The sequence below is a fragment of the Pagrus major genome, chromosome 9 (genome assembly GCF_040436345.1).
Source record: "Pagrus major chromosome 9, Pma_NU_1.0".
NCBI lineage: Eukaryota > Metazoa > Chordata > Actinopteri > Spariformes > Sparidae > Pagrus > Pagrus major.
In genome coordinates this window covers 17,199,119-17,343,297 of record NC_133223.1, presented here as the reverse complement: position 1 = coordinate 17,343,297, position 144,179 = coordinate 17,199,119, and the positions used below count along the sequence as shown (strand labels likewise).

The 144,179-nt window shown below is 40.1% G+C and overlaps 5 protein-coding genes across 9 annotated transcripts; 2 read left to right on the top strand and 3 right to left on the bottom strand.

Moving 5' to 3' along the window:
* Nucleotides 1-41,172: 41,172 nt before the first annotated feature.
* Nucleotides 41,173-48,202, top strand: hnrnpa3 (heterogeneous nuclear ribonucleoprotein A3). 3 transcript variants are annotated; one of them, XR_012179622.1, is made up of 12 exons: nt 41,242-41,419; nt 42,199-42,318; nt 42,448-42,594; nt 42,680-42,890; nt 42,997-43,086; nt 43,208-43,279; nt 44,208-44,255; nt 44,367-44,531; nt 44,631-44,747; nt 44,841-44,911; nt 46,333-46,402; nt 47,006-48,202. XR_012179622.1 is itself a non-coding variant. In XM_073473438.1 (11 exons), exons 1-10 carry the CDS (start codon nt 41,333-41,335, stop codon nt 44,894-44,896), a joined length of 1,113 nt encoding a protein of 370 aa, XP_073329539.1. In that variant the 5' UTR covers nt 41,173-41,332; the 3' UTR covers nt 44,897-44,911; nt 45,013-45,661. The 3 variants fall into 3 exon arrangements, 2 of the variants coding, with proteins under 2 accessions (XP_073329539.1, XP_073329540.1); XM_073473438.1 differs by lacking the exons at nt 46,333-46,402; nt 47,006-48,202 and adding an exon at nt 45,013-45,661 and having other exon boundaries at nt 41,173-41,419; XM_073473439.1 differs by lacking the exons at nt 46,333-46,402; nt 47,006-48,202 and adding an exon at nt 45,013-45,661 and having other exon boundaries at nt 41,244-41,419; nt 44,394-44,531.
* Nucleotides 48,203-50,126: 1,924 nt separating this feature from the next.
* Nucleotides 50,127-56,949, bottom strand: nfe2l2a (nfe2 like bZIP transcription factor 2a). Its single transcript, XM_073473385.1, has 5 exons — nt 56,751-56,949; nt 53,513-53,779; nt 53,157-53,249; nt 52,875-53,051; nt 50,127-51,765 (listed from the first exon to the last, which is right to left on the bottom strand). The coding sequence occupies exons 1-5, from the start codon at nt 56,787-56,789 to the stop codon at nt 50,506-50,508; spliced, it is 1,836 nt and encodes a 611-aa protein (XP_073329486.1). The 5' UTR covers nt 56,790-56,949; the 3' UTR covers nt 50,127-50,505.
* Nucleotides 56,950-62,311: 5,362 nt separating this feature from the next.
* On the top strand, nt 62,312-94,134 carry agps (alkylglycerone phosphate synthase). Its single transcript, XM_073473955.1, has 20 exons — nt 62,312-62,576; nt 66,635-66,724; nt 67,930-68,020; nt 68,115-68,235; nt 68,530-68,604; nt 69,632-69,703; nt 70,806-70,885; nt 72,380-72,460; nt 73,591-73,716; nt 74,007-74,115; nt 78,076-78,203; nt 79,341-79,392; nt 80,924-81,000; nt 81,089-81,201; nt 83,419-83,488; nt 84,732-84,793; nt 85,588-85,677; nt 87,812-87,911; nt 88,025-88,082; nt 92,374-94,134. The coding sequence occupies exons 1-20, from the start codon at nt 62,389-62,391 to the stop codon at nt 92,493-92,495; spliced, it is 1,905 nt and encodes a 634-aa protein (XP_073330056.1). The 5' UTR covers nt 62,312-62,388; the 3' UTR covers nt 92,496-94,134.
* Nucleotides 94,135-98,845: 4,711 nt separating this feature from the next.
* pde11a (phosphodiesterase 11a) lies at nt 98,846-139,188 on the bottom strand. 3 transcript variants are annotated; one of them, XM_073473996.1, is made up of 21 exons: nt 139,050-139,188; nt 138,364-138,998; nt 137,545-137,703; nt 126,565-126,654; nt 125,806-125,946; nt 124,701-124,765; nt 122,583-122,715; nt 120,956-121,031; nt 116,394-116,461; nt 115,827-115,919; nt 114,728-114,778; nt 111,859-112,005; nt 111,628-111,735; nt 110,275-110,384; nt 109,016-109,106; nt 105,145-105,245; nt 104,842-104,919; nt 104,697-104,760; nt 103,748-103,822; nt 102,733-102,816; nt 98,846-99,411 (listed from the first exon to the last, which is right to left on the bottom strand). In XM_073473996.1, exons 1-21 carry the CDS (start codon nt 139,186-139,188, stop codon nt 99,178-99,180), a joined length of 2,742 nt encoding a protein of 913 aa, XP_073330097.1. In that variant the 3' UTR covers nt 98,846-99,177. The 3 variants fall into 3 exon arrangements, with proteins under 3 accessions (XP_073330097.1, XP_073330098.1, XP_073330096.1); XM_073473997.1 differs by having other exon boundaries at nt 138,364-138,980; XM_073473995.1 differs by having other exon boundaries at nt 138,364-139,188.
* Nucleotides 139,189-141,685: 2,497 nt separating this feature from the next.
* LOC141002315 (cytochrome c-b-like) lies at nt 141,686-143,356 on the bottom strand. Its single transcript, XM_073473607.1, has 3 exons — nt 143,192-143,356; nt 142,373-142,551; nt 141,686-142,268 (listed from the first exon to the last, which is right to left on the bottom strand). Exons 2-3 carry the CDS (start codon nt 142,542-142,544, stop codon nt 142,123-142,125), a joined length of 318 nt encoding a protein of 105 aa, XP_073329708.1. The 5' UTR covers nt 142,545-142,551; nt 143,192-143,356; the 3' UTR covers nt 141,686-142,122.
* Nucleotides 143,357-144,179: the final 823 nt, after the last annotated feature.

The window sequence follows — 144,179 nt, the reverse complement described above, 5'->3', positions numbered from 1 at the left end:
TATACATGTAAAAGAACATTTACAGCGAGACAGTGCATGATGATATATTCAAAACTGTGCTTTTTAAATTGTAAAAATATCGTTTGTAATGGAAAACAGTTTAATATTTTGGTGTTAGAGGTTTGTTGACACTGTGTGACTGATTCAACTGTTCAGAGAGATGGCCTGTGGGAAGAAGCTGTTCTTATGTCTGGTTGTGCTGGTATACAGTGTTCTGTAGCTCCTACTACATTATATTTTACTTTAAATTACTCTTCTACGCCTCACTGTATAGTGGTATGTATGGTATATCTTACTAATGGCAATTATAACACACGCAATGTGTTTTTGAAATTTGAGCATTCTTGGGAGAGCGTTCGCAGCAGCTTCTTAACATGCAGAGAATGAAAACATCTGACCTTCACTGTGCATGACCGCTGTGTTTGTGTTGGATCAGGAAGTCTGAGAGTCAAGTCTGTTGAACTCATATGTGGTCATAAATAATGGGGAATATTTCTCCAAATAAGCAAATATGCAGCTATGAAACATTAAAATCCATTTTAAAATCACAAGACCTTTGACTTTTTTCTGTTTTGCAATCCTACATGGCAATATCTGTATTTTGTGTTGGCATTGCATGAGTCTAAAGTATTGAAAAGTACTTATTAATTCAGAAATAGTGCTGTTATTCTTCTGAGAGGACAGACTGTTGTTGATGCCGTGATGACTGGCTGAATGTAACCCCTACATTATAGGGTTGTAACAGAGGAAAAAAAGCAGTTGAAATAAAGCAAACCATTGTGTTAAACCCCAGCACACTATGCTGGTTCAATACAATTCAAGGAAGAAAATGCACTATTGTCTGTCCACACAGCCAATGCACTGATTTCACTGTCTTTTATCAGCACATTTCACCTTTTCCTCTCCCAGAGGTTCATCTGTCTGTGTGTCTGCAGGTCAACCGCTGCTGTGGACAAACAGCAGCTGCAGGAAACTTCCTGCCTGACAGAGCCAGCATGTTCCAGTAATTAAGATACTGAAACAAAAACATACTTTTGCAACGACTCGAACAAACCTCATCTATTTCAGTTGCACGGCATTTCGTTATTGAAATTAAAGCTAACTTTTCCCAGCTAGCAGTAACTAAAACATGTCGGACTGGATGTTACTGTTTCAGTTTAGTTTAAACAAAGCAAAGGATTTCTTGTCCAAATATATTTGTCAAGTCGGATCGCACACATTTTTCATCAAAACATTTAAATGAGTACAACACAGAGTGATGACAGTATATCTCATTGAACTGATAATGTGCCTGCAGTGTAGACTCAGGATGGTGTTTCTGTATGAATATCATGTGATCCTGGAAAGAGATTAATGTTGTCCCCACAAACAAACACATGAGATGCCAAACTAATAACTAAATGCAGCATAAATCTGCGCTTTTGTCTTTAACATAATCATCATAAAAACATTTAATCAAATGAAAATGCATCTTATCAGGTATTTGAAGTCTTTAAAGAACTATTCAATATCCTCCGTGAATGATTTTAATAGAGTGAGTCATATTTCAGGTGGCCTGCTTTTCAGATTGTATCACCGCTCAACATTTGTCACCTGTCAAATTATTTTCCCCCCGCATGTCATGTTCATTTGTCAAAACAGCGTTGCTCAAAGTTGCCCACTGCTTCACGTCCACCGAAATCAGATTTGGGGGAGGGGGGGGGATTTCTATTTGGATGTCATATTCATGGTAATGTTAGAATAATAAAATTGTGCAGAATTGCAAATGCCATTTATCTAAGTCTCAATGTATTTAAGTAAATACCAGGACTAATGACTGAACCATGAAGTGAGAGTGAGCAGTTGAACATATTAATAAGTCCCCAGAATACGTGCAGCGATTCTGCAGAAACAGCTGCTGCAGATATCAGCTAAATATGAGGCACTTGCCAAAAAGAAACAATTGCAAGCCTGTTCGATATGGTAGGTAAAAAAAACAAAAACATTAATTACATATAAAACTTTTGAAAGAGCATTTAACCTCTTCACATTAATGAGAGCTGGACTTGGCCGGAGTCCAGACCACCAGAGGCCACGGCCGTTCCCAAGTACAGACTTACTGCTGCCTCTCACCAGAGTTTTAACGCGTTAATATTTCTGCAGTGTCTGATCAATGCCAGAGAAAACCATTTCTTATCATTCTTCCAGCTACTTAGAGCCACATCTGAATTACGGTTGGTGTATCCGATGCACATTTATTCTTCCCTCCTGACAGTTTTATGGAACTCATTATCCGCTTTGTGGCCATGGCTGTGAATGGAGAACCTGTGGGGGTTTTATGTGTAGCCAGTAGCTCCTCCACTGACCACATTTAATGTCCTCTCAGAAACAAAAAAACAGGCGGGTCGAGGTTGGAGGGGGGGGTTCACCCAAGCCCCCTTTGACAACAGCAGCAAGCTCTGCTCGCACACAGAGTGCCAGTGTTGGATCTGTTGATGTGAGCGTGAGGGAGCAGACCGAGAGCCAGACCAGAGTTTTATTTACCTCAGGTGCAACGGCTCATTATAATGGTGTTAATGAGGAGCAGATGTAGCTGGGTGAAGGAGGAGTAGTAGGAGGAGGAGGGGTGATGCTGGAGGAGCGAGGTGTGGCCTGTCCAGGGCGGGCCTACGTGGAGGTCCTGTCCAGGGATTCCCAAATCCCCCCTCTCGCTACAACAAATACACCCGCTCTTCACGTGTTAATATCTACTCAGCAAGTGCTATTAGCAAACAGTGAAAACTGCCTACCGCAGTGATTTAGTGAGCCCCTCTGAACGCTGCCGATGTTAAAAGGTTACTGGGATATTACTGTAGTCATGAATGATTTAGACCTGTGAGGAACCGCCTTGTTTAAGGTGTTTGAATAAGGTTGTTGGGGCTTTAGGTTAGTCTTTAATGTGCTGGATAAGTCTGGCAGTATTTAATATTTATTTTATTGTCAACAAATCCCACTAATTCATCAAACTACTGACTACTGCCTGTGTTTTTAAAGCCTGATATAGCTTGTCCTTCTGACCTCAGTTATTGTCCACAAACTATTAAAACACATCAGTAAGTGAGACTGTTGTACTTGGCAACCTGTTTCTTCAGTACTCTGTAGATTATTTTGATTCTATACCTGATACTCTGTCCTGCTGCTGTAAATATTACCAGAGCACCAATTGTTTATTAATCCACAGCTGAAAACAGTCCTCCAAAAATGCATTATTTTCTCTATTTGTATTTTTTTTACTAAAAAGAACAGTGCCCAGCTGTTTCAGGATATTATTTTGCATTTTGTTAAAATCAAAATATATTTTTGTATCACCATGTCATAAGTGGCTATATATAAAAGGGCACAGATATCAATCAAACTGCAAACTCTAAAAATAAATAAATATGCATTTTCAGAATGCACTAAGCTAGCCCATGAGGAATAAAGCTAGAAATCATCTTTATTTTTCTTATTGTCAACAAAACCCATGAAAATACCAAAGTCAACAATTAATTTTTTGACCTACAAGTATGATATATCTTATTCCTCTGTAGCAGAGCGCCATTGTGACACATACACTGTCTTGTTGCCCTAAATACTTGCTAAAGCACCAAATGTGTATCAATCCACCATCCAGCTGAAAGTAGACTAGTATTGGGAGAGGAAGTAGTATCGTTGGTTTTAGTCTTCTAATTGGATTTGTTGACAATAACAAAAATATAGAATGTAATCAGCCTTATTCTTCAAAAAAGGTTTTAGCATATTTATTTGTATGTTTTGCCTGTGCTTCATTTTATGTTTTATATCATGTGTGGCTAATAGACATGAAAAAAGGACATCCATCAGAACAACTCTAAGAATGTACATTTTCATAAAATAATGATATGACTATTTGACTTAAGGGTAAAAGCTGGAAATATTCTGTATTTTTCTTTATGTCAACAAATCCTGTAAGAAAACAATTATTTTTTCCTTCTGCTGTACCACGTATCGTCTGCAATATCAAAGCATGGCATATCCATTGTTGTTAAAAGACTATTGAAAAAACATCAGTGAGCCACACCACCACAGTGGCTGACATGTTCCTTTGTGACAATAAACGCGGGCACTGTATCTTATTTTCAATCCCACATACACCGTCCTGCTGGTGTAAGTACTCACGAAAGCTCTGTATGTGTATTAATCCACAGCTGAAAATAGTCCCCAATGAATGCACTTTTACTCCTGTTTGAGTAACTTCTGTTAAAAACTACAGTGCCTGGCTGTTTACATAATTTACTGAGTGTTTTTTTTATAAAATAATATTTTTGTCAATATATTATTATATTAATAATAATATATTTGTGTTCTGACAATAACAACATTATAGAATATCTCAAGTCTTACCATTTAAACAAATCTTTATATAATATAATCTTTTCTTATGTTTGACCTGTGCTTCACTTAATAGTTGGCTAATAGATTCAGGCTACAGAACTATCATTGCTACAGATGACAGGACAATATTAATGAAGTACTATCTCTATCTCAAAACTCGGTCATTTTTCAGCACCAGGAAAAGCATCTTTTCATAAATCTATGATATTGCTGTTTTGCTGTCCCTTAATGCCTCCCCTGAATCCATCAGCAAAGAGAAAGTCAACCCTCTTTGCAGCTGACAATGGAATGGCTTCAGCTTTGAGTTTGCCATTGTGACTTCTTCACTGACTGAGCCCTGGCAGTAATGATCTCCATGAGCCCTCTGTGCATGCCAATGGTGGGCCATAACAGTCTTTATTCACCATGAAACCTCCGCTGGGAGCATCTCGTGGTCCCCAGGACAACAATGCTGGCAAGCCAAGCCCACAGTCGGCCGGCTCGTCTTTTACGTTTTTATGGGCTTGGCCTTCCCCCTGCTATTGAGGCAAATGTAGGCCATCAAACAAAACAATTTATGACCCAGTCTAAATTTGACCTTGGGCCTCCTGAAATGCCATTGCCCTCAGAAAATGTAGAAACCCTATGAATGAAAAGATGTATAAATATAAAGACATAAACTGGTTTCCTTATTTTTCAGTGTGATTGGCCCCACATGAGATCTCACAGAAAATGTTTTTCAGTTTTGTACCAAGCTGCTGCACATGACAGATCCTGCTGGGCATGCACACATCAAGAAGGAAAATTTTAGGATCAGAGCCTCCGTATTAGAGATAATAGTGTTGTTCTTCATGCCTGGAGCAGAGAGCGACTGTATTTTTACTGCCTGACCTCAAATATTTCTCTGCTATTAGTTTTTTTTTGGTTACTGACACAAAACAGTGACCTGGTCGACTTTTGCCTTCTGGTTTGTGAGCAGAGCCGCAGGGAATTCCTTATTTACTGCAGGGTTGTGCCTCGCCTTGTCTTCATTCACCAGCACATGTTAGATTTCTGTCTCTCGCCCCGCTGCAAAGCTTCAGTTGTTTATAGCTTTGGTTGTTTATGGCTCATCCTTTCGAGGAAGTGGAAAACCCCAAGCTGCTGATGGTGTCGCTCCAGATTTTTTTCAGATTTGCCTTCTCCATTACCAGCCCCTGATGGTTTGGTTTGGTTTTATAGGTCTTAAAAAAAACAACTTACGAAGAAGAAAGTTGTCTGGATATTCACAAAAAAAGACAAATGTAGTCCAACTTGAAACATGAACATGCAGATATTATATATTTAGATAGACCTAAAATTTAAAAAATACTAAAGATAACTTACTTCGACAGTGTTCCAGAGATCCCTAAATCCTAGTAGTATAACCTATCAGCAGTATGACCTGTATAATACTATAATTAACAATTTTGACTTCCAAGAATTTTCATTTTTTGATTTTGAAGATATCACTGATAGTAGCTTCTAATACTATCATCATTATCCAGTTATAACCCCGTCAGTGTCACTATTTTACCATTTTAATCCAAAATTTGAACTGTTGCACATTTCATAGTTAGCAGGTCATGAAACAAAAAGATCGCTCGCACACAGCAGGTCTCCAATATCCAAATGACTTAATGCACCAAAGTAGTGATGTTTCCAGCAAACCTGCTCTTCATCAGACCAAAGTGACACTGCACAACGCCATCTTAAACACACATGAGATCAGTCACATGAACAGTCCCAGGGACAGTCTCGGGTTAGTCAAAAGTATGAAAATATGCAAATACATACACTCAAATGATACTTCATATAGTCCCTAATAGATGTAGTAAATGATGTATAATAGGGAAATGACACTCAAAAATCTTCCCTAATCAAACAGATAACACTACACTCTTAATATATATCTATATCAATACACACAAACAAGGCTATATCATAAAGGGAAGACTCGACGTGGATGTCTACAAAACATCCCGACATGAGAAGACCATATTCACACAGCGGCCATTTTCTTCCGACATCACAGTCAACCGCTGTACTGTTTTTTGTATGTTAGCTAGGATGTGGCTGAATGCTAACATTGGGCTATACAATATGTTGTTTTATCTTGAAATATGACCTGAGGTCCTTCCAGATTTTCATTATCCATCATCTTTTCAGTTGCTGAGTGGTCTGATATTACTCACATATACCCATTGTTAATACCAAACTATGATCTATTATTATTATTTTCATTATTACAAGGTATTGCCTAATTATTATCAAGCTGTATAGTGTATATGTTATTACAGAACTACAATGCAAAGTGCTACTTTAATTATTTGGGTAAACACATTTTTTGAAGGAACATGCCTGCATGTAAATCTGCAGCCATGTAAATTAGACGACGTTACTGCAGTTTAACGTGCAACAAAACATCCTCTTCCCTTTGAATGTGTGTACACATGTTTGCTGGATTCATTGCGTTTGCTGTAGAGAGTGACCAAGAAGCATGAATGATACAAGATGAAAGGAGGGCTCTCCATCTCTGTATGTTATATGGATTCTTCTCACGCATTTCCCTCTGAGACAAGGGGTTCAGTAATCTGTATCCTTTAGTGAGAGAACCCCATGGAGATGCATTAAAGAGATAAATTGGTATCATCCCCAGTGTGACAGACTCCTCATCTGTCTCTGCTCGCCTCCATTGATCACAATTTATTTTATTTGTGTTGTTTCATTATTAGGCGGAAGAAAAGCATTACATTAATAAAGCCCTGATTATAAAGTTAAACAGAAATGCTATACTGCTACACAGGAAGCTGGGGTTAAAGCACGAGGCTCCGGCGTGCTTGCCCTTGTATCTTCTTACACAATAAACTGAAATCACAGGCGGCACTGATCATTCACTGTAGATGTAATTCATTTCTTAACGATTATCAGGCTCTCGTCAACTGGACACACTTCCCTAAATAGATCACTAAAATCTTGTGTTTCCCAGTAGTCTCGCCATATCTAAGACAAAGCACTGGGATGAAACGCTGTATCACTGATACATCTTCAGAAAAAAGACTTGAGCATGTTTGTTGTTTATCTGTTTGTATATTTTCAGGCAAAGCTAATTCAATTGTATTTAATAATGATTCATTTATTATATGCGTTGCTGTGGTTATATTGTGCTTTTTGTACGTTTTTTCATCATTCAAGGAAAAAAAGAACTAAAATGCTGTTTGAATGATTTTAATTCTTAGTAGTAAGGAAACATTTCCAAAACATTTAATGTATTTGGTGAAATACGTTGTAAATTATCTTAAAATAGTATTCATTTGTAACATTGTTTGTTAAATCTACAACTGTAGTTCCTACATAATATGCCTTTAATTCTAAGATCCTGTACTGAAGTTGAAGGACCAATACCACATTATAAAAATACTCCTTTACAAGTAAAAGACCTGTATTCAAAATTGTACCCTTGTAAAACAGGCTTACCACACAAATATATTTTCGGGTGGTCATTTCTAATGATGTATCATACTTTCAAGGTGCGGTGTGCAGGATTTATTAGCTGGAATGAAATGTAATGTTGTTGTATTGTTGTTGTAAATGTAATTATGTTTTCATCAGTGTATTATTATCTCAAACTAAGAATCATTGTGTTTTGTTACCTTAGAATGGCCTTTTATATCTACAGAGGGAGCAGGTCCTCTTCCACAGAGTGCGCCATGTTTCTACAGTAGCCAACAAGGGACAAACCAAACACTGGTTCCAGAGTGGGGGTGCTGTGTTTTTCAGGGCCACCATAGGGAAGGTGATGTGAGGGGCGCTCACGTGGTTGCACACTAAATCCTACACACTGGATTTAGTATTGGATTTCATATTGTGTTTGTACGTGAAATCTCAATCTGCAAAGTAACTAGCTGTCAGATAAATGTAGTGAAGTGATAGGTGGAGTTAAGTTGCATAAAATGGAAAGACTTAAATCAAAACTGTACTTAAGTAGATGTACTTACCTTCCACCACTAGGTACATTTAATCAAAAAGAACGAGATACGAAGATCACAGTGTCAAAATTATGTGCATATTCAGAGAAAATCATATTACCTGAGATGAGATTGTAAAATTTTCTTACAACTATTAAAGCAGTAAAAGAAACAATAGAAATTCTTCACTGACTGTACTGATCCTGATGTTTTAAGTGAGCTATAACCATTTCACTACGTAGCACAATATTTTACTTTCTAAACCAATCCAGCTGCCGTGTTAAAGCATGTCCAGCTAGTTTGAATCACTCTTCTTACTGGAGATGTGTCGTGACATTTTTCCCTCCTGACTCATAAAAGGAAAGGTTGGAGCTTTTGAACAAGCTCAAGTTGTACAGAGACTCCTCAGGTGAGACAGTTTCTAAAAATTGAGCCGCTGAATCCTTGCATAGTTGCTTTGATAAATAGTGCGATGTATGTTTTGAACAATAACAAGGCATGTATGCATTAGCGGTCTTGCAAAATGACTGCAGTCAGAGTAATTGTAATAAAGGTTGGACCCTTGCATGCCTCCTGGCTCAGGTCACAGCGAGGAGGCAGCCAGCAGCAACACTGTGGTAAAGAGCTGGGCCTTGTGCTGTGTGCCCCAACTGTATGTCATGAGGTGATGTGGTAATGTGCTGACATCGCAATATTTCAACACCATTTCAGAGTTACCTGACTTCATATTTTTCCTTATGATTCACCATAAACACACTCAAACACGCAGCAACCTGGATTTGCACTCCTTTCTGGTTGTAGTGACATAACTTTGAAACAATTCAATTCAAAATAGTCAAGTCAAAGCAAGAAGTGCTTTCTTTGAAATACCAGTAAATGTTTTAGGGATGAAAAGGAGAAAAATGGGTAAATGATGACATTAAAGCACTTTAAGGCACTCAAATGCAGTTGTAAAATGGAAGATCAGACAGTGAATGTTAAGAGGACAGCAATGAAAAATGCTTTGTCACCTTTGGACTTCGTGAAGAGTAACTGATCAGGAGATTGGAGGTGTGTGAATGTAAAATAGGAGCTCAAAGGAAATTGGGGATTATGAACTGGTGCCTGTCCCTGCAGAGCTTTAGAAACGAATAAAATAATCTTAAAATCTCAGGGTAACAGATGTGATGAGACAAAAACATGTAAAATTTTCCATGTCTTCAAAAGAGAGAACAGAGTTTGATTTTTGCTATTGATATAACATTTCTATTATATACTGTGATGTTTATTTGTCTTTATTATATGTCAAATTTTTTTTAAAAAATGCAGATTTTTGTACATTTTAAATCAGAGATTCTGCATTAAAATGTCTAAAAACATTGTGTTTTGTGTAGTTGTGTACATACATTATTCCAAATGTTTCCAACAATATTTAAAGTTTACTCAAAGTAACAGTGTGTTTCATTAAGTCGCCGACGCTACTTCTGGGTTAGGGAGGTCAGTGAGCGAGACTAAACTTAACATGAATAAAACTTCAAAACTACCTTGTGTGTGAACATTTGTGACTGAGTCACAACAGATAGATTTTCATCAGCAGTGGTGGTTGTTAAATGGTGTGTTCGTCACCAGCAAAGCAGGATAGTCTGTGTTTACTGCAATGTTTATCCGCACAAACAGCCAGATTACTTCACTACATTAGCCTTAAGCTAATGTTAGCCAGCAACAGCACACAAACAGAGCGTGTCTGTGTTCAAATTCAGGTATCACTATTTGGCTCTCACCAGAGTCTGCGATTCTACATCTAGTTTCCCCCTCTCCTCACTGTAATGTTTCCATGAAATAAAGTACATTTCCCATCCAGCTCCACTCGGTAGTCAACATTATAGTCAAACAGAGGTCTCCTCAGCAGATCGCTGCTGCAGTCAGGCCGATAAACAGGAGCGAAGATAAAACCTGCTCCAGAATCCAATGTGACTGTAGCCGACTCTTGGCAGCTGAGCAGCAGCTCCTCCCCACATAACACTCCGCAGATGTCTTATGTTTTGTTTTGATGGGGAGCCCCCAGCGGTGGGAATTACACATTGTATGTTTAAAGCGCGTGTGAAAAAATCTCACCCAAACTGGATAAATGGATATTTAATCAGAATCAGATTTTATACACTAAGTACTGTATACAAGGAATTAGTTTTGGTGCATGTCTCAGGAAATGTTAATTGCTAGGAAAATATGATTAGACAGGAACAATAAACAAATGTAAATACTCCACAGCATAAGATTAATCTACAAATACCAAAAACTGTGTATACATCTAAGTTTACAAGGAAAGTTTAGGTTCTGTGTGAAGGCACATAGTGTGCAAATATACCAGTCATGCTGCCAGATAAGTACACACATTGCAGAAACTGTGAAACTGAAACTGTTTGCTTTGTAACGCTTTACTAAAGCAGGTACAGAGACAGCTTTTTACTTTTTTTAGGTTTGCCTGTATGGGATAGTTAATCATGAAGAAGCAGACAGGAAACAAGAGGAAAGACAGGAGTATGAAATGGTCTGTGGTCATAATATGTGCCATATCCAGCATTCTCACTGTGACACACTTAATACTGTAAATGTTCATTTCTGAAAAAGCCAATGATTCACTCACCACAAATCCTTTTTTTATGATATATAAATGATTTTTAAACAACCAACCACGATCATGTTTCCTGCACGTCTCCTCGGTGGTATTCACTGGCCTCTTCACTCTCTTAGCAACACAGAAAACATTAGCAGTTTAGTGGCTTTAGGTGCCAACTTGGTCTCTTTAATGATCGTATGGAAAATGCCGCACTGCACAGGTACTGGTGCCCACGGTGAAAATAGCCCAGACTGAAAATAATGTCTGCTCGTTTTAACACATCACACTGGTTGCTAAAGGCTTTCTTTTCACGTTCTCAAATCTCAAAAAACAAGCCAAGAGGAGTCATTTGAACCAAATAAAATAAGTTGTGAAATGTGAAATAATGGTAACATGCCCTGTGAGATTTAGTTGTGAATGTGTGGCAGCCTCAGTGTGACAGAACTAGAATGGGGCGCTCTGGATGCCCACATGTCATGTGCTACACACCCTCATACAGCAGGAGCTCCTGTTAAGGTTATTTTTACTCCGGCACCTGGAGGTGTTACAGACTTGCTCCGGCCTGCACATTCTTTTCCCTCAGCACAATCAGGTGTGAGAGCAAGTGATCTTCATTCCCCGCAATTAAGATTCTGCCTTCATCTTCTCCTGGTACACAATTACTGCTCTGCTGCTGTTTGCTCTAATTGCTCTTTCTGCGGGGATTGGTGGGAAGCCAGTGATTGTGATGGGTAGGGGATTATCTCCTTTCCTTTACTCTGGCCCCTTAAAAAAATCATTTGTAAACTCCCCGGTGTAATTACTGAGCCTCATGATTAATTGTCTATTGAAATTAGCGCGGGCCTAGCTTTCATTTTTACTGCTACGAATATTAATTAATGTTAACTCTCCCCTTTTCTTTTTTTCACCCTTTTCTAAGGCACATCTTTTGAATATTCATTGTGGTCTTGAAAAATGGGCACAAGCCAGTACCTTGAGTCAGACTACTGACACTTGGCTATCACAAAAAAATACATATCTGGAATTAAAAGATGTGTTTCAGGCCATAAATAATATTTACAGGAGGTCGACAGGTGAAGAAAGCAAGCTCTTATTTAAATCACGTCTCATCTGTTAGTCGGGAGGTGTCAGGGAATATGCAAAGCAGCGCCTCAGCTTTTGTTTTCCTTTGGAGAGCGAAGAATAGTCACATTTAATTCAGTTTGTATTTATTTAACCCTTGTGGAAAATGACAAGTTGAATAAGTGCCATGTAATCACATTCAGCATATTGTCATACAATAATGTATAGAACGAAAAGTCACCTTGAATAAAGCATGCACCAGAGGAATACATTTGGGTAATAATATGGAAATTTACACTAAGGTCTGAATCAGATTAACATTAGAATATCTCCATATTCTATCAAGCGGGAAATGCTCTCATTGGCCTGGACCCCAAACTGGACTCCCAGTTCGCCAATTGGTATATTTATGGTCAAACTCAGAGACATAATGTGGAGTTTGATAATATATTTCTTTCAATGTCTCACACAGCCCAGTCGCCATAATAAAATGTCTGTGTTGTAAGTTTATGCAAACGATACGTTAATTTGTCTGTTTCATACTTAATAATATAGGGCTGCACAATATGGTCAAAAAATTATATTGCGATTATTTTTTGACAGATGTTGCAAATGCGATGTGATTCACTATTAGTGGGAAGGATTATCTTTGCATCACAAATTTTATTTTCACTGAAAAACTGTTAAAATCATAATAATGGGACATTTGTTGAGGTTTGTACCGGAAAAAACATGTTTTTATTTGCATCTAGAGAACAAGATTTTTGAGATATGGCTATTGCATTTAGCCATTTTGCAATGAAAATTATGATTTGATTAAATGTGCAGCCCAAGTATTATATTAGCGTTTCTTATTATATGCTATATGTTATACCATGTTCAGACAAGATAGATGTCAAGCCAGGGACCACGAGATGAAATGTTGATTATGCTGATGCTGAAAGCCCTGAAATTAAAGATACTTACAAATTTAATCAACACATATTTTCTTGATCAAGAGAGACATAATCATAGCTATAAAGATAGTGAATGTTGTAATGTGTGCAATATTGTCATTTAATCCTGTAAAAAGACCCAACTTAACAATCAACCCAACTACAGAGCGTTGCCTGTGTAGCCGAAGCCTGTTATAGCTTGAACAACAGTGAGCTACATTGTTGAATTGGCTGGCTTACAATGAAGATGGGCGCTGTAGTTTATTTGGACTCAATCCCACCTACACCATCCTACTGTTGTAAATACACTCTGGTGCACCAAGTGCGTATTAATCCACGGTTGAAAATAGTCCCCAACAAATGCACTGTTTACTCCTGTTTGAGTTAAAACTACAGTGTTCAGCTGTTCAATGAGATTATTTATCCTTTTTAAAAATGAAAGAATACATTTGTTTTGTGCTTTTAATGATTTACATTTATAGTAATTAATGAGCTTGGGGCTGAGTACCATTAGAAATTATATGCTGATATAATAGGTCCCACCTTATTCTTTAATTTGGCTGATTGGGCTAAATAAGGATCTAAGAGCACTTTATTATGTAAACCATGCCATTAAACCTTTTATCTTTGTCTCCGTTCTTTCCAGTTACACTCCCTCTGCCCTCGTTTCCTCTCAGTGCACTAAGAAATCCAGTCGACCTTCATCTTGCCTTACTCAATCCACATTCAGATAAAGGGATCATACCCAGCAGATCAAACTAATGTCCTCACCCCTCAGCGTCTCTGAACGGCCACTGAATAAAATCGCAGCTGCTGTGAAATGGCTGTGACATAACTTGATCCACGCAGTGACGGCGCACACCACCGCTTGCACCCTGTAATACATCAGTGCCAGGAAACAGTGGACGTGGAGACACACTGATTGAATCAGGGGCCATGGAGCCTCTGGGGAGAGTTCATCTATACCAAACACACACAAGCCACTCTAACTGTATCTGCTGTAACAACGTTTCAGGACTTAGCGGTCATTCGTTCAACTTCCTCCTGACTAAGCACAGAAAACAAAGTGTTCTAAAGTCATCAAATGCTGCATGGAAACCAAACCACAGCAAACTTTGAGTGAATTTATAGCAACTGATCTTTTCTATAAATCACGGTGATGCTATAAAAGTACCAATTAAGTTTAAATGTGTTTACCTTGTATCCTAAATGTGCGTGCATAACTTTAAATGAAGCACATAAAATCAAAAAGCAGTGCAAACATTACCGTTCACCTTATTGTATTAAAATATAGTTAGATTTACGACGGAGAAGCCTACAATTTATTTTCTATGAGCATAAACAATTAAGTATTTATGGCCATCACTTTGCTCTTCCTTCTTTATGTCTTCACGACTCGCCAAGTGTTATACATCCCACTGTGCTGAGACATATAATTGTTCTTCCAGGATAAATGACCAATAACTTTGACAAATGACAGTAAAATTGCATTGAGGACAGATAATAGAAATCAGATTTTCAGATTTGACAGGTTATGCTATGGGGTTCGGCATTTCTGATATGAAGATTATATTAATATCCAATAAAAGTGTGTTGTTGTAGGGTTGACAAAGGTAGTTTGCTTCAGATTGAGCTCCCTTGAGAGTAATAAAAGTGCTGGTTTTGTCATTAAAATGCAATAATAATAGTTTTCATGCCAGGACTGCGAATGTATAGAAGGTTGTATGATCATTTTATCTTGTCTTACCTAGAAAACAGAATGAAAATAAATGAATGATTCATTTTTATTATCATGGGTTAGGTTAATATGGCTGCACAGATCTGAATGCAGGTTAGGGTTTCATATAGTAAACTCAAACCTCTCGTCATTCTTGACTGATAATTGTTTGCATCTATATAAAGTGAGACAAAGCATTGGAAATGTTAAAGGTGCAACATGTAAGAGTTGGTCATGTGTTGTATTCCTACTCCAAACCAACAGGGGGCAGCATATCACCAGAGTAAACGTTAACTGCTGCTAACTGTAGCTGCCATTAGCTAGGTAGCTCAGTTAGCCATGCAGGTAGCAATCCAGATTGGTAACATTTTTAGTTATTTTTGGATGCTTTCAACTAAAATTCTTACATATTGCCCCTTTAAAGTAAATACATGTTTGTGTTAAGTAATGTTTTTACTCATTATAAAGTAGTGATGTCTTCGTTTGACCTACATAAGCAAATGAGACCATCAGCGAGAAGACTGGCTATATCTCCATGGTTATCATAGTTATTGTTAATGCTTGTCATTGGGTAAAATTAAAACCATTTCTTATGGTGGAGTGCTAAAGATGATGAGCAAAGTAAAAAAAAAAAAATTACCATCGTCTTTTGTCTAAAGAGGTGTCTAGAATCAAGAAAAAAATGTGGATTCCTTAATAGTAGCTTTAAATGAGTGGGATGAGCTGAGAAAGGATGTGGTTCAACAATGCTTTTACTGAATTGATCTCTACTTGTGTCTTTGATGAGTGATTGATGAACAGACATGAATGAGTGAGGTAGGGATGTAACAGTATGGAGAGTTATCCTGACAGCTACTTAAAGAAATGAAAGATGCCGTCGGATGATGTGTACCACTCTTGATATTATTTGTAGACGATCAAACACATGCAGCAGTTGCATCTGTGCTCGATTTATTTGACTTGCTGTATACAAAAAAAGATGCCGTGCTTGTTGAACCAATCTGTACAGTCTAAATCCTCGTGACATTATTATTAAGTCTTGCAACTGAGTATTGAAACATTGTGATTAGTGGAGCTGTTCTCTGAGAGACGGCATATTGATGTATTAAATAATATCACACAGTCGTTTTCTTTGTTTGATTTTGAGTGATACTCCACCACTTAAATTAGTTGTAGGAGTTCTGTTTTATTGTCCAACTGGACACTACATGCTATGTGCACTAATGCATCTCTCTGAAAATATGATTAGTAATTAAACTGTTCCCTAATATGCTAATTTGTTAAATTAAACTGCCTCGGGCTCAGCAGGAATAATAAAGCAAACTGATTTAAAAGAAGTCCTCTCATTTGCGATATTACAGCTGATAGTGACTGTACATCAGTCATGTTTCTGTACCTGTGTCTTCTGGCTGCGAACAAGGACGAGTGACTAATTTTCCTCACAAGGGTTCGAGCTCGCCCCTCCCAAAAAGAAAAGGGGCTCCATCCCATCTCCTGCCCCGCTGCGACCCCAAACCTCTCCGGAGTTGCTCTGCTCCAAAGTAGCCCGTGTTGCCATCGTTACCTCGTCCTGGCTACTTTGTAAGGTCACCTGCTCCGCTGAGCTCCTCTCTCTGAGAACAGGCATAACTAATGTCCTGCAGGTTCAGGCTTGATGTAAATATTCTCAGCTGACAGCCCACTGTACAAATACTCAATTACGTTTGCTTAAAGGAAATGATTTGTTGCAACAGCGAGCACTCAACTTGTGTGACATCAGCGTTGCCCAGGCAACGGCAGCTGATTGCACAGGCTGGAATTAGGTATTGATCAGAGGAGGGGGCCTGGCGCCAGTGAGGGACTGGAAGCGATCCACCACTACGATTTACAGAGGATGGGGGTGGGGGTGAACCTGCACACTTCGCCCCAGCTCAGAGAGCTGAAAACCCCTCAGGAACCAATTTACACACCGCTACAGTGCAATATCTGCAGCAGTCAATAATGGAAATCTGATGCCCCCTCTGCCATCAATGTGACCGCTCCTCTCCCTCTCGTTAGAGCACCTTGAAAGTTCTAGGCCAATCCATAGACACAATAGATTTCCAATGGTGGAGGGATATTTTGACTTTGGTATTCTGCGTGTAATTACACCTCTGAGTAAGGCTGCATCCTCGAACAGGATCCGTCCTTTGTAGTCCTTTTAAAATGAATGCGTCTTTAATTGAATCATCATCACATCACATTCATCCTCCCCTTACATTATTTCAAACTGTTCACCCTTTACTCGTCACTAAACAATGCTTATCACTCAGCTCCTGCTGATACATATGTGATTTAAGATGCCATTCAAATAGCATCTTAACCTAATGCATGAAGAGCCTAGTTTATCTCAGTATGGGTCTGTCATCACTGCATACTTTTACTTTGAACACAGCGTGTTTATGTCCAAACTTGCACTGGGTGGGTTTGGAATACAGGCTGATGGATTCAGCTTGCAGGGACTGCTTTGGAAGTAATGGCAAACCATTTCTGAGCATGTTTTTGGCAAATGAGCGTCATGGTTATTTATATTTGTCTTGGTGAGCTTTGGAAGTGAGTCAAGTGAGTGGAGCTAAACGGTAACGCTTTATATTAAGGTTCTTGTAAAAAGCGTTAGTAAATAGGTAATAAGGTCCTTATAAATCTTTTTAGATGCTCATTGACATTAATAAGCATTAATTATCGCATCATAAACATGTTCTTTGTTAGATTATAAGACATAAGCAACTGGTTTAAGCAACAGTTTAAGCTGCTTAAGAGCATTCATTAAAAACCTTGTCATTGTTTATAATAGCGTAACAAACACATTGAGTTTAACTAACTTACCTATTTTGTCATTGTTAAGCAATTTTTCTATGCTTTTTTGCAGCTACAGTATCTGAAGCAAGAGCAACGCCTTGTTAGGGTTATTAATGTTAATAAGCATCTAATAAGGACTCATTAGGGCCTTTTTACCTATTAACCAAAACTTATAGGCCCTGACAAGTATATAAATATAATATACATACATTTAATATAAAGTATTAGCAAGATTTGTTCACAATCTTTCATAAAAGTGTTGATTTTATAAAAGACTGGTCGTGGCTCAGTGGCTAGCACTGGGTTTAAACTTTACCACAGTCCCTTCTACTGTACGTGTGGAGTTTGCATGTTCTTCTCATGTTCATGTGGGTTTCTCTGCGGTTTTCTCTCACAGAAAAAGACATGCACGCTGGGTATCAGGAGGCGAGGAACTGACCTCAGAACAGAGAAGCAATGCACAGAGGTAACTTTGGTGCTACACAGATGATGTGTGAAACTAGGACATCAAACTTCCTTCCCATAGGAGAGATATTTGTAACAACAAAATCCATCTCACACACACAGTATTGAGTATCTGATTGTGGTTTAACGAAATGTTAAAAAAAGCTGGGACCAGCTGCTGAACCCTGAGTGTTGAAGCCTGTTTCTGCTGCAAAAGCTTCATGCAAACAGCGTCTGAATTTTTGCTGGATAGACATAGAGTCACTGAAAGGTAATGCTCTGCTGCCCTAATGGAGCCAATCACATTCTTGACATGAAAAAAACTCCCTCTCCTGGCAGTGCTCTGTAGTGCAATCCAGTGTGAAGTAACGCCTTGTGACATCTGAGGATGTTTAACCCTGAAGGGCTCATTGTAGCCAAATTTCCTCCATCTTCATAGGCAGTAGTCTGCGTACAAAATATAGAGCTGTCTCTTTAACATTACACAGACCCTGGCAGATGTCAGCCACTTGTCTCATAGCAGGAATCGATTATAGAATACATTTGCCATAATGTGATATATGCATATTAAAGTAAAGCCTCAAAGGCAGCAGAGACTGCCTCTTTAATGGAATCCAGCTATCATCAAGAGCAAATTCCAAGACCTCGATGTAATGGAAAAACCGTCTGTCTGATCTTCCCAAAGCTCCGGTGTGGAATCTGAAAGGCTGCTCGCTGCTGTTCTCGGGCTGTGAACTGGGCTGCGGTCACAGGGGTGTTATGGGTAGTCAGCCACGACATATACCTTCCCTCTCTGTAGGGGGAGAGGCAGGTTGATGTCACCAAATACACACATCGCTGCAAAGTTATGGCACCATCATCAGCAATGCAATGACAGCTTCATAAAGTTTGATTTAATCAGACAGGAGAAATTGAGCCATTATATGACATAATCTACAACTCTGCGATGATATATCTCAAATGTGATGCACGACGGCGCTGATTAGAATTCATCCCTTTGCGCGCAATCTCATCTAAAAAGCAGCTTGAAACGAAAAAGTCTTTATAACCACCTGCTTGTGTATGTGTGTGTTCATGTGAGTCTGCCTGCCTGCCAAGACATCTATTAATTTTCTTCTGTTTTGTGTGGTATTATTACATTGAATAGTTTAATATGTTGCACATCTTTTTTGTCCCATTCCTTATAGTAGGTTCAATGTCATCTCTTTGTTGTCTCAAAATGCAATCAATGAAGGTCTTCCTACCCCATCCACTGAAAGTCAAGCCCAACCTATCTAGAGCCACTCTGAGCTGTTCTGTCAAATCTAAGAATCAAGCCCATATTTCTTGGAGTCATGTTGTGCTAGTCCTCACTCCAGTTTGTGTGTGCCCTCGCACCTAATATACAAAAGATCTATTGAAATATGCATGAGGCCCATGATGCCTGCACTAAAAATACACTCAAATAGGGAATACATTGACAGCTCTGTTATTGAGCTCTCCTTGAGCTTCCTCTGTCACAACAGCCACGGATCGCTCTCAAGACTCATGTATTATCAAAAGCACGCAACACCGCTCCCTCTCTTTTTCTCTCTGACACACACACACACCCACACACACCCACACACACACTATCTCCTTCTCTCACATTCACTGCCACTCTCTTTTTGTTGCTCTGTCTCTCTCTTTCTTCCTTTGCCTGGCAGCCACATGCAAATGCACACTCAAAAAATAAATGTATTTCCCTCAAAGTAGTAGAAACAGAGCCGCCAGCTGTTCTTAAGCTAAAACTTAAATTAGTAAGGCTATAACATGAAGTGTTCACTAAGATAGGGCTTACACATCGCTAAAATTAAAACAGTTTGTGGCATACAAACTAGTTTGTATGTCAAGATTGTTACTAAATAATTAAACATAGGCTACGAACACTCACTTAATTGTAAGTGTTGCATAGCCAACTGGTCCAACTTGGCCAAGCTAATGTTAGCTTGCTAATATTAACCAGTTTAGACTAAAGGAGGTAAACTTTTGTTAAATTATATTTCACATAAATAACACAATTGTCCTCAAATTACAAATTATTAAGCCGCCAACGTTAGCCCAATTGACCAAATGATGATGGTCACGTTAGCTTGATCAGATGTTTCCATCTCACTTTAAACTGAATGCTACAAACACACATTGTATTTTTACCATATGTAATTAAAATGGGTTGACAAACCAGTTTGTATACATAGATTATTACACATTACACATACTGACTGCCAGTTGTAACTGTTGAATAGCTAACTGGCCAAACTGGCAAAGCTAACGTTAGCCTGCTAATATAAACGATTCAAAACTAAAGGAGGTAATACTGAGTATGATAAAGCCTACAGTTGTACAGTAGGCTACTGTATTTCACACTGACCTCAAATTACAGAATACTTTGCCTCGTGTTAGCCTAAATGACCAACAACATGGTTATAGCTTAGCCTAATCAGATATTTCCCTCTCACTCTAAACTGAATGGATGCCACAAATACACTTTTTCTATTTACCAGATCTAATTATAATGGGTTGACAAATTAATTTGCACTGTATATATAGATTAGTTGTTACTAAATAATTACACATACAAACTGCCAGTTGTAACTGTTAGCTAACTGGACCGACTGGTTAGCTTGCTAATGTAAAACCAGTATAGACTCAAAACTAGGTGGTAGCCTAATCATATGGTCAATAAACAGTTGTGCAGTATCTGACCTGACCTGTTAATTGAAAGGTGTTTAATGATGATGTAAAATGTGTTAGATTTCACATATATATTACAATTGTCCTTAAATTACAACATGTGGCCTATATTAACGTTAAAGCTCTTGCTAAACTGCATGTATAAACATAAACACATATTTTCCATGTGGCAAACATAAGCAAAAAGACACTCATACCTAAATTTACAAAGGATTGTCTAGTTAGATACTTTATACCTCTTGGCCCCCTAAATGGCATTTTGTGAGATATTTTACAGCTTGTGATGTTATAGAATTTCATTTTTAACACTACAAATTGGTTCAGCATCTGATTTACACATTTGTAACCAGATTTAGTATATCACTAGTATAGCCTACCTGTGGTAGTCATTAACTTATGAAATGACTATACACACAAAACTAAGATTTAGCCTGTGCAACCCAATCCTGGGGCTTACTGACTCTTTGAAACAAAACCTGCAAGACGCCATGCGCATAAATGTAAAGAGCAGTTAAACCAACCACCTTCAAAGTAATTTCAACAATTATTCCTATAATACAGTCAAGGCTTCTTTTTACTACCACAGATGATCTAGAGGGCAGAGTTTTATGCCACATTAGCTGCTGCTCTACCATAAAGAACGTTGAGGGGATAGAAATTGGCCACCAACATACATGTGTAGACCCTTTTTATTTGGCATAATATGACATAAAAGCAGGGCTCATATCCTGCACGGCCCCTTGTGTTATTGGTTCTGTTAAAACATTTATTCAATATAATGGCAGTAAACTGAGCTGTTGTCCTGTCCACTTTGACAAAAATGGTGGTGCTTTACAGTTTGGACTTAGGGGCCAAATTGGTAGGCATCAGTACCAGCTACACCTCTGTAATTGGGCAGATTTTAGAGAGGTGCTATGAAATACACCCCTGCAACTTTAATAAGTTCCAGAGTCCTGGGCTCCAGGTTGCTGCTCCCAAGGTGCTGGTCTGAGTTAGCTAACATTTATCACATAAACATCTAACACCACTCCTGCTAAAGCAGACAAATGCCTTCCTGCTCTGCAATCCCTTCCGTAGCCATCAGAATCAGGGCAACAAATCCAGCTTTAATAGTTATCTATGGAGTCCCTCGCATGCAATGAACACCCACATTTATTTCTCTGCTTTCTCCCGATGAGGGTAAGTGGATCAATTAGTGAAGACTACAAGTTCAGCATCTTTACACATAGTATCAATTGTTAAGTTGAGCAACAGCAGGTCCCCAGATTATCTCAGATCTGTACCTCCCCTCACTCCCATCCCTCCTTCCCTCCCTGCACCAGATCCAAAGCTAGCCTCATTACAAATGATCCTCTGATACACACAACCTTGGCACACACCTTCGCGCTAATGGCCCACAGATTGATTTTTAATTAGTAACACTTTTGGATGGTGGCCAACTCAAATGGACTTTTATGAAAAACTAATCACCTTTTAGCTTTAAGTGTTAAAAGGTGTAAGTGGAGGGTTTGAGGCTTTAACAGTGTTTGGATATTCACAATAAATGAAAACTACTAAATCCTAATTATTCACAGGCATGCATTTGTATGACTTAGCATGACATCTTCAAGGAAAAGCTACATTTATTATCTGCACACAGAGCGCAACACTGATGACCTTAGAGTTCTCAAAGTTCTGCGCTGAGAGGACGGCAGTGGAGTAGCTGAAAAGTGGGTCAGGTCAGATATCGTCTCAGGGTTGCTGGAAATTTTGGGCCAGTGAAATGTCAGTCCGCATTAAACAAGCAGGTCAGATGAGACCGTAACTGTGTACCCAGTGAGTTCATCTGGCACGAGTTCGTGACCAAAGTGTACCCAGCTTTGATAAACTGGGCCAGTATTTATGATGGCAAAAAGAGACACGTACAACATCTGCAACATTTTAGGCCCAGATGTGCACACTGTGATCTGCTGCAGAGGAATAGCATGCGAACCTTGTATGATAAGGATTATTTTTAGGAATCAGTTTTCATTTTCACACATTATTATTCAGCTTGTTATCAATAAACTGTCTTAAAATACAGTGGTGTGGCTTAACATACATTTTCTTTATGGATGATAGCACTTCTTGACTAGAATTGTCTTTCTTCTTCTCCATTTTGGAATTTCACTTTTTGCTATTTCTCTCTAATTTCATGCGTACAACATCTGGTCTTGTCTGTCTGAAGGAAAGATCCCTCCCCTGTTGCTCTTGCTGAGATTTCTCTATTTTTTCTCTTCTCTATTTTTTTTTTTCTTTTACCATCATAGTGAGTTTTTGTTGAGTTTTTATCCAAACTGAGAGTGTAAGGTCAGAGGATGTTGTTTGATGGACAGATTATAAATCAGTTTGAGGCCAATTTAATAAATATACAACACAAGTTTACAGTTTATAGCATGGAAATCCATTTGTGAGCATAAATACAAGAGTATGATGTCATCAAATATTTTGAGGCACAATAGATATATTCTCCTCCTGCACAATGTAGTGTGACGTATATCCGCTTTACGAATGGCATGTCCTTTTGCTGCTGGCACTACAGAATTCGTCTACACTTACCTCAGTGCTTTTTCATCCATAACTTAGTTAAAATTCTTCAGTTTTCACAGTTCACTTTGTATGTTTTGCTAATAGCTTGATGTTTGTTTTTGTATATAATGTTTTTAGCATTTTTGATCATTTAGATAAACACGCAGGTGTTTTTAACTAGCAAGGTTAGCCTGTCAGCTAGCCTAGCTGGCTTCCTGAAGAGCTCTGCATATATGTAATAGTAGAACCAGTCACTCTTCTCTCTGATTTGCAATCACTGCAAAATCTCTAAATCTTATCCAGTATATTTATCTAATTTCTAGTCAAAATGACCTCATTGCACTTCATATGAGACACAATCACCACAACACTGGATAAAAATATTTTTTCCCAGGACATGCCTGGGCAACCTTTGCTAAAACTCACACAGAGAAAAACTGTGAATCACATATACGAACTAAGTACATGATGACTTCAGGATGTTTTTTTCACTCAGAACTGTCGGCGAATAAAAAAAGAGGAACGACAGTGTTTGCTGTGTAAAATCGACAGTTTACACAGCATATTGCACGGCGTGCATACATGTGTTGTTTATCAGTATGCTTTATTTGCCTGTATGTGTGTTTACCTTGCTCAGGGGGGTATTCATACTTTCCTGGGTGTTCAGGGCTATCACACATTCGCCGCAGCTCACACACACACTAACACATCTGACCTAACAATCCACTCAACAGTAATTTATCGGTGTGATCCATCATTATCATGTTTTATTATGGCCACCGTTGGAGATATAATTCACAAATAGGCACACGCTGTAGAGATGACAGTGAGGGAGAGGGATGTCCTTTACCTTCGTCCTCTGCCAGGAGCCTTCAGGAGTCTCTGCGGCCCTGTATGCAGGAGACCAGACCCTGAATGGGCAGGGAGGCTGAGGGATCTGGGGAGTGGGAGCCTGCCCTGTTAGCCCGCTGCATTGTGGGCCAGCAGGACTCCCATTAAGTGCCAGAGAGAGAAGAGAGAGAACACAGCAACAGCAGAGCCGTGTCGGTGCCATGTCACATGACCACGTTTGTATTCGGTAGCCATAACTCACTGCCTGCGCGTGGGGATTGATCCCAGGCCGGACACTCCCAGGAGGAGCGCTGGCACTCAGCGGAGTTTGATCCCTCAGATTAATGCAATAGGGATTCCCGGTCCAGGCCTTTGTCTCCAGCCAAACACTTAACGTCCCCCGAATTTGTATCCAGCAAAGGTTGAGTCCCATGTTTATTTGGGTAATGAATTGCTGTAATTAATGCACCTATTGATTCCCCCTCAGTGTCTCCTACAAAGGCCAGTCCGATTTCTAATTTAAAGGGAGTGGGAGTGTTAGCAAGAGGATGAGGAAAGGGGAGGAGAGCCCAGTATAGGCAAAACAATTGCACTATGTGCTCGCCGAATGAGAGTGTAATTGTTCAATGAATCACATTTGAATACATTCAATTAAATCTCTCAAGTTGAGGGCGTTCGCTGTGTGCGTGCGGCGGCGTTATATCACTTTGGTTTTCTCTCTCGCATTGTAATAAAAATGTAAATCCTTGGAGGGCATCCGAGAGCCGATGAGGACGTTTGCCAGGCAGCAACTCGGAGCTCTGGTGTCACGCTAATAACCACAATGCAATTTTCTCTCACAAACAGGCAAGAGTACATTAGCATATAATCCCCTGGAATTATGACTATACTAATCTCAATCACGGTGTCCTCCCACCCAGAGGAATTCTCTATGTGCACTTGCAAACACTCTTAGTGCATGTAGAGGTATTTTCTGAGCACTTCAAGGACAGGAGGTTTCCACCTATAAGACTATGATGAGAATGTAATATTCATTTCAGTCTGGCTCATGTGTGTGTGTGTGTGTGTGTGTGTGTGTGTGAGTGTGTCTTCCTTGATCTGAGACCTTTGCGGGGCTCCTTTAAATGCTGTTTATGTCCTTCCCCTTGCCGCGAGGCTGTGTGGCGGCGCCCTGTGTAAACACCTGGTCACCGCTGCTGTGGAACGTCTGACCACAGAACAATGAACAGCCAGCTGCTCCATCTATTATTGTTTATTGAGGTTCACCTCAAGAATTGCATTCGCCCCCCCCCCCCCCCCGTGAGTAATTACAAGAAAATGAGCCTTTGACCTTTGATGTATATTGGAAAAAAAACTTTAAGAGTAATATTGTCAATATGTGTGTATTGATCACAACTGTAATTACAACTAAATACCTCGACGGTCCGGAGGTGGCTGGTTTTACTGTTTGAAAGATGTCTGCTGCTCTGTAATAAATGACAACACAGGAAACAGATAGCATTACTCTAATCATGAAGTAGTCCATTAGATTTGTTCCTCCTTACCATTAAGTGTGATATTTAAATTGGTTTGATATTCAGAGCAGTGATTGTGCGAGTAACAACAATGTAACAGGGCTAGTTACTCAACTCATTAATAACACACTTTAACTAAATCATAGCCAGCAGTTCAGTCTATTGCTCGCTTTTCACCATTCTAACAACAGTGATGATGAATAATGATTCGCTCTAACCTCCTAGATTTTCTAAGAACCTATGGCATGCCTTATTAAAGACAAAATAGGTAGAAGACTAATTAAGCAAACCAAATAGGAATGACGGCATGCCCAACTGCCAGAGCCAAGTAAGGGCTTGAAAAATGGCTCCTCTGCTATTTCAATTAATCAGTTGTATTTTGCTTAATTTTGTTTGACGTTGGCAGAGGAAACGTCCTCTGGGAGTATCTGTCCTTTGACCACTAATGCTTTAGTAATTCTTCCATCAGTAGGACCCATGATTGAAACAATCAACTATGTGTGTCTGAGAGTGTGTGTGCGCATGCATTTGGGACAGGGTTTGCGTGTGTGTCCGTACATGCATGACTGTATTTCAGCCTGCATACAGTGAATATAAGCGCCTGTGCATATCAGCACAGCAGATCAGTCTTTCATTCATTCATTTGTGGAGCGTTCTTCATTTTTTTTCCCTCTGTGGAGGTTGATTGCAAAGCCCACACAACTGAGAGTAGAACCTGATTAACCTTACAGTGACTCCAGAAGCATGTGACCACTGCTGCTTCCCCTCCTCTTGCAACCCGTAGCCCAGGAAGGAGATGTTGAACTTAACCTCTGCTACCGTGATGAATTAACAATAGAACAATTCAATGCCCCAGTAATTACCAAACACTTTGGACACGGCAACATTTTTCAGCTCTGCCACACAGGTTTGTCGGTATTGGTGGCTTTCACCTGGAATCCTGGGGCTCTTTGCTCTTCCTAACTTTGTTTTCTCTGACGCAGATTAGATCTGCCACCCCATTACAGATTCATTTTCCTAATTTTTCATGTCTGCGCCGCGCCCCATCTGCACAGGGCTGATAATTGTGGGGACCAGCCCTGGTGATTAACATCAGCAGAATTAATTACGCCCGCCATTAAGGCTCCAGGTTGCACACAATGATCAAGAGAAATTAACTTTCTCCCAGGCCCCTAAATCATCTCACCTTCAAGTGGAGTGATGGCAAAGAGACAGGCCCGGAGTCCTGGACCCCGCTCGGCACCTTCTTAACCAAACATGAGGTGCGCATCCCACACCCACACCGCTTCCCACCAAGGAGATTATCGCCGTGGCTGATGGGTATCAATTACGCTACCTTATGTGGTGGGATGAGCGAGAGGTGTCCAGGGTCTGGTGACTAATGGAGCTGGGTTGGAGCCACCCTGCAGCTGGAGACCAGGGAGCTGACTGTTTCTCTGGCCAGGGAGCACCAGCCAGATGCTGAGGGGCTCAGTTCACCGGCCTGACACACACAGGTATATATCTGCACACCACATTTGACTCTGGAGTAGGGTGGCCGTGTGATTGTCAGGTAGCCAGAAAATGATGAGGAAAAAGACTGTATCACCTAAGTCAGGCAGTTTATTGGACTTTATGTTAAAAATGATTGAAAAAGGTTTTAAAATGATGCCTTTTAAGATGTTTTATTGTGGTTTCTTGTACAGTAGGTGAGCATCCATAGATGAGTGTGGCTCCTCGGAGAGAGAATGATGTGTTTGTAAGCTATGCTAATGGCGCAGGCCCCATGCCCCCGCAGCAGGGAGAACAGTGGTAATGTCAGGAGGAGATAAGCAAATTGCGTCTGTATCATATTGACTTGTCAAGGTTAAGCAGTGTGAGCAGGGGTGTGGGGGAGTGGGGTAGGGGTAGGAGGAGTGAGAGGCGAAAACTCTCCACCTCCACCCTTCTCACTCCCTCTTTCCTTGACGACCAAAAAGACGCATGAGAGGCAGGAGGAGAGGGCGAAGAAGACGTAGAGAGGTGGCTTTCCTTTGAAACCTCCAACCTCCAAAGTCCTGTTCAGATAGCAATCACACAGAGCAGACAACAGACACCCGTTTGCATGGGGAGGGTTTGGCTCGCTGCTCTCGTTTAGACTGATTTGATTTAGCTCCACAGGATCTAATTAAGCTCAGACCCAAACCTCTTTGGAGTTTCAGCATCCATATTGTGAATGTCAAGCTTTGAGAAATGGCCACGAGCGATCAAACCTGCGTATGTGTGTTTTTATGAACACACATCACAGTGATAGAATAATGGCTGTCAATGGATATACGGCCGTAAAATCTGACGATCGCTTTGCATGAGGGGACGTATAAATTTTAATGACAGCAAATGCAAAGTGTAGTAAACATAATAACCAAAAACAATAATGGCTCTGCTAAGTTAACTTGCGTAGAAAAAGTGAAAAATGCAGTGAAAATAAAACCAGCAGCACTGCCTGAGGTTCATCCCATGGTGATTGTCACAGTGCTTCCCTTTCCCTCTAATTAGCTGTAGCAGTTTTGCTTGAATTCGGCGTATAATCCCCTGGATGAAGTGCAGTCAGCATCTTTCCTTTTCCTAAAAGCACGAGAGGTGCAGTATCATCAACTCCATCTTCGCTCCAACACTGCCTCTGGATGATTTAATAAGGTTAAAAGACTAGTCAGCAATTACCCCCCGCTCAGTGGAGGAAAACTCTGAAACACAATTGCATTACAGCTGTAGACAAATGCCAGACATCCACAAAGAAAATGGCTATCGCTGCCTTTTAAACTCCGGAGCTTTTTTTTAGCTACAATACACGGATGGGTTTTGTTAACACCTTCTTTAACGTTTGATTTTCTGGGTGTGTTTGCGTATCTATCCCAGAGCCTTCTAATGGTTGGGCTGAGATAGTCCAGAGAGTGTCATAGAGTGACATTTACTGCCTCTGCTGTGGGGGAACAGGTAAGCAGAGCACACCATCTACAAAGTAGTCCCCTTTGACACCAGCACTCTACAAATCAGGGCTGAAGGGCAGGCCAGAACAGGGGCATTGACACAGAGGTCCTTTAGAGCTCCAGCTCGGCCCAGGAATGTTGTAGAGCGAAAGGCAGCTGGGGCAGGACGACCAGACGTCTGGGATTTGTCTGGCACCATGTTTGATTTTACTAACCTCCACATAAGACAGTAGAAGTGGCTGGTCACGGCCTGTCCCATTAAACTAACTCCATACTTGCTAAAAGTTTCTAACTGGGTTATCCTTTCCTCTCTGCTCATGGGGGGTATCAGCTCTATTGAAATTAGTCCTCCTAGTTGCACTTATTAGATAATACTTCCTGTATTAGTGGGGCAGCAGTGATAGCAGGCAGATTTACAGCTCTCCACGGCGGGCAGCTCACTTTAACATGGGTGGTGTTGACTCCGCTCATTAAACAGAGGATGTCATCACTCCACGCCACCGCTGCATGTTACATGTCACACATATCCTGCATAGGCCAGCCTCTGTCCACCTCCGTCCACAACATCCTCTAAATCTGTCAGTGCCACCTGGACCAGGGTCCCGCATTTGACCACACGCCGCAGCTTCATACGTGCATGTGGTGGGCACATGTGCAGGAAGATACACAGGTGTTTGTCTAAGTGTGTGTGGCACATAGAGCACTACACACCCTGCACCCTTCCTCCACTCAGTGTATGTGAGGACGGATGCGTGGGACAGCGGTCGGTCCGTCCACATGGGGAGAGGTGTAGGCGTGACGCTCATTACAGACCCAACTCTGTACACAGGCCAGATAAGCAGAACAGGACAAGATAAGGAAGCGTGGCCAGCTACAGCAAAGTGCAGCCAGATATTCTGATGCCACCGCCAGATGAAACCAAGTCTCCCTCTCTAAACATTTACTCTGTTGTCCAGCCATGAAAGCACCACTTTTATACAGTATTTGCTGCTGCATTTTAATCAAGGCAGGTGAAAAGTTGTTTGCTGAATCAGTATGCTTTGCCTGATAAATTTAAAAAGATACAGGAACATTTTCACCTGTGCCTTTCACTTTCTTAAATCAACATTTAAATGACATGGAATCTATAATCATATAGTATTTAAACAGTCATATCCCATTATAATGCAAAACATTTATCTTCCGCACACATCAAACTAGTATTTAGAGGGACAACTATAATTACCTGGTTCTTTGTTCCATAAATATTTGCTTAAGAAGAGAAGAGAAAGGGCCTGATGGCACTGTCTGCTTTCAGATGAGGTTCAACCTCATGCTTAAGGCTCCCTCCAAAGTTGTGTCTAAGCATTGCATGTAATTTATTTTTATTTTTCAAAGCTTCCACGTTATTTTACATGTACCACAATCAGCATCAAACACAAAGGATTTCCTGCCATGAAAGCAATGAAATCTGTAAAAATTAAAGGTGCACTATGTAGTTTTGGTAAATAAATTTTTACGAGAAGAGAAAGCTCTTCATTGACTGATTTTTTTTTACGCCTAAACAAACTAAATAAACAAACTCTTTGTTTTCATGACTGAATAAACAAACTGACCTTAAAGTACAACACAATTTCATACTGTTTTACTTTGTTTATATTTGGCGGACCCTGCCACCTTTCTAGCTTCAAACAGTGTTCTGGGGACCTTATTTTCCTCTGAGAACAGCTTGTTTATTCAGTTATGGAAATAATAAATATTTCTCAGTTTGCATTATCACCTCATTAATATTGTAAATATTAAAATTCTGAGTTTGAATTTCTTCTCCAAAACTACATAATGCCCCTTTCAGTCATCATCTACTTACACAAAAACACTTCATTTAAATCAGGATTAAGAGGACTGATTAAGATCAATTCACCAAACACAAGTTTATATTATTAGCTTGATGTAAATACAAAGGTATCACATTTCAATCAGGGGATGTGTGGCTACATATAAGATTGTTGTGTTTGTTTGTTTTTATCAAAATGTTCGTTTCAATTCATTTTTCTCATTAGCCGCTGTTTTAGACTAACTGGATAAAAGGCCGTTGAGGATTTGCCTGGGTCGACTTGCAAAATGACCCATGCCAGCACTGGCTATTATACTACATTAGTCATCGACTCCTGGGACCACGCTGGCCTTATGGTTATACTTCTTTAAATGCAGCATCGTCGAATTCAAAAGATTACAGGAATGTGTTTATCTGACTGCCTGTGCACATCGCAGTGTTTCTGTATATGTGTGTGTCAAAATTTTAAGGTTTTGTGTCAGTGTGTATTCATGTCTGTAAACCAATACTGGATCACCAGGTGCGGAGGTCATAATTCAGCTGCTTCGTAGCGATGCAGATAGTGTTTACAGTATCCAAGTGGTGCCATTAGACATCATGTCTGCAGAAATTTAGCCGCTGCCTCTCATCGAATAGATTGCTCCTCTCATCATCAGCGGTGCAATCATTGTCAGCGATGGTAAAGCACAGGGGAGGGTAAAGGAGCCGGCCCTCCAAGATGGATGTGTGTTATTGTTTGTGGGATGACAGTGTGTTTCAATCAGGTCCTCTGTGCTCTAATCCCAGGTAGAGCTCTTGGAGTGCTGAGTCAGTTACTGCCTCATCGATCCATCACAGTGGGTTAGTAGTGGGCAGGTGTACTCCCCAGCTCCCAGGAGACAGAGGAAACACCTGCCCTGCACTGCTCGGGACTTCATCATCCCCGCCATTCCTTTGTCTCGTTCTGCTGGGAGCTCAACGTCGGGCCACTGAAAACTGTGAAAGCAGCACTTTTGTGGTCGTTTGTTGCCCGTACACAAAAATTAGGGGAAAGGGAGAGATGGTTTTCCCTTGCCTCCCACACCTGCCCTCCCCTCCCTTATTTCTCACCCAGGAAGAAGGGACATGCACTGAATGGACCGCACACCACTGCCTCGGGGCTGCACAGATCACATTTAAACAGAGAGGGGGCATGCAGGACAGCACACAAAATGTACTCCCCAAATCTTCATTTTATTAGACAATCCCTGTGTTATCGAAATGAATACTCTTTTACGATAGCAGTAGAGGAGGATGCCTTTGGAAGTACATTGAGAGAAAGCATAGTGGTTATTATTACATCTGAGAGCAGTGCGCCAGCGAGGGGTGAGAGTCTATGTTTCTCCTGCTGCAGGCAGTCAATTAGTGCCAGAGGGAAACACAGCGCTCCTCTGTTACTCTCCGCTGAGGAGCTGTAAATAAAGGTTTTTATTACACCACACTATCTGCGTCTCTTCTCCGGACATCAATAGGCCAATGCATTGGACTGTTTCCTAGCATAATCACTCCTCCTCTTTCTCTTCCCCACTAAAAGCAAGAGGGAAGGTCACAATCACTGGTTTAAAAACGCCAAAACAGTCACATTCTCGGACTGATTGGTATTTTAAATATAGCAACAACGTTCACACAAATGCCTCAGATCCCATCACTGCATTATTCATTTGGAGAGGGATTGACAAACCAAACAACCTAACGCACTTTATTGCTCCCTCAGAGCATTTGAAGAGAACCTGCAATTATGTGTCCACATACAGCAGAAGGAGAAAAGTACTCTGAGCCCATCCTGACCTGTAGCTCGTTTAAAAAGGATTTGTCCTGGCCTGTCTGACAGTATCAATACACAGTGTGATGGCCACCATGTATCAGACTAAAAGAATCAGTCAATAATAAAAAGCAAACTAACTGTATAGATTTAGATGTTTGAAAACAGTGTCTGACTCCCTCAGAAGCTCAAGCAAAAGACATAAGAGTGAACATGGAGGAAATGTAACAGTGCAGAAAAAGTTATGTTTGCTTGTTTATACAAATTATAGAGACACTAGTGCAACTACCGATCCAGTGAAATAATAGCCAGGCATCATACAGATGTCTTTTGTAGTGTCTGTCTCTCATTCGTCAACAGACGTGTGAAAACTACAAGAAAAGAAAAAGACATAAAAGGTGCAAATCATGCATCTTTTAAAGTCTCTCAAGCTAGTGTCCACTGATGACAGTCACAACAGAAATGTGCTGAAATCAAATCAAATCACTGAAAATGTATCACCGCTGTCCATGTAAAGGCACATCAACAAACATTATATAAAAACATAAAACATATGAAAGACAATTACCTTGTGCGCCTGTTGAACCATGTTTTTCCTCAACAGCCATGTTGGTTCTGTTCAATAATGCTACTGACTCGTCATCACGTGGCATAATTTTTTTATTTCAGTTTAATTCTCAGGGGCAGTGCATATTAATGAACAACACTGTGCATATGCCAAAATTAGCCAAGAGTCTAGTTTTCATCTGTGGGTCTGTAAGATCAAGAAGCAATTTTAAATAACAATCATGATGTAAGGCATATGCAGCAATAAAAGCAGAATATCATCTCCCAGAATGCCCTTCGCTAAACTCTGGTCTTGTGACCTGTTACACTCTGCACTGAAATAAAATCTTCCATAAAGAGCACTGATTTTCCATAATTAAACATTGTTTTAAGATAATAAATATAGACATTTTTTTATATCAACGTTACCTTCTTAAGACCTTTTTAAATACATTTTAATCACTTTTTAATGGCTGCATAAACTCAAATAATCATGAAACATGTCTCTGAGACAGTTCCAACAAGACAGAGAGAAATGTGAAGGTCTTTTTAACACTCAACATGACAAAACGGAAGTCTATACTTAGATCTGTACAGATCAGATTTACTGCAACTTGACAGCAGCAGTACAGACAGTGAGAAAACACGCAGGCTCACACATTGTACTGAATGCTTTACTCAATAATTGGCTATAATGTGTTTAAATTTAAATAATTAATTTATTCCACTTATCATTATTTTTTTGCTTTTCTTTTGTCTTTGTTCTTCTTTCATTCTTTATTTTGAACATTAGCTTCCACAAAGTGATTTCTAGTCTTCCTGAGGTTAACACAAAAACAACAATTTAATGTCACTCAGTAATCAATAAGCCAAATGTAAAGTTATAAGATATATTTGTGTTCATCAGGCTCTTTGATCTGTAAACAGCAGAGTACTGATGACTGAGACTTATTTTCATTTATTTACCTGCTAGATTTTAAATTGCAGAGTCACATAAAAAAAGTAGTAATCACAGATTCAAAAACCCTCATTAATCATTATCTCTGCTTTGTACAGATTATATCAGACCAGCAACACTTCAGGTAAACAAACAGAAAATACAGAATTGTCTCTAAAAGAATTTTTATTTATTTTTATGGTGTTTAACTGTCTGTGCTGTTATCCTGCACAACATGTCCTTCTGGTGTAATTTAGGGAAAAAAATACTTTTTGCTTGCTTTGTTATGTTGTCAGTTTAAAAAGCACATAAATGCCTTGTAATTCATCTAATGCGGTTACAATGTCTGCTCTCAGCCCATACTGCAGATACACATATCAGAGAAAACCAGAGCCCAAGGCCACTGTAACCAACTTTAGCTTCTGTAAATTGAATGCTGATTCTATTTATATTTGGTGTGATTTACACCCAATTTCCTCTATGCAAGTGAACAGGAAACAGATGCTAGGAATTGTTCTTTCCCTGAATTCCTCTGAGAGAGATTCTCGTCAACACCGACGTGTGAGATTGGCTTTGTACTTGCATGCGAAAAGGTAGTAGACAGTGACTAAATTGACTCCCTGGTTTCCCTGCTCTGAATCTGCCATTTCCTCAGAGTTTCCACTTGCGTACGTCCGTCCGCACAGGCCCAGGTTATGGCGGGCAGGCAGGCTTCCCTAATGGAGTCATGGAGCCGAGTGTACGCCTTCTCAGGACAAGGTCAAGCTAAAAGCCCCGGGCCCTGCGGACTGTGTGGGCTAGGCTTTGTGAGGGACATTAAGTTCATGAAAATATTTGAGTGACGAATGATACGAAGAGGTAAACACATGTGACATGTGATAATTATCTCTTGTGAATAGTAAGTGCCTTTAATAAAACATTTTTGCAGCAGCCCCCTTAATAAAGTACACTTTTGCCATGCAGCAGCTAACAGGCCAATAATAAAAATGTGTTCCCCATAATTACATTAATTAGGGGAAACAAATAGAAACAAATATAATTAAGGCTTTGAGATGATTGCAGATAATCAAGTAGCCAGACATGTGACACAGGGGAAAAATAATAATTTAGTATCGAGGAATATTGTTTGACATTTACAAGGTGATATGATTTGAAAATAAAAGGCCCATCTTTTCATGGACCATGGTGCCATCTAGAGGACGCAGGAAAATAAAGGAGAATCAGGAGCAATATGGCCATCAGTTGAGAGGTTATATTGTTAGTGTATTATTTGCTTTGCGCAGATTGCAAGTTGGGTGTATGTGGGTTTATTGGACCAGGAAAAGGTCCTTTTTATGTTAGTTTGAGTGGATTAAGTGGGTTTATTTAAAAGGAGACCCTGCTGGCTTGGCAGTTCCTTTATGCCTGAACCTTGACACTGGCAGCATTATGATATGGTGCCACCTACTGTTGGATCACTTCCTCTGTATCCGAATTGAGTGCAATCAGAGCAGCAATTCTATAGATATGATCAAATAAAAAAGATACAAAGGTCAAAAGACAAGAAAGTGAGCGTGTGTCTAGGTCTGTACTCTGTAGTTTCACCCGGGCCGCCTGATAAGAATAAAAGGGGGAAAGGTTATATTCATGTCGTCCCTCACCTCACACATGATTTGCAGCCACTGGCTCTTCCCTCACAAAGATTTACTGTACATGAAATTTTTTTGCTGACATGGTACTCTTCTGCTGCCGCTGCGTCTCAGATATACGGCGAACCATAATTTGGAGGTGTAAAATGGGTATAAAACCTGTATTAATTATTTAATCGTGGTTCTAAGTGCTGCCTTTTAGTCCATACCAGGATGTCATCCCCCTCTATTTCAGGGGGTCGTTATATCACTCATTTGTCAGAAAAAATTACAATCAAGACCCAGATTGTATAATTGTATGGTAAATCAGAGCAAACCAAGACTTTTTTATAGGTGTCATTAATTGTTACTTTTTTATTTTTTACCTCATTTGATGTAAATGAACTGCTAATTGCATTTAAATCTGAGTTCTCCATACGTAGCAGTGATAAATACCCCAAACTATAAAGCGATAAAACAGAAGCTGGTACTTTGGAAATGAAAAACCTAAAAAATGCTGCATGAAAGGACAAAGCAGCCAACACAAGTGCAGCGAATAGAAATGTCCCTGGCAGGTAGCAGCAGTGTGTGGGACCTGTGATATATCTTGGTGTCAGGGTGCAGTTAGGTACAAAGACTGAGGCGTGTGATCAACAACCAAACAAACATGTTGTCCTGAGGTCGGGGCGAGGGGGTGTACACAGAGCATCCATCAAACTACATCTGTGAGAGGCTGATACTGTACAGTTTGCTCTCTCGACACTTGCTACGACCTCAGATGTAGAAGACAAGTTATTCAGTTATGAGATTATGAGATTATTTATCAGGACTGCAGTGATAATCACTAACTGGTTGCAGGTCTGTTTGGGGGATGATGATGAGCCAATATGTAACACAAATAAGTTACAACTTCACCAACTGGCAAAATACATACATACTTAATAATAGTGCTGTTTGCTGCCCTAATGAAGGGCAAAAGCCAAATATGTCAAATTAAATCAATTTTACTGACAAAGCCCAAAATCACAATCACATTGCCTCAGTGGGCTTTACAATCTGTACAGTGAACAACATCCTCTGTCCTTAGACCCTCGATTTGAGTGAGGAAAAACATGCCATATTGAAAAAAAAAACCTTTAACAGGGGGAAACAAGATGGAAGAAGTCTCAGGAAGAGCCACAGAGGAGGGATCCCTCTCCCAGGATGGACCAACATGCAATAGATGTCACGTGTACGGAACAGAACAACAAAATCACAGTTTACAAAGAGACAGAATATCTGATACAAGTAAATTACAGAAGATATATGTGCAGAATGTGGATCCAGGAGGACGACTGAGCAGGTCAAGGCATCATTAAGTGGTGCCAGAGCCACACGTTCTCCACTCCACCGTGCTGACCTGGAAGAGGACAGGCCACACAGGATAATAAGCAAGAAAATATCAGAATGCATAAGTATTGCATTTTACATGTGTTAATAATAATCTACATAATTGTATATAATTTGTCTATTCACACTATGTACACATAGTTATCCAGTATTATTCTTTATTTCTTTGCACTACCTCTGTTGCTTCTTTGCACAATTTGTACTGGCAGCATTGAGAACAGTTGACTCTATACAGACTCTTCAGTGTATATTACTCATATAACTACATTTAAACCGCGTAATACACAATAATCTTACAGTGCAATACTTCATGACAGTTCAATTGTTTTGTTTTGAGTTTTTCAGTTTTTTTCTGTGCAATATCATGTGTAATATTACTGGTGCAGTTATAGTGCAGTGCGAGGCACATGTCTTACATCTCTATTTCTTGTAGATTTTCTATTTCTATGTGGATATATGTTGTTTTTACAGTAACTTTTACATTCTAGTACTTGATGTATTTTATTCTCACTTTCTCTTACTTCTCATTATCTTTCTCTGTTTATATCTTCTTATAATCTCTATGTAGCGCAATATTTATATTCTAGAGCGAGAAACTGTAATGTACTCAGTGTGCCCCTCGGGGATCAATAAAGTATTTCTGATTCTGATTCTACTTTTACGGTGTTGGCCATGATGTTTTCAATATACTGGAAACACAACTACTTTCTTTTCACATGCTATTGTTCAGTCCTGACCGTTCACAATTCTTTATTCTGATTCTAGGTCTGATTCTGATAACATTTTTCTCAAGTGTTCATCTACAACCATGCAGTTTGTTAAATGACAGTTGTTGCTCACACAGCGAGGATTCAAAACAACTGACAGCAGTGGAAGAGGTATTCGCTACATCACAATTTAGAAATACATAATTACATTACAAGTGAAAGTCCTCCACAAGGTTATTTAAGTAAAAAGTCAATAACTAGATCATCTACAGTTGGATATTTAACCCATAGCAAGGGCATCATATGTTTTGTATGCACAATCTGAATGATGGGGGGCGCTGTTTTGCTTATTACATTTTTTCTTTGTCTTTGTAAATTAAATTTCAAACAGCTTTTCCATGTTTTTATGTTACTATAGCCACAGCTACAATTATGTGAAAATGATAATGCAAATTGAATTATTGCATTTTCAATTTTATTTTTACTCAGATAACACATGGAAACTTTGGAAACAACAATGCTGTTTTCGGAATTACATTTTAATTTTTAAGTTTACATTATCATTTTTATAAAGTTCTCTATGGGCTTCCATACATTAATTTCATTTATTAATTAATGTAGAAACTACAGTTTTATTGCTGTTGGAAAAATATTTTGGAGTCAAAAGTATCACATATTTTCCTTGAAATCCAGCAAATTAGCAGTATAAAACAACATGTAGTTGAAGTATGCAAGTACCTCAAATTTGTACTCTGACTAAATGTACTGAGTTACTTTCCACCACTGTCATTTTGTAATCAATTTTAAGTATTAATATTTAATCAACAAATTATAACTGCAGAGTGAAAAATAAAGTACAATGCCTCAGTAAATTCGCTATACTGCAAAAATATGTGATGTGCAGCCTTTGATTCCAGTTTGAGCAGCAGGTGAAGGTTAGTTTATATGTGGTAATCATAGTTTAAAAAAATGGCTGTGGCTAACATAAAAGTAATCTCAGTAACAAGGCTGCAGTATCATCACCATCAGAGATTAACTCTTCTCTGATGCACGCAAGTACAGGGTGCAGTTTTTGTTGCATAACGCACTCTAATGCTTGTTTAGATTGCTTGTTCCAACACAGACACAGAAAAAAACTTTAACCTACCATGACATTTGGACAACACCCCAACCATCTGCTCTCGCTCAACAACTGTGGCTCACACAGGCTTCAAATGCCAAGTGCAACACTGCTCTCTGCTGCACAGGCATTCACTGCAAATGTACAGATAAAATATAGCCGTTTATTGTCAGTGAGGCCTTCATCATCTTCCGGTGATCCAACAGGGTCCATTTTTCAAAGACGAAGATGGTTTTCACATGTTCACACATGGCGGGGCATCAAAATAAATAAATCAACACTAAAAGTAGGATATTTGTATTACTGCTTTCAGTAATGTTCCCATAACTGTATGTGTTCTGAAGTAGAAATACTCATTAGAAGTTTAATTAAGGAAAAAATGTACTGTTAAATCTGTAATTTGGCTGTGATTTACTGGTTTGTACATATTTTAAAAGATAAGAGGAGCAGAGCAATTATAGAGCAAATACAGTAACTGCGGCAGGATAAAAGGAGCCCAACACAGACTGTCTCTTGTATTTGAACTATGGACTGATCATAAATACTCATCATTAATAGTGTCAGAGAAACATTACCCTTTTTATTGGGGCTGTATTTTCCTCACACACTACAATAAAGTTAATGACAGACATTGTCTAAACCATAAAACAGTCATATATTTGGAGATGCTGGTCAGCTTCAACAAGGCTCCGTAGCATCTGGCTCGTAGATCATACTCGCAATCAAGTATTCTTGTCAGAGGCATCTGAACTTGAACTGAAAACACAGATGTACAGTCCACAATGACAGCTGAACACAATTCATAAGTTTTGAACAATGCAATGAGGCAAATTTGGTCTGATAAATTGCTGCTTAATCTGTAACATCATGCCGATATAGTATACAGAATGAATGTGTGAATGAACCTTAACAAGGAGAGTGCTCTGGTCCTCTTCAGTAATGTATTTCTCCTCTCTGAGACATTATAATTTAGTCACCTCACAAATAAACCGTATTTTGCATCATGGCAAACACCTATCTGGCCTCGTCTTATTCCTGTAAACTGCATTACCTTTAACACCCACAACTACAAATAGTAATTTATAGGTGCAATTTGTAAGAATTGGCCACCTGTCAAATTCAGAACAAACAGTGGGCAGCATATCACCAAAATAACCGCTAACTGCTGCTAACTGTAGCTGCCGTTAGCTAGTTAGCTAAGTTAGCTGTGCAGCTCACAGCCTGGACTGGTATCTCAAGGAGCAGAGGAGTGTTAGTGTTCACACTGCTAGCACAGGAGCTTTGGTCCGTGAAGGACAGGTGCTAACTGGTTAGCTTGCTAGCTTCAGTAGACACCTCTGCAACATAATACAGAGATGTCATAATGTCAAAACTGCTATTTCTTCACATTCTGTTGATCATTTTAGTTGATTTTTGAGAGTTTTCAACTTTAATTCTTACAAGTTGCCCCTTTAAAACTGGAAACAGAACTACTGCTCTGATTATTAAAAAGGACTTCCTTCATAATTGTGTTTTTTTTTTTGTGATCTGTTCCATCAGTTACAAATATTGAATAATTACGTTATTTGGCAAGGGATCTCGTTACAAAATAATTATATTGGCATATTCACAACACTGGAAAAACACATTAAGAAACGGTAACATGGCTCAATTTAGGCTTGTTGTGATCACAACAGCCCCAACTACAGATGCTGCAGCAGGTTCACTGCATGTCAGCAGGTTTTGGTTATTTGATTAATGGTATATTTGTGAGTGAATTTGCACCAGTCCAAATGTAGTTCGAAAAGGTTTATTGCTGTTTTCGTGTTGAGTTCACATGTTGCACATTCTGGCATAAATGCATGTTCCTACAAGTATGACTAAATCAGATCACAACAAATAACCTGTTATTGCCCTGGCAGGAGCACTGTTTGTATTAAACTTAATGGGAGCTTTAAGGTCCCAGTGTACACACATTGTGCCGAGGGTGGTTGTCGGGGGTCCAGTAGGAGCCTAACAGCAAATTTTGGCTCCTGGTTACTTTTAGACTTTAGCCCCTTTTACTCTCCAGCTGGCTCTTATAAGATATTAACAGCCTATAAATTATTCACATTCATGTCTGTATTGTTATTTTGTCTTGACAATAAATGGCACATAGATCATTTAGATTAAATTGTGCTATTTATAGGCTACACTTCTATTAAATACATCCAGCTTCTGCTGCAGCAAAGTTTTTCTTTTTTGGTTAAACTGAACAGGAACATTCACCACTTGATTAAATGATCATTTTCTCTGTAGCACAAGCGTGACGTGAACAACTGAGATCAGAGATGATCATCAAGTTGAATCTATAGCAAAACTGTAGGAGGTCTGCAGTAGTTATGTATTTGGAAAAATAATACATTATGTTCATATTTAGAAATTATGCCCAGATTTGGAAAAGACACGCGGCATTACCTTTTGTTAATGATGCAACTGTCACTATATCTTTTTGACTGGTTAAGTGTACCTGAGCAGAGTGATACCTGTGTGACTTTGAACATTAAAAGAAGCTAAAACTGTACATCATGGTTTGACTCATCATTCATTGCTGTTAATGTAAGAACAAACATAAAACCAGTGACCCACACTGTTTGTTTTTTCAACCACTTACATATATCTCACTTGGGAAAAAAACAGCAATGGATTAGACACAATAGATTGTAAATTGAATGTCCCTGTCATCATGGACTGTGGTCTGCCCAAACAATCCAGAGGCTGAATGAGGATTTATTACCCTGTCAAGTCGTTTTCCTCTTCAGCCAGTAGATGGCACAAATTATGCTCTCTTTTTTTTTCATTACAGGAAGCCGGACAGCACAAAGGGACACGGTGTACTAATGTAACTCTACACTTTAAGCAGAAACAGTCCTTCACATTGATGGAGTTTCATGTGATCATGTGTATACACAGTAGCTGTCTGGTGCTGTAGTTGTAGTTTTGATGACTCTTATTCAGGATGGACGATGACGGACTGACAGCAGGACCGCTGTCACCGTCACGTGATCCACTCAGCTCCGCTCCAGGGAAAGTCTGCAAAATGGAGGTGAGGCACCCTCAAATACTGCAAATAAAATACGGCTATTTGTCAAATGTGGTGAAGCTGTGCTTGTTCCTCAAACCATGTGTAAAATGTAGTTGGAATGAGGGGTTTTGTATTGTAATATGTAGCTTCTCTGTGGCTGTAATGTTGCCATGACTGCAGCGCTGTTGGCCGCAGCGGACGGTGCAGCTAAAGCTAACGGTTGTCAAAATGACAACAAGCGTATTAGGTTGTGTTAGCGCTGGAGAGCTCTGTGCTTTGTTACTGTTTCAATTGACTGGTAAATAAATGGCATTTGCTTGATTGAGTCAGCCCACACTTGTCGTGACAGCACATAGAGTCAGTGACACTCTTGACAATAACGTAATGTTCAACCTACGGCATCCCTGAAGTAAGCTAAGGCTAGCTGTCAAAGCTAGCAGGCTAACTCAGGCTGTTTTAAGCCTAAATTGTGAGGGGCGGGCCTCCTTTTCTGCTGCCAAGACACTTTCTCTATCTTATCTATGCAATGGGATTATCTGACATCCTAATTATACAAGATAATGTAGTTTACTGTTGGCTACGTCTGTTGTCACAGCAGGGGTGACGTTGGGCCTAGTATATACCCTGACCTATCAATATAGTTCACACATATTTGTACAGTATATACAGTTTATTTATTTATTTTTTTGCTGCTGGGGTACGCCCACGTTATGTAACCATGCTGTATGGCTCCCAGTTAGTTTCCTCTAACTGCTGCAATATGTAGTATTTATTTCCATGTTTTGCTTTTTACATTACAGGACCAATCTAAAGAACCAGAGCAGCTCAGAAAGCTGTTTATTGGAGGTCTGAGCTTTGAAACCACGGAGGAGAGTTTACGGGCCCACTTCGAACAATGGGGTACTCTCACGGACTGCGTGGTACATATTTCCATCATGGTTTTTGGCAAGATTGCCTGAGATGATGATAAACTGTATTAATCTGTTAACATAACTACAAGCCAGTTAAAAAGCTCTCACTACCATTGTTTATCATTTTGTTGTTTCTAGGTGATGAGGGACCCCAACAGCAAGCGTTCAAGAGGGTTTGGCTTTGTAACGTACTCCTCTGTGAGGGAAGTCGATGAGGCTATGAAAGCAAGGCCTCATAAAGTAGACGGAAGAGTTGTCGAACCCAAGAGGGCCGTGTCCAGAGAGGTAAACAAATCCCACACCAGAAGGCAGATTCTGCAGCGGTGTCATTGTTTGGTGTGTGTGCTCATTGATACGCACTCTGTTTCAGGACTCTAATAAACCAGGTGCCCATCTGACAGTGAAGAAGATCTTTGTTGGTGGTATTAAGGAGGACACTGAGGAGTACCACATCCGCGAGCACTTTGAGAAGTATGGAAAGATTGAATGCATTGACATCATGGAGGAACGCTCCACTGGGAAGAAGCGAGGCTTCGCCTTTGTGTCGTTTGATGACCATGATACCGTAGACAAAATTGTTGGTATGTGGTTGCTGTGTCCTCCTACTTGTATGAGAGTTACCAAGGCATTTGGTAAACATTGAGCAATGGTGTGACTGAATTGTGTCTTTTCCTGTTTTCTTTGTAGCCCAGAAATACCACACAATCAACTTCCACAATTGTGAGGTCAGGAAAGCTCTCTCAAAACAGGAAATGAGTGCTATGTCCTCAAACAGAGGTAAGTACACGATCAAATGGAATAAAGATATACTTAGTGACCATCATTGTTTATGCTGTCTTCAGATCGCCTTACAACGCTGCTGTAAACGTCTCTAAAATTACACCTTTCTTCATATCAGGCAGGAGTGGAGGATCTGGAAACTTCATGGGGAGAGGTGGCAATTATGGAGGTGGAGGCAACTTCGGCCGAGGTGAGTTGTATTTGCAAACCAGTTGAAGGTGCCAGTGACCCTAACCATACTAATGCAGGTACACTTGATAGTGGTGTTCACGTGTCAGGGGGTTTCCAGGTTAATGTTTTGCATTCAAACTGGGGAATAAAAGTAAATTGGTTGTATCTCTTCTTCCTTATCTTTTTCTTTTAATGTTGGTTGGCAAACAAATATTTGGTGCATCGCCATGCTAATGTGGTAAAACAGGTTCCTCAGCTTGGGTTAGGGTTACTCTGCTCTGTTGCCTCTCTCCATGTGAGCACTTCATCACTTGTTTAAGCGCCACTAAACTCTTGATTAAGGAAATTGTTTGTGAGACAAACAGGGAATCAAACTGCATTGGTTGAGGTTCTTAAAACCTCTTAACAGAGGCTGACAGTGGTAACTCCAGTGTTTTTAATTGTATTAACATTCAGTTGTCAAATATATATCTTAGTGATGAGATGAGGCAGAGTAAAGGATACAAAAAGTCAGAGGTTATAGAAACAGGGCTTTTAACATTGCTTCAGTGCAGAAATACATTCTAATGCGCATGAAATGTTGACTGTCACAGGTCTGCATTCCCAAGAAGCTTTGTTGTCGCATCCAACCTGCTAGGCAAGAATTCACCTACTTTAGAGTGCTTTTTTTAATGCTGCCTCAGTGTGAACAATAAAAGATAAGATCATCCTTTGCTAGTCCCACAACGGGGAAATCTTCATTGGTACAGCAGCAAAGGGGATAACAAAATAGAGATAAGCAACAACAAAAATGTGTTAAAAGCAAGATATTATCAAGAGGAAAGTAAAACCGTAAGAACAATAAAAAACAATATTAAGTGGAATTGGTCTCATCTGTGACATGGCTGCAAGAATAAAAAAAATAATCACAGTTTTAATTTATAATATATTCTACTCTTGTTTTTTAGGCGGCTATGGTGGAGGACGAGGTGGTTATGGCGAGGATTTTGACAATGGTGAGCGGTTCTGAAATTTTACTTTTAATGAAGTCACATGGACTACTCATGTGGACGTGTTTTGGGTTAATATCTTTGCTCATAAACATAACAACTGTCTCATGTCTTTAGACAGTGATTCACAACTGTCTGTTACAGGTCCAGGAGGAAATTATGGTGGAGGACCAGGTTATGGAGGAGGCCGAGGGGGCTACGGAGGTGGTGGTCCAGGGTATGGCAACCAGGGTGGTGGATTTGGTGGCAACTGCGATGGAGGTTACGGAGGCAATGATGGAGGTATAAGTTGTATTGACTCCAGTATTTTGACTGTTAAACTAAAGTGTACAAGACACCTGAAATGAAGTCTTAACTTAAGACTGACACTTACATCTTTAGGATACGGAGGAGGTGGAAATTACAACGACTTTGGAAATTATGGCGGACAGCAGTCTAACTACGGGCCCATGAAGGGTAACAACTTTGGTGGCAGAAATTCGGGTGGACCCTATGGTGGTGAGTTTTACCCCCCAAATACACTTCATATCCAGTGACATAACATCAGAATTCTCCTGAATATATTGTGTGGTCAACAATCCTTAACCGCAGGTGGCTACGGCTCTGGCGGCGGCGGCGGAGGTGGCTATGGATCACGGCGATATTAATTATTTCGTGTTTTGGTAAGTTGCAATCAGTTTCGCACCACCCTCGTAGCACAGTACAGAGTGAGCCCATGAAAGTGCAGAATAACTATTTGTTCTATCCTGTATCCATTCAACAGGCTTCAGTTCTTAGCAGGAGAGGCGAGGAGGTGAGCAAAGGAATTGTCAGGAAAGCTGCAGGTTACTTTGAGGCAGTCATCTGAAAGCATTAGAGGAAGACACAAGTCAGACTTAACTGCAGCTCTAAATGGGAGAAGTTTATGGAAGAAGGACTGTATAAACAAGACATGAGTGCAGATGATCCCCTTCCCTAACTGTGATAGATGTTTCCCTAAGCAATTTTTTCCTTTTGTGCGTTTGAAGTGTGTGTATTGTGCCTATGGTATCAGGGTTAAAAAGTAAATTGTTTTTTATCTGAAGTCAGTTCTTAATATCTTTATTTTCCTTTTTTTATATTGGTTAGTTTTATGCTGGTCAATTATTGTTGTCAAATAGCATCGCTACATCAAGCCCTCAGAAAAAAATAGAATTACACATTTTTTCTTTCTGAAGTTATTATGATTGCTCAAGTGTCAAGTGTATTTTGATTTTGTATGTGAAGCACAGTATGTAAATCCTTCTTAGTACCAGTGTCAACAAATATGAGCAAGTCTGGAATTAGAACTAAGGGAATCCCTCACTCTTCTTGTTCCCAGAAAACCAGATTCTAGATTGTTCGAATATTTTGATTAGTAGAAAAAGACCGAATAAAATTGTGTAGTAAAGTAACATGAAGTTCAGTGCGTTATTGGCTCAGAAAAAAAGATTTAATGAGTTGTTGATTTGTCTACTGTCTGCTCTGTGTGACTGTGTAGTTTAGCAAATCCGCCTGTCCAGAACTGTCATCTCCTTTTGGAGTATTATTTAAGATATCTATGAGTGAAAATAGTGTATATATAATGCATTTGCTTGTACCGGAGTCAATGACAAGGGAGTTTTGGGTAGTCCTAGGTCAAGGGCCCATGCACCACCTATGCCAGTGTTGAGCGAGTAGGATTATAACAGCCACAAGCACCTGCAGTTGGGCCCTCAGCGTCGCTAGTGTGGAAGATTGCAGATGACTGTCAGACAGGACGTCTTCAGCCCCAGCACAGTGGACCAGTCAGCATTTTGAGAGAGAAGGGAGAAGGCAGCATCGAGCACAACGCCCATGGAGGAAGCTTGCAGTGTCGTTCCTGGTAGTGAGCATCTATCTCTCTTTCAAGGCTAGCTAAACCCTCCAGCAGCTGGTGCTAGCGAAGAAAGACTAGTTCCTGGACACATTGAAGATCCTGTTTGAGTCAGAGATACTGCAGTTTCTAGATTTCAGACATTAACAAGAAAAGGGAGTGAGTATTTCACAAAAGCTGACTTTAAAGAAGATGGAGCAGGTAAGAGTAACCACTTTGCTTGATTTGCAGATGTGGAAAGAGGAATTCTCTTCTTGCTGAAAATCTGTAAAGACCTGATAACATGGAAGGTTCTGGATGGGTAAGACTTTTTCAAAATATTATCAAAGGTTGCTCATGTTGTAATCTAGCAGTGCACATGGTAATTATACAAAGGTGCAAGGGTTCTTCTAAGGTAAAGAAGCAGTATATCATCCAGTGTCACTCCACTTTGACCAGACTAAGCCTGTGACCTTCAGCACACTGCTTCTATTGCAAAATATGTTGTCTCCATGTTTTATTACCTTTATTATCAGTCAGATAGTTCCGATAAAGTTTATAGTGATAAAACACTAAACAAACATTAAATTATCAGGTTTCCTTAAATGTTTTTTACACTCAGTGGCCACTTTACTAGGTATACATGTACTCTATTACACTACAAAACAACACAACAGCTCTGCCGTAAATTCTACCTTTACAAACTTTATAATGTTTCGTTTTTGATAAGATTTTTAGAGATGTCTGCATTCAATCATGTTTTATTACTGAGGTTATAGTTAAAAATCCCATATTTAGCTATTTTTCAAGTTTGTCCTTTGATTCTTACTAAACCAATTTAATGTCCAAAAAACACATTTCTCATTATGTCCATTGCTGCAGTACCTCTATTCACCCTCTGTCTGAACGCTCCTGTCTCTTTAAGGGCCTCCCTCCTGAAAAGTCAAGTCTGCTCTGATTGGTCAGCTCTCACAGGCCCGAGCAGACACCGCCCACCGTGTTCCCGCATCAGCTCTGCCGGTGTTTTTGCAACCACGGCTCTGCTGACTGAGGGTGGTGACTGTATCGTTGTGACATCACAACGTTATGGAAGTCCTGGCGGCTCGATTGAAGGCACAGTTTCAGAATCTGGCCTGTGTGCGTTTCCCTGTGGATTGAGGGATTGGATACTTTCACAGAATTTATATGGCACCTAAACCTGCTCTATATTTTTAAAAAAAGATATACATGGAAATCTGACTTTCTATAAGTGAGACCTTCAAAGGGTGATGGTGTGCCGGAGTACATTGTATTGAGAGACGTCTCAAGTTTTTGGTCCTCCCTATTTAAGTCATGAAAGCATACTTAAAGGGTAACTCCTGTAATTTTACACATTAAAGTGTGTTTAGAGGTCTTTGAGAGTGCTACTGCATTTGTGAAGAAAGTAGAATAAAGCGTTTTGTGATGTCACTCAGTGGCTAAGTTGCATTGTGGGTAATGTAGGTTTTGAAAAGCAGTCCACCGGTGTAGCATTAGACTCCTATAACAATGTTTTATTCATGATGGACAGTTTAAAAACAAATGATCGAAGTCGATACAACAGAACCAGAGATATCACCTTTCTTATCCCATGCATTTTTCTTCCTGTTTTTTTAAACCTGGCACCTACATTAGCCACAATAAAACTTGGCCACTGAGTCACATCACTGGAGGTAATTTATCAGATTACATGCAGCTTCCTCTGGAAAGACTTTGAGAACTGCTTTCTCTAAAACAACACGTGCAATCACTATTGAGGGGGACAATGTTACTTGTTATGAATGTAAAGATCACAACATATGCACTATAATGTTTTTATTTTATTAGGGACATGTCATATTCACAAAGCTAAATGCTTTAATTCAACCCCATCCTTAGTTGTTTTTAATTGAAACTGATTGTTACTTTGAGTCTCTTAAACTTGTAAGGAACAGGAAATAAGATCTGTCACCATTGTCTAAAGAAGTCCGTCACTCGTTTATTATTTATTTTCTTATTCTGCCATTGCCTGTAGTTCCCTTTTTATTTTCTGTTTTTGTTTATTGAACTGGTATGATTGATTGTCTGTAGATTTATATACTAAATAAAGTTGTTTGGGTTTTTTTAATGCAGCTTCCTCTTCAGCCACAAAAGCCTTTACACTATTTTTTTTCACATATGCAGTAGTACTCCCCAAGACCTGTAAACACACTTGAATGTGTAAAATTGGTGTAGATGCCCTTTAATGGCAGAACAGTTGTTATGGATTACACTAGACTCCATGGGTGTACCAAATAAAGTGGCCACTGAGTGTATATTACGTCATGCAGTGTTAAAATGTGTGGGAATTACTGTCCTCAGCTGTCCTCATCACCATTAAGAACAATGTAAACATAATGAGGAACTCTTAAGTAATTATAACCACTGTTAAGGCAGCTAATAGTACTATAGTGTATAATTATATTTAATTTATTAAAGGGGCAAGAGATCAGAACTTTGACAGTCCAGTTTTGAATCAAGGAGGCCGAATCCTCTGCATAAATCACAGGAGCGTCATCCAAAGAAATTGTCATTAAAACAATTACTTTGTATGATAGGCAGTCACATGAGCAGATGCAAAACGTTGGCAGAATGTGTCAGCAGGTGGGAAACTGTGGTCACAAGTTGAAACTAAACTACAGCAGTATGCCAAACAACATGTTCAGAGTATTCACAATTATTAGTCATTGATATGCATTCTAAGAAGTATAAATATCAATGATTTGTCCAAAAGCCATTTAATAAAAGGTTGACATTTTGTCTACTTCCTGAGTTCTAAATGGGTTAAGATGTCTGGGGAATTTTTGTAAAATTTCCTTAAAAAAGGGAAGTTCCTGCTGCTACTAGTAGCTTGTTATAACTGCATTTAAGGAGGTAACAGGTATGTAGTAGGTGATTTAACATGGTGAGTTTAAACATGCAGTTCCAATACAAATCTTAATAAGAAAACTATTTTTTTTTTTACCCAAATGTCACTTTTTAAGATTTATACATATCAAACATAATATTTAAATTGACATGGCCATAGACATGGTAGACATATGACCCACATGAGTACCTGCAGCAAATTTAGGTTTTACAAACATACATTTTTAGGATTCCACACAGGTCAGCTCTGCTCAGTGTGGAAAAAAAAATGGAAAAACGATGTCTGCTAATGTGTTTCTCAATCATTTGAAGGATAGTGTTTCTACAGAGGAATGCCGAACTCGATGACACAGAATAAAGCTGTGCTTGCCGAAAGCACACCAGTGTCAATGAACTATGTTGTCTGAACAGTAAGATGTGTAAATGTTGGCTCTTAAATAAAAATGTTTTCCACGACCTGAGTGTTTTATTTGGAGAAAGCACTTGAAAGCAAAATGTCGAGATGTAAATGTTTGTCTTTACTAAAAGTCCTCTCAATGTTAAAAGGGTTCATTGTTTGATTTACTCGACTCTCAGACGTCCTTCAGTCTGTTGCCCTGCTCACCAGTTCAGTTTGTCACACGCCCTCTGAAGTCTGCCATGAGAGCAGAAAATGGGCTTGGTGATCAAAGGTGGTGTTTGTGTGTGTGTGAAAGTGCATGTAGAGCACATAGTGATTGCGTAGGGCTTTACCTTTTGAATGTGCGTGCCCGGTGGACCATTGTGAAGTTGTCATGCATGGTTCACACTGAGCATACTCCACTGTAGCTCGACAATTGTACTCATTGTTGTGAAACATAATGAATGCTGTGGGTGTGATTTCTTTTGCGACATCACAGCATTAAGAGATTTAGGTTACTGTACAAACAAGCTTGCTCGATTTAAGGGCAAGCCGATTGAAAAATTGGTTTAAGCCAATAACACTTTTGTGTGAGTACAATATTCCTTCTTTGCTGTTTTGTAAGAGCCTTCCAGTGCAGAACTGGCTTGAACATGTGGTAAGTTATGTAACCATTCCTTAGACTATATATCCATCTGGCATCAATCTGTTGCAGGCTGTGGTCAACACACAATGTTCTGTTTTCAGTAAATACGAGGCCATATAGCTATATGAATAGTTTATTGGAAAGCACAGAATTCAAGATTTTATAAAAGAACCTGGGCAGCAAATCATAAAGGGACAGTTATAAAATATGAGTAATGATTGAAACAACCATTAGCATACAGAAATATGATATTTACAATATATATATTTACACATACAGTAACATTTATATCAATCTCAAAAGCAAGTAATGTTTATATTTACAAACAATGTCGGTTAAAGAATCTGTGAGCGAGTACAAAAGAAGTAAAATATCAAAAATATTACAACATTCAAGAGAAGTGAGCAAAAACTATACAATAGTTCTGCTGAGCTACTAATGCTTTAAAGCTGAGCGACTACAAAGTTATTGCATAGTATTACTATGATAATGCATATTACACAGGAGACAGGTTGGTGTCCTTGCTTTTGATGAGAGTCTTTTTAACACGAGGGACGAGGAAGATGCTTCCATTCGTCGATTGCTGGAGGGAGTACTCAGATGGGGAGTAAGAATTCCCCTTCTCGTCTCTCAACATGCTGAAGACTTCCAGGTACAAGCTGTTGAGTTGCCGCTTCATTTCCTTCAGGTTGGTGGTGTTCTGGCTCCTCTCGCTCAGCAGACGCTCCTTCTCGTCCTTCAGTGAGTCCAGCTCGCCCTCCAGACCCACTATGTTCTCCATCTTGCGTTTTCGGCAGTTTTGGGCAGCCACTTTGTTCTTGCCGCGGCGGCGTATGTCTCGGACCAGGGCCAGCTGGGCCTCATTCAGTCGGTGCTTTGACATCAGCTCATTGAAATCGTCGACAGGCAGATTGATAATCATGTCTACAGTGAAAGGGATTTTGAGGGCCTTAGCCCTCTGCTCGTCTCTGGAGAGACGCACATCAGAGCGTCTCTTCTTGTCTTTGGTAAAGGGAGCGTTGTTGTAGCCACTCTCCTCTGATGGGTCCGTCTTGTGCAGTTTGGGCTTCTTTTCCTGCTGTTGTGGCTGCCCTGTTAGAGCAGATACACAAACTGCTGACTGAAGATCATCAGGTTGGAAATTTATTGAGAACATCTCTGAGTAGTCAGATTCTGCACTCCCAGGGTTGTGGTCCATCTCCTCCATGTCTGAATCACTGTATAGGAAGGACCCATCTCCATATACAGACTTTGCAGGTGAACTACAATTTGGACTTGTGTTTGAAGAGATTCCTGAATCTGAGTCTGGCAACTCTGCTGTCATACTGTGTTTGCCTCTGTCAAATGCATCTCCAGGTGAGAGGCTGTAAAGGTCCACCGGTGTAAAGGGTGGCTTGATTGGAATATCAGACATGGTGTCACTTTCATGTCCTTCAAGGCCATGCTGACCACTGCTTTCTTCCAGAATGGTGTTGGGGTAAAATATGTCAGGGAAACTTTCTGCAGTGAAGTCAGTGTTTAACTGCAGAGCTTTTGCCTTCATCTGGCTCAGATTGTCTGGTGGGGCCATGCTGGGAACAGAGCTGTTGAATGTATTCATGAACTCTGCAGGACAAACATTTACATTGTTTGTCTCTCCCTCTGTGAGATTGGTCATGGGGTAAAAACTGTAGTTTGGATTCTGTACTTCTGGGCTGTCTGGAAGAGGGTATGTTGTGGTCTCCAGTGTGTCCTCCATTTGCATGTTCAGGCATTGCTAGAAGAAAAAGATAAAGAACCATTAAAAAAAAAATAAACCAATATATTACAGTGAATGTTACAAACTCTGCTCTGTTTAGTGTGAAATTCAAGGGTTTTGCAAGTAGATCAGAAGATTAGAGTAAGTATAAAAATGTTCACTTTGATAGTATGTGTTGTTGTGGATGTCCACAGTGGCGTGAGCTGTAACACATTGTGTGACTTAAAAGCTTGTGAAAAAATCTTTCCAACAATCTCTATAAAATTAAATTTACTTTGCACATCAATTTGGCTGTATCTTCATTCAAAACCTCAACATTTCAATCTGGGATGAATATGATGAAATGAGTTTGCCTCATTCCATTCAAACATAAGAATGTCTTCTAGTTAAACAATAAGGTTTCACGCAGCGAAACCTGGATATTTAGCCATTCAGTTGTTCCAACTGACTAGTATTTCAATGCTGGCAGAGCTACTGTAGGTGAGGCTCTTTCTAAATTGCTAGACTAACAAGATATCCAGTTGTGGCCCAGAAATCTCCATTACCATCTCCCAGTTTGCTGCTGCTGAAAATTTTACAGAGAACGTTATCTATGAAAAGCAGCCCACACAAACTGAAACAAAATTCCTTAGTCTTATCAGTAGCTTGTCAGAGCAACTCATGCAATGCTGCTCGATAGCAAGCTGTAGGGTTAGGATTGTAGTCCAGTCAACACGGTGAGAGGTCGAGACAACAAATGGCACACTGCCTCGCCCAATCAGCTAATGCAAATACGATCTGCCTTCAAACAGAACCGATAAGGCAGCAGCCGAAAAAACTATCACATACACGCCCTTATGTTGCTGCAAAGTCTTTATGACCACACCTACACCCTCTTCTTGTCCTGCAAATCTTGAACACCACCTCCCTAATTCTCTAAAAAGTCTCAACAATGAAACCTAGTCACAGTGGAATAAGCCAGGTGCACCTGTCTCACATATTAGACCCTATTCTCACAGAGCAGACAAAAAAGTATTTGTCCTCTAGTGCCGGGCTCCTGCCATCCATGCATTCTTTGGGTATTTGTTCCAACAAATACCAAACGCAAACTGCCATGCTATTGAGGCTGTAGAATCCATGTATTATACCTGCAGCTCAGGGAGGGACAAAAGCTCCATCCAGGCCTGCTCCAAATCTGGGGACATCCTCTGTGGCAGTGGTGGTGATAGTGGATCTGGGGAGAGGGTGGCCGGAAGCAGAGCGGGCTGCTCCGGGGACATCATTGGTGCTGAAACAGCAGTTGTGTCCAGGCAAACTGCGGCGTTCTGTCAGACAAACATGAGAATATGACAGTTTTTATGCAACTTAAAGTCATTTTAAAAGATGCATGCTATGGTGTCACATGTGTGGCAAGACTGTAATGTTCTTACCTCAGTTTCCTCTACAGGAAATGTCTCTGCCAGAAGCTGCAAACATTCGTCAAATGACATGGCATCACCGTTCTCTTCGGTGAAGGTGACATTCTGAAAGAAAAGTTAAAATACACACTTTAAAATTCACCACCTAGCTTCCTTTGTGGCAGCACATGATTTTATTTTAAGAGAGCGTAGGTCTCTGCAGAGTAGTTTCTAGAGCAGAATACACCGATGCAAAACTGCAGACCCACCTGTGTTTTTGTAATTACACAGAATGAGGTGGTAACCTAGCTACGACACGGCCACAGCCTATCAAATGAGGTGGGAGTGGTTCACCTCTGACATGAGTAACGATGGCCACGTGCATGTACCTGTGTAACCTCAAGAGGTGGGACAGCGGACTGTAGTGGGGCGCTGGGCGGCGGGCGGGGTATGTACTCTCCCGTCTCCTCGTCGAGCTGTAGCTGCGCCAGCAGGGCCTTCTCCTGCTCCCGGAGCAGATGCAGCCTCTTTTCTTCCTGGAGCTCCAGCTGCCTCTGCAGCTCATGTTCTTTCTGGCGGTGGTTGTAGTCAAACACCTCCCGCCTGGCTCCGAGATCAATGTCCTGCTTCCACAGGATGTCTATCAGGTTCATGTCCTGGAAAAGAGAGCAGTGGATCAGGTTAGAGAGTCGTTAGCTGGAGCCATGCTGTCCGTGCAGTGAGAGTGCGAGGAGGAAGAGAGTCCCTGCTGCGAAGCGTGGCTGCTGCACCCGCCACACCCTGTCCCTCAGTATCTGCTCACTGACAACAACACTGGCACTAATGTCAAGGGGGAGAAGCCACATGAATAATAGATGCAGCTCTCTTTTTTTCCCCAGTCGCCACCACACACCAGCCGAAGACATGTATCCTCACTTGATACTGTGTCCAAGGGAAGCGATCACCTTTGATCAATTACACTGAGGTGTGAATTCATTTGTCACATTCAAACTCAACAAACAGGGCACGCTTTAGGTCTGAAGTGACTTCATGTTACAGTTTAGTTCTCTAAATTTAGTAAACTTCAATCTCAAACATTCATATTTCACAGCGTTTATAAAATTAGGAGGTTAAAAGTCTGTCAATATTTGGCTTTTTCAAATGACATAACAGTAATATTGCTGGGTTATATCGCTACTGTTGGTATAATACGACCAAGAAATATTAGTAATATAAAGAATTACAGACCTTGTTTCCTTGTTTTGCTTCCTGCTTTGTCTTCAAAAAACAACTAAAATTACTTATAACTGACCTCAGTATATTCTGTCACAACTCTACACAAATAATTGTGTCCCGCATTTAGTATTTACACATTACACATTAAATTGAGTGCTGCTGACAATACAAAATGTCAGACACAGCACACAAACACATATTGGGATAATGTGATGCAGTTTCCTGTAGATTTCCCCTCACAGGCCGAATGTTATTTGCCTTTTTAAACAAGAGCGTCTAAAGATAAACTGTGTTGCTCTCTGCCTTGGACCTTTTACCAGAACTTATTTACAGAAGGAAACAATTTCACAAGGCCCAGGGATGTTGCATAAGCCGAAGATACTGTCTGAGCATGTGACTTGTTTGTTCCTCAGATTTGGGTATAAACACAACTTATGGGCTCGGCTTTTGTAATGCAGTTGATCATATGCTGAGAACAGACAGAGCCAGGAGGAAGCTGAGAGGGAACTGAGAGGAAATAAAGCACGACGCAGAACAATACACAATAAAGAGGATGTGAAACTGAGGAGAAAATTCGATATAATAAATCTTTTCTCCTTTCATTTAAAAATGTAGTGCGTGGGGAACCTTCATAAACCGATAATAATAGCAAACAAGCACCTATACATATTTTAAGATATTGTTGACACCGTTTTTCTGACTACAACTGTGCCACTGTGCAAAATAAGAACCCACTAACCCTCTTTGCCTTAGTGTTGCATCAGAGGCATGACCACTGGAGGATTACACATTACTAAGGCCGCCTGTAAGTCACACTCACCAACTGAGAGGTGAGCACAAAACCAGGCATTATGGCCTCTGTAGGAACGAGGAAGTTAACCTAAAAATATGTCTGAACGCACATCATGAGGTCATCCATGTTTTCCAAACTAAAAAGCCACACTCTTGTCTGTTGGTCACACCTTATACGCTCATCAGACGAGTCATACTGGTCCCTTAGAAAACAACCCACATGTCTAAAAAAAAAAAAAGGAAAAAAAAAAGCCTTTCACCTATAAATCCCTTTCACTGTCACTTATTAATCATACTGTTATATTAATGTCACAGAGCCCAAGCACCTTGACAAATCATAGCTTATATTTTGAATGAAATCTAAATAGATTGTGTAAATGTACGTGTAAATGTAGGTGTAAGATCAGGTCATCAGTCTGGTATCACTAACCTGGCTGTCACAAGACCTGTATTGGCACCAGAACAAGGAAACTAGCTCATAAAATTACTTTGGTTTCCCACACCTCGCTGTAACACAATACACAGCCGAAACAACATGCCTTTCATTTAAAACCTAGACAAAATATGCAGAAGAGACACACCGCTCCTTATTACCAGAAAACACATGTTGAATACATTTTTTGAAAGCAAGCCAACAGCTAATGGCTCCACTGGCTATCAGACTGGGTGATAGAGGAGTGATACAGAGTGTGTTTGTGCTTAAGGTATGGGTTGTTCATTTACCTCTCTCTTCAGCTCAACACAAGGAGGGCCTGTGGTTTATTGCACCTCCTTTCATCAGACAGTGGTGTGTGTCAGCAGACACCCACCCCTTGACCATGGATGATGAAACACAGCATGTTCCAAAACAGCCCCCTTTTAAGGCCCTCATCATCAGTCAACTGTGTACTTCCACTGACCCTGACTTATGGCAGCTTTAACCAAACACTACAGATGTGAGGCCATATCACGTGGAAAATAATCCCAATTAAATATTACCACTGAATAAAATAACATTCAATGAAGTCCAGCCTGAGTTTGTGTGGTTCTTTTTTTTTATGTTAAAACAGATTGAAAATCAAACAAGCAAACACATAAACAGCAGTAGAGCCTTTAAAGAAACATTTCCCTATGGCTACCAGCTAGTCTATATCAGATATGGTATCACATGCCTGGAGGAAGGGGGTGGGGAGTTACGAGAAAACGCTCGAAGACTCACTTTTCTGTTTATCACACTTACCGAGGTGAAGCTAACAGTCACCGTATTCAAACTAACAGCTAAAACACTAATAACACCATGTTTTTTAATACACTTAATATCATTTCCCCTTCGAGGAAAAACGTCACAAGTGAATGACTTGCAGAACTGAAAGTGGTTCAGAGGTCAGCATTAATATCACTAAATCAAGAAAACCAGGGTATTTTTGAATGGTCTCCCCCACCTTGGAGCTCATATTCCGACATTATAACATCTTAACTGCGCCATAACCAGACTGTCACCGCGTATTGATTTGTTTAACTCGCTGTAGGAAGCGTTCAAAAGTTTAACTGGACTGTGAGTGCGTCTCTGTCTCCCCTGTCGCACCGCATTAAAGGAAGTTCACAGTCTGGTGACCACTTTTAACAAATGCTCGTATTTACCTGTTGACTGGAATGCATCACCTCCATTTCCACGTTCATGGAGCTCTGTCCCGCTGTAAAGAAGACGTCTTATGATGGATAAATGTGCGTTATATTCCTCCAATGGGAGATTAAAATGGCGAGCGGTCCGGTGCCGATAGAGTCAGTCGCACTAGCTGAGGCTAGGGAAACATTGCTTCCTTATAATCTAATGAACATTACGGAAACGATGGCCCTGCCTACCGAGCTGCTGCGCCACCGGGATCGTCCCCCTCGCGCCGGCCTATGAGGCGATAAGAGCTGTGCGTGCGTGCGTGCGTGCGGAGACGGCGCGAGGAAATACCCACTCAAAACTCTGTATACCAAATATACACGTTTAAAAACACATATGTGTGTTTGAAAGTTGTAGTAACTCTTAAATATGACCGTTCACTGATTAGAAATACATGAAAAATGTATTCAACTCAAACATTACATACAAAATTAAAGCCTATAAAAATAGCCAACCCAAACTGAGCATTAGTTTGACATATTTAGTTGTTTATAACCAAGTTGATATGTAGGCCTCATTATGAAAAATAAAAACGTGACCATTTCTATTTTAACTCCGTCATCAGGAGACTTTTTGATTGGTGCATAACGCCCCCTGCTGGTTACCGTTCCCAGTGTGGAGCTGGAGGCCCTGGGGCCCTAATGTCCCGTGGACACACTGAAGACATCCACAGACAGCTGGGAGGTCCACACAAAGCTGTTAAACACACAAATGGCTTTTGGTCAATAGTGGAAGAAGAATGTAGATAGTTTAGTTTACAGCAATACTCAATTAGAAGTCAAAGTTCTGCATTCAAAATGTAGCTTTAGTAAAAGTATGCTACAGAAGTATTGGTGACAAAATGTACCTAAGGTACCTCTAAAGTAATTGTTTATGCAGGATACTCCCTGCCAGTGTATTTAATTATGTATTTGGATCAAGTAGTACCTTCATGTTGTAACTGATCATGGTGGAGATGTGAACTCCAAATCTGAACATTAGCTACAGGTAAAGGAAAACATGCAGTATTCCCTTTTGAAAAGTAAGAGAGTATAAAGTAGCGTAAATGAAAGTGCTCACCCCAAGTGAAGTACGTCAACAGAGCACTCAAGTACAGTAAGTAACATAATACATTCCAACACTGGCTTTAGTACATGTGTATTTTAATTGGTTTATACTGATTGAAATGTTACAATTGTCTTTATTTAAAAAAAAGCCCACTAGAGACATCACCAACTAAACTACAAAAATGTTTACATAATCAAGAGCAGTGAAACATACCAAACAGTAAAAGGCAGTGGTTGAAAATGGCTATTTACTTTTTTTTCATGTACTGTACTAATGTACAGTTTTGAGGTACTTATAGGTTACTACCATTTAATACTACTTTATACTTCAACTTCATTTCACTTATCATACAGTTACTTGTTACTGCAGCTTTTACACTGTCTGCGTAACTGTCTATCTCAGTATGTATCCGTGTATGTGAGTAGTGAGTATATATGAGTATATGAATATGAATGTAAGTTCATTTTTTAATTAAAATTTGTTTATAGTATATATTTAAAAATAGGTTAGTTATGGCATTAGATAGAGACATAGTGAACTAAGAATTTTAATCGCACTGATTCCTTGCCTTTGAATCCTTTTGTTCATTTGTAGATATCAGATGTTTGCAGGGAAAACATACAATCAATGTATAAAATATGACGCAGTGTTACACAGTAGTGGAATGTAACTGAGAACATTTCCACGAGTACTGCACAAACATTTGAGTATTTTTAATCAAGTATTTCTATTTTCTCCTTCTTTTTAGGTCTATTTTGCTTTAAACAGCCATTATAACTTTACATTGCAGATTAAGACTTTGCTACAAATCATGCGATGAGTTTATAAAATATGTTGCACTGTTACAGATTAAACTACCTAACAGTAAATAAAGTAGTTCACATTCACTCCACCTTGACCATCTAAACCTTAACAAAGCTGCTTATACATGAATACATCAGTAATGATAATTCAGTAACATTTTCTGCAATAATACAGCCCTATAACTCTTAATAAAACCCCAGTCTGGTGTGTATACGTTTACTTTTACTTAAGTAAGGTTTTGATGTGGAGTACTTTTACTTGTAATTGAGTATTATTAAAGTGTGGTGTTCCTGCTTTTAAAGTATAGGGTCTGAATACTTCTTCCACCACTGGTGCTATAGATTAAACAACAAACAGTAAGCTTAAGTTGACTCCATGTATCCAATTACATAATATAGGCATTCTTCACTTTTACTTTTGCTTTTGAAGATATCAATCACACTCTTTGAGGCTAGGCTTATACTTAAGAAATTAAGTTGTTGTATTTCTTTTATCGGAATACTTCTCTAATCAGTGGTGAGCAAACATGCCAGTATTTCATCTTCCTATAACTTCAACTCATCTTTAACTTCAAACGACCTCGTCATCAGTCAATTCGAAATCAGGCAGGGTGTTATAAAATGCTCAAAGTTAATTATATCTGAACCATTCTGACACCTCAACGTAAGGAAGAAGTCCGATCGCGATCTAATGAAGTGGCTTTAGAAATATGTCAAGGTAATAAGGCGGACTTAGTCCTGCCTCTGGCACCTATCTGTGAAGAACCTCACACTAAAGTGCAGCTCACTGTGCCACTGCGTGAAATTACACTAAAAAAGCCTATTTTTTCCCCCCTCTCTCATGCGCGCTCATGAACACGCGTTCACGTTTGGCAGCTCCACGTCGACATTCTTCCAGCTGCATATAGTGAACTGCACAGGACTGGGGGAAGAAAAGGTAAAAGCGGCGGTAGCCACCTTACGATTACAGCAGCTGCAAGTCCGCAGACGGACACCGACCGCAGTGAAAACTGGCGTTTGCACTGTGGATCCATCCATGGCCTGCGATGTCCTCTGATCGCTTTCTGCTTTTGCATTTTATGATCAAGATACTTGCCCCTCGTGTTGGATTGCAGCTGGTCCCTTTGCGTCTACCTTCATCAGGTACAGTATGACTAGCAGAACTTCATTTCTCTTGATCAAATAGCCTCTTGTGTAAATACTGTCAAGATAATCATCGAGACGTGCTACAAATTGTTTTGTTGCATTATTTTGCACTTCTGAAGTTGCTGTCACTTGATGTGGCAAGTGCCCTAACTGACTCAGACTGACAGAACTTAATACTCCTGGAGCTTTCTGCACTTCCCTCATTGCTGTCATATCTATCTATATTACTCAGCAGATAGCTCACTCTCCCCGGCCTGTTCAGTTCAGTAACTTGTTAAAGCTCAACAGGTAGATTCAATGAATTAATCCCAGTGAAGTTAAAGATCTTTAAACATGTCAGCTCATGCACAGACTGGCTCATGTATTAACTTTGCAACCAGATGGTCCAGCTTAAAGAGGTGAGTAAATACATTTTAGGACACTTTTTGGTGGGATGTACAACAGGATGAACACTTGCACATGCCCAGATGATTTTTAGCCATTTAATGATTTCTGTCTGGAGCTGACAATTTGTTTAAAAAAAAAAAAAAGACTCCATCTGGCCTGCTTTACCTGTGGGACTCTAGGGAGGACCCACCACACAGCCAGCCTCTAACTAGGCCCAGTCCTTAACATTCAAGTCTTTACTACACATCTTGTTCTCTTATCCTCACTACGCCAGCCATTTTCTCTCTTGAAGTTGTTGAAGTCAATACACTGAAAAAGACATAATCAAAGTGGATGTCCTGTTCTCCTTGCTTTGTGTGCTTTACTGCAGGTTTAAGGAGCACCCAGTCATGAGGAGGATAAGGTCCTGCACAAGGACAAACCTATGAGGTGGCACTGTGGCTTTCCAAATAAAGTTCTGTGATACACTTAGACTCTAATTGCTCGCAGTCAGTGCATTACAGAACTTTGTTTTGGAAGTTAATACTTTAACCTGTGGGAAATAAATCATCAAACATCTGGATATTTAAGTTTACAGCATGGTGGAATACTCGTGTTGACAAATGAACTGTTTTCTGGAATAAAGTTTACGTCTGTCTCAAGCATTTTTCAAGGCCTCTTGTCTATTTTTTTGAGAATTTAACCAGGGTGAATTTTTAGTAGTAGTAGTACAGCTACTTTCCGTGTATGTACTGTAACTTTGTGTTCAATCATTACTTAAAGAGCACTGCTGTGTGCCATATGGAAGCAGTATGGCCACGTTGGTCAGGTGACTGCATGAAGGTGAGGCAGAGAGGTAAACAAGTCACATTGTTTCAGGTTACACTCAGTTTTTTAAAACCATGTCACAAATGTCACTCAGGAGTAATTTTGATGCTACAATGATGCTGCTTTAATAAGTGCAAATATTAATAAATTATATTGTTTTAATGCGGCAGACGATCCAATTACAAATTTATGAGCCTTAAAGTATAGATTAATTATCTCAGGCTTACGTTGCCAGTTTTCTTTAACTGTACAATGTGTAAAGGCAGACAATTTGTAAATACATATATAAAAAAATATTTACCTCACATGTTTGATTAAATTCATTTTTTTTTCCATTTTCACTTTCTTTCTTATTCTGAGTCAAGTCAAACTAGTGTTAGTTTTGCCCATGGATTTTTAAAAAAATGTTTTGACTATAAAACTATTGAAAAAGGCATTAATTATAACCTTAAGTTTACTTCAATATATGTCGACAACAGCATCAAAATGTCTGTTTGCATGACTTCGTGTCCTCTTAAATGTTACAAGCAGCAGTTGTGTAAGGCTGGATCCCTCCTGTTATCTCCTGACTACTATGTAAATGCTCTGTAAATTCCTTCCAGCCTCAATCGTCAATGGAGCATATGCAACCAGTCATATATTGCAAGGCATGCTGGGAAATACGTAAAACGGTGCGTTCAGGAGCTCTTCTATAGCTCATATTTCAGACCGAGGAGAACAAGCCCCGTTGTGTTTCCTCGGGTTTAAAAATCAAATAAAGAGAGAATTAAAAGATACGATGCTTTTATTTTCAACCATATCATAACTACAGGCAGAAGTGACATAAGAGTGCACATAGGCTATAACGTATAGTCTTGATAAACTTAATTATATCTTAACTTGCGCTACACGCTTTTACATATCGATTAATTTAACGATTATTCTCTTAGGCCCTAAATTGCAATACTCTCATCGCTTGTTATGTCGGTCCTTCAGTCAACAACCCAAACATTAATATAGTTAATGATCATGTAAGACAAAGAAACGCAGCAGATTATCACATTTTAAAAGATAGAACCAACAAATGTCTAAAATAGTTGCAGATTACTTTTAGTTTGATCTCCAAATCAATGAATTGCCTTATCGTTTCATCTCTGATCTGAATTCCTGATAACAATTCAACATACCACAATGTAACCATCTAGAAGATCTATCATTTGATATTTTCTTACAATTATGTTGTAGTCTCTCCCCTTCAGACTCCTAAACGTGACAAGAGAAAATTCCCAGTTTCGTTTGTTGGCCTTTAACACTATTTGGGTCACTCATTCAGATTAAGATATTTCCGACGGGCTATGAACGCAGCGCACTTTCCCTGCGCTGACCTCTGACAGCCGCTCATGGATCCGCTCCCTCCCTTCACAAACACGGAAGCAGCATGGCGTCCAACAGCAGCGGCGGCGGCAGCTCCGACAGGCAGCGGATTGCACAGCAAAGACTGAGGATAATTGCCGGACATTTACAGGGACCGGCGGACGGTGACTCGACCATCCTAGCCGCGGAGTGCAAAGCCCAGGGGAGCAAGACAGATGTCTCCCGTGAGGGGAAGACGGTGCCGAGGAGGAGGTACTAGGCTGTGATGGAGCGGTGGACAGAGGTCCAGCCTCTGTGGCTTTAGCTATTTATTAATTCAAACATCAGTGAACTAACATCTAAACAAGAGCCAGGGGGTGACATACGCTGACAGACCGGCTTTCCTCTCTCTTCCAAGCATTAAAAACGCAGGGAGACCCGGCTGAAGCGGCTTGTAATTAGCCTGCTAGCTAACGTTACTTGGCCACAGCAGACATTCATTTGCTACAGGGTGGGTGCGGCTAGCTCCACTCCGAGGAGTTTACCGGTCTTATGGGCGACTTTCTCAAAGTTGGTCAGCCACAGCTTTTACCGTGGCTTCTCATATATCGTTACATTTGTCGTGTGGCAATGTTTCAGTGTCAGTGGGGGTGTACGAAGCGAAGATAAGTGGCAATGTTGTGGCTAAGCTTCTGGCATTTTCTAACGCTCCGGATAAGAATCAGCAACAAAACATACGTAAGTTGTTTTATTGCCACCGTTACTGTTACGTACAGCAGTTGACGTCACGTACTGTTCGATCCATCAGCTCTGACATTCGACAACTGTATCGATACATCAGCTACGTGGTTAATTCAGATTATATAGTATTAGCTGTTTGATTACAACGCTGACATGTTGGTAGGGGAATCATTGAAAGACTTGTTTTTTTATATGTCCTAACTGGGTTTTAAGATATGGCACACATTAGAAACAGACGTGTAATTTGTATGGAGTAGTAGACGGTGAAACTTCTGTGTCTTCTGCTGATCTGATTGGTCAGAACAAGTAGTGGTCTGACTTTCAACCTATTGGCAGCTCAGCTCCTTTTGAGGAGGCACCACCACACTGTGCTGACATCTAGTGTCAGTCCGAGTTAACAGCTGAGGCTACTTATAAAATCACTACTCAAAAAAAGTATCAGCACTTGGTCTTGTGAAATTCATCACGACCTGTTCTGGTTAATATGACTCTGTAATGATAAAATATTGTGTCTTGCAGCCCTGATTGTTCGGCCAGTTGTTGTGCTTAGCCTGAGTATGGGATTGTAGTGTCTAAAGTGTATGAGGTTTGAATTGCAAATAGTTAAACAGTCAATAGGATGCTCCCTGCTCTGTAACAAATAGTGCCTAACCACAGACCATGCTGTGTTGATTTAAAATAACACCAAGTCGCTGTTTGTTTTGGAGAAGTACTTGGTTTAGCCTTTGCAGACATTCCTCACTTCTACCTTTCTTGTATGCCTAGTTAAGTGGTTTGTCTCAGGTAAAAAGTAATCCTGGCTTGCAGGTTGGGTGGGGCTCAGCTCCAGTGTGTGTTTGCAACCACCACTAATGCATTGATAAATGTATAGACCTTTCATTCGCTCAACATACTAGTTTATTAGGCACACCCAAAATTGCATTGGGAAGTATTTCTACATTTTGTCCAGTGTAGTCAAATATTTGCACATACTCGACTCATCTTATAGTCTAAGACTGATTGATTAAATCAGTCGCCAACTATTTTGATAACTAATTATTTGGTTTGATTAATTTTCTGATTCCAGCTTTTTAGATGTGAATATATTTTCTGGTTTCTGTACTCTATGACAGTAAACTGAATATCTTGGGCTTTGGGAATCGCTGATTGACATTTTACACTTTTCCTGACATTTCATAGAGTTAACAACTAATCAATTAATCAAGAAAATAATCAACTGAGTAACTGATAATCAATAAAATCATAAGTTGCAGCCCTATTACGTTATCCACAACTTTTATCCATTGTTGTCTCAGTCCAAAGAAGCGTTGTTATACTGTAAACACATCATTCTATGTGCAAAATTGTGTTAAATTTACAATATCATGCAATTTAACATTCAAAATATGAATACAAAAGGTGTTAGTTCTTTTTATATTGATTGAAGAAGAAACTTAAGGTGCTGCAACATCATTCACACAGATTTATTTGATTTCCCTTCTGTTATATCCAATATACTAGTCCTAATCAGAAGTTTGACATACAACATCCTCTATCCTTAGACCCACATTTGCACTGAGTCTGAGTAAAGACATTTGTTGGCAGGAAAGAGCTCAGTTTATCAAAACAAACACATCAAGACCTACTGTTGTCACTGACCTACACAAGCACTTAACCCATTTATTGATACATTTTTATTCAGTATGTTCTGCAGCCATGACAGCATATCTCCGGTGGCAAGGACTCATTAAAGTATGACTCGGTGTGTCACTCTCATTTCTACACTCACTCTTAATTTATAGGAAACTCCATTTTGGCAGGTATTAATCTTAATTATGGCTTTTACTCTACTGTGGTAGCATCCCATCCCTAGTGACCCATGAGTTATGGTTGCTCTGTGAGTGGTGAGCTGTCTCTCTGCAGAGTGTTAGTACAGCCCACAAGCTCTGCACATACAATGTAGCATCATCTTTGGTTGAGGAATATTGCTTAACAATAGGGCTGTAACTAAATATTATTATGATTAAGCTGCCATGTTTTGATGAATAAATATGTGTGAAAAAACAGCATTCAAATGTAGTGACTGTAGTGGTGCAGAGAGATCCTGTCTTTCCAGATGTAAAAACAAACATCTGTTTCGTACAGATCCCAACAAATATCACCTCATCATGATTGTAATAGTTTTTCAGTGAAAATGAAAATTTTGATGCATAAATGATCATTTCCACTAACCATTAATCATATCACAATTGCAATACCTGTCAAAGTAAGTGCAGTGTGATTTTTGACCATATTATGCAGCCCTAGTACAGATTGTTTTCCAGCTTATCCAATTAATTATTTGATATATGAAATGTCAGAAAAAAATGTGGGGGGAAAAATTGAAAATGTCCTTCCCAGTTTCTCGAAGTCCAAGGCAATGCCTTTAAATATCTTGTTTTGTCAGTCCAAACCCCAAAGATATACAGTTTAATATGATTATTTGAGAGAAGCATGAAATGTTAATCTTTAAGAGGCTGACAGATTTTTTTAATGAAAAATTACTTAAACATTTAGTCAAGTTTCAAATAGTTGGCAGTTTTTTTATCTGTTGATAGACATGTCACTTAGTTGAGAAATCGTCCCGGCTCTGCTCAACATTGTCGCATTTGCTGTACTCAAGTATGGTCGGTCAAGTATAGCTGGTGCTAGTAGATATTAAGGACGTGCACAAACAATCTACACTGCTGCCCTTTCTTTACACTTATTGTCATTATTTTATTAATGTACACATTTACATTTATGTCCTTCTACTCAAATGTTGCTTTTAAATTGTGCTTAATTTCCACTGTTTTCTAAGTGTTTTCTTACTTTGATACCAGTCGACCAGTCTAAGTTTGAAATTCTGTTTAAACAGCCTAACAGTCGTTAGGAACATTGCTCGTGGGTATATGTGCTAAATATTTAGATGAAGCTTGATAGTTCAGTGCACACTTTCAGACCTACTGTAACCATAAAATCTGAGCAGTATGGAAACTAGCTTTGGGTAAGTGTGCCTACCAGGTGCAATAAATGTAAAATATTTGACTGTGTCGAAAGGGAAGTGACTGACGGCACAGGGAGTGTCTGCTAGCCTCCTCTGTTGATGGATATGTCGTTTGAATGTGTCGCCTCTGCTTCTGCATTACAATATCAACAATCTGTGAGTGAAGTGCTGTGAGGTGGTACTCCCCCAGGGAAATATTGTAGGTGTGCCTTGCTGCGCCCTCCGATATTGTAAATTTGTCAGATGATAGCCGGCCCAACCTTGGATGAATGCAAAGACTGTAAATGACTGAATAAAATAAGGAGACTCCTTCGTTTCAGTGAAATGCTATATGTCCGTGTGTTAAAATGCCAGGATGAAATATCATATTATCAGCAAGGACTTTTCCTTATTCCTCTTGTCTTTTTGAAATTGCCAATGTCAAAACTAGTGTCAGCCCAGAGGGACTGTGGTGGCACATTAACAATATACCAGGTCACTACTCTGGGAATCACCTTCACACCTGCTCCGGTGGTATTTACTGTCTTAACTCCAGTGTAAACTGTACGAATTGACTCAACCTCTGGCAATGTTTGTTTTTCCACAGGCAGGAGATTATGAAATGGAACGGCTGGGGATACAGTGACTCAAAATTCCTCTTTAATAAGAAAGGCCAAGCAGAATTTACCGGCAAAAGGTACTGTATAATATCACATCACTGATCTTAGATGTTTTGTTCATGCTTATTTGTAGATGATTTATAGAAATCAAGCAGCACCAGGTCTCATTCAAAGCCTGTAGTCTTGTTTTAGTACAGCCGCGGTGTCTAGCTTCAGCTTTGATACGTTTGGCTGACTTGAGGCTGGAGTTATGCATTGATCATATTCACAACCCCTTCTGTACACCCAGCTTTTGAAATCAGCTGTTGTCTCCTTCCTACGCTCACAGCAATGTGGTGCTACTGCCACCCAGTGGTTGGCATTTGAACTGTTCATTGTCACCCGAGAAGGTCACTGGTAGTGATTTTCAGCTTTCACCAAAGTCTGTTGCTGATAAACAGAAACCATTTTCCAATCTGTTGAAAAATGGAACTTATTATGTCAGAAATTATTAATGTGTGACTTTGAATGTTGGGAAAATAGAATGTGTGAGGGTGTGCAGACAAAGCCAGATTCCCTCAGTCTTCCTGAATTTGGCTTCAGTTTACAGCAGAAAGAACATCTCCCATGACAAGAGCAGAGGTATAAATGAGCCTTGTATTTTTAATTATGACACATAACTCTCTAAGCAACAGCCCTGCCTGTCTGATTGTAGCTGAAACATTGCGTATGAGGATGTATTTTGAGTAATGAGTCGAGCTGAACGGGATGTTGCACAACAAATGGGTTCCTCCTGTGCTAGCAGTTGCTACAAACCCCTCCGTGCCCTCTCGACTGAAAAGCTACCGGGGCGGCGTACAGTAAACCGGGGCTGGGGCTCAGTTGAGTGAATGTCAGAGACAGCGTTCTCCTCCTCTGCGCTCACTGTGACAGAGGCTTTTTCATTACAGAGTGTGTTTCATGCTCTCTTGGACAAAGGCACAGCACAGTCCCCCTGATGGGCTGGCCCAGGCCGTGCCAGCAGCACAATTATGCAAGGGATGGCGAGGGCGATCACATGGACAGCACTGTCGCTGCTGCTCCGCTTGCCTAATAACCTCATTGGACTCAAACCTCACACTCTATTCTTATTAGACACAGGCCTGGTTTTCCAAATGAATAAGCCCACTCAAGCGTTTGGATGTTTCCAATTGAGGGCTTTGACTTCCACCGCAGGAAATCACTTATACATGAAGCTTAGTTGATTTTTTTTTTTTTTTAATTGGCTGTTCACACAATCTGTCTTCTGTTTTACACAATGCAGGTATAGACTAAGTGGTATGATCATCCCCGGGCTGAAAGACTGGTTTGAGGGCACATTTGGAGCCAATCTGCAGCATAAAACTCCTGCAACAGTGAGTGCCATTAACTGAAGACGCAACAAATAAATCTGAATTACAAAGACTTGGTCACAGTTACCAAAACCACATTGGCTCTGTTTTGTTTCAGCCTCTTTTGACCAGCAGCGCTGTACAGCCTGCCACACTGAACGAGGCCTTCGTGGAGGAACTGAAATCCACAGGTATTCCCTTCTCCCATGACGCAGAGGACCGGGTGTTTCGAGCCCACGGTAAGGAATGCCGGGAGGAGAGTTTTGGATATTTATTAATCTAGAATCCGACCAATGTAGTGGTTGACTGATATTATTGCCCAATATTGACATAGTGAAGTTTACGGTTCACTGTTTATGCAGTCATGTAATTTAAGATAAACTGAAAAATACCTGCCTCCATTACATATCATCATCGGCCCCAAAAATCCAGTATCGGTCAGGCTCTAAAAACATCACCCACTTTGTCTGATTTTTTTAATGTAGCGACAGTGTTCTTATTCTGTGTCATCTCTTTCCTGTGTTTTCTCCCAGGCCATTGCTTACACGAGATCTTCGCTCTGCGGGAAGGCAAATTTGGTCGCGTTCCAGACATGGTGGTATGGCCAAGTGAGTTCAGAAGCTGTGTCATCATCTCCCTGTTTTTATCTCCCTGTTTTTCTCCTCCCACGTAGCATCGCTGATCCCCCCTACTGGCTTAGGTGATTTAAAGGGTTAATCTCTGCAGAGGCAGGGATATTAATATGTATGAGTGGAGGCTTAATAAGAAGCGTCAGGGGGAGGACGGTTGACACCCAATACACCACGGTCTGGCCCACCACAGTACACCCATGAATTATGATTCCGGGATTGGTTTTCTGTTGTTATGGCTGGCACTATTTTATCATGCAAATGAGTGTTGACTGATGGTTGAAACTTGATTAGCAGCCTCCCGAATGGGCAGCAAATCACCAAGCAACTGTACGTATTGTTTCATCCACGCCAGCACCAAATTTTAATTTTACCGACCCTGCAAATACGTTCTCATTTGCTATGTATCTAATAGATATTTTCACATATAATTTACATTCCTCAGTAGTCCCTCTAAGTCAAGCTGTGTTTTTTAAGTGGAGGTTTAGTTGTTGAACTGTAATCCGCAGGCAGAAGCTGTGTGTTTAATTGGATGGCAAAAAGCACTAGAATGCAGGCATTTCTCACCGCCTCTAAAAGCACTTGAGGCCGGTCAAGCACGTCCACGTAGGAAGGTAATGCTGCTCTTCCCACTCGCTCACCGCTCCAGTGTGAATGGATGTGGGCTCTGTGATTGGCCAAAACTAGTTTGTATTGATCCAGCACATCCCACCCCTGAGAGCGCAGCTTCATGCAGGCTGACTCCGCCTGAGGAAAGCCCCAGGCAGATCAAAACGCACCCTGCCTCTCTGTCGCTCCCCCAGCTCAAATGGCTCAGCACATATACATTTATTTATTGTCTTCTGTGTTCATGTAGTGCTGTGTGCCATTTTCTCATTTCCTTTGCATTGTGCCCACTATTGGTTGTTAAGTGAATGCTTAATTTATCAATGCAATCTAGGACATAACTAAAGCATTTTCTTGATGATGGCCGCTAATTTCCAACTGGTATCCTATCTTTTTGCAGACTGCCACAATGATGTTGTGAAAATTGTGGAACTGGCGTGCAAACACAATGTTTGTTTGATACCATATGGAGGTGAGTTGTGAAATCATTGCCTCTAATCAATATAATTAGCTGTCACATACTGTATACACCAGGCCGCTAGATGTATATTTACATTTAATGTACTTTAATATAATATTTATTATCACATGTGAGAGAAGTTCATTTTGCCTCATAATCTATAAATGAATCTGCTAAATAAGCTACTGAACTGCTGACTGAATCTCAAGTCTTGCTGTGTGTGTTTTATACTTGAGCAACAGAAAACATTATTAGCACACATCCTACTGAGCCTCTTATCTAAGGATGTGATGTAACCACAACATCTGCAGTTCACTTCCAGCCTGCGGACCTCTATTATACCTTTCTCTAACACCCCCGCATGTCTCCTGTCACTCACTTCTGTTAGCTACATCATGAAGACAAAATGACTGGAATTATCTTCTGTAGCGTTGCACTAGTTTGTCAACTGGTTCATGAGAGTGATGTAATCCATAAAAGTCAGTCACACATTTATGCAATTAAATTCTGAAGCCTCAAGTCTTTTTAGAAGAATGAGGATATTTGCACCGTGCAAACTTTTTTCTTTTCTGTAGTTTGTATATCTGTCAGTGCAGACATTTAAACACATTGCAGCATCTCCTCCAAACTGCTTTCTGATGTAATAAAAAGCTGTAAATCACTTGAATTTTTTGTATACTAGTGCCACTATGATGCCGATGAGTTTGCTGCTCCAACCATCCTAGGAAAGCAATTATTTTTTTATGCCTGTCTTTTAGAAAAATAAGCACTTTTAACATTTTTTATTGCAGTCAAACAAGCCGAACTTCTCAAACACACAAGTGTTTATCATAAGAGGCCATACAAAACTGTGTGAAACGAGGTGAATTGGACAAACTTACTTACTTAACAGGACATATCTGATCAAAGAACATGTAACCAGACCCGACAAAGCAATCGGTACTAACTTTCACTACTCAATGCTACAGATACATTTCACATTTAAAGTGTTGAGTGTGTGTGTGTGTGTTTACCATTGTGAAACCAGGACAGTGTGTACGGTATAATCACTTGGTCCATTGAAAGGCTTCTCTGCTGTAACCCCTATTGTGACTGTTGTTTTTTTCTCTCTCAGGAGGGACTAGTGTCTCTAGTGCCCTAGAGTGCCCCCCAGAGGAAACTCGCTCCATTGTCTCTCTGGATACTTCACAGATGGTACGTAAACAACTGTGTAGAGTCAAAAGAATTCATCTACACTAATGACAAGAAAAACTGAAAAGCAAATCAAATACAGACTAATACAGTTGAGTGAAATTATATCAGTGTGAAACTTTAAAACGTCAGATCAAGATTTAGAGACTTTCCTACTGTCTTACATTAAAAGTGCACTTCTAAACATTTCTATGTATATAAATGTAAATTACAGAATGGAGACACCATAAGAAATATGCCATTAATATAATTACATGTTACACTGCATAACACCATCACCATCTACAGCCCCAAGTAAGACCACAGAGCTAGATTATGTTTAATGTTTCTTCATGATGAGTCAAGAAAAAAATATGCCAGGACAGATTTCCCTGTTAGCATAACAGAATTAGAGCACTTGTTTTTCATTTTTTTGCAGTCAGTAATCAAGTTTCTTAATAGGCCGAGTACAGAGAACAAATAACGGCAGCGGCAGTCACTCAGCCTGTGCCACCAATTCAATCAGCATGCTTTATGGGAAAATAATGTTTATCAATAACACAGAAAAATTAAGCAATGTCAGTGTGCATTTTACCATTTTCTTTCTGTATATCTCCGTTTGCCTCTTTGTCATTTTTAAAGAGGGAATGAACTACATACAATACTGTTAAAATGACAAATCAATAGAAATGTGTTATAATTTATGTGTGTGTGTGTGTGTATGTGTATATATATATATATATATATATGAGAGAGAGATATATATATATATATATATATATATATATATATATATATATATATATGTGTGTGTGTGTATATGATATATGAATTATTATTTTATTTATTTTATTTTATTCAAATGCAAAATGGTGAATACAGTCAGCAGCACAGTGCAGACCTTTGATCCAAGCTCACATGGAGGCGATATATAAGCTGTCTGGATGCTGCTAGTCATTGAGTTGCCACAGACACCAGCGACTGACCAGTGTTCTGTGTCAGGGGTCAGAGGTGAGGTGGCTCCAATGGAAGCACATGAAAGGAGCAGTGTGGCTGGAACATAAAGTTTACTACCTCTGGAGAATAATTGATGGCAGGTGTGAAATGACCTCCTGCAGGTAGGGGCAAGCCATGTGCTCAGCGGCCCAAATACGAGGCATATATTTGGAATTAGATGTTAAATTGAGTTTAACCTTGAGGAAATGGTCTCCGTCCCGAAGCCCCTGTGCACACATTTATCCTCAGACATGTGACCGTCAGGCTAGAAGGACAAAACTTCCACTATTGTAAGCAAACTGTCAGAGGACTGTCTCCGTGGACTGCTGATGAGTGTGTTGTTAATGTCATAGGACAGACATGGTGATACACAAGGTTTTCTATTAAGATCTTGCAACCTGGATAAAATTAATGGTGTGTTTTCATGTTAGATAAATGAAACAAACTCCATATTTGGCGTAAAACATTCAAAGAGAATGTTTTATGACCTCCTCAGTCATGTTGTTTGTTTTTCATTCACAGAACCGCATTCTGTGGATTGATGAGAAAAATTTAACTGCCCACGTTGAAGCTGGCATCGTCGGTCAGGATTTGGAGAGATTGGTAAGTACTGCTCATTTTTTCCATCTTCATCCACTGAAAGAGCCAGCATTACTGTAAATGTTGTACCAACAATTGCGTTGTGCTACCCATTCATATGCAGGTTGCCCAATGCTCATTCACCTTGGTGCTCTTTGCTCAGCAGATCTAACAGGGTTTAGGAAGGAGTTTGAGATGGGAGCAGAGTGCTGAAGGAGAGAGATTACAGAGTGAGGCGGCGGTCATGAGCAGATGGCACCATCAAGCTAATTCAGAAAAATGGAGAAGGAGCAGGCATTTGATGTAGAAGAATGCGTGAGCTGCATCTAAAGCAGACCCCACCTCTGCATTTAGACTCTGCTGTTATGATGGAGCAGATGGGTCTGCATTATAAACTGCCTTCCAGGGGAGTGCTGTGATAAAACCAGGCCCGACTTAACCCCGGTCTTGTGCCTCTGGTGGGGGTTGTTGTTGTACTTTAAGGTCCTTATTGTTATTACTACTAAATGTTCCGCCTAAAGATGCAATCTTAAGGAGAATGTGTGGAATCCTGATGACCTACACAGTCTCCTCGAAGCCGGAGGGATGGTGCATCTGATGAAGGTTGCTTGGATGCTCAAAGGGGTTTTTTGTGGCAAAAATGACCCAAAAGTGCATTGTCGCATTGTTATGGCCATGTGGCAAGAAGTCACTTGTGGTATTTTGTGGATTGGGTGGGGCTGTGGAGGCTGAATGTGCAGAAATCTTCCATCAAGACTGTCTAAGACATAGTCTCTTTTTAACACAGATTTACATAAACATGTGAAAGTGAAGTTTCTTTTTCAATTTTAATTTTCAACTAGAATAGATTAAAAAAGCCTAAACATGTAATCTTGTACTAACCAAATAATGCACTGATTTCTCTTTTTAGTCTTTTCTTTGTTTTATTCCACTCAGTTTATTTTAGGCTGTCGTAAAATTCTGTGATGCCATAAAACCTGAGTTTGAGCTTTGCAGCAAAACGAGAGCAGTGAAACTCTCAGCAGCAGAGCTGCAATTATTTTTTCCCTTTGCATGCTCATTCTTTTTGCTTGTTATTAAAACATTCTTGTGGGTTTAAAACATTCGTTTTGAATTTGAACCACAAGTGCATGTTCTCTTTCATTTTTCAACAGCTTAATGAGAGCGGCTACTGTACAGGGCATGAGCCTGACTCCATGGAGTTCAGCTCCCTTGGGGGCTGGGTAGCAACCAGAGCATCAGGCATGAAGAAGAACATCTACGGCAACATTGAGGACCTTGTGAGTCGCATTCCCTCCCACTTTACTTCCTGCTCATGTTTGTTCAAAACGCTGGATGACAGTCAGGAAGCTGCAGTCACTGCGCAGTAATTAGAAAGGAAATTATTAGCAGATTTTATGGACTTTGCCCTTTGCAGTGATCACAGTATCAGTTATGAAATGCCTTCATGCATGTGGCACATATAATACCAAAAATATAATATTTTTCTACATTTGTGAATCTGTAAAAGAAAGTTATACCTCCATACCTAGTCTCTAAAAGGTGTTTATTGTGTTGTGTGTCTGAACAGGTCATCCACATAAAGATGGTGACCCCACGAGGGGTAATTGAAAAGAGCTGTCAGGGCCCACGCATGTCCACGGGGCCAGACATTCACCACTTCATCATGGGCTCAGAAGGTTTGCTCCCTCTCTCATGTGATCTCAGCACACCAGAGCATGTGGGCCTGTGTGTGACTTTGTGTGCATGTCTGCAGGTCTGTGTGATAAAGCAGTAACATCAGGACGATTCTCATGCTCTGGGCTTCTTACATATTAACTAGCTCTGGTGGAAAAGTGATCTGGAGGGGTTGTTAGTTAGGAACCAGCAAGTGTCCTCCCCACCCCATCTGCAGCGCCCTGTCCTTGTGAATGCCCACTGAGAATACTGCCATATGCCAGGTTCTCCCTACATAATGAGGAGGTTCAGAGACTCTTGGCATCGCCATGTTAAACAGCTGTGGATGCAAACTTTATATTCGCCCTACAAAGCTCAGCAATCTGCTCCCTGACTGGGCTGGGATCACTGCAGAAATCTCCATTTGTACTCATTAGAAGGGATTTCAATACCTCATTGAAATACATCATCAGTATGTAAGATCAGAATCAAATGGGTTCAATACATTATGAAAGTATTATTATAAGTATATATTATTAATGTTGTTCTTACCCTGATTTTAAAAATTATGGCTCTCTCTTTAATAATAAAATCCTCAGTAGTCCATTTGGGCATCATACTACACTATAATCTAGGAGGGGTTGTGTGTTTATGTGCGATGTGAGAGGGAGAACTTATTTAATGACTCTACTAAAATCAAAGCAAACTTTTTCACATACATTCACTGGTGTATAAGCATGTAAAATAAGAGACTTAGACTTAGACTTAGACTTCACTTTATTGATCCCGTTGGGATAACTCCCTCAGGGAAATTGAATTTCCAGCAGCATACAGTTCACAATAAACTAACAAAATACAATAGAATACAATAAAAATAAAATAAAATAAAATAAAATAAAATAGGATAAGTAAAATAAAATAAATATAAATGTAGAGGACTGTATATGTGTTATTGTACAGAAATTTTTTGAAACATCATGATTGTGTCCACAACATGTTAAGTTTATTAGAGTGTACCTATTTCCAAAATAATAAGATTTCATTCATAAAAAAAGTATTAGCATCAGTCTGCTCATAAATTATGCAGAATTTAACACACGTCTACTATGCTCAATTTATTTTGAAGCATGCTGGTATGATTCCTTAATAATGGGCTAATTCTGCTGTTCACTTTATAATATTAAATAGATTTAAAAATACCAACATCAGCTTTCATAAAAGCAAGGCAGTTCAACATAAAAGTATGAAAATATATATAATCTTTTTAAAAAAACACTATTTTTCTGGCATTTACATCACCATATCTCCCAAAAATTAGTTTTGAGAATAAAATAAGAAAACTCAACATACATCCAGCACTGTGGGTGTCTAACTGTAATCCACAACAACAGGTTGAATGTTTTTAAGCGGTCTAGTTCATCAATGAAGGCAAATGATAATAGTTAAAATTTCCTAAGAGTTTCATTAGAGTAGGTAGTGTAAAGAAGATGAGCTTGTGCTATAACAGAGATGGGACAGGACCACACGTCTCTGGGAGTACATGCACTTCTGGGAGGCCTAAACCTGGACCTCAGGGGTCACACCACCGCACAGTCTCATTAAAATTATCTACCTCCTCACTCCAGAAACAGCATCCTGCAGTCTGACAGCAGGCCACAACAACAGTAGCACCAAGGCACCACACTAAAACCCTCAACCACTATGCTCTGCATGTTAAGTGGAACGCATCCATTTTATCAGAAATTACTGCGAAACCTGGAGCGTCTCATTCACTGCACAACAACCGGGTCCCTCTATCTCTCTGACCTTGAAGTAGCCTGAATGCAAAGTATTTTCTTCCCTCTTGCTTCAACCAGCGTGACGAATGATTGGAATAATCAATGATAATCCCTTTCTCTTTTAAAATATACTCTCAACCGTGGAGGATGTAATGTAGGTGAGTGAAGCCAACCGGTGCTAATTTAATGCACAGGGCCATACATTCTTTGATTCTAATGTGGTGGCTTCACAGTGGTCAACACGTTTTTTTTGTTTGTTTGTTTGTTTTTTCGAGAAATCCTCTCAGACTCTTTATTGCGAATAGTCCCTCTCCTGGAAGATAAGGCTGGTTTAATAGAGACAGTTGCAGTAAAAATGGCTTAAGCAGCACTCATTTCATTGCATTGCATTCATCCCCAAGAGAGTGTTTTTCTGACCTTTGCTGTTCCCTTTATTCCTCACTCACTCACCCCCTTTTTCTCCCCTCCACTCTAGCTCCTCCCTTGCTCTCTCGCTCACGCTCTCTCTCTCTCTGCTTCTCTGACTCCTCCTCCTCGCTTGCTCTCTCGCTCCTCCTGCATACTATCAGGAGGGAGGGGCCTGTCATGGCTGAGGCCTAATGGAGTCACATGTTTTCCACTGGGCCACTAGGGAGCAGCGTGTGGCATGTAGTGTCACGTTAGAGGGCTCATTAACAGCCATAACAGGCTCCTAATGGAGCAGGCTATATTCAGGAGAGAGAAACACAGAACATGCAGGCTGGGGGGCAGTAATGGGTTTGGGTCACAGGCTAAAATTCATAAACATGAAAATAGGTCTGCAATTCACATTATCCTCTTATTTGTTTGATTATGGGTTTTACCAGGTACAACATCAGAAAATGGTGAATTTATGGTGAATTTATTATCTGGTTTATTTTTTTCAACCAACAGTCCAAAACCTTAATATATTTAGTTAAAATGATAATCTCAGATCATTGTTTTCTGTCCTTTTCTGCCCTGTCAAACTCATTGTTAGTCATTACAAACCAGAAAGAGATGATATACTATTAACAAGCATGAGACAGAAGAAATTATAAAATTAATGTAATTAATTAATTATGTAGTATTTTCAACCACATGTTTTAGATGAAAAAGCTCTTAAAACCCAATGAACACTCTCTGCTCGGCACTAAACGACAGACAGACACAGTCAGCGATTAGCTAGGGAACGTAGTAATGGAGCATTTAGCACTTAAAGAGCCAAATATTTCCCACAGGAGTTGAAGAGACAGAAATTGGAACTGAAAGGGAGTGAATATTGGATGTACATTCACCAGGTGGACAGACAAGTTCGAATGAATTCTACTGTTGCTCCACAACTGATGGATGTGTAAAAAAGCAACTGTTTGCCATATCAAAAGAAAAGGTGATGATATGTCAGTGTTGTGTTCACGATTAGTAATTAATCTAATCCAGCCCTGCCCAAAGTGGGGCTAGTAGGCCAAAGTTGGCAAGCCATAAGGTTTGATTTGGTCTGCCAGATGTTTGTAGCAGAGGGAAAAAAACTTAATAAATATAATATAAATAGCTGTTCATGTTTATTTTTTTGTGAGGTAAAATACTCTTAAAGTATGTTACGCCCCCCTAATTATTAATGTTTTTTCATAATCTGCGAATGGCGGGCAGAGTGACACTTTGCTCATGAAGTCAGTCAGTTAAGAAGGTAACATTCAGCATCTTTGGGGTTATGATAAATAATATTAATGTTGCTTGGGGGATGGTACTCCCTAGCTACAGTTAACCATGATATTTGTAGTTTCTTTCTGCTGTCTAAGGCAGAATAGACACTGGTTGTTAAACATGCAACGTGACTCCCTTCAGCAGCAGCAGCAGCAGCAGCAGCAGCTAATGGTTGTCAGTTTTCAGGTTCATAAGGTCAGCCAGAGATTTGGGTTTACCTACATATGTGTTGCCGCTGTTAGCCTTGCAGCCTTTGATAGAGCTCTGCTTTATTTCCTCATGCTCTTAAGTTGATAAATCTTAGTTGTCCCCCAGTGTGTGGTAGAAAACCAGATATACTAGGTGAAATGTGAGACAAAGGTCACCCAAAGGACCCTCGGGACGTGTACCAGAGCCCAGTAAAACGGTCTTAAGTTCCGCTCTTAGAGGGGGTTAGGTCATATAAATTGTGGGAACTGGTTTGCTCCTTTTAAACTCAGAATCTCTCATTGTGATTTTCCACAGGAACCCTGGGTGTGGTCACTGAGGTCACGATGAAGATTCGTCCCATGCCGGAGTATCAGAAATATGGCTCTGTGGTGTTCCCTAATTTTGAGCAGGGAGTTGCCTGTCTTCGAGAGGTTGCCAAACAGGTAACTTGTTAATCTCTCCCCAAACATGCTGCGTTTTGTCGCTGCTTCCTCCCCCTGTCTCAAAAGGAGGTTAAGCCCAGAGGCTTTTTGGGTGTGTTGGAGGTTTGCCCAAACTGTAATAAGCACTTTCAGGTCTTCACTTAAAACTGACCTGCCCATAAAATGCAGCAAAAAGAATCTCAGTGTATTTTTAGACTATTTGTAATGTGCTGTTAAAATCTTACCAGTCTGAGCTAAGCTATCCCTGCTAACGTACTGAAAATGCCAGGAAAAAGGCAATAGGACAGACTTGACTATAGGGAAGCACGCTATAGAGTTTTTTCAGCCAGTGTTCGATAATCACCTGATTCTCACAGTCGATACCGATAAGACCGATAAGATTACCAATAATTTCATGTTTTTGTATGCTAAAAAGAAGTCCTAACCTGAAGTTTATGCACACCTGATGGTGAGAAAGATGGATGATCTAATCTTCTTCTTATCAGTAATTGTAGTAAAAAAAAGACAGAAAATTCCCAATATTGGGCCAATAAGATATATATATATATATACAGTGTGCATATCTACTTCACGGTGTCAATTGGAACTTTTTGGGTTTTTTTTAAAAACAAAACCAAGTTTGAGTCATTTTATGTTATATTCTGAGAAAAAAAATGATTGGCTATCATGAAATTTTAGCCTATAAATACAGCTCATCATATGAAGCCAAATTATTTTAATTGACTTAACTAAACTCCTATACAGTAGATGTTGATGCATGGGGTTTGCGAGGCAGCATCAAACGCAAAGAAGAAGAAGCTCAAAAAGAAAAGGTTTAAAGAAGAAGAAGCACGCAAGATGGATTGCAAGGATTCAGAGATGAAGGAAATGAGTTGAGTCTATGAGTTTCAACACAACAGATCTTATTAGAGCTGTGGAATAATAAATCATCCATCTTTGCTCACAACATCTAAGCCTTTCTTCCCTTCAAGAGTGACTAAACTACAGGTTAGGTTAAGAAAAATGTAAAATTATCAGTTATGTTATTGGTATCAGCCATGAAAAGCAGGTCATTATCAGGATCCATATTTTTTGGCATTTTATTTTGTAGGAAATGTTACTCTGACAAACTAATATAGACCGTCTTTTATTTTTCAGAGGTGTGCCCCAGCATCTATACGTCTCATGGATAATGAACAGTTTCAATTTGGTAAGATTTGCTTGATAATTAACAATACAGGCCAGCCTAGATGTAAAGCATATCACTGCTGTCATTCTCTCTTGTATGGAAACATCACTCTCATTTAAGCCTTCTGTGCTTTTATGGTTAACATTTAACTTACAAGTAGGACTTTATTTGACCTGGTTTTTGTTTTCAGGGAGTGTTTTTTTCCTTTTAGGCTCCAGTTTAACCTTTAGATTTGATCAGAGAGCTTTATCAAGAGGCAGGCTGTTAACTAGCAGCATTCTAATAATCATATTCACTATGAGTTTAAATTTGTAACTTACTCTTACTGTATTTTTGTGGGTTGGTGTTTCATTGATGTACTGTATATACCTCCTGAGAGAAGAACAATGAATGGCAACGGTACAGCATGCAATGATTTTACCTTCTACAGCACAGAATTGTTAAATTGATTATCATTTCTGCAGCAGAATAGCTGCACACACAGACAAAGAATTGAAGCAAGATGAAAAATGACCCTGGCCAAAATTAAGTAGTTGTTACATCGAAATTTTATGATGTTGTTTCTTAAGGTCTAGTGGAATGCATCTGGCATTGCCAGAGATCTCTGTAAAGTTCCCCAGTCTCCAGGGATCTCATTATCTCCCCTATATTTCCACTTTTCACAGAGTAGGCACTTCTTAGCATTAAGTAGGGAAGATGAAGCGACCAGGTTTTTCACTAATAACTAAAACTCATGCTTCTATGATACCGTCTTGGGCTTATTAGTGGCTTGTCCTCACTTTTAATCATGTCGGCTGTTGAGTAAGGAGAGTTGATGTATTCACAGGACTACAAGTACAATTTAGCACAGCCTGTCTTGATGCACAAGATGAATAATGAGACTGTTGTAGTCAGTAGCAGCCTGTGTTGATATATGCCAAAAAAAAGCAACTAAACCACAGAGGGGAGAGTTAAAAGTAAAATAATTCACAGTGTAGGTGTAATTTTCTCTCTCTGGATGTTGAGTATTTAATTAACGAGTATGATGGCTGCGAGAGACCTAAAGACCTGCAATCAAATTTTGGAATGGAAACAATTAGGACACTAAGTGATGAAGAGACTTGAGCATGGGGGGAAATAAATGAACTGTTAAGTCTCGGCGACATCACCCGTGACTTCCCCGCTGTGATTGATAACCATCCCATTGGCCCCAGCCCCTCATTTTCGCTTGTCCACAGGCGCTTTTGTGCGTCCGATCAGGAATAAATCAAAAAGTGTGGGTGAGGAAGACGGATATCGCTGTGTCAACCCCACTTCCCTTCGGAAAGCCTCTGATTTATAGTCGCTGTCGCTGGCAGCCACTGGCCAGTTGTAAAGTTATTCAAATGTTACCATTTATATTTCCTCCTTTTGTTTGAAACCCCAAATAAATCTGACTCGCTTGCCCTCTCAGAATGCTGGAGGATGCGAGCAGAAGCAGGCTATGACTAATGTGTGAAAGAAAATGATCCGTTTTTTAAGGCCCACTTCTTTAAGAGTAGATGGAGCTGACTCTTATCTGATATTTTCACAGGTCATGCCCTGAAGCCTCAAGTATCTTCAATTTTCACATCCTTTTTGGACGGGTTGAAGAAATTTTACATCACCAAGGTAAAAAGAATTAAATTAAAGTGAATATTGCCGCTTGCTTGCCCCGAGTGTTTTTCATAAAAGATTAATCCACCCCTTTAATCACCAGTTCAAAGGGTTCGACCCCAACCGCCTGTGTGTGGCCACACTACTCTTTGAGGGAGACCGCGAGAAGGTCCTGCAGCACGAGAAGCAGGTTTATGACATCGCTGCTAAATTTGGGTAAGTAGTCGTTCTCTCTCTTTCTTCCTGTCTGAGAACGCCGCATGTCACAAAGATCAGTTACAGATCCGGGTGCAGAAATGACAAAGCACCAATTAGTGTGACTTTGAGCATGATGGGGAGCTGCCTGAGGCCCTGATGTCACTTTATTTAACCAGCCATTATGTAGTAGCAGTGAAAAGGATGGAGAAGCACAGTTACACACCTCAGACATGGCCTTCCACTCAGTAGTTTGTCTCTGTGTGGATTGATGGATCACCTGTGGATGTCCTCCTGTCAGGCCGGCTTTTATGTTAAAGTAGGTGTGGTGTGGGCGGTGATAGTAGGCCGCAGCTCCCCTCAGGACAGCGCAGGGCGAGAGGACAGAGCCTGGGAGTGCTTCACTGTTGTGATTGATCATTAAACGGATCAATGAAGACTTTTGGTGGCAATCAGTTTACCTGTCAGCCTGAGAGGGATGCTCTCTCTATCCTCTGCCTGTTTTACACCTCCAACAATAGTTTCATAGATGAGTTCATCCTAACGTAAATCAACCACGAGCGAGTGATCAGGAATTATTGTTTACTGGTGATTCTGAGGTGGCTGTGATGCCAGATGTTTCTACACATTGAGTGTTCACTGTTTGACTTTTGACAACATTAATAGTTGTCTAATGGAATTTTACACGTGGAAAAAGCCATCTATTCTCTCTAAACTTAGGGTTTGTTATTTTTGGTTTTATTTAATAAAATAAGTTAATTTTGTATATTTGAAAAACTTTTTTGAAGAGCTAGCAAAAGACTGTTGGTTCAAATGAAATCTGTTAATTCCTACTTGAATATCAGTAAAGAGCAAAACCGTGAGCCTTTTAATGAATTTTTGAATATACATTTTTATATTACATTTTTGCCGTGTATTTTAGGTTATGAGTAAAGGTCTATTATAGTCGGAAATGGTTAGTTTGGATCGTTAAGTTTGTTTAATCAGACAGGTCCTCTTTGAATATAACTGATCCACACCTTCCTTTGGCTAAGAGATCAGCCCTGCTGCTAAATGTGGAAATTCTGCAAAATATGAAGCTTGTGAAGGTGTGTGAGATAAGTAGCTTCCCAATTGATTTTGCAATATATGAGCCACAAGTAAATTAAGCTGAAGAGTTAATAAACACTTCTGATGAACCAATTTATGACATTTGATGATTATTACAATGGATCTGCACATTTTATTGAGAACAAAAACAAATATGACTCTTGTAGTTTTGAGTTTCATCAGTCAGGACTCCAAGGAAACTTGTGGATTAGACCCGGGTAATAGGGTTGTTTTCAATGTAGAGACAAGAATTATATTTGCAATATTCTTTTTATTTTCTTATGTCAACATTAGAGCCTGACTGATATATCGTTTGGCCAATATTATCAGCCAATATTGGTGTTTAAGCTTATAGATGCTTGGGGTAATTATTATTATTATTCAATTCCAGTTGTATTGCTGTTTAAGTCTTTTTAGACTGTAAAGATTAATGTTAAACTGTAAATATCCTGCCTCCATTGCATATCTTTGTCAGAAGTGTTTGATAACTACATTTGAAAAATCATTGGGGGAAAAAATGTGTGTATATCGGCTGATGTACACAACATCGGGCTCTAGTAAGTAATATAAACAACACATGTTTAAACAGACAAACCAGAGTTCCTCAGTGCTCCTCACTGGGCCGTGTCAGTGATTTCTTCCAGGGTAAAGCCCATTGATCATATATTACTGTTAGTGTTGCTGTTTGGCCCAGTGCCTGGACTTGCAGGTAGCTGGAGCTCTGCCCTCGTAATAGCCAGCAATTAAATCATAAGAAGCTTGTCAGTTACATGCAGCATCCTCTACTTTATTGCATTATTTCAAATAAATCATGATCACCCATCAGATCAAGTGCCAGTGATGGATTGGTGCGGTTCTGTGACGAATATTTTCTTGTGGTGTTGGGGAAACAGGAAGAAGGCTGAAAATCAATATAGTGATTTTGTAATGAGCTTGGCCTGATTAGTTTGGGTGGTAGATGAAAATTTGATTACCCACCGCAGGTGATGGATGTGTGGCTGACCTGTGGCGATGCACAGAGCATAGCTTCATTGATCTGTACATTGTTGGATTGACAGGCTCCCAGGCAGCTGTTGTGAGGGGGGCGCTCCGACCAACAAAGCTAAAAGAAAAGAGCTGTTAAATATTAACCCTGTTATCTGCTTCCAGGGGCCTGGCAGCTGGAGAGGACAATGGGCAGAGGGGCTACATGTTGACCTTTGTCATCGCTTACCTCCGGGTGGGTAACTCCTCTGGCTTTTTTTTTTTTTTTTTTCCTGCCTGAGCTGATGGGCAGGTGGGGCGGGAGGGGAGGACGCAGTCTGACAGATGATAGGATAGTAAGAGCACTGAGAAGGCTGCAGAATGTGACCTTAGGAGGTCTTTGATTTGATCTGGTCACAGTTGTTGTCAGGGGCTCTAACACTGAGGTGTCTACATCATGAGAGCACAGTGGTCGCAGTCAAAATGACAATGGAGAGCTGTCTTAGGTCAGTCCTGTCAGAGGCTTTTTTGATCATCACAGAAACGTATAAATAAGAAAGGAGTTTATATATACTTGAGTAACCCGGTTACCCTGGGCTTTCTGTAGTTTTTTGTTTTCTTTGTTTTGGTCTGGGTTTTTGGACTGTTGGAGGTGAATGAGACAAAATGTGAAAGAAATTTGGGGAGTGTTTATTAAATCAACTAGAATTTGCAATATCAAGAGCAGTTAAAGAATACTCTAAACATAGATGGACTTCAAAAATTGACTTAACGTGTAAATCAACTAAGTAGGAAGAAAAAATAAAAGTTAATATTTAGACTGGTGCGGCAAAAAAGTATTTCAAAAGTTGAATATGAATGGAATGCATTTGTAATTTATCAGCAGTCCTTGAATGCACCATGTGTAGCACAGTCAGTCAACAGAAGCAGACAACTTACAGTCCAACAATGTGTTTGTTTGGTTACTACTGCTGCACAAACTCATGTTAGTACAGATGACAGCAACACACTCTAGAAAGGGCAGTAATATTGTTATCATGAATTTTCTTAGCCATGATAATCTTGTAGTGAAAATCTGATATCGTGACAGCCCTGTCATGAGAACAGAAACTCCAAAGTTTTCTAATTGCTTAATTTCACACATTTTGCACATATTTCATAGCAATGCGTTCAGGCCTGTGCTTAGTTTAGACACAAGCACACCCTAATGGAAACCTGTGTTTTCACTACAAAGCATGTTGTTGATCTAAATAATGAAGCACCATCTTTTCTATCACAATAGAGGTAAAATCAGTGAGCCATAGTTCCATCTCAATGTTGCGGGTAGTGGAGAATAGTGGTTTTACAGGTTTTACAGAAACCAGGCTGTTGCAGTGCATGTAAACGTGTTGTCTGATTACCTGATTCTTACCAGTATCCTGCTTTCTTATGTGCTCGTAAATCTCCTGAATGACCATTAACCCTTCAGTTTGCTAATGCTAATATTGTATTCTGAGCAGGACTTGGGGATGGACTACTACGTGATCGGGGAGTCCTTTGAAACCTCTGTGCCATGGGACAGGTAAACACACTCATAGGAATTGTAGCCTTTTCTCTGTTTGATTTAAATAGCTTTTAACATTTTTCTTCACTCACCTCCCACACAGTCAGTCCTCAGAGACTCCTCGGTCTTCCTCCTGATTCCCCTCCTTTTTCTTTTATTTCTCTTTGCCTCTGTCTTTGACTTTCACCTTCATGCCTGCCCCCACCTCCCCCCTCCCCCCATTAACGGGCTCTGCGTCGGCGGAAGCTTTGCCTCCTCAGCCTACAAACCCACCATTACTGACACACACACACAAACACACACACACTGTAGGAGAGACCTATCTGTGCATGTGGACCACATATTCATCTCACATCCGCATGTGGTGTGCTCTGCATTTTTCTACATGGTTTCATCATCCTTTCCACACACACGCACACACGACAACAACAACCAGGAGCACACACAGCTTCGTGTTGTGTAACATGCCTGACGGGAGAGACCAAGAGATCAGGCACTGAGGCGAGCATATGTGCCTGGCTCATTACCCATCCTCCTCCCCATCCTCCACACTCCACACACGACTGCACATGCTCAGCACTGGCGGCCAATTCCACACCAGTGGGAACCTCTCCCACAACGGTCGTCATGTTAGTCACTCTCTCCTCCTCCCCCTTCCTCTTTTCAGGCCTTGTGTCTTTTTCTTAATTGTAATAACTTTGCATGGATAATTAGTTCAGTTTAATGTAAATGCCATGTAAATCTGAGTATAATGTTTGAACACACAAATATCACAGTTTTGAATGAATCTCTGCCGTTTACTTTGTGTCCAGGGTGTTGGACATTTGCCGGAATGTGAAGGTGCGCATCATTCAAGAGTGTAAAGAAAGAGGAGTGCAGTTTCCACCCCTATCTACATGCAGGTAATGTTGGCAAACAGCACTTTTTTTCAAGAAACATCAACAATACATCACTATATATCAATAGTCAGACATATATAAGACAAATTAAAGAGATAAAATAAGATAAAAATATATTTCAAATAAAGTAGATGGGGAAAAAAGAAGAAAATGTCTCTCCTACAGCTTGTTCTCACCTACATATGTCCAATTTCATCACACTGTACAGTCAACATAATGCTAGGCTTCCGTCCTGCTTCTAACAGAGGAGCATATCAGTCATCTCCAAATTCACACTGCAACATGTACTTTACAGGTCTGTGTGCTCGAGATCGTTAATAAAAGGTCCCCATGCTTTTTTAAATATCTCTTGTTTTCATTTGACGGAATAAGTAATCTTTTCTAAGAATATACATGTGGACAGCTCTGTTAACCATTTACCAATACTTGGTCTATTTACATTTTTCCATGATGGTGCTAACATCCATTTTGTCTGGAACAAACAGATCTAAACAGATTTGCTCTTTCTTCCTCATATTATGTATTTTTATTAATAAGATTTCTTCCATCACATATTTTTAATCTCATTACATTCCCAAACACAACAGAAAAAAGTTCCCTCAAATAACACTTTTAATGCAAATTGAGGCTGATTGAAGTGAACTCACCCCAAATCCCCTGATTATTGCTGACTATCATTTACATTTTTTAGACACAAGTGCAGATATAATACTGGAGTTTATGTACATATACCAAAACAACACTCTTTCTAAACTTTTCTCCCCATAAAACCTTTATTCACCCAGAAAACAAGCCCAAGACTTCCCTAGCCTTTTTGTGGCACACAGCCTTAACTCCATTTGTTAATTATGAAGGTATAAATCTTTGAGAACAGGTCACAAATCTGTACTTACATTTTTAAAGGATTTTTTTTTTTCTTGAACCACCACACTAGTTTTTAGCAAATGTTACTCAAACAGGAGTAAATAGTGCATTTATTGGGGACTACTTTCAGAGGCGGATTAATACAAATTTGGTGCTCAAGTTAGTTTTTTATGGAATGTCTTGACTTTTATTTAGACCTTGAATCTGTAATGAAGTTTTTGAAAATTGAAATATTTACCGCACGACAGTGTCGGTGTAAGACTGACTCAAAGTAACCCAGTGCAGCACAGTGGCTCACTGATGTGTTTTTAATCATTTGTGCATGATAATGGAGCTCTAAGGCACAGAGGAATAAGACATATGAAGCGATACTTGTTGTACTCACAGGGTTTGTTAACCAGAAAAAAAAAAAGATTCATCCTGTTAATGTTGCACAATCCGCCATGAAAAACTTTGCTTAACAACAATTGTGATCTAAATCAGGATAAAAATAAAGTCAGCACACACTTGACATTTAAATCAAGTTTGCATAACCACTCCTGAACCCGACCCCTTGTGAGTCAGAGAGAGCCACGCAGACGGACAGACGGACAGACGGACAATCCGCCGAACAGACGGCGAGCCGGTTGAGGAGCACCAGGCTCCTGCTCGCCGATTGCGGACAGATTAGGCCTCAGCCTGATTATGCTACAGCCATTCATTTCCCGGCTGCGGTCTGTCACATGATTGATTTGTCCATTTAACCTCTAGAACAGTCAGCGTGCCAGGTGATGGGCCATGTCAAATGAACAAGGGCTCTGCACTCTGCTCCTCCACGGGGAACGAGGCCAGAGAGGGAAACATGCAAAAAGGAGGAGCATTTTATTTTTAACAAACATTAAAGTTTACATTCACATTATTCTGTTCAAAACAACATTTGATCCATTTTCTGTTGCAAAGCGTCAGTGAGTCATCCTGTTACCTGCAGTACAAATGAGGCTCGGATGATTCAGTAAAAGCATTTGATGGCCTTTTAATGTCTGATAATGTAATGTTATTAAAGGTGACAGTGCGTCCACGCTGCTTTGCTCTCTGGAAACCATGAATGGAATTGAGGTCAGGGGTTCACTGGGGGAAGCCAGACCTCCCGATTCACTTTGTCTTCCAATTATGAAGGGAAAAAAGTATTTATTGTATGAAAATGGAGCGCCTTGACAAAGCACTGCTTTCTGGATTCATGTACATTTTTTTTTCTGCTTGTTTAAACACGACTCTCCTTCCTGTTTTCCTTCAGGGTGACGCAGACATACGACGCTGGTGCCTGTGTCTACTTTTACTTTGCCTTCAACTACAGGGGACTCAGTGATCCAGTACACGTGTATGAACAAGTGGAGGTATGAGCAGTTGCATCAACATTATGGCATGGCCCTGTCCTTTCATACATCACAATTACATCTGATGATTCTTATAAAATATGACTGAATGTGGTTTTATATTTGTTTCCCAGCATGCAGCTAGAGAAGAGATCCTTGCCAATGGAGGGAGCTTGTCACATCACCATGGAGGTATTACAAACTTCAAAATTCCAAGATTCCTAGATTATAATTTATGAAAGAGGCATAGAGGACGCGGCGAGCTTTCCCAGCGTGCTCTTCCATGCTAGCGAGCAGGCGGCCAGTCGCACCATAAATGCACATTTGGCCGGAGATCTTTCACTGCTTCCTTCAAGTGTCCAAAATATGTTCCCGTGGCTCAGATGAATTGCTCTGACTCGGCTATTTGTTCATTTCAGCGGTGACCAAATGAAACGTGAGCAGAGGGAGGGTGGCGTGGCAAACTCTCCGGGCCCCATCAGGGCTAACCGAAACGGCTGCCTTATCTATATTGCCATCCGCCTCGCTGTTTTCATACATCACTTCAGGCTATTCATCACGCCTGTCAAAAACAGTATGCAGTGAATCAGCTGCGATATTAAATCACAATTTTTCCTGAAGGCGGGGACGGGTTCAAAATTAAAAGATTGCTAATAAAAAGGAGGCGGCGGGGCCGGGGTAAATGATGCCGCCGTTATCGCCGGCTGTATACTGACCTCCAAACGGTGGCCCAGCCACCCCGAGCAGCACGGGGAGGTGACAAGGGGGGAGAGAGAGGAGGGGATATTGATGCAGCTCCCCGCGTGCGAGGCCCACTCTGTAATTGTGATTAATAACAGTGGGGCTCGCTATCTGGGCGCAGACAGGCGGGTTTGTCTGCCCACAATCAGCGCTTGACAAATGGAGCTAGTTTCACTGGGTTTTGTGTATCAAACAAAACAGATGTAGTCAAGGATGGTGAGGTGGGAGGGCACCGGAGGAAATATACATTTTTGTGGCCCTGTGTTTACAGCGGGTCAGTGTTGTGCTGCGTGGGCGTAGGTAAGGGAATCTGGGCGTGTAGAGCGCCGCAGGACATAATACTCAGCCGAACACTGCCATGTGTTGACTGCTGTCCATCACAGAAGCACAAATTTAACTTTAGATGGAGTTATACTTCACTTAAAGGCAGAAGCTTAGTTATATCTCTAGTTGTGAATGCTAGGAGAAGTGTCCTCTTTAACTAGGTCACCGGTGTCGCAGCAGTGTAGAGTTGTTGAACATCCATCACCAGAAGAGTCATCCATCTATCAGCCAATACTCCGGCCCGGCCATATCACAGGAAAGCAGGGGCAGCTACCTTACCCCGTCTTTCATGTCCTGACCCCCATTTGTCAGAGGAGCCGCGGGAGAGCGGCTCAGCCTGGTCTCCTCTGTACAAGGGGCCACCCTGGGGTGCCAGGCATCTTCACCTCACCTTGTGGCTCTACAAAGCTCCGATCTCGCGAACTCTGCCACCCTTACAAGTCACTGCACACAGGAGATAGAAAAGTGACCTGATTTAGTGAATTTCCCACTTTACCTTTCGCCCTGCGCTTCCCCAGAGAAATATGACAATTTGTAAAAAAAAAAAAAAAAAAATCTGTCATTTCTGAAATAACTACCTGCACTTCTTTGCATGTCTCAGCTGCACAGAGCGAGCCTGGTGAGATTGATTGCAATAGCGAGCAAAAAAGAGAGAATGTGACAAGATAGATGTGTAAATTATCACAGTGATGGAGGCAATGATGCAGTCCCAGCACCTTCTGTTTTCTCTCCTCTTCCTGAGAGGAGGGGAGGGATGGAGGTGGAACAAGGAGGAAGGAGTGAGGAGGAGGAGGTTGGAGAGAGCAGGGTACTTTCTTAGTTATTGGGCAGCAGCTGATTGGTCCCTCTGTCACCATCTGGAGGTGCATGTGGTATCAGAGTCCCCGGTGACCCCGCTGTCTGCCCTGCTCTGTCAGGAGACGGGCCTTGCTAGCCTCATGGCTGATCCCCATCTGGGTTCCCCCGGCTGGACTCTGATAACACGGCGCACTGATGCCCCCTCCCTCAACATGGCCTATTAACACCGGAGCTCCCTCTGCTAGTGATGCAGAGAGAGGCGTGTGAACACTCCCATCACACCTTCCTGTTTCCAGGCCTCTGTATCTAATCTAGAGCGATTACACTGCTGGTTTCAAGTGTTTACTCAGCAGGCAGCACCTGTTCTGAGCTGCTCGCTTCTCAAATGTATCTTTTTGAGTTTTGAAATATAGATATCGCCCGTTTCTTTGAAGTTGCCGTGACCTCCAAAAGTTAACATTTACCCAACTCTGATCTGACAAAGTTAAAGTTAATTTCTTCAGACTGACTTTTATGGCACTCGTTGCAGTTTGTTTCTTCATGTAGCCAACTTAAAGCCATTTACTTTATTTGATTAAATATTCTGATAATGACTTGTTTCATTGAATTCCCCCTTTTTTTAAATGCCAGTGATAATTTGATGGTTTTTTTAGTGTGACCTCAGACAGAACGTCAGGAAGCTTATTTTTTTATTTTAAAAGATGTACTTGGTTGTTTTAGACTTCCATATGAACATGAAATTGAATAATCAAGTTGCAGCTCTTTAGTGTATTCTCCTCTGTGTTTTTCAGTGAAAAGCATGTAATTCTATATTGCATTTACTGACCATGTAGATGTGTCCAGAAAAGTTGTAAATAGACAGGTTCTTAAATCATAACAGAGGACACTGAAGCAAAAGTGACTTTTTTCAGATAAATATATTATCCATTGAACATTAACAAGAAAAGTAGCTTGGATACAACCATTGCCCGCTGACCCAGAGGAAGAAACTACATGGGTTTCCTTGACGAATCAATGCTGCAGAACCCGATGGCATAATCATGTTCACTACTGAGCCCCTGAATGCTCAAACAAGACATGTTTGAGACCACAGAAAAACAGAGAAACTCCACTTTACATGAGTTTTTAAAACATATTGACAGGATTAGTGGTTCAAAAGGTAATAAACATTTTAGAACGACAGATATTTATGGCTGCCAGCAGCTGTCTAGTTCTTTGAAGGTTAATCTATTACTTTTTGGATCAGACAGAAAAAAGCTGCAAATGCTCTAATTGGAAAAACTGGAACTTGAAGAATTTTTAGCATATTTGCTTTAAATTGACAATAAATCAAACATTATTTTCTGTTAATTTATTGTCTAATCAATTCAACCCTGTTAAAGTGGCAGGTATAACCTTTTAGGAGGTAAGAGGGGGTAAAAAACTGCTGTTGTATTTTTATTAAACATCACTTTATTTAGGATTAGTTACCATGTGAGCACAGGCCTAAAAAACAAGCAAATACTGCAGGATCCATCTTGGGGATATCGTACCTTAGTGGTTGAGATTGGTTAGCAAATATGCATTTACGAAAACCAAATGACTCACAGTGAGTGTGGGGCTTTACATGCCTCTTGGGGTACCTGGGCAGTTGTTGCTCACTTAGCTTGGTCAGGTTTTCCTCTCTCTGCGATCTCAACTATCAAATGAAAGCAAAATGTCCCAAATAATCTTTATAAAAATGATGCGTTCAAATCCTCAGCATCTGTAGATGATGTGAAAGCTGATCTTCATTGTAGAGATTGCAGCTGAGTTTACACAAAAACAATTTTGTCTAAAAACCAAATTTTCTATTTCATTGGAAGTTCTCTAAGTAGAGTTTGGCTCTCCGATGAGGTTTTCAGCCCTCCACAGTCACCAGACCTCTCGCTGGCTCCAGACTCTCCACGAAGAACCTGTCGGGTACAGACGCTGTGGAGTATGTCGGACTGGACAGCTGGTGAAGCAATGGGCACCCTCACTAGGCTTCATGCCACAGCCGCTCTCGCTCCTCAGGTTTGAGGTTTGCAGGAGGAGGGAGGCTGAAGAGCGGCTGAAAGCCAACGTCCTGCTGACAGAGCACCATTGTGTGGCGCTCCACGGTTGGCTTTGGCACCCTGTTGGTGATCGGGCCAGTGTCAGAGGGCGCAGGGCGGCGTTCAGGACAAGCGAGCACAACAGCCTCGCGGGTCAGCTGCAAGAGCGAGCTCGTGTGCACAATGAGACAGAAACACACACACAGAAAAACGCTCCAGTGGCTCTGGAGGGAGGGAAATGGAGGGGAGTGGTGGCTCAAAGAGCGAGGGAGCCGGGGACGGCCCGCTACAGCCGCCAGCCGGCCCCTCCTCTGGGAACACACACAGCCTAATGAGTTTGATAGTCTGCTGAGCTCCATAAATCATGCCATGCAAAACATTTCTCCTCTCTGAATAAAAGCATTTATCACCCTCTGTTTATTCACTCACTCTCACAAGATTGATTGGCTCCCAGCAGCATGCTGAGCAATCAGCCGTGCCGATTCCTCTATTTCTCCCCCTCGGTCCTCTTTTCTTGAGTTTATTTATTTATTTTTTCCCCCCTCTCTCTCTCCTCTGTCATTCAGTGGGGAAACTTCGGAAGGAGTGGATGAGAGACACCGTCTCCAATGTCGGCGTGGGGATGCTCAAGTCTGTCAAGGACTACGTGGACCCCGATAACATCTTCGGCAACAGGAACCTCCTCTAATGTCCCGCTCCTGTCCGTCTTTATTTCACCGTTTTTCTAAAAACATCTCGTGCAGTTTGGATTAATAGATACTAAATGTGAACTTAAAATGGAGAGCGATCTTTTACATAAAAAAAGTGTCATTCGGTGCCATTTATTGATTGACCCAAACCCTTTTTTTTCCTTTTACATTATATTGCACTTAACATGCTGTAACAATCATCGTCACTCATGATGAAGCTTGCTGTTGAGTCGTGGCCTCAGCTTGTCGTTGGAGCCTGACATGATGCAACAAAACTTCGATTTTGTGTGTTTAACCAGTTCCTAAATATCCTCGCCAACATGGTTAACTCATGTGTTTGTTTTTACGTTCCTCTTCTGTGCGTGTGGCACTTCTTTAGTGGTAAGTTCTAGATGAATGCGCTTTCTAAAGCTCTGTGCCTTTCTGAAGCTTTTGTCTGCCTTCCCCTTCTACTAAACACTCCACTGATGTCCCTCTGTGAGCTAAAAGTAACTTGGACATGATGTTTTCTGTGTCTCCAGGTCATCTTTGTCTTGCCCTCATGCCTTTTGTTGTACTGACCTATTGCCATAAGAGACTTTTTCTGGACTGTATATGTGTGCGCGTGCCTCTTGTTTGTAATGCCTCCCTCTGCCCCTGGAAATTTTAACAAGAAACCCCCCTGCCCTCTCTAGTGGGTACAAAGAGAGATCTTCCTTGTGTGTTTTTGTACTGAAAGTGTTTACCCTGCACGGTTTGTTACTGAGAAATTGAAGTAGGGAGGAAAAAAAGCCATTGTGTTTTTTTTTTCCCATCACGGCTGCTTCAATGTGTTTGCGATTTAAGGCCTCTGGATCCCGGTGCTCACGTTGTACCAAAGAATCAATGCATCAGATCATGCAAACACCTAACCTTCACACACACACACACACACACATTTATTAACTTCATGCACAGCTAAACTGTATTTTTTTAATCAGCATATGCAAAGATAACCTTTCTGTACGCAGGAGGGTTAGGGCCACTTTAAAAAAAATAAATAAATTGTGTTCTGACTGTGGAATCCTGACTTTAAACTCAGGATTCGAGAAAAAAGTCAGGAATTCTGAGGGGAAAAAACAAACAAACAGAACATTTCAAAATTTTCCCAGTGGCCCTAATCCTCTTCCGTACTTCTGGAAGGTGTAAAATGTAGATATTTGTGTCTGTTACATGTGCTAAAACTTTCTGTTTAGTGGATTATTTGGCGTCGCCCTGAATTCTTCCTGCCTTGTTAGCATGACTCTACTATGTGAAGGTTTTTGGAGCGGATACTCGAGTGTACATTTTGATACCAGACTTGTCCCATTTGTCACTGTTTACCGTTGATTTTGAAGCAAAGTAAAGCTTTAGGAGAGCTCTCTGCTGAAGAATCCTGCCTTTTTCCCTTCTGATCTTTCCGGACCATCACGTCCTTTTAATTCATATTCCCCTCCCCAAATAAAAGGACTCATTAGGGACCCGTCATGTGACATTTTACCCCTGTGTCAAAACCGTGCGAGAGCTTTTGAATGTTATGGATGTACCTGTTTTTTGTTATTTTCCACTTCTCTTAACAACGTAGTAACATCCAAGTACATTTTGTCAATGCTGTTTGTGCAATAAATTGAACTAAGACATCCCAGTTGTTCATTTCTCTTTCAGCAGAATCTCCTCTCTCTCTCTCTGTCTCTCTCACACACATCATTGCTAATTCAGCTCTTCAATTGTAGCCTTTATTCATGGTGTCAGACAGTGTTAGGAGGGTCAACAGGAGCCTGAGAGCAGGTTTTTTTTGTTTGCTTTTCCTCTACCTGCGTCACGCTGAGCTCAAGGTAATCCAGCACACAGGAGTTTAAAATGAGCCTGTCTTTTGCTTCCTGACAGGAGGTTTTGTTTTTTTTTTCTCCACACACACACAGCAGGCTCATTCGGGAGTCATCTTCACCCACGCAGCCGCCCACGCACTGCTCGCCGTCGTCACTGCCACCTATCAGCAGCAATAGAGCTCAGCCTTGGTCGATGAAATACACTGCAGCCATCACACTCCTCCTCCACACACTGTAGTTTAATACAGAGGATTGTGTGAATGAATGCAGCGGATATAAATAAGACAGGAAGGATTTAACCTTTAATATGTTTGCACACTTTCTTATGAAAAATCTTTATAATCTGCATTGTGCGTTTTATTTTCATGGCTTCAAATGCTTCTCAATGAAATGTGCGTATACCTGCAGTATTTCATTGAGATATATTGACGTGTAATGATACTTTTGTCCACATGAGGTCAGCACTGCACAAGCGAAATACTGTATAACCAGTGATGGAGGAAATATTCAGGTCCTTATGTAAAAGTGTCAATACTGGAATATAGAAATACTCTATTATAAGTAAAATTTCTGCAGTGAAAATGTCACTTAAGAATCAAGTGTGGGCAGAATGTGCTTATAATGCAGAGAAAAATATTACTAATGCATTTAGGTGCGCTCAAAAGGTTCATTTGGCTGAAACAGTTAATTTTTTTAAATTACATGTAAAGTGTCCTAGTTAATAATAACAGTAATAACAACTTTATTTATATAGCACCTTTAAAAACAGAGTTTACGAAGTGCTTTGACAAATTCAGTTGTAATTCTGTTACATAGCCTCAATGTAAAGGGTCACATTTAGTGTGATGTTTTTCTATCATGTTGACTCAATGGTATAAATATAGAACTAGATTTATTACAGGAAAAAGAATAACCAATTTGAAAGGCATTACTTTTATGGAAAGTACTTTATGCCTAACCCTAACCCTTAAAGCTGCAATATGTTGGAATTTCAGTTTAAAAACATTCAACAATTAGCTGAAATTATCAACAGAATGTGAAGTTTGTTGTTATGTCAAAGAAGTCTCTGAAGTTAGGCCACTAACCAGCTCCTTAAAACCTCCTCCTTCCTGTGGTCCAAAGCTCGTGTGCTTGTGGTATAAACGCCAACGCTCCAGACTCAAGTCAGCTAATAGGATTGGTAGCTGCACTGCTAACTGAGCTAACTAGTTAACGGCAGTTAGCAGTTCCTCTGGTCATATGCTGCCCCCTACTTGTTTGGAGTATGAATTTGATGATTGTCGCCATTTTTTACATATTGCACCTTTAACTCGATAATAATTGAAAAATTTGACTCAACATGGTGGAAAACCTTTGACCTCATGTAATAAAATGACTTAACAAAATGTAATTAAAATACTAAAAGTCACTTTTTAGGCAAATAATTTTTTGAATATGTAAGTAGCATGTTACTGTGGTTAGTGGAGGTGGAGCTATTTTACAATTTTATACACTGTTCTGTAGTTTTATCTAAAACGATCATATTTGTTCAAATTTGTTGTTGCAATTATATTTCTAAATGTAAATACATATATATAGTTGTCATATATTCTAGTTTAATGCCCTTTTTTTAGTTATTTCATATTTGATTACTTGTATATTTTGTTTTAACTAACTCATTTCTTTTTTCTTGTCATCTCTGTATCTTATTAAAATCTCTCTATAGTGTGATATTTCGATTCTGGAAGGAGCAACTGTAATGTAACCATTTCCCTTTGGCGATCAGTTGAGTGTGATACATGTAGTGGGAGTACAAAAGCAATTTTTGGCTACTTTTTCCAACACTAAGTAAACGTGCTTTTGTGTCAGAATGAACCAGAAGACATGTAGCAGCATATTTTTATTTAAACTCTGAACAGAAACATTGCACATTTGCCTTTTCATGCCTTAGATTTCTTTCAGTTTAGCCCGCAGTAAATAAATCCATAAGTCCAAACTGGGAGAGGAAAGAAGAAATACAAGGAGCACGTTACATTGCAAAAAAGACAAGTAGAAGTTGGCCACGTCTGGAGACCTAATAGAAAAATAGAACAGCGATATTCATAATTCACGTAACATGATGCAAGAGAATCTAAATCATGCATTTCCGATGAGATAATGTGTTTACTGATGAAGTTCAAAATACGAGGTATTTGTTGGCTCACATGTTTGCTACATCCTTAGCAAAGTGGTTGGATTTTAATACTGCATAAAACATGCAATTCAAAGAATTTCTCCTGTCAATTCAGCTCTTCAACAAAAATACAGTAGAGCACACAGATCCATGCCACACAATGTGCACAGTCACGTTTTCAACTCCAATTAACAAAGCTACAACACAATTCAGAAGGCATACCCCACCCCAGAAAAATAATACTTATATTAATAATAATTATAATAATATCAAAATAATAGCTTGTGACTACGTGGGCACTTTAGTACTACAAGTTTCAGTGTCTGCTTTTGGAGATCATAACAGATGTTTCAGTAGCATTTGTGAGCCCAGAAATTAGTTCAGAGCAAAAAGTTTGACATTTTAGGAAAATCACTTATTCACTTAAGTCAGATGAGAGGATGCTACTCTAATTTTTTTCCCCCTTTCAATAAAGCTACTGCCTGTCCACGGTTAGCTTAGCTTAGCATAAAGACAGGAAACAAGGGAGAGCAAACAAAATCAACCTACCAGCACCTTTAAAGTTGAGTGAAAATACGCTTTATTGTTATCTTTGAATAAACTAGCTGTTTCCCCCCATTTATGGTGTTTGTGCTAAGCTGCGATAACCATCAGCTGGCTGTAGCCATAAAGGTCCACTGTATAGGATTTATATATCTCCTTCCAAGGGTGGTGGCCACACAAAGCCCTCTCTGGAGCAGCCAGTGTTTGGTTTGTCTTTACTAGGCTATTGTAGAAACTTGGTGGTGCGAGATGGAGAATCCAAGCCCCCAGGAACAGCGCCAGGCTTTGAAGCCAATCAACCGCTGCAAAATGACTCTTTTCACTATGAGAATTTGAGCCATTTGGTTCAATAACATTTGGGAAGTCTAGAAAAGCTGCACCATTACATTCTTTTACTCCAATTCAATTTAGCGGCGGGCTAAACCAGAAGTCTCTAGCATCTCTGGTGTGCACGCTCCCTGGGCCGCACAATGAGGAAGCTGTCCGTAAGATCCTGCACCTTTTTTGGCTTCATGCCCCACAGAGCAGCTTTTATAGGGATGCTGAGGGCTCCGCCTCCGACACTGCATCCAGATTGCCCTGATTAGATCCATGAACATGGCTGACTCATGTCATGTAAAGGCTCTCTATAAAGACCCTGAAACACCAAACTGACATTAAAGAACCAGCTGCGTCGAAGGCCGACTGGTGTGTCGCCTCATGTCTCCTGTGTCTCTTTCAAAAAGCTGCACTTGAACACACAGCGAAGAACACAGCTCTTGCATACTGCGCCTGCATGAAAGGAAATTTGTCTCTGCTGATATACAAACCATTTTTATGATTAAGCAGCATTTTTTGACACCACTCTTGCTAACATAGCCGCTTATAATCGAAATAATGGGTGAAATCATGGATACTACAGCAACGGGCTCAAGGGGCTTTCCTTTTCTTTTTCCGTTTCTCTTTTCGTGCACTGATCTGCTTGCACAAACAGCCAATCAAAATTATTTCTCTCACAGACGAGCCGCCGCTGATTCTCCATGCTGAACTGGCCAAAAAGCCTCCGACAAGGGCTGTCCAGTGCCAACGGTGCGGGACACACCACACTGACCGATGCCACTGACGCTCACTGACGGCCCCGACAACAAATCCCACACACTGGACCTGTAGTACATATCTAACGACAGTAGTAACCTCTCATTTTCTGCCAATAAGCAAGTGTATTTCGTAAAATGTCAAACTGTTCCTTTACACGTAGTTCAGTGAGGAGTTAATGTTAAACTTGATTTTCAGCAGAAACTAATGTGATATCAGAACAACTTCATCAAGGCACATTGTGTGTGTTTGTGTGTGTGACGAGTGAGACCCTGCACTTATAAAATTGGGCAAAATAGATTTCTGTATGTATATAATGTTAATGCTTTGTGGCTCACATGGGGTCAAGACGTAACTGCAGTCATTGGTTTTTACAAATTATGGCAAAAATAAGTCATGGTTCAACATGGATTTTCATACTATCTAAGAATCTCGGTGAGGAGGAGGCCATGCATTTTTCATTAGGATCTTAAAACAAGGCACAGGAAGGGAGGGAGCGGAGCACTCAATTTGCATTGCAAGCGCCGTCACAGGTCCTGCTGTTCCTGCACCCCTTTCTCCTTCAGAAACTCTACAGCCACGTTACAATCCAGAGCTTACAGGTTTTTAAACAGCACTTGTAAATAACCCCATAGCTTATGTACAGATTTACAAAAAAATATCTCTGTTGCCCCGGACAAAATGCGAGCAACGAGGAGGTACAGAGACAAACATTCCTCTCCACTGTTCGCCATGCCTTGTTGTGCCGAAAAAATCTGCGCAATGCCCAGAATAGTTAGTGTTAGCTCACTGGTTGACATGTTGACACAGTGGTTTGAGTTTCCCGTCTGACATGGTGTCATCAGCTGATTTGCAGCTGCTCCGACAAGCTTGCCAAACACAGCTCTGTCAGCCTTCAGCACAGGAAGACCGAAGGGAGCAGAAAAACTTCTATGATAGCGCCGCACTCAAGTCTAAAGCTCATCTCTAGTAGCAAAAGCGAAGAGGAGCAGAGCCCAAGAACCTCTGCATGCACTGCACTGCCTCTTTTGCAGGCTGCATTTAAGAGGAAAGAAGCCTATAAGAGATCAGCTCGGAGGTCAGAAGCTAACTAACGGGTTTAGACGGTGTGCCGTCAGCGTCACCACTGCAGCAGGGTGCGCTGCCCGTTTTGGCCACAGTGCAGCCGCTTGTTTCTGTGCTGTCGCCACTGCAGGGGCTCGCCGGCGCCGAGATGCTCTGGCCACGTTGTCTCTTCTTGTTCAGCTCCTCCCAGTTGGCCCTGTTAGCTTTGATCATGTCAAGCATTGGCTGAAGTTTGGGATTCAACTTGACCAGAGTCTAGAGAGAGAGAGGAAGGAGGGAGAAAGATGAAGAAAATATATTAAAAGGGGAAAAAAAACACCAACAGCTAGAAAAGGTGAAACCCCAGCTTGTGCCCATCATGTATTACCGCTCGAGTCACAGAGCTATAAGCATTTGTTTGAATTAAAAATAAACACCTGGTGATGTTTTACAAGACTAAGACAACAACGGCATTAGTAGGCCTACAGAGGTCGCATCACGATCAGTGCGTTTTCAGGAGGGATTACTAAATACCGTCCTGTTTGTGTTGTACTGTCGCAACTTGAGAAAAAAGTTTAAAAATCTTTGTTATCATGCATCACACATAATATTTTTCAAAGATCGATGGGTATATATTGTTATGAAAATCGGATGCTTTGCACTCTGTGACTAGAATGTAATGATAATACATGAGAGGCACAGACTGAGGCTAGAAGAGCAGCACATTACTCATCACATGCACTATATGGGCAAACAAATGAAACAATACAGAGAACAGCCTGCTACAATAACAGCAACATACAGGAGCTTGATAGTTTAAGGCAATGACATGGCTGCTTTTTTAAGATTAGAGGCACATGTATGACTGAGATAAGCTCTCTTTGTAATTTTTCCACACTTAACTGTAAGTCGCAGTGTAGTCAAAGCTGCCATCAGCCACTTTTAATAAATTACCTGAGAGACGGGGGGATTTTGTTCCCTCTGTTCTCCGAACATTGTCTACTGGATTTTCAGGGAAGTCTGTAATTAGCTATTGTTTCATTAACCCCGTTTCGTATGGAAATATAACATGTGGGCATGGATCCCACATACGAAACAAAAAAAGCGTTCATTTATTCACACATGTATAGGAGTCGAATGGGTGGCCATTGTTACAGCGAATGAAATAAATAAGTAAGTACACCTACACTGCGGACTGTGCACTGTATGTATGAAAGGGAAATCAAATCCGTTGTTACACTTGGGAAAACACAACTAATCACAGCTGCCAATTAACTGAACTTTAAATGCAGGCGTGCTATTGGAGATGCATTCATATTCAGAGGGTGCGTTCGCTAATTCATATGAACAATTAAAGCAGTTGTGTGGGTGGTCCACGAGAACACAGCTCCATAATGTGGCCAAGTTCACACATCAAGACTATTTTCCTTCTGCCCACTTTTGTGCATTACAATTTCATAATATGTCCTGAAAGGTGTTTTTAAAAGCTGCGACTCAATAATTCATAACATTGTAATTGCTGTAATATGTGTGCAAATAATCATGAAGCTGGTCACCGGTGATGCAGAGCATCATTAGAGCAAATATGGATTTCTACTTCCAGTGATTTGAGATAAAGTCGATTTAACTGTCAGGGTGAAAACAAAAGAAAAGAGGGTGACCCTGAAAAACTGAAACGTTTTGTGACATTAAAAATGAAATTTCTCTTTTTTTAAGGATGTAATATGTTGGCAAATTCATATTAGAACAAATGTATTGTCAGACACTTTTATAAAACAAGACTGATATAAACAAATCAAGTTCACACCGTAAAATGACATTTATATGAAAAGTGTTACTTTCATCCCAGTTCTTCCCTACATTTTTGTTAACCTCGATGTTTTATATTTATATGGCCAGAAAGCTCCTGCAAAGAGATCTTCTGTTGTCAAATAAAGTTATCTCTATATATCTTTTATCAACAGTTAATGGAGATGATCATCTGCAGAGTAACTGATAATGAAAATGACAGCTTGTATAATGTAATGTGGTAAAAACGTGGATGTTGATTATGTTTCGTCTTTGAAAACGATCGTCTCACTGTGCTGGAATGTGACACACACACAGCTGAACAAAGACTAAATGCATTTGTTAGTCGTAATCTTGATGGATTCGTCTCATCTGCGCGTTAAAAGAAGAGAATAATCCCTCTTTTTCTCCGCGGCATATATCCACAGTGGGGACACATTGTCATTGGTTAGTGCAGCATCATTATTCCACTGAGTTAGTCTCAGAAGAGGAAGAAGCAGGAGAAGAAGAGAGAGGCTGTCATATGGTGGGGTGTGTAAAGATGGAAGGTTATATAATGGGGGATTAATATTCCACAAAGTAGCGAGCCACCACCAGGAGAAGGAGATCAGCGAGATCAAGAACGAGATCTCTTCCGCCCACGGACAAAAACCCTGCCGCCTCTGAACTTTCTCTGTTCTCCCCCTTGCAAATTTAATTGGCAGCGGCGTGATCGTGAGCCCCATATCTGCATTCTCCAAACATCAGCCTTTACGTGAGGCAGCGTGGAGACAAACCCCCCACGCAGACACACACACACACACACACACACACACACACTGGCTGCTTTGATGCTTTTTATCTACACTACACAGACAGTAACAATGGTGAAACCAGAGCCCTGCAAAGATTAGTCTGCCTTAACTTTTGACACTGATCCTGGGATAATTCAATAGATGTGAAGATGATCTATTGTTTGTTTTCTGCTCATGATGACTGAGAGTAATGTGTTTAATATGACAGTAAAGAGGGAAGGAGGTGGTTTAACAGCACAAAAGCAGAGAAAACAACCCGGCGCTGTGAGGAGGAACAAACTATTTTATCCTCGCCTCCTTTCACAACTCTCATCCGTCTGATTTGTTTGCTTTCATGAATTTGCCTCCAACACGCCTCATCTCTTAACAGACCTGATCTCCTCAGTAAGTCAGCCTCTGCTGCCGGCAGTGGGAGGGGCGGGGTGAGTCTCTCTTGACGTCATTGAGAAACACACACACACTCACATTACTATACTGGAGAGGACACAGTATAGATTTCCATTAATTCCCTGAAAGATAACCAAAAGCTCTGACCCTAACGTTTGCTCAGGAGGGATCTGACAATGAAATCAGCCTCTCCATCTGCATGTTAGCCAAAATGTCTCCGAAGAACAGCGTGCAGTCAAAGAGTCCGCCCTTCCTTCTTTCATTTACTGTGCAGCAAAGCCCAAAGCACACTGTCTCAGTGATGGGATTTAACCCGACTAACATCGCAGCTCTCTGTTCACACACTCCACAACCTCTGAGCTTTCACGCAGTCAGAAAGTGCACACTCACTCTCACAAGAACAGGATGCAACCTTGAAGTTGTTTCATAGCTTTCGATAAAGAGAGAAAAAAATATCTTTTTTTCAGTGAGAAATCTGCGGCTGCCAAGAAAGTTGAATAGTTGTTAGTGACAGTTTCATTGCTGGCGTCAGCGGGGAGACAATAGCTGTGGAAGGACAGCAAGTACTGATGGAAAAGGCGGCTGTGTGACAGTGAAGGCCAGGGAGGGGCGGCGCTTGAAGCATTACCTCGTACAGTGGCGAGCAGATCCCATCAATCCACCCCAGCTGAAGCCCTGGCAACTCGTCCTTCCTGTTTCGATCAAAGATGGCCTGAAAACGCAAAAGCGAGAATGCATTCACACCAGCGAAACATGTGACCGTGTTTAACCGTGAGGCTACGAGTCAGGCTCACAGTCCCTAAAGTGCTGCTTTTGGTTTAAAAATCTTCCCCTCAGCTCTCGAGAGTTTATTTAACGTCCATTTTCTATTCTACCTCATTCTTCTGCAGCCTGAACTTAAGAGGCTCCACTGAGGCTGTGCTTCAGAGATAGTTACTGGGCTACGACTCAGAAGTTAATATTTAATTTCCAACACCCACACACAGAGCGGTAAAGGTTTGACACAAGCGGCAGACCTGAGGCTACTGCATTAGTTATTTCAGAGGGGAGGCAATGTGGCCGGGCTCGATTAGTCAACAGCCATTAATTGCGCACGGAAAGCTGTTGGTTTTTTTTCTCCGCCTTTAAGAACTTGCAACACAGTTCAGCCTTCAAAGCTCCTCAATCAAACAGGCAGTACTCCTCTGTTGTAGTGCTGTGGCTTTGAGAACAGCATGAAGACGTTAATTAAGACAACATCTTCATTCGGACCAAAGTCTTTCCCTGTTACTATGTCTATCTATAAGAGAAAAATAAAGATCTCGTATAACAGCAGCACTCCAATACACCAGAATGCCTCTTGTGAATGAATAGAAAGGTCAGTGTTTGCTTTGAGTCCTGTGTAGGAGGACGAGGAGTGTTTTGTTTTTTTTAAGAATGACTGTTACACTGTCCACAGGTTGCTTTTGGCACAGCAGCGAGGCAGCGGAGCGGTCAAGCTGACGATTCACTTTTTCTCACACTACTCTCACGTTACCGACACATTCAGTGTGTTTTGGAACTGCAGAGAAAATGTATATCTTTAGCATCGTCAGCGCTCAGAGGTCACAGAGGTGAAAAGGAAAAAAAAGCATGAAACACAAGAGATGGTTGGATGTACTCACGGAGGGCGTGAGCTTCAGCTCCGATCTCTCTCTGTCGCCCTGCTCGAAGAACTCGCTGGTCACCAACTCTGCCACCTGGAGTGAGAGGGAGGACAACTAACGAGGGCTGCAACTAACGAGCTTCTCTCATTTATTTTCTCTATTTATCGATTGTTTTGATCTATAGCTTGAGTCTTTTTGTGGTGCAGGGAATCAGATCCCACAGAAAATTCCAGTGAAAAATAGTAAATTCCTGCACATGCATTCCCCCCTGCATTGATGTATTTATTTGAAAAAATGTATGTTTTGGTCATCGTCTTGAGAAAGGACTTTGTGACTGAAACGTCGGCCTATCTATCATAATAAATCTATCAATGCAGAGGTGAAAAGTGCACAGGAATTTAATAATTTTTTTGCTGGAGTTGAGCTATAAATTGAAAGAAAACTGAGGAAAATGTCTGTCACAATGTTTCAAAGCGCAAGGTGATGATAATTGCTTGATTTCTTATCAACACCCAAAAACCTGAAGACGTTCTGTTTTCAGTCATGTAAACACGCTTACATAAAGCTGCTTTTACCCCCTGATTTAGATGCTTTTATCTTTTATTTTTACTTTCATCTCCCTGAGTAAGACTTTCTGTTATCTCTATTTGCAATTGCTGCTGTAATACTTGCTTTTCCTTATGACTTGTGACATATGACTGTATGTATGTACATCACTTAGTAACTCTGTTTTTAAAGGTGCTATATAAATAAAGCTATCATTATTATTACGTAAGACAAGGAAAAGCAAATGCATACAATTGAAAAGCTGGACATTGGACATTTTGGGCATTTTTTCTTGTAAAAGAACTTAAAAAATCAATTTTTGTTGCTCATCATTTTTCTTTTGACCAATTATCCATTAATTGATCGATTAACTGGTTGAACTGAAACACATTATCTTATATATAGGAGAGTATTTTGTCACCTTGCGTGATATTTCCCAGGGTTTAGTGACGGCACCAAGATCACAAGCTGTCATCATCATGGATCTGAGAGGAGAAAGACATTTTTATTAACTGATTCAGCTTCAAGGAGACAAAAACACCAGGTCTATGTGTGCAGGGCATCACCTGCACATGTCTCTGTGAGCCTTCACATTCCAGTTGTACTCTCCGTTGCTGACCAGCTCAAAGAACGTGTTTCTGTTCCTGCAAGAGAAACAAGACATCTGTATATGCAGGTGTAACTAATATAAGATCCACAAGGGGGCGGTGTTACCTAAAAGAAGCCTGCAGTAAACAGTGTACAGAGGCAGACTCAGTTTGCTTCATTGTAAATAAGTAAGTACGCTGGATTGAGCCAAGCTCTGTGGACGTCTCAGAAGCAGGAGATTTAACAGTTTAATAAGCAGTCTGGTGTTTAGCAGAACATACTCAAAGTAAAGTGTGAGGTCTGTGGCAAGGATCGACTGTTTCAACAGCTGCATGAGGTCACTGTACTCTGTGGACGAGAGGTTGGAGAAGATATTGTGACCCTGTGGAGACACAACCAGAGATAACACGATAAAGAATCACTAAACATATGTCACTTCTGCACATAAAAGACTACAGACGATGGATGAATTATACATTATATTTAGCATGGGTACCATTAACTTAACAGAAGGTCCATTTTACAGACTTTTTTCATGATCCAATAAGACCTTGAGTGTTATATTAAGCTGCAGACAATACTGGATGACATTGGCTTATTGAAAGTCTCTGGATTTTAAATAAAATACTTTACATTAAATGTTATTTTAAAAAAACTGCTGAGGAGAGGTTTGAATCTGTAAAGTAAGTCCATATCTAATCTTCTTTGCTAAATATATGCATATTTCAAGTTTCAGATTATCTGATTGGTATTTGAATGATTTTACTCTAAAATATCAGTATGAGCCTCAAATAATGTAGTCTCAATAATATCTTCTGGGACAAACATATGAATGACTCAGAAAGTGACACCACTTTTGTTAACTTATGCCATGCTCTCTGGATATCAAAATAACCACGTATCATTTGAATAACAAATAATAATGAACAGATGCATCACAGAGATGAAGAAAACGTTTTTGTCTATTTAGTTTGTTCGAGTCTGATTTACCTCATTTTCCCACATTTTTCTCCTATTTTTCAGTGATTCAAATACTCAAAAAGAAAATGTTAATTGAAAAAAATGGAAATTCAGTCAGATTAGTGGGTAAATTAGGGATCCATGAGAGGAAAATGAATTTGTGAAACTCTAAATACTGCTTCCCTTTTATCTTTACATTGTGATTAAACATTTTTTTAGAAAAATAAAATCAAGTTTGCCATTGTGAGTCCCCCAGCTATCATCTGGGAAAAGTCACAAGCACAATATCAGGCCTGTGTTTGAAATCACACTGTCTTCACTACACAATATTGAGCACAATATTTTTTATAATCGTGATTCACGATATTGCTCCATCAATATATTCTTAAAACTCCTCTCAGTTGCACTGAAACATCCTGGACTCCACACATCCTTTTGGTAAAGATCCTTACCAGTGAAAAATAATCCAACAATGTTCAATAAAGTAATTATAAATTATAAGGCCCTCCTGCATAAGTAAAGGCTACATAAATGGTGGACACCTCGTCTCCCTGTCCGTCTTTAGCTTGGAATCCATAATGTTTCCACACATTGATTTCAGGCTTTAGATGTAAAAAGATGTAGGATGTTCACCTTGTGGCAATTCAAAATATTACAGGAAATCAATGTAGGATTATACGTAATCAAGATAGACAGCTTTCTTAAGTCACTCGTGAGGATATTCACGATCATCCCGGTAAATGGAAATTCACCACGATCAATTTATCCTGAGAGTTTTCCTCCTATCCCTTATTCCTACAATAGAACAAAAAACGTTATCGTTCACGGCAAGTATGCTACTTTGTGTAAACATCCCACAATGCAATGTGTCATAAAAATACACTAGATCTGTCAGTGATGAGGCTAAATGACAATGATTCATAACTGCTCACTATAAAACTATTTAGTATCTGTTATATAGGGGGAAGTGAGTGTGTGAACGAGGAAGTGTTTTGACTCTCCCTACTATGACGTGTCCAAGAAGCCTTCCGGGAAAAAGGCCTATTTGCACAACTAGACCATAACAGTAAAAACGTGCAATAATAAACACTGAATGGATCTGTGCAGGCGGGGAGGGGAGGCAGCAGCTGTTAATAAGTAAGCAACATCTCTCACTTGAGGCTCTCTATCATTCAAACAGGCCTCTCCCCATTATGTATTATACATTCATTCACCACTTAGGCACCCTCCTCTAGAGGACGGTTTGAACGGTCTGTCTGTGGAGAAAAAAAGACGATGTCGAGGTGATAACAGAAAAGCACCAGAATGAGAGATGATGATAATGAGAAAGCAGCCGAGATCCTCTAAACTGGATGACCTCTGTTTTCCTTTTAAACGCTGAGAATAAAAGTCCAAAGCACGTCACAGTAGATTCCAGTCATGAGCTCATCTGCTCCCATGAAATATTGAACTACGTGATAGCAGAAACACAAAGGACTTCTCTCATTCTGTCACAATTGGAGCGGATGAAGGAGGGAGGAGAGGAAAAGAGGAAGTGAGAATGATGAGAGGAAATTGAGAGAGACAAAGGGTGTGAGTGACGTTTAAAAGTGTACATTTTAAATGAATGGTTAACGGCGGCTGGGCGGACTGAATCGTGAGCTTTCTCTTCTACTTGAATTAGCCACACTATTCATTTATATGCTAATAGGACAGGGTTAGTTCAACCCCAGTATCAACAGGAACCATTATGATATTCCAAGCAAACATTTGTCAGCTTACTGTGTTGTCAGCACCGTGATAATGAAGCCACTGGAACATACCCTGCTAAGCCTCAGCTCAGCTGCTCCCTCAAAACGTCTTTAATTACGACTTCATGCAAACCCAGTCACCTGGTAAAATGTCTCTCTCAACCAATTAGCACCAAATCTATCGCCTCTGTAATTACATTGATTTGAGGGCAGCCTGAGCTATTTGTTTTCTCGCTCACATACAGCAGACATCGAGGCACCACATGGTTGCCTTCAGGCACCGTGACACAAACTCCCTTCATTTTACTTTAAAGGTAAAGCAGGATGTGCCATTTTTTATTTAGAAGGCAAGAAAGTAAATCGAGAGATGTAGGTAGGTAATATTTTGACATTTTGGGAAATATGCGTATTTCATTTCTTGCTGAGAGTAAGATGAGAAGATCAACACCACTCTCATATCTGTCTGTTAAATATGTGTCTCAGCCAGCAGAATACTGTAAGACGGGAGAAAATCAACACTCCAGGAAGTCAGTGTGTCCAGACAAATACCCTAATTGACCCAAAGGCCCGTTATCCCGAAAACAAATGCCCATTGCTCCGAAAATACACGCTTTTCCAGCAGTTGTTCGCTCAGTGACTGCTGGTCCTTACCACTGTGCTGAATGGGCGAGGGTTATGCCTTTAAGAGGCTTTTCTGGCCTTACACCAAATGACATATCCTAACCCTAACCTGACACAAGATATTAAGGTCACAATACTCCACAGAGAGTGTGTATTTTTGGAACAACGGGCCTTACAAGCAATTTGCTTTTCAGGATAGCGGGCTGTCGGACAAACGGACTATCGGTCTAATGGGATGTTTTCAGGATGAGTGTGGTATCAATCTTTTCATCTAATGCTCGGCAAGAAGGCGAATAAGCTTATTTCCCAAAATGATGAACTAGTCCTTTATGAGTTCTTCCCTCCACTGTTCCACCTGCAGGATAGTAAACCGTTTGGCAGGTCGTAGCAGGAAAAGGACAGGTGTTGCTAATGACGACCTCATACGACTACAGTTTTTGGAGCTGTTGCATTGTTTTTGACAGGTGTCTACTATTTTGTCCACCCTATTTAAATCAGTTTAACCTAGAAAACACAAACACCTCTCTGTATAATGTCGAATTGTTGTACTAGACTTCATTAGCTTAATGCAGGTTACTGTACAGATAAATTACACTCTGGTCTTTTTGGTCACTGCAGTCATTTTAAAGAGAGGCCTCATCCTAGAAATGATCGAAGTATAAGACGCAGCAGCAAAAAGATTAAAACCTTGCGGTGTCTTAAAGGGAGGAGGGGTGTTAAAGAGTTAAACTTAGTTGTAGACAGGGTTTGAATGTGTTGCACAAATAACAACATGCAGTGGTAGGCATTAGCAGACCCTTCATGGTAACTGCATTGCAGCAGATATTGGAACATAGTGCACCTCGCTCTGCAGGATCATAACAGCATGGTTGAAGTGGTGGTGCTCCAGTGTAGCAGAGGTCCCATAAAGCAGAGCGAGGGCTGAGCCCGTCCTGACACACACACAAACACAAACACAAACACAAACACAGGGATCAAGAAGAGGGATAACATCATCAGCATTCAACGCATACTGAGAAACAAAGTCTGCTGTTGTTGAATCTGTTGTAATTCCCTCACTCTGCACTCTGTTGCCAATTTATTGCTCAACAATAAGAGAAACCTGAGAGTCATAACCTAATCTGCAGCTGAAGTTCAATTGTTCAACATTGAATACGATCAGCATTTAATGTGGAGAAAAAATACTGAGAACTGAGCCTGGCGTACTGAAGGTAGTAAAGTAAAATGAAAGTGGTAAAGTTAGTGTGCTGAATGGTAGGACAGTAGTATCTTTTTAATTGTAATGGCTCTGTACTCCAGCACATTAGATTTGAAATAAAACATGAGATTAAAGTGCTGACTTTTAGCTGTAGAGGGTGTCTCGTTGGCCTCTTCATAAATAGATAACAGTTTTGGATAAAGATCCTAAACATCGCGGTGGATAGAAGGCAAACTAATGAATCAAGAGCTGCAGCACAGGTGTGACAGAACAACAGTGTGGTCTGTGGGTGTAGACTTCAAACGTTCATAGATCACAGAGGATTTGACAACAATTAAAACATATGACGTATTTGTTTAAGCTGTTGACTTGTTGAATTATTTTCTTGCATCTTAAAGTGAAGTACAAAAAATGATATAATTATGCTGTTTATATGCCATGGATGTTAACACCCTAATATGAAGAGCCTGCACTTTAACCTCATAGTCACTGACAATACCATTTTAATTCTGTGAATGAGCCGTCCTTTACTGTTATAAAGTCTCTTAAAAACACAAAAAATGAATTAAAAAGAATGTTTTAGTTTAATTCAGCTCATGACTATGTCTTTTTTTCACCTAGTTTACTATAATAACCTTTGTGAGTGCAGAGAACACCAAGTTTAAGCAGTTTAATGTACTCACTGATCTAAATGTGCTCAGAGTCAGCAGTGTTTACAGTCTCTTCGTTAAGCAGACCCTTATATAAGCCTTATACAACTTGCCACTTGACTCTTGCTGATCCGGGCTGGACTACTGCAGACTGCTGCAGGTGGGAAAACACACTATAAACAGTGTGTAGGAGGGAGAGTATGTATGTGTTTGTGTACGGCAGAAACAGACGGATAAAGAGTAAACACTTACTTGGCCTGAAAAGCATTGTTGGTGCCCCTGTGGTCCAAGTCGTGGCACACACAACCTACAATAAGCGCTAAGATCTCCACCTCTGTCAGAGTCTCCTGGAAGCCTGCCGTCTAATTGGCACAGATGACAAAACAAACACACACCCGATTAAATAAAAAAAAACAAAAAAAAACACTCTGACTGCAGCAGCATCCTAAAATAAACAGTATCTCCCTCTATAGCCAGTGGGACTGCAGTCACAGAGTCACACAGAGAGCTTTATGGGCTGGATGAATGGGTTCTGGAGGCCATGTGCTGAGTGAGTCACTATAGGTCATTGTGGGGATAGCGGCAAAGATAGCACGGCCCTCGGCCCACTCATTAAAACACATGGCCGGAGAGCGGAGGTGCCCAGAACAGCTTACACACTTCTATTTCATTTCCTTCTGCCAATGATCAATTCAGATGGGACACCGTTCATTAATGCTGTGCTTGATTAAATGAACTACGCTGTAGTGTTTGTATATGAGCGTGTGTGTGTGTGAGTTGCCCCAAGGACCTGATAAAGTAAAGGCCCGCTGGGACCGCATGAAGTATTTCTCTTGGGGTCTCTGTTCAAACAAACATCTCTGGTTTGGCTGTTTGTATAGTGAGTTATACAACGAGTCATAATTTGAATATCAGCGATTTCAACAGAGGTCAAACAGAAAAGTACCTTTTCCCTTCATTTATGACAAGATTTCAACCAAAATGACAGTTGCTTCAATCAATATTAAAGGAGACTTATTATGCTCATTTTCAGTACATCAGTGTTCCCCCTCTGTCTGAAACGCTCTGTATAGGCTCCTGTCCCTTTAAGGCCCGCCCTCCCAAATACCCAGTCTCCAATGATTGGTCAGCTCACACACGCCTGAGCCAGCACAGCTAACAACAACAGAGCAGCTGTGTTACATTGATTCCTACGTGCCAAACTAGCCGCCAGGCATTGATCATGCAAATGTGTGACATGGTGACGTAGTGTGATGTCACAAAGTCACAGAATTAAAGGCGAGACTACTGACGAGGCGTTTCAGGAACAGTGTTTTCTGTGGGAGAGAGGAGCTTCTGTTGGTGCGGACTTTGACCTTTTAAACTTTCAAGATCTTTTAAATGCACAAGAACATATACAGCAACAGTATTTGAGTAAATCTACTTAGTTACATTCCACCAGTGCTGGCACCCTCCCTCCTTATGTTCCAAGCTTTTGGTATTGTAGATTCAGGTAAAATCTGATTGTTTGAGAGCTTTTCCCACCCAATCTAAGTGTATGAACATTTGCTATAAATGGTCAATTCCTTAACGTCACACCAACAGTTATAGCAGCATGATCTTTACCGTAAGCATGGCAAACATGCACTGACAGACGTTGAAGGCATGTCTCCAGTTGTGATAGAGAACCATCCTGTAGTTTTTTCTGACAGTCAGCAGCCATCTGCACAGTGTCTGCAGGGGAACACAGACACAGAGATGAGCACACGGGTCAGCTGAGTTGTCGTGAGGACACATTAGGACTCGGCCACTGAAGGAACAGTGTTCAGTGAAGGATAAAGAAAGTCTGTCTCTCACCTCATAGTCGATCTTAAATTTCTGCACCATTCCCAACTCCATGAACATCCTCAGAGCGGCCGTTATCATGGCGTCGACGTCCAGAGAGAAATCGTCAAAGGAGAGCTTATCGATGCCCAGCTCGCAGACCAGGGGGATGTTAGCAGCCTGTTTCATAGTGGCGGGAGGAAACGTAGAGGAGGAAAGAGTGACTTTAGAGAGCGGGAAAGGCTGGAGAGGTCAGAGAATGCGGTGCCATTTTTAGATGATACATGGAAATATGGAGACATGCTAATTAAGACTCTGTGGACTCATTCGGAGAGGGTTAAGATTAATGAGGGAGCTTTACCGAAGGATTTCACTGTTGTTTACTTTCAGAGCTCATTGACAAACGCAGTTACACAGCAGCGATCATCAACGGCTTTTTTTCATTATTATTCAAACAAAAACAAAAATGTACGTGATTTCCAATTAACCATATTCATGCTAATGCATCCATGTCTCCTATCTTGAGTGTGGGCTTAATGAGCACAACGAGCAGAGAGGTCTTATCTGCCTGTAGTCAGCATTTATAATATGACCATTTCATGCTTTCTAACCTGCATCTCATTCCAATGAGTCAAAACTCTCTTAAGAAATCTGTGTTATAGCTTCAGTACAGCCACATTTGTGCTCTCTCTTCCTCCTCAGAGCTGCACCACGTTTCCCTCACAAATGTTTGCCTGTCAGGTCAGCAGGTATTCTCCTCTCTCTTAATTCACAGCCCCGGGTTACGAAATGTCAGCCGGGTTTGTTTGCCGCTGCCGTTTGCACTCCGGTGGAATCCCAGTCAACTGTACTCCATAAGGCTCCTTATGTAGAGCAGTTATGAAAGAAAGAAAGTGGGGGGAAAGGCAGGAAGCAGAGCGTGGTGCTGGATGAAGAGGAGGGGGGGCTGAAAGATCACACAGGCACACTGGAAAGCGGGGTTCCTACTTTGCAGCCACAGGGGAAAATCCTACACATGAAAGTGAAGGAAAATAGGTCATATCTATATTTCACAAATGTCAATGCCAATTAAAAATGTAGATATTTTCATTTTTTCATAGTCATAAATAATGCATTAAGAATGATTGCCTATTGATTGGAGTAATCCATTTCAAATACCACAATTAGTTTGTTTTCTCTGGGGAATTTTCGGCCCATATTTACACTCGTGTGCTACAGCAGTTTGTTGGAGGAACTGGAAAATGAAGTCATGGATGCCAGTGATTCCTCTCTGTTGCCATATTTTTTTCTTTCCCATTACAGTTGATGAAAAGGTGTTATTTAATTAGAAAGAGATATCTTATTAACGGGCCCCTGAGAAAAACATATCCGTTATGAGCTAAATTTCCAAGATTTTACCTTCCCGTGATTTCTAAGACAACAGGGAATCTAAGTCTTGAATTATAATTTGTTTAATGGAGGGCTTTAGCTGAAATGTAATGGGCTTTTAATAGTTTTGTTTTTCACTAATATGTCTTAAATGAACTCAATATAACGCTTAGACACTATGAAACACATCTACAGAAGAATGAACACAATGACATTAAATTTTGGCAATTACCTGCAACACCAGAGCAAACCTGATAATCACAAATTGTAATCCACACCGACAGTGTGTATAGACTACAAATATAATGGAGACTGACTGTCTTTTTCCATGCTTCAGATCATAAAATATTCATTTGGCTACGTTTGGAAAGCAACAACAAACAACCTATTTGGTCACTGAGGTATGAGGACTTGTTGGAGTATTCCCTGGAACTGAGGGGTAAGTAATTACTCCATATCCTCCGTCATTCTCTGCTTTGAAGAAAAGTAGGAACACAGTTCCTGCAATTAGCCTTTTAGTGATGTCTTTTTTCATTTTATTAGAAGGATGATACACTTTATGACAGAAATAACATATAATCCTATGATCTTAGACTTGGAAAAAGCTAGTGTTATTCTTAATTTTTATTACTGTCAATGAACCAGAACCGACAATGTCATGTAGACAAATGAAAGTACTTCTGTCCTCTGTCTGTGACATGCAGCTCCAAGCCAATTCATTCATACTTAAGACATTTAAGTCTTTAAAAACAGGTCACAAATATCAGCTCCAGTTTAAAAAAAAAAAGTTTATGACATCAAACAAGCCTGTTCAATGCATTTCCTTCTGCATAAAACTTGAAACAAGGTCTGTGGTTAGCACAAATGTAAGATATTTTCATGTTTTGTTCCATGACATAAAATATGTCAGTAAATACCCCAAATTTCAATTTAAAGCGTTAACATGTTTCAAAAAAGGGCGCTTGTTAACTAGTCACTAAACAAAACCTGTGAGTATCATAAACTTTTGTTTGTTTGTTTTTTGTTGTTTGCAAAAATCCCAAATCAATTCAAAAATCCCAGCGGTGTTTTGTTGAGGAAACCAGGGCGATGCTACATTTAACTTCCAGGTTAGCCTCTAAAAACTCATCATCCCTGCCACTCTCTGTTGAACTGGATGTTCTTTTTATGTGCTTTGAACAATACCTGCTTCTCTTTGTAAATTGGAAACCATTGCCTTCAGCGGAAGCCAAGTTTTATTTTACTTTTATTCCATTGCTAAGAAAAATAAAACTGGGGAGAAAATATAGACCCCAGGAATATTATTTATCCCCACCTCATATTGAATATTGCCAGTTTTATCTTTTAAAAGCATTGTTATTACTGTTAAAGGATACGCTTTAAGAACAAGTAATGTCTCACATGAGTTGCGACTTTAATATCTGTGCTGAGCTCAGAGTTGAAAAAAAAATAAATAAAAAAAATAAATCCCACCACAGAGAAAAATGTGTTTGCTGAGATAGACGTAACGATAACAACAGTGAATATCTGTTACCTTGAATTTGTCAACTTCAGTCTTGGAGCAAGTGGCATGGTAAGACAAAACCTGCAGAAATAACAACACAGTGTCACTCAGTGTATTTTTCCAGTCATTAAAAATACCCAGTAGGGCTCTAAGAGAAGCGCAACAGTGGCTACGGCTTGTAAATACCGCACATCCGTATTACAGCATTACATCCAGCAGATCTTCTAGATGAGGAAGTTAACACTCGCCTCTGGTACAGTCTACGAGAGCAGCGATGTCAGCCCTGATTCCATCGCCATGTTCCCTTCATTTCCTGAGAGAAATACCTCGCTCAGACCTGCAGTTGCTTATTTGATCATAAATGCTCATGTTTATTCAGCGCTGCCAGGAGCAATGCATCTACATATTAGTTCATTCTGCGCCTCTCCTTTAAATGCCCTATCTTCTCTGTTCTCTGCCTTTCCTACTTTGAAACAATGTGGTGCTAACTACTATAATGCACCTGAAAGCTCCCCATTGTAATCTAAGGACATACCGCAAAGGCTGAGTAGTGCTGAATGGCTACATACTGCAGGGCAGATGAGGGATTGCTTTTCACTGCCTCTCATTAATTTTCAATAAAAACCTTTGTGAGAATGTTATCTGCAAAGAGAGTTCAGCACTTTTTTTCTCACATGTACACTCTTGTGGAAATATGAGACTAAAAAAGGAGCCAAGCACAAAGAGCCCTGAGAGAGAATAATTAAGGTTTTATATTAGCTGTGCAGCAGTCGTTGTTTTCACTGATTTCTGGGTAAATGTTACAGCACAGAGCATATGTTGACTGGAAAGGAAAATAGAGTTGCCATTATAGCTAATGGAATAGCAAAACAGATAGGACGCACGGGGGAAATATCATCTAAGGGAGGGCATGAGAGCTAACACAGTGAGCAACCAGGCATGACAAAAGGAAACTGAAGTTTAAAACAAGAGCAGAATCAACTTAAATCAACACCCTGAAGCAGCATTACAGTTAGCACAGTAATGTCTATGCAAATGTAAGCAGATAAAAATATTTATTTTTCAAAACATTTTTTATTTCCAAATCCTGATATGAGGCAGGAATTCAAATAAGACTTGGTGTTCTTACATCCAAAGCCACAGACTGCTTGGCCCAGGACTTCTTCACCTGGTCGTACATGATGGTGTTGTTGATGCCGAGCCCACAAAAGATCACAAACGCCTAAGAAAAGGTTAAAAAGAAGACAAACTGTTGAGTAACAGTTTCCAATACACCCACAGGCTACTGTATGTTGAGAATTATTTAAAAGCTAGGTATCGACCTTTGTGTTTTTTCGGGGCCAATACAGATTATAAGTAATCAAGCAGAGTGGTAACAGATATTAAGAACTGGCATAGACTTTAAATTTTAGTACAAAGATTTAGAATAACCAATTGTTGAATGTATCTAAGTACAATTTACTCATGCACTGCACTGAAGTTCAATTTTGAGGTGAGTATTTCCATTTTCTGCTACTTTACTTTACTTTACTTCCACTCCACTACATTTCTGAGGCAAATATTGTACGTTTTACTCCACTGCATTTATTTGATAACTTTGCTACTTTTCAGATTCAGATTATGAACCTATTTTATCAGCAAATCGTCAAAAAACATCAGTTCCAATAATTGGGAAAATGTTGATCAAATCAAGCACCTCAAAGAGACGCTGGTCTGCATCATAGAACGGTTTCCCATCAAGCCTGTTCAGCACTTGGGCGACACCTGTAACACAAGGTCAGTTTATTCATACAATAAGAGCTTAATGTTGTTTTTAAAGCTTGATATTGGCGAGGCTCCACAGCATATAACCGTCTGCAATTAAAAGAGGATCAAACCCACACACTCTGTCATTGACTAACATGCATTATTAATGGGACTTAGGCAGAGACACAACATCCTATCACATAAACAGCAGTATATTCAACAACAGCAGTATTTGTTTATTTATTTATTTATTAACATCGTAATAAAAACTTCTAAAACCAAGGCAAAAGGGCATAAAACAAAAAAGTACAAAAAACAAAAAACAATGTATCAACAACAACAAAACTACAAGTGCCCACAGGCTGTGCGCTAACACTTTTAGCTTAGCAGCTACAGTGAATATTTCAGCTTAAAGAGAGTGTACATAACGTCTTTTCAAATCAATTTGGGAGCCATTTTAAGTTATTTTTTCAGTTGATTTTTTTACATTTTAAAACAAGTCCCCATCTACTTCAGTTTTCTCTAGGAGGATGCTGCCACACTGGTTTGCTGTGAAGCTCCAGAAATGTTTTGTGGACTCACCTGATTTCTATTGGCACGAGAATGCTGAGTAAATAACAACTGAATTGACATTTTTGGGTGAACTTTTCCTTTAACCACTTTTTGGAAACTGTTTTGTATGTCTGATGGCAAACCATTCAATTTCTTTTGAAAGAAATGGAGTGGTTTCATTCGTCTACACATAACAGTACATTGCCTTACATCAGCGTTTGAAACAGGAAGTGAAAAACAACTTCTTGATGCATGTCTAGTATTAAAGTAATGGTGATTACGACTATTTAAATTGATGGTGCTGGACATTCGGGATTTTAAACAATGAAATATTTCTAATTTAATTTCTGATTTCTAGATATCTGTTGTCTCAAACTACTATATGTTAAAAACCGCAGTAGACTTGATGAAGACAGTTTAAGGCTACATTTATTATAATGACACAGGGTGATACAAATTGGCAAAAATGTAGCACTGTGGACATTTTAATTAATGTTATCGTTGACAGGGCATCCAGTTATTGTCTACAATGCTTTTTTATTTGACAGCAGTTTTCCCTGTCTAGATGGCTTCTCTCATCATCTAATTAAAAACAGAGAAAGCCTTTGTTGATAAAAGCATAAACATTTAATTGATCGAGACTTTTACTGTCACTGAGAAATTATGCTAAAAAGTAATTACACATTACCATTTTTATTTATCTCTAGGAGGTCAAAAAACCTGCCACCAAAGTGACATTTTAATTTCAATGTATGGCTGGAGATCCACAGAAGTGAAACGGGATTAAGAACAATTTTCATTAAGGTGTCATTAAATCTAAAATACAGGGTTGATCTCTTCTCAGATCTTTTATTGCTCCCTCTGTAATAAGCATATAATTTGCGATGAGTTGCAGCAGAGGTGGCCCTGAGCATAAGCAAACTAAATGACTGCTTAGAGCCCTGTGGCGACCACATAATCTTTAACTACTCCACATTCCCATTGTCACAAGTGTTATTTCACCAAAAACCATAATATGATGATAATTTACAGCTCCATTAGAAGTTTTACATAGATGGCCCATTGTGTTGTGTGAGTTTTCAATCCTGCAGCCACTTCAGTTCACCGTTAAAGGTCCAGTGTGTAGGATTTAGAGGGAACTATTGGCAGAAATAGAATATAATATTCATAATTATGTTTTCATTGATATATAATCATCTGAGGCTAAGAATTACTCTGTTTTCATCACCTTAGAATGAGTCTTTTATATCTACAGAGGGAGCGGAGCATCTTCTACAGAGTTTACCATGTTGCTAGGCCATGTTTGTACTGTAGCCCATAACAGACAAACTAAACACTGGCTCTAGAGAGGGTCTTGTTGTCCATCCTTTTATCGGTTTAGCACTGGATGCCACTAAATCCTGCACACCGGACCTTTAACACATGAGTAATCTTTCTAAAGAGGTGAAGTCTTGACCCTTCCAGTGTCCCCATCTCACATAGCAAAACTGTAGCAGCCCAGATCTGGCCCGCACCAGACACATTCATCCGGCCCACAAACTGCCTGGAATGATGGTACTTGGGTGGTCAGCCAAGAGCGAACCAAATAAACCAGAACTGGCCCAAATCTGGGTCACAGTTGTTTTTTTTTGTCGGCTCACTCACGGCTGACATCTGGCCATGCTATGGCTTGCTTGTGGCTCAGATCTGGCAAACAGGAGCGGACCCAGAGTCAGTGCGGTGAGAGAAATAAATTGGCAATCACCGTGGAACAGAAAAAGATTAATAAAGGTGAAAATCACAATGAATCTGCCCATATTGGCCGCTGCTTTTATGCGAAAGGTAGCTGTTAATCATAAAGGGATGTGCAGTTTGTGGAACACACTGAGCACTGTTAGCTAAAATGTTCATCAGAGCTAGACAGGAATGGCTTCCTGGAGTGGCTGAGTCAGAGTCCAGATCTCAATCCAATCGAGAACTTGTGGCTGGACTTGAAAAGGGTTGTTCAATCAAAATCCCCTTGCTTGAGCAGTTTTGCACAGATAAATAAAAGACAAATTGCAGTCTCCAGATGTGCAAAGCTGATGAGGGACATATTCACACCTGTAAGAGACCTTTTTCACGGGTGATATTTTTGCATGTCATAGCAACACTACACTACTATATGAACACTATACCCTGGTCAGTTACCAGCTGAAACTAAGATATCACATTCATATTTTTTCCTAATTCCACTTACAAATATTAGATATGTTTCATTAAAATCATAATACTGGTCTGATGTTCAGTCAGCATTTGAGAAATCTGAATCCTGACACCACAAACTGCGAGATAACCCATGATAAATGTCCATGTTAACCTGCAATACTTTTGAGTGACCAGTGCAAGCCTATCATGACCCATCACAATCAAACTGTGGCATAATGGGGATTTAGTAGTGTGCTCAGTTAAATTATTTATTAATTTGGAAATTACCAAGGCGTAATGACATGGATTTTTTGGACTAGCCTGGCTCTTTCTGAGTCATCGTTGACATCTCCTATTTTTTCAGAGCAAAATGGCAACTCAAGCCAGCAAAACCAACATTGTTTTATAGTCTTTGGTAAAAGAATTTCAAAAATCAGCCACCTTTATTAAAATAACTTTCATGGCATATGATGAAGGAAATGCTAATACGATTTTACTCACACTTGATATTAAACATTAAAGGTCATTATTGTTAAACAGGATTTCTTGTGGTTATATTTTAAAAGAGCTGGCTGTAACCTTGGCAGATGACACAAGGACATCCTTGACTTGAGAATTTCATCTCCTGCTGCTTTGTTTGTATAATGTTTTTTTTTTTTCTTTTCACTCCGGAAATCCTCAGGTGCCACCCACACACGCTGCATTTCTTTCTCCCCTCACTGTTTCTGTTCTTCTTCCTCTTCCCTCTCCCCTCCCCAACAAATGCACTTACACCTACGCTAAAAAAAAAACAAAACATGGTCTTCACCGACCATCTGCGGCAGATATGCTGATCACTTTGCACTCGAATAAAACTAATGACTTCCTGCGTCAGACCTCACTGGACCAAGTGGATGCTACCATTGCTCCTCACTGCAATATCCAGCACCAAAACCAGACGAGAGATCAATGATTTATCAGAGTGTCAGTGTGGTGTTGGCCTGGGGCTGAAACACAAAGCACACAGAGAGAAGATGGGAACTCCACCTCCGAGTGTGGAGTGAAGTTGCAGCGTGGATCTAATCACACACATGCAGCCTCAGCTGAACACATGCTCAAGCCCCTCTTTACCTTATTGTCCACTCTGCAGAAAAAATGTTCTATACCTGCATTATGAGTTTATGTGAACTCTACACGATTCATCAGATGCACAAATGGTCAAAAGTATGTGGACATCTCTATCTTTAGGTTTCGTGCTTATGTTATGGTTTGTGTTAATCCCATTCGCTCAAATGAAGCTAAATCTTAATGCTACATCATACAGTAACATTTTATATCATTATGTACTTCCAACAGTTTGGGTAAGGTACTTTCCTGTTAAACACGGCAATGTTTCTGACCACAGAGCGAGATCCATAAAGAAAGTGTTTTCTGAGTTTGTGTGGAAGAACTTGACTGACGTGCACAGAGACTGACCCCCCAACATCCTAAACCACACCTATTCAACTGGCAGCCCCTGGACCAAATGCAGCCCTTTAACAACCTCATCATGGCCCTCTGATCATTTTGTTAGTAGGCTAATTAGCCCATTGATGAGATATGTCTGTTGATAAGCACAAAAATACTCTTTCCATTGTAAGGTTTTAACCCCCGGCTGTTTAAGCAAAGGGCATGTACGAGAATTAAACTAGAAACCTACTTCTAGATTAAGAAGGTGCTTTTTTTCAGTTCAGAAAACTAATAAACAAAAATAAACATAAATAATCAATCATCAAATGCATTTGAGAGAAAAGGAAGCTCGATATGGTAACTTACCAATGATTTGGTGGTTGCTGTTCCATATAGGAACACAAAGCACAGAGCGGATGTGGAAGTCAGAGAACTGGTCGGCCTGAGAAGAGTGGGAGTGTAAAAACAGAATAAAATGACAATTAACTGCAATATCCAAAGAAATACTTCCTGTTCTTTGCACTGTACTCTGGTTTTAGCTTTCAGTATAAATAGGACTGGGTCTTGAACCTTAAACCCAACAAAGCTTGTTCACATTCCCTTGGGCTTCAGGAACTTTTGATGACGTTTTACAATCAAACAATTAATTTATTAATCAAGAAGATTACTGGCAAATTAATCAGCTATGAAAATAATGCAGCAGGTTGCAGCTCCATTTGTTTACCATCTTCTTTAATCTGCTATTTTTATATTTAAAATCGTAATTTTGTTCATTTTAAACTGTATTTCATCTTGAGAAAGCTGCTTTGTATCACTACAGTATTAGGGTGTGATGCATTTGATTTGTTTATATTCTTCAAAGTAAGATTGAAAGACTGAACCTGTTACAAAACTGTAAATGTAGTATGAGCACAAGTATTGAAAGATTTAAAATGATACCCATCTCTCTAGTATGAAATTATATTTTCACCACTGGAGTATTAACTATGCTTACATGTCTCTAGTGGAAGAGCACAGCTATATGGAAATATAGGATCTGCACGATGCAGAGTACAGTAACAACTTTAAAAACTAGAAGCAGGAAGTTGTTGCCCTGCTGGTAGCTTTTCCACCCAGTACACGTTTTCCATTTTTCTGTCACTGCTGCTAAAGGTTGACCATGTCAACTTCTGCTGCCTGCAGCTGGATGCAGAGTGGATCGCTGTGCTAGCCGCTGTGGGATTTTGCTTAGGCCTGTGCAGCGTCAGCACCGGCCGCTGCAGTTAACACTTCCTGGTTTGAAAAGGCCTTTATTCCACAGAGATCAATTAACAGCTGACAAATGGGAGAAGGGGGTAGTATGCAATTTCTCATCATGTGGTAACAAAAGAAAAAAATAACAATCATTTAGAAATAATACATTAATTTACTTCAATTTAAAAATAGGAAAGTCAAAGGCAGCTGGACTTTACGTTTGGTCTTGAAGAGATGACTTCAAAATGACTTCATCAGTTCTACTGACTGGCAGCCATTTTAATTTTGACACCTGCATGAGTCCTTAAGGTCACGACGATCACTTGAGAGTCCAATTAATCAAGGTGTAAACTGTTATGAAATCATCTTGAACTGAACGTTAAGACAGCAACATAAACTGATAAACAGCATTTCTGTTCCTTCTGTCTACAAATCAAAACGCACACTAACAATGCCATCCTGACATCGCTCCCCAGGCGGTTTCACAGCCATTAATGAATCCCAAGTCATGTCCCTCATCGACTCGCATGTGACATCAACGTGTGAACATCCCACAGACGTTTAGAGTGCCTGCGACTCCACACATGCCAGTGGTAAAACATCTTCAGCACCACGCAGTAAGCCTAGTTTTGATCGACCTGAATGATAATCGCCACAGGCATATTTCATACTGGTGCTTCTGTAACACTAGTTGAGATTATTTCATTTTGCTATAATCCCACTGATGTCAAATTTGAAAGGTGTGTTATTTTGTGTATACCTCAGCATCAAAGCGAGGATCCTGATAGGCATCACTGATGTTCACGGGCAGTCCTGTGGATGCTACCAGCTCTGCAATGCTGTTGTTGATGAGCCAGTCTGAGTAAGACGATTTCTCCATACTGTCTTTGAAACTAGGGTCAGAAAACAAGAAGGGAAGATGACAAAAGGAACTCAACAGAAGAAACAACAGTGGAACAAATTTGTCACATTCACATTCACACATTTGACCTCTATGGCAAGTTTCAGCCTCATAGATAGATATTTGCGGTTGCTATAGGGTGGACGCAGCTTTGTGGACCATTTAACAGATTTTTTATGGACCAATGAACTGATGAACCAACTGATGTAGAAAGAGCAATGAAAAAGAGTTCAATGGTGCCTCCACAAGTGTCTACGACTACCAGTTCATGAGTTATACGTGGCATATGGTGTGAATCTGTTTAGAAGCTACAGTATGCAGCTTTTGAAGACAAGGGACATGAACAAATTAGCCGCCCTTTGAGTCATGACCAACACACACACACACACACTTGACCTCCATGCCAAAAGCCTCCTTGGGAAAAAGGGCCAAACTGAACAGCCACTCAGCCGACAGGGAACTGAAGGTTGCAGCTAAAAAACAATTCTCAAGCACACACACCAAAAAAAAAAAATTGTATTCAAGTAAAAAAGATTTTATTGTCTTTCACACCTGAACTGCAAGCTTGCAAAAGGCCTTTCTTATTTCTCCTTGCGGACTCCTCTTTTGCGTTGACTTGCATTTAATGAACTTCTACAGTAGATATCAGTAAGCTTCTCCTGCAGCTTATGAAGTAATTAAAAGTTAATTGTGTGATTGTCTTCCTTATTGCCAAACGCCCCCACACTCTGCCATAGAAACACCTGCATCCCTGCACACACTTCCCCATTCACATTAACTGCAGTCAGCAGTCGCTGACTTTTTGCCTTCAAACGCAACAAGGTAAATGTTCAGCGTGGCTCACTTTGTCTTTAGAATAAAGACGGAGAGACACCAATGTCAGATCTTTTAAATCCCTTTGATCTGGTGATACAGCTGTGTGTGGATGTGAAACCCACACTGAGAAGGGACTAAACCTCATTGGTGTGACGGCTAAGATGCCTTATCGCCTTTTTCTTTCTTGCTCTCTTCATTCTCCCTGTCTCTTGTCTGTCATTTAGCTGCCACAGACACACTAGCAGCACTGCACACTCACTCAACATTATTCTCCCCATGGGGGCGGCTGGCGATTGTAAGGCACATTAGAAATCCTACAGTACACTCGCCTTCTGACACCAAATTTATTCACTTAATTACACACATAAATCTGGCACAGCAGCGCTTGTTATTCAGATGTAAACCTATAGCGTCATCACAGAGATACTGTACTTTTGTCACATCAGCTTGGTTTGAAATGTTGTGTAGTTTTTTTTTACTTGAATTCACAAACTGGCTGTTTGTTTAAATGTGAACCCAGAAACACAGATCAGCAGGGAGTATGTTCGGCCAGGAAGACCTAATTAGCCTGTCAAGAAGAGTGACATTTCTCTGATTACTACTAATTTCTTACTATTGGTATTTTTATTTTTTTATGTTGCGGTTATCACTACTGCCCTGAAGTGATCGTATCAGTCATGGAAAGTGCAGGGCTCGAGGGATAGTTTGTCTTCCTTTCAGCATTGGTTTTCATCCATAAACATCCCACACAATATTAAGCCTCTCTTTCACCACTCAGCCATGCCTAGCAGTGGAGAGAAGCAGCAAAACCCAATTAAGACGGGCTCCTACAGTATGCCTCCTATTCAGAATCAGCATATTACTCCCACAGCACTCCAGAATATTCAATTTTTTTTTTTAAACTTCCCTTATTTTTTTTGTCCTTGATGGAAGCTTTACAGATTCAAACAAGGCTCTGTGCAGAATGTACAGGAGCCGAAGGCAAACAAAGGTGGAGATATGACTATTTGGTGAAAAGGTTACTGGTATGAGAAGTGGGGAAAATGGATGGCTGGGGGAAATGGAAAGCTAATGGAAAGCTAATGGAAAGCTATGTTTTTCATTAGGCTGCATGTTATTGGGGTGCAGAGTGGAATTTTACACTGAAACATAGATACATACCTGCTTTCAGTGTCTGCGCTACACTTAGGGGACAGGAGCTCAAAGGATTTGGTGAACTTCACCACCTGGAAGATTTGAAAAGGCAGAAATCACTAAGGCTCTTGAAAAATTGCCCTAATGTACATAATATTATTCACTGATAGAAAGTGAGGCAAACAGAAAAAAACTGGCTGGACAACATGCAAACCAAAAAAAAAGTCATATTCAGATCATTTTGACAGATATTTCAATGAGTCTTGATTTTAATGGTGATTTTTTTGATAAATGATAACGATGATGCGATTTTTGCTGGATTCTGTACAAAAAAGTATTTTCCCCTTACGTCTGGAGGATATGATTTGTAGGCTAGAGGATCTCTATAGCAACACGATGCTTCATTTATAATGGTATGTTGTGACTCATTACCTTTATCAAAAACTGCAGCTCCTGTACTTTGATACATATTGAGATTTCTATAATATTTCAATTAACTGTTCAGCCTGAGAAAGAACAGACATGAACATGTACAAATGCAGTGGTGGAATAAGTATTCAGATCAGAGATATCTACTGAAGTTATTAGCATGCTAACCAGCTAGCCCCGGCTCGTCCTGGTCCAAAGCTCCTGTGCTAGTTGTTTAAACACCAAAACTCCCCCAGTGCTTCAAGCTCCCAGTCCTGACTGCTAACTGCACGGCTAACTGAGCTAACTAGCAACTACCAGCAGCTACAGCCACTTTTGGTGTAGGTATGAATTTGACAGGTGGGCAAGTCTTACATTTTGCACCTTTAACTAAAAGTACCTGTGCAATAATGTAAAAAATGAGGTAAAAGTGCTGCATTTGAAATCCTGCTTTAGTACAAGAGTGTCATTAACAAAATGTACCTAAAATATCCAACGTAAAAGTAGCTGTTTTACAGTAAAAGTGCCCTTGAATGTGTAAGCAGAATTTTACTGTTGTGGATGCTCGAGGTGGAGTATGTTTTAACTGCTTTATAAACAGTCAAAATTTTTATTTGAGTGCAGTACTTGAGTAAATGTGCTTTGTTGCTTTCCACCACTGCACAAATGTACCAGACAGAGACACACACACACACATACACAGCAGAGAAAACAAAAACAGTACCGGTGACTCAATGTCCTCGAGCAGCTGAACAGAGCAGCGCTCACACTTTAGCAATGTCTGGGCACGGTGCATGATCTTCCTGACAATCTTCTCCAGGTCAGTCTGTTCTTCAAACAGGTCATTGACTACCTCCAGGAGTGCCTGAGCACCAAAGACAGAAGAAGATACCACTGACATCACTCCCAACAATCGGAGCCGCATGCTGCTGGAAAACTAAATCAGAAATCTTTCATCATCTAATACTGAAGACCCTTTAAATTAACATGTTTTTCCCCACTCAGTTGAAACCATAAACCAACAGGATTGTATAATATTATTAGTTTTGCCAATAAAATTAAATTAGGCCGTTTATCTAAGGTAGTGCCAATCCAATTTTAATACACAAGCACATAAAAATCACATGATGTAAGGGGAGCTCCTCGCATTTCTCTCCTCTGTTCTCTGAGCTGTGTTCTCATTATGTTCTCTTCCATCACAGATCAATGTGTGACATAAATTAGTGCATCTCTTAACATTCCCTTTGAGATTTAGACCATGGACCAGGCCCTATAGTCTGGATACCGGCCCATCCCCCACCACAGATCCAGAGAAAACGTCCATGCGGGGCTGCATGCTGCTCTGTGATCCCCCACTGCAGTGGCAGCAAGTGGGCTGCTGCTGATCAATACTCGGCCTCAATGTCAGCATCAGGGGGGAGGAAGTAATGCTGATCCTAGTGAAGGGGGGGTTTATTATCCTGGTTGGCCCTGTGGCCCTTACCCGGCTCCTGTCGTACTCCTTCCTCGAGGCAGCGAAGAGTTGGGCGTTGGAGATCGCGATACCACAGAAGGGCAGGTACATCTGCAGCACCTGTGGACATAATGAACAGATAATTTGGAGAAAAACAGGATGATTTATCAAAATTACTGCAAACACATAAAGACTTTAGTAGCTGTATTTGTTTAATGTAGCTATGTAATGTTCACTGACATGTTGCATGTTCCTTTAATATTACTTTCAGATATCTTTAAAGGTATCCTGTGGTGACGCACGGCAATACACAGTCCTACTAAAGGTTTCACACCATTTCTCATGGAACCGCTGAAATGAGCCAAGAAGAAGGTGGCTGGTAAACATGACTGTAAACAATGTAGGAGGACGGAAATGCATTCGACACATTTGTGAGAGCTCCAGCACACACGATGTGTTTTGGTGGGAAACGCTGAACGATTTGTTAGAAAACTCATATTTTGTAGCACATTTTAGAACTGGTAATACAATTTGGAGAATAAAACGAACAAGAAACAATACGTGAATGAGTGATATTTTCAGCCAAGAAAAACACAGCGTTTGAACTGGAACAAATAAGAAATGGTCTTTCATTGGCATCATTACTTGCGAGGACAAATAAATCAATCCAACTGACATTTTACCATTTGACTGAATAGTCCGACTTACTGTGCCGCGGGCTGATAACATAAATTCCTTATTTCACTCATATTTTCTTCCCATAAATAATGTAATCACCTGATGACTATAGTTAATGTGTGTCCTGAAATCGAATCAACGCCGTACGAGTTTGGAATCGAACTACATTTCTTTCTTCGTAATGAACATCAATATGCAAGCACGCTCGACAGAGGATGCGGAGAGGCGGCTGCAAACTGAAAGGCATTAAGACAGCTGTGATGTGCACACACAGGTTGACTTCTATACAATCAGCGCACGGTGCAGCCTTATCTGAGAGACACTCAGCCCCCATAACATGGAATCAATAGAATTTAGGTTGTGTGCTTCCTTACTCTGCCTCTTTGTTTAGCTATCTATCTTTAGCATCTGGCTGCTGTGTCAACAATACAATCAGTACAACAAACCCAGTAATATTTACCAGCCTTCAGCATGACCTGAGGGTAGGGACACTACAACAATACATGAATGGGAAGTTACTCAGCTGTGGCCGCTGATACAGGGATATCTCAGCTTTTAGAAAAAGATAATGTATCAGTTACTCATCAGACACAAATGAACATGTAAAGAACACCATCCTGTAGCACCGTGTTGATAACTGGGGAGCAACTCGTAAAGTATTTTTTAGGTAGTCCCCATGAGTAAGGGAAGATGTTATGAGGAGTTAGATATGCAGGAAATGAGAAGACTAATACTGACTATTTCTATTTGTTTGATGTGCACTAATAAAAGATATAAAACATATTCAACTTTCAGTATTATACATCCGGAGCTTCTTCCGTGCTCTTACAATCGATTCATAAATTCACATGACACCCTGACAACTCTAATTGCTGGGGTCATGATAATTGTAGACCTAAAAATGGCATCACAGACTGGAAAAGGTTGAGAAACCCTGCTCTAATTGCTGCAATTTCTCTTTACAATCCTCCTGGGTTTGCTACATATCTTTAATCTCACAGTTTCAATGGTAGTATGGCCGATATCTGAATGTAAAGAGCAAGCTGACAATGGCAAGAACGGATTGTTTATACTGAAGAGAGAGTCCAGTGACAAAGGAGGAAAAGATCAAGGGAACATATATGGCATACGTATATGAAGCATACATGTTCATACATATAAATCAGGCTACTGATGCTCAGAAATGTGTAAACCTGATCTTACAAAGAGGGCTTGAATCACATGGTATTGTCACTCTTCTTTTTAATGTATGTGTTTTTGATTGGTTTTACAGGTTTGTTGAATTTTGAAAGCTTTACTGTGTTTTTTTTATATAACTTTTTTGACAAAGCTGTTCAGCATGCTGTGAAGCATCTAATCCGCTGGAAATATGACAAAAGAAGAAGAAGAAGAAGACTGTTAACCTTAACACTCTTGCTGAACCAGAACCACCCTTTCCGTTTTGACTTTCAGCCTTGTAACGTTGGTAGGCTGCCTGTAAACGTGTCAATGGTTTCATGAATTCCAGCTTCGCTCATCTTTTCAAACAATTGTTTGAACAACTCTTCTTTCTTTCTTTCTTTCTTTCTTTCTTTCTTCTTCTTTTAAGATCTCTGACAAAAACGTTTTAGAATAAAAGAGTATATTTATTCCAGCCAGAGAGAAACAATCAAATTAGGCGTTTATGTGGTTATGAGGTACTGATATTTTCCTGTTGGATGGATTTCCAAAGGTTTACACCACCCCTCGCGATCTGATCGTAAATTCATTCAGATCAGGACGGATTGAGGATTGAGGTGGTTACATGAGGCATTTTTATTCTGATTATTGGTGGAATATTAAGGTCCATGTAGACACAGCTAATGATTCAAACTACTCGTGCACAACACCAGAACAAATGCATTTCTTCTGCTCTGGCATGTCGCACTGATGTGCACATGATGACACAGTTTAGAATATGCAAAGTAGAAATTAAATCACTAAATTAAAAACATTTCTAATCATTATGTGACGTGAACGATCACTCTGTCACGCTAATGAGTAAATTAACTTAACGCACTTCATTCAGTCATTATATATAATTAAGCACCTCATGCGATTGTTTTCAGGCGTGGAAAACACGTGACGCTGAACAATAAGCTCATACATAATGCTGCTTCAGCTGTCCTATGGAATTTTCTAATAATGATCTTCCAGAAAGACAGTGACCATCAATAGCCCCAGCAGGAGGAGATTCATTAGCGAACAGGACTTTGGGGATCTGGCTATGGATCTGCCAGGCAAACCCAAGAAAAGCACTGCTCTCTCTAATTACATTCTGTCAGGCAGGCCATTATACAAGGTTGCATTGCAAACAAGACGTTTTTGTCTAGAGACCTTTAGACTGACCAGTAAAGAGTGGTTTAATAATGAAACTAACTGGCCAAGGCCTTAGGGACAGTCAGTTCCTCTGACCTAAATGACTTCCTTTTCTACAACTAAAATTTCATATGAGGCAGGAAGGAAAATTACATAGCCAACACTTTCTTTCTTCATTTACCATGTGAAACAACAGCAATAACAACTACTAGTTGATTAAAACGCTGCAGCTTAAGATGAAAAGCCATCATTGTTTTAGCCAAGAATTGTTCTCAGGAATCAAAATGAAGCTCTCCATTTCCTCTGATACCATATTGGACTCCCTAGCTTGTGTCAGCAAAGCGCATATCAGCATTGTAAATACACTTAGCAATGATTGCTTCTTTTCAAGGTGACATCAAATATTTAAACAACAGGAATCTACACCTCAACAAATCTTACAAAGCAAGTCGTTGCTTTATATTGTTATTACCTACATAAACAGTGGAAAGGACACAATGTAATATGAGTAACTTCACAGAAAATGAATGTTTCTCCCGTTCTACCGCCAAAAGATTAACAAATCCTTCATACAATCAATTTTAGCATTTAAAATATATTGATTTGACTGGCTATTATTTATGGGCTTTGATACAACACAGCCAATAGACACTGTAGAAGACCACAAGCGCTGCTCAATAGCTATTATTCATAAATAATTTAACTGTTCTACACATCACAGGTACATGGGGGAAAAAGGCAGGAGCAAAGAGAGGCCAGCAGCGGATTTTGCATCAGCGCAGTAATGTCAAGACAGATCAAGTTTTTATAAATACTTATTACTCCTCAGATTCATGCTCTTGTGGCATTTGTAAATGCTTCAAACTTAATTCTGTAAGAAAATACAAAGAAAATACTTTAATATCAGTTATTCATATTATAATCTAATAATGTAAATGTTTGATGATATGATATACTTCAGTAATAGATAGTAAATAAAGGATATAAAGGTGAAGAAAGTGTGAAAATGACTTTATCTTGTGTTAAGACCAGAGTTTGCTTTCCCAAACAGTAAGGATGATATAGTCGTGGAATTTATTCACAAAAGCATCAACATTGCCCCATCAGCATCAGTGTACTGCCACCTCGTTTGGCCTCGATACAAAGTTGTACACACACACTAATTTAATGTCTTAGAAAATTGTAATCAATTAGTACCAATTATTAAGTTACGGTGTTTATTGTGATGGTGTGGGCTTATTTGTATGTTGAAGACCAGGAAATGTGATCAATGAGGAATAACTGCAGCAAAGTGAAAATGCATAGTTTAATTTGTATTATTGCAATACATATCAAATCCATAACATCAGCTTTTACAAATAAAGTGAGCGAGAATCTATCACATTTGTCTTTTATCCTGCCCCCTTACCTCTCGGTATCTCTTAGATTCTCATGGGCATTTCTGTCAGTACCTTCTGCAGTTAGCTATCAAAGAAGTTGAATGAGTTTCTTTCTTGGCTGATTTTGTCTCTATAACGTTTGTCCCCTTTGTTTTAAGTGTGGGATTAAGATGAAATTCACTGTACAATTATGAGGCTCCTCACTCGTTTGCCCATTTAGGGGGATTTGCTTAATGAAGATGAACCATGGTTGAAATCTATTTTTGGTCTGTACATGCTCTATCTCTGACACGTACTGTTCATGTGAAGGTTAACTCTTTATTGAAAAATGGTGGAATTGTTTTCTACTCTGCTGTATTATTGTTAGTGTCAAAGTGCTTAGAAAGTCTGGGCATCCCTCAGAAATGGCGACTATTCTTGAAGGCTACAGCAAACTGTCAAAAACTTCTTCTAAAAATCCTTTGTGGAAAATAAATATATCATCTGCTCCATTTGTTGAATTGTTGCCGGCCCTGCCCCTTAAAATGTTTATCACTTCAAGCCCAAACTGGCAGTAATTACCCTGATTTTCTCCTGCTGTTCAGTGGGCAGTGAGTCACAGTTCATTATATCAAGTCAAAGATCAAAATGAACGTAGCCATAGAGCAACATTTTTATCACGCCTGGGGGGGACCATGCGTTTGGTCATGTCTGTGTTTGTCAGTGTGTCAGTGAGTTTATCTGTCCAAAGCTAATCTCACATTTATGTGCACATGTATGACTGTATGATCTGACCTCACGTTGTTGCTATGATTCACAATTTCTGAAAAACCTATTTAATTGACTGCTCCGTTTTACACCACCATTGACTGCTGACTCCTAACCCTCCTTAACCAGATGGTAGGAATCGCAAATGATCCAACAACTGCTTTAGTTTGCCCCCAGACACACCTGGTGGTGATCAGCACTCTGCTGAGTGTCTCTGATTGTTCTACACTGAGGTGGAGTTGTGTTATAAATGGGTGCGATGATGTCTTTCAGGCATTCAAAGCAGGTTATTAAGGCTTGAGTGACCCTTTATTTTGTGTATTATTCAACATCAGGTGCTCACAAAGCATTTAAGTAAGTAATTTAATTTAGATTTCATTTACATAGCGTCAGTAACCATACAATACTAGATTTTTGAAACTGCTCCCAACACTAAAAGGTCAAAGAAAAACAATACTACATAGCCATCAGACTTTTATTCTTTATATTTTTACACTACATAGTTGGGATCAGATCCAAGTGAGTCAGAGTTATGTATTTACATTTGAGGAGCTTGATTTAAATGGTATGTACCATTGTGTAAAAACCAGTGTTCAGAGAAGTCACAGGTGGTGAGCTTGATTGCTATGAATCACTGTGTATTTGTTTCACTAAAAACTAGACTTTTTTTCTGTAAACACTCATTATACAATCACACAGTCTTGTCTGTTGGACACACATTACCTTAATTCATATATGTGCGTATCCTACATGCAGAGAAATGGCTCTAACCAAGGCAACCAACAAACATTATCAGCCTTATATCTGGCTGTATGTGTTCTTAGTTGGTATCACAGTCTCTTGTTTTGAGAGTTATCCAGTAAGATATCACAATTTGTTGCAGTAGGCAGAAATCTCCTACTTTGGTGTCCCACAAGGTACAGTTTTAGGTCCTCTTCTATTTTCACTTTGAAACAAAATATCCTCTTTTTGTTACTTTGAAATAAAAATGTCTGTGTATTGCACCAGGTTTCATAAAACAAAAGTGAAATTACAAAATTAAAATGTCTACTGGTTGCACAAAGAATCCAAATCATCTCAGAAGCACCCCTCTAAGTTCTTAAAACAAGGCAATATTAGAAACGGAAGAATTAGTCAATACTTAGCTTCAGTAAAAGCCCTTAATCACCCCACCACTACAGGTGTGCCTCTATTGTTTGGGGTCCCCACTGTGCAGTATGTCATCCACATTACAAATCTCATTTTTATATGAAGAACTTTGTAATGAACCAGTTCAGAATCAAGCACTGTATAAATCTGATTTGATATCCTGCAGGAACGTATTAAAAACATGTGGCTCCAAGCACAAATTGTGGTCTCTTGATTTTCATTGGCAAATTTTGTGAAAGCTGCTATTACGGCAATGCTTTGTGCCAATTTAACAGGAAGTTTGGCAGCCAGAGGGAGAATGCTGTTTGACAATCGACTTGCAGAGGTGTTAAAACTGGCAAACACACCTACATTTTGGGGAACTTGCATCCCATTCAAAGAAAATTCATGAAAATGTCCTGAATGATACATTTAGTGTAAAATGTATCAAAAGAAAAGCAAAGTTAATTTAAAGTTAAATCAAGATAATAAAGAAAGATGTAGAGATAGCATGATGGGGTCAGCTTATACACTTAAGTATACCATTAAGTATACCATAATCCCAGCTCCCCAAATGACACCAGTCCTACAGGGTAGCAACACAACATAATTAAAGCAGCATGGGATTTAAAACCAGCAATATAAAGTACATAAAGAGCAGTTGTTTAAATAAATGCACACTAAAGTCTTTAATGACAGCTGTTATTGCAGTTTCATTTAATGCTTTGTAAGTGTGATACATTTTCTTATTACAAGGTCTTCCATAACAGCTGAGCTGCAGCTGTGCTGTGCAGGAAGCTTACTGTGTTCTCTGATGCTAGCATTGCATTTCATTACTAATTCAGCTGTAGCCATCCCAGGCATTAGTGTGATGTTAATGCAATGTGAAACGTACGCAAAACATTGGAGAGAAAAAAAGAATTCATAATCTGCATCTATTATGAACAATGGATAGAGTGTGTAGAGATGTAATCTCGACAGCAGAGCTCCAACAGAGAAAAACATACTTTAAATAAAATAAACTACAGTCAAACCCATCTGTAAAATAAAAGCACAACTAGCTTTGTGCTTTCATGTTTCATCTTTTTCCCCTTTAGGGGCTAGTGGCTGCAATAACAGAGGAAGTCAATGTAACGCTTGTCACCGCCTTTCTGCTACATCTAGTCAAGTGTGCTGACGGACTAAACACGTGCTCCTCGTGCCTCTCTGATGATGGTGAAAAGTCAAATAAACAATCCCTCAGACACAAACCGTCCCTGAGATGTAACACCCCCACCTACTGCTTTGACTTATCATATTTGTATGTTATATTCATTCATAGACATCTGTGTCTATGTGTTTTGTTGCAACTGCCAACTTGACTGATCTGTTTACAGACTGAGCTGATTCACAAAGGGATAAAATAATAAATAGTAGTCATCCAAGAGCGTTGCTTCAGTCCTCTTGGATCATAATACGTCTGAACAAAAATAGAATATCTGTGGATAGATCATAGCAACTTCTCTCAATTTTTATCCTGTACACACATTCACACCTGGAACCTGCCTAGTACCAACCTGATCTGTGGCCATTGATCAATATTTTGCTGGCCTTAACTGTTTGGCAACCACTCAAACATCACATAAATGGTGAATTATAAATGGTGACACCAAGTCAAAATCTGACACCCTGGCTGTCCCGCTAAGCACACAAGTAAAGCACTAACCAATTACAGATTCTGCACAGCTTCTACACAGTTGTTATTCTTGGTGGCATTACAACAAGGTCCTTTGGAAGATACTGCCTGAGGAAAATGTGATGATGCCGAGAGACAGGCTGTGCTAGAAACTGAGCACTGAGACACAGACTGAGGGCAAATATGCTACATGTCAGACTGAGCTGGAGCAATTCTTTAAAAAATAAATATTATTTAGCAGTTTGGACACAGGGACATACAGTGGAAGAGCAAACAGTACCTGCTGTTTATGTCACGTGAAATATTCAGTTTGAAAAGAAAGCATGCAGGCGGAAAAGACAAAAGCAGCATGAGCCATATTTAATATGTGACAATATGTGACAATATCTGAAAAATATCATCGTCACATATTAATATGTATATATTAAAATGGCCAAATCTGATTAAAATATAAAATGATACAACAACCAAAGGCCAGTAAATAAAATGGTTTAATGTTTAATTATACATAATTTCAATAATGCCAAAAAATATTATTTAATAACTGTAATTTACACTTTTCAGAATGAATTTTTGCTCAGTATTGTGCACTGGACAGCTAGTATACATTGTACTCTGAATATACATAAATAAAGTCAAACTTAGCATTCCTAAAGTAGGCATTGGACGATATGAAAATGTCCTATCAATTATCCTCTCCAACATCATTGCGTTTCACGATATTATCCCGATAATCATCAAAATATTCTTAAAACTTTCAAATAAAAGCTAAAATTTCACTTCAACATATTGGAATCACAGGATACAATGTGTAAGCCATGCATTCAGCAATGGTGACAGGCTTAGGCATTTCAGATCAAATCAGGAAACCAATTTAGGACTGTATGTGAGCGAGCTAGACAGCTTTTTCAATTAATTCTTGTGAGAATATTCACGATTATCTAGATTCAAGATTATCCCAATAACGAAAATTCACCACGAATCATCTTATTGTGAGTGTTTTTATCGTGTCCACACTAAAATCTTTCATCATTCCACCCCTTTTCTAAAGTAAATTCCCAAATAACAACTCTAGCAATGATTCTTTACCCACATCTCTGATTTACTCAGCAACTCAAATAATAAGGTAAACACAAAATGGCATCTCAGTATGAATATTAGGTCACAGAAAGGTTTATCTAACAAAAAATGAATGAAATGTTCTGTAGCATGACCCATGCTTGCAGGTCATAAGCCAAATCATAACATGAGAAAATCCTCTTTTTAATCTCGACAAATTCATCTTTATTTTTTTTATATAAATCTTCTACTGCAAACTCCTGAGTACACCAACACTGACAGCAATGAAACATGACATCACTACAGCCCTCTGCTTGTGTACCACTAACACCACGTAACAGAACTTGCCTAAAAAAAACAGAGCAACATCCCTGAAATGCCACACATTAATCATGAAGACTATGATCATTTCACTGCAGGCCTGTTCTTTCCTCTGAGTTATACTTCACTGTACTGCAATGAAAACGAGAGTCTAAAGTCACACTAGCAGCTCTGGAAAGTTTTACTTTGCCTCAATAGTGCCTGAGTGCTAACGTCAGCATTACAACAAAAACGTGGAACTTTCAGTTTTTGTTGATTCTAGCGACCCCTTTTGACAAAAGCGGTACGACACCAGCGCCTGCTGCTGCAAAGATCTTTGCTAGCATGTGCTGGCGGCGCGTGCATTTGTTTTGGAAGCAAGTGACAGACACAGGATGGATCACAATGAGGTGATGTATTTATATGTGATTTTATATGTGATCGGACCCGAGCACAGGCATTAATAATAACTATATAAAATAGCAGTCTTTTCACTGATGGTCTCGTTTGCTGTTACAGGTCATTTATAATCATCAGAGTAATCACGAGACTGTTTCATAAACACTTAGAAGTTCCTCGTAGTCACTTTAACCAAAATATTAAAAAATAAAAAAAATTAAAATAAAGTTTGACCTGATGATGGCGCTAAAGGAAAAATTTAAGGTATCACCTAGATACCTAGATATTGTATGTTCTCCAGTGAGGATAATGTCTGTACCAGCATTCATTGCTTCTAATCCAAGCTGTCAAAACATTTTACTCTGAGCAAAAATCATCAAGCCAGTCAGAGGATCACCAAAGTGATTGAGATAAATCCTCCAGCAACCATGAAAACCTGTTCCAAATTTTGTCATGTGGAGACATTTCTTTTAAACACAAAAATGTCAACCTTATAGTGGCAAGAAAGCAAAAAGGATCACAAGTCATCGTGATTCATTCTCTGGCATGAATATACATATGAACAAAATGTCTGTGCTATCCATAGCAGCAGATGTGGCTAGAAATTGTCTGGAAACCAAACTAGAAAATTGTCATTTGTTCCTCGAATAAGGTGACCTTTACTTATAACAGGACTCCAAGGTGCGGCTTTTTTGGTCGCACATGCACCCAAAATTGTGTTAAGTGTGACTAAACATTTGAATTGGTCGTACCAGTGCGCCTTACATTCATATTCAAAATATTTTCCGTCACAAGCACCAAAAAGTTAGTCTGAAGCCCTGCGTCAGTACTGATTCTATTTATACACAACTTAGAAATACCTTGAACCAAGAATGCCCCAAATATTATTTTTATCTGTTGTGTGCTTGATAAAGTTGTTTGATTCAGAGATACAAAAACCTCTGTGAAGATATAAGTCTATCTTTTAAATGAGCAGGAAACAATTACACATGGACTGAGGCGATAGTAACTGGTTGTAAGTCAAGACAACGTATCAGAATGAAAACAAAGAAAAATATAAAATGATCTTCATCTCCTCTGTACAAAGGTCAGGTACCAATCACATTTGAATCGATACCGGTTCAACAGCACCAATCCGGTCTCATGTTGTTCCAGTCCGATATGATACTGATACCTGTACCAATACCGGTTCCCAAGCGTATCGGTACAAATGTGTACCAAACCCTACTCGCAAGCAGGCAACAATGCATTAGCATTACCAGCAAGAGCAATCCTCATTTATTCTCACAACTATAGTCATCAACTTACCTTTTCATCATCTTCAGTGAAGAGTGCTCCACTTGAAGACTTGTTGATGGCCTGAGCAACTCCAATGATCTCTCCGTCACTGTTGCGAATGGGCATGCACAAGAGAGACTTGGTTTTGTACCCTGTCAGCTTGTCAATTTCATCGCTGAACCGACGATCCTGCAATCCACAGGGAGAGTGCAAAATGAAGACACAATGTAAGCACTTATTGCGAAGATGCGTTTTTTTTTACTTTCAGATGACAGTGCAGTAAAACGTACAGCTCATCAGGACTCCATGTCTTACAAACAAAACATCTAGGACAGCAGCATATTTTATAACTTTTATGTGAAACTTTGCTCTGACAAATGTCAGACTTGAAAAAAGTGGTGCCCGAGGAAGCACTTTATATTTATTACTGTAAATGTTTGGTCCAGCAGGAAGAAGAGGTCTGCTTAGACTTTTCTTGATGAAGGGGCTGCTGGCATCATAAGGCAACGTGCTGTCCTTGCAGCTATCATGTAAGACTAATCTAGTTTTTAACTTACTCTCCTCAAATCACACAGTGGGATTGCAAAAGCAAGAGAGAGAATGATATCTCTGCTCTTATTCTTATAACTCAGCGGTGTTCTGTGTCTATGTGTGGTTTGAGGAGAGCTCTGTCCAGCTGGCTTATGGGGCTGGCTCTGTTACGCAGTTTGATTGATGATCAATTACCGGTGACAGATAAAATGACAGACTTGAGAGTGAATGATCTGTCTCCCTGCCTCAGCCTCTCTTTTTCTGTGACTCATGCAAATGCACACACGCATGCATGCATGCACAAAGAGGAGCGGGCACCTGATATGCGTCAGGAATGTTCACGGTCTCTCCGTGTTCGGCCACATATCCAATGATTCCTTTCCCCCACGGCACCTGCACTTCATCTGAATTCATTGAGGGTAAAACTGTGGTGCCCGCATGCACGTCAAAGAATTTGGACACTAGTGTCTTCTTGTTGCCCGTCCCCTCCACTAAAAACAAGGAGCACCGGTCTGCGTCGACCATAATACAAACAAACACGAGGATTTTGTAGCTGAGACTCGTTAGATCCAAGTCGTTAGATATGTCTTTTACAAGCTCCAGGAAGAACTCTCTTTCGTTGTGTTCTTTGAGGTAATATTTAAAATCCACGGCTGTGGAAGGGTACTGGGGGATGTTGACTCTGGACTCCAGCAGTGCGCTCAGTATGTGCGCAGTGGTCGGGGGCAGAGAGCTGGCTTTCCTCAGCAGAGCTCTCCTCCTCATGCTCGTCAGGGGCTCCTGGGCCCTTGAATTCACATATTCGTCGTATGTCCTGTTGACATTGATGGCCTTGGATCTGGCGAAAGTTTTGCGCAGCTCCTTCTGCGAGGCTCTCCTTTGCAGACCATCACATTTGCTCGCCCAGCTGTCCTTGCACGCGTTACTCTTCTCCTCTCTCGGCTCGGCGGGAGCTGGAGCAGGAGCTGGAGCAGGAGCAGGAGCTGGAGCTGCAGCCGCCGGACTTTTGCTCGCCTGGTGATTCTTGAGCCATTTCTCCACCATGCTATAATTCCCCTTTCTGTTCAGGTAGTCCTCGAATAACTCGGGATGCGAGTCCAGAAAAGTTTCCACGTCAGAGAACACCATATTTGGTACTGCCATGTCTGTTCTTCAGCTGGTCCTCAGTGAACCAAATCCATGAAGTCGCGCAGAGAAATATCATCTATGAGGCTTTACTGAGGGTTAAAGTAGAGAGAATCACCTGAATACCCAACTTCCAAGATGCGTTATACAGGAAACACCCCTGGGGGCTCTGGCTACATCCAGTCTCCAGGATGGAGACTCCCTGTGCGTGCCAGCATCTTCCTCCGCAGCATCTCCACACAGTTTTAAAAGGAATTAAAAGCAAATCCGAGCAAAGCAGCGTGGAAGCGAAGTGGGGCTTTCGTAGACCATCACAGGGATTGGGTATCTCACCGAGAGCCACTACCGAGCATCACCGTCAAATGGGTCTACTTGTGTGCAAATGAAGCTGGCTGTGGTTGGCTCGGTCCCGCTGACGCTCGCCTCGTCACACAGACAGGAGCTCCGGGTTGCTTCAGCAGTCAGCCCTCTGGACATTTGAACGTTTGGCCTCCTTACAGAGTGTGATGATGATGATGATGAGAATGAGGATGATGATAATGATAATAATTAGGGGGGATTTATCTTCCATATCAGCATGAATAATATATGTTGCACACTGAACTGTACAGTAAATAAAGATATAAAGATGGTGGATTACAGTGGATGTTAATGATCATTACTTTCAGCAATCATCCGGTGCTACTCTAGATTAAAAAAGGGCTTCTTCAGAGCAAAAGACCGCCATGTAGGGGGGTTATAATTTAATGAGAGTGTGCTTCAGTAGCGTCAAACACAATGGATTCTGCATCTGCATTCACTGCCATGGCTTGTAATGGCACCGCTGGCTGACAGGAGTAATCAAAGTGAATGACTGTCGCCTGAGGAAAAATGTGTTTCACAGTATGTGACAGATACAGCAGGTCGACAATACATCAGTTTCAAACTTTGGCAAATGTGGAATCTGCACCGGTTGGTCTGTATCATGTAATTATGTAACAGCGACTTTTATTGGCAGGAGGACGTCAGAGAATCAAATTCCTTCAGACAGTATTATTAATGAATCTGTGTGCAGGTGGGACATGTGGACGCTAGAGGGAGCTATACTCCACAGGTTGGACTGGGAAAATATCACAAACAGTCCAATTTTTGATGGATGAACAGATTTTGCTGTTGTCCATCATGGGCCCCCTTGTCCTTTACATTAACACTTCAACAGCACATTAAATACAGAATCATAGCAAGAATTATGAATAAGACAAACTTTGATTTTTACTACTAGGTTATATAACCAAGCCTTAACCGTATTGTCTTTTACCAGTGGTGGAATGTAATGAAGTTTATTTACTCAAGTACTGTACTTGAGTACAATTTTGAGATACTTGTACTTGAAAATGTCCATTTTCTGCTACTTTATACTACCTTTTCCACATTTTGGAGACAAATACTGTAATTTTTAAACTACATTTATTTGATAGCTTTAGTTACTAGTAACTTTGCAGATAACATGCTACCTCAGAGACAAACTAGACCATTTTTAAATCACACTACTCAAAATTAGTTAGGGATATTGGGTTATTTTAGGGTTTCACTCGATTGTTTATTCTGTGACATATCTGATTTTATAATTTGTGTTTTGTGAATGCAATACATTTCATTGGACTTTTATTGCAGATCCATGCACATATGCGCCCATATCCCTAACTAGAGCAGTGTATTTTATCTTACTGGGATTTTTTCTTTTTTAATTTAATGATTCTGTTAATCGGAAAAATGCTGAATATTGGATCAAATAATTGTCCAAGTGGAGAATCAGTCAATATTATACAGTATGTACATACATGTTAGTGCGACCATTTATTTTTATTTGATTTTTTGATATTAAGATACATTTATTGCCAGAATTACTTCTTATACTTATTAGTTTTAGTATATTTAGTGTCAGATACTTTTACTCAACTACTATTCATACGGGCAACATTCACTTCTAGCAAAGTAATATTTTAACTTGGTATCTTTACTTCAAGTCAAGTATGACTTTTGGATACTTTTTACAACACGGTTTTTTTACCACATCTTGTCAACATGCAGACATGGCCTAAACAAAAATCTTAACTGTAACCGTTTGCCAGTCAACATCTGTATTCCTTCATGGAGTTTTCAACTTTACTCGGGCCAAACAACTTATAGTATAACCAACATTATCAAAAACATGCAGCATTTGTGACTTGCATATCATCTTCCAAATACTAATAGACTCTAATGCTACAACTTCTAAGTCACTTCATTTAGAGGGACAAACTACTCTGAGAAAAACAAACAGATGTATGTCACATAATACACCTAGGTCACACTATAGGTATTCCAATGATGAGGTACTGGTTGTATAAATATACAATGTAGACAGATTAAATATTTATCTACTTCCACTGAGTTGGAAAATGATTAAGACATGCACACACTCCAGCATATTTGAAAATACATAGTATGCGTGTCCAATTTGGTTCCAGGTATATATTGTAAGTTACCAAAAGAATAACATTTAGTGTCGATTTTATTCAACTTGTAAATCAAAAATGACATAAGAAAAGACTGAGGTTTCATCATTCATTCTCAGAACAGACAATCATTAAGACAACTTGATTATAAACCAAGAAACTACTGAGAAAACAAAATATTGGATGACAGTTAATTGGAAAACGTACTACACAGCTTTCAGTCCTCACATTCTGAAACACAGTATATGGTTCAATAATTTATGTTAAAAAGTAACCTGTTAAAACCAGGGGATATTATTTACTCCACCACAAAAGGAGGATCATGTCAGAAACAGAGGCACAGCTGTGACAAACGTATCATGCCAACACTTCTCAGACTGTTCCTCATTCTGCCTGATCTTGAACGAATGAAGAGTCCCGACCTCTTGTTTGTAAGGACACAAAAATTGGCAAAACTACGCAGATTAAGAGTTCCTTATGAAGTTGCAGACTTGATGTAGGCTATAAGGTCAGCTCGCTCATTCTTCTTCTTGATGCCAGCGAAGATCATTTTTGTTCCTGGAATGTATTTCTTTGGGTTCTCCAAGTAAATCATCAGGGTGTCGTCATCCCAAGTAATGCCTGGAATTAAAGGTGAGCAGAAAAAGTGGAGAAAAGTGTTTAAGCCACATAGCACGATCATCAGAGCTGCTCATATACTGTACATACACATGACCAGTATTTACCTTTGCTTTTGTTGGCATCAGTGTAGGAGTAGCCCTCTGCCTGGCCTGTTTTGCGTCCAAACAGACCCCAAAGGTTGGGCCCAACCTTATGCTTTCCACCCTGCTCCAGAGTATGACACTGGGCACACTTCTGGACGAATGCCTTCTTTCCTTTGGCGAGGTCTACAGGCATGGTTTCTCTGAAGAGGAAAACAAACTTCATTAGCTTCACATTATTGGTAACTATTACTGACTCCAGTTAAATTAGTTTACATTTTGATTTGTTACTTTCCTTGGCTGCCTTTGGTTAACAAGATTGAAAAAAAGAGACTATCTTCATCCAGCCACAAGGGGGGGCTCGCTCCCCTAGTTGTGCAACCAACGAGCCGCTGGCATTGTTACAAAACGGACTTTGGTAACCTCACCCTGAAGATCATAGTTTCTATGATACAATTAAAACAATTACTATCTCCAGACGTTTACTAACTCCTCAATATAATGAATCACAGCGAAAAATGATCAGAAACGGTAGATGGGCTTACTGTGTAAAAAATAGGAAAAAGCGTTACATAGGCCCAACTACAGGCACAAACTTCTGCCCGATATACAAATAGTGTCGACTGTAAGTTAGATTGCGACATGTTTTTAATAGTAAACATGTGATTAAGCTTCTTACATAAGACATATAGTATCCTCACGTATTGTCCGGAAACAGTGGCAGTCGGTAGACCACGTTTTCCATGAAACGACCCGGCAAAGTGCGATTTAAGTCGCATGGAAAGACATTAAACAAAGAATAACCACCACAAAAGCTTGATAACTTGATGATGAGCTTCTTACCTTTTCTTAATATGTGTTCACACGACGTACTGAGACTGAAATCCTCGGCTTTTTTAGTCGTCTTGCCGGCTCCGTCACCAGACCACTGATTCACAGAAATGTGCTTCCTCCCAGTGAAGGTCTCCCGGTTAAAACGTCACCAGTCAGCTGACCTGTTTCATCATCCTTTACGACAGACGGGTGTTCAATGACTTTTCTTATCAGATTGCGCAATGTTAAGACTTGACATTCCCACCACATACATGTTTCTTTTTTATGCCATTAATCATTAACAAACATATTACCCTTCACATTTTATCAGCTGCCTTCACTGGACACAAACCACAGAGTAACATAACGCGTTTGTCTATTATCAGACACAGAGGCACAATCATACCAATGAGCTAAAAAATGTTATTTGATTCAAGTTGGGACTAATGGCCTCCTTATTCTCCACCAGTGTGAACATGTAACAGCCTCAGTTTTCTTCTCCATTTCAATGGAAAAGTCTGCCCTTGAGGACAAAGGTTATTCTGGAGCATGTCAGAGTTCAGGTTGGGTAACCAAAAGCCAGACATGAAATCTGATACCCGACCATTTTTGAGACAGACACGGACAGATGAGAAGAGTTTACGGCTCACACTAGCCCATGGTTTGCCTCTAAGATTACTTTTCTATTCATACAATACTCGCCATAAACCCATCTGTGTGTGGAAATCCCTGGTAAACCAGTTTACCAGATACCATGGAAGTGGTGCGTCATTAACTAATGGAGCACTGAACACGCACACACAGTCACGTATCACTTGGCCCATTCAAATAACTAAATGAAGATGGCCTCCTGTATTAAGGTCTGAAGGCCTGCTTCTCTATATTCAGTGGAGGATATCAGTACAGTATGTTTGATGCTTTCACTGAGGTCACCTTGTCTCTCCTCTAAACGTTACATCACCATGTTGTACTTGTTGCAGGACCTGTGGATTTTGACTTGTTCGACAGATAAGCTAAT

Coding starts and splice junctions, on each gene's coding strand:
- hnrnpa3 (XM_073473438.1), top strand. CDS start 41,333: ATGGACGATGACGGACTGACAGCAGGACCGCTGTCACCGTCACGTGAT. Junction 42,319..42,447: donor GTACTCTCACGGACTGCGTG/GTACATATTTCC, acceptor TGTTGTTTCTAG/GTGATGAGGGACCCCAACAG. Junction 43,280..44,207: donor TGGAGGCAACTTCGGCCGAG/GTGAGTTGTATT, acceptor CTTGTTTTTTAG/GCGGCTATGGTGGAGGACGA.
- nfe2l2a (XM_073473385.1), bottom strand. CDS start 56,789: ATGAACGTGGAAATGGAGGTGATGCATTCCAGTCAACAG. Junction 53,780..56,750: donor TGATGCATTCCAGTCAACAG/GTAAATACGAGC, acceptor TCTCTTTTCCAG/GACATGAACCTGATAGACAT. Junction 53,052..53,156: donor TTCCTGTAGAGGAAACTGAG/GTAAGAACATTA, acceptor TTTGTCTGACAG/AACGCCGCAGTTTGCCTGGA.
- agps (XM_073473955.1), top strand. CDS start 62,389: ATGGCGTCCAACAGCAGCGGCGGCGGCAGCTCCGACAGGCAGCGGATT. Junction 68,021..68,114: donor AGCATAAAACTCCTGCAACA/GTGAGTGCCATT, acceptor GTTTTGTTTCAG/CCTCTTTTGACCAGCAGCGC. Junction 83,489..84,731: donor TTGTCATCGCTTACCTCCGG/GTGGGTAACTCC, acceptor TATTCTGAGCAG/GACTTGGGGATGGACTACTA.
- pde11a (XM_073473995.1), bottom strand. CDS start 139,188: ATGGCAGTACCAAATATGGTGTTCTCTGACGTGGAAACTTTTCTGGAC. Junction 112,006..114,727: donor CTGAAGTTGACAAATTCAAG/GTAACAGATATT, acceptor ACTATGAAACAG/GCTGCTAACATCCCCCTGGT. Junction 109,107..110,274: donor AACAATGCTTTTCAGGCCAA/GTAAGTGTTTAC, acceptor TGTGTGTGTCAG/GACGGGCTCAGCCCTCGCTC.
- LOC141002315 (XM_073473607.1), bottom strand. CDS start 142,544: ATGCCTGTAGACCTCGCCAAAGGAAAGAAGGCATTCGTCCAGAAGTGT. Junction 142,269..142,372: donor TGATGCCAACAAAAGCAAAG/GTAAATACTGGT, acceptor CTTTAATTCCAG/GCATTACTTGGGATGACGAC.